General features: G+C 31.7%; 3 protein-coding genes and 75 non-coding genes across 79 annotated transcripts in view; 75 read left to right on the forward strand and 3 right to left on the reverse strand.

The window, feature by feature from the left end:
- Positions 1-1,239: 1,239 nt before the first annotated feature.
- LOC107448212 (putative inorganic phosphate cotransporter) lies at positions 1,240-41,421 on the reverse strand. 2 transcript variants are annotated; one of them, XM_016063335.5, is made up of 11 exons: positions 41,300-41,421; positions 38,938-39,058; positions 20,966-21,183; positions 18,042-18,275; positions 16,511-16,694; positions 14,591-14,718; positions 13,587-13,736; positions 9,327-9,459; positions 6,524-6,679; positions 4,670-4,755; positions 1,240-2,062 (listed from the first exon to the last, which is right to left on the reverse strand). In XM_016063335.5, exons 2-11 carry the CDS (start codon positions 38,942-38,944, stop codon positions 1,877-1,879), a joined length of 1,482 nt encoding a protein of 493 aa, XP_015918821.1. In that variant the 5' UTR covers positions 38,945-39,058; positions 41,300-41,421; the 3' UTR covers positions 1,240-1,876. The 2 variants fall into 2 exon arrangements, with proteins under 2 accessions (XP_015918821.1, XP_015918820.1); XM_016063334.5 differs by lacking the exons at positions 38,938-39,058; positions 41,300-41,421 and adding an exon at positions 23,930-24,448.
- On the forward strand, positions 27,097-27,169 carry TRNAT-CGU (transfer RNA threonine (anticodon CGU)). The gene has a single exon. It is a non-coding gene; the product is annotated as a tRNA-Thr (tRNA).
- TRNAT-CGU (transfer RNA threonine (anticodon CGU)) lies at positions 31,895-31,967 on the forward strand. The gene has a single exon. It is a non-coding gene; the product is annotated as a tRNA-Thr (tRNA).
- TRNAT-CGU (transfer RNA threonine (anticodon CGU)) lies at positions 32,128-32,200 on the forward strand. Its single transcript has one exon. It is a non-coding gene; the product is annotated as a tRNA-Thr (tRNA).
- Positions 32,362-32,434, forward strand: TRNAT-CGU (transfer RNA threonine (anticodon CGU)). The gene has a single exon. It is a non-coding gene; the product is annotated as a tRNA-Thr (tRNA).
- Positions 32,595-32,667, forward strand: TRNAT-CGU (transfer RNA threonine (anticodon CGU)). The gene has a single exon. It is a non-coding gene; the product is annotated as a tRNA-Thr (tRNA).
- TRNAT-CGU (transfer RNA threonine (anticodon CGU)) lies at positions 32,829-32,901 on the forward strand. Its single transcript has one exon. It is a non-coding gene; the product is annotated as a tRNA-Thr (tRNA).
- Positions 33,063-33,135, forward strand: TRNAR-CCU (transfer RNA arginine (anticodon CCU)). The gene has a single exon. It is a non-coding gene; the product is annotated as a tRNA-Arg (tRNA).
- Positions 33,297-33,369, forward strand: TRNAT-CGU (transfer RNA threonine (anticodon CGU)). The gene has a single exon. It is a non-coding gene; the product is annotated as a tRNA-Thr (tRNA).
- Positions 33,531-33,603, forward strand: TRNAA-CGC (transfer RNA alanine (anticodon CGC)). Its single transcript has one exon. It is a non-coding gene; the product is annotated as a tRNA-Ala (tRNA).
- TRNAT-CGU (transfer RNA threonine (anticodon CGU)) lies at positions 34,013-34,085 on the forward strand. The gene has a single exon. It is a non-coding gene; the product is annotated as a tRNA-Thr (tRNA).
- TRNAT-CGU (transfer RNA threonine (anticodon CGU)) lies at positions 34,247-34,319 on the forward strand. The gene has a single exon. It is a non-coding gene; the product is annotated as a tRNA-Thr (tRNA).
- TRNAT-CGU (transfer RNA threonine (anticodon CGU)) lies at positions 34,481-34,553 on the forward strand. Its single transcript has one exon. It is a non-coding gene; the product is annotated as a tRNA-Thr (tRNA).
- TRNAT-CGU (transfer RNA threonine (anticodon CGU)) lies at positions 34,714-34,786 on the forward strand. Its single transcript has one exon. It is a non-coding gene; the product is annotated as a tRNA-Thr (tRNA).
- Positions 34,948-35,020, forward strand: TRNAA-CGC (transfer RNA alanine (anticodon CGC)). The gene has a single exon. It is a non-coding gene; the product is annotated as a tRNA-Ala (tRNA).
- On the forward strand, positions 35,430-35,502 carry TRNAT-CGU (transfer RNA threonine (anticodon CGU)). Its single transcript has one exon. It is a non-coding gene; the product is annotated as a tRNA-Thr (tRNA).
- TRNAT-CGU (transfer RNA threonine (anticodon CGU)) lies at positions 35,664-35,736 on the forward strand. Its single transcript has one exon. It is a non-coding gene; the product is annotated as a tRNA-Thr (tRNA).
- Positions 35,898-35,970, forward strand: TRNAT-CGU (transfer RNA threonine (anticodon CGU)). Its single transcript has one exon. It is a non-coding gene; the product is annotated as a tRNA-Thr (tRNA).
- TRNAT-CGU (transfer RNA threonine (anticodon CGU)) lies at positions 36,132-36,204 on the forward strand. The gene has a single exon. It is a non-coding gene; the product is annotated as a tRNA-Thr (tRNA).
- On the forward strand, positions 36,366-36,438 carry TRNAT-CGU (transfer RNA threonine (anticodon CGU)). The gene has a single exon. It is a non-coding gene; the product is annotated as a tRNA-Thr (tRNA).
- On the forward strand, positions 36,600-36,672 carry TRNAT-CGU (transfer RNA threonine (anticodon CGU)). The gene has a single exon. It is a non-coding gene; the product is annotated as a tRNA-Thr (tRNA).
- Positions 36,834-36,906, forward strand: TRNAT-CGU (transfer RNA threonine (anticodon CGU)). The gene has a single exon. It is a non-coding gene; the product is annotated as a tRNA-Thr (tRNA).
- On the forward strand, positions 37,068-37,140 carry TRNAT-CGU (transfer RNA threonine (anticodon CGU)). The gene has a single exon. It is a non-coding gene; the product is annotated as a tRNA-Thr (tRNA).
- TRNAT-CGU (transfer RNA threonine (anticodon CGU)) lies at positions 37,302-37,374 on the forward strand. The gene has a single exon. It is a non-coding gene; the product is annotated as a tRNA-Thr (tRNA).
- On the forward strand, positions 37,536-37,608 carry TRNAT-CGU (transfer RNA threonine (anticodon CGU)). Its single transcript has one exon. It is a non-coding gene; the product is annotated as a tRNA-Thr (tRNA).
- Positions 37,770-37,842, forward strand: TRNAT-CGU (transfer RNA threonine (anticodon CGU)). Its single transcript has one exon. It is a non-coding gene; the product is annotated as a tRNA-Thr (tRNA).
- Positions 38,004-38,076, forward strand: TRNAT-CGU (transfer RNA alanine (anticodon CGC)). The gene has a single exon. It is a non-coding gene; the product is annotated as a tRNA-Thr (tRNA).
- TRNAT-CGU (transfer RNA threonine (anticodon CGU)) lies at positions 38,238-38,310 on the forward strand. Its single transcript has one exon. It is a non-coding gene; the product is annotated as a tRNA-Thr (tRNA).
- Positions 41,422-54,921: 13,500 nt separating the features above from the next.
- On the forward strand, positions 54,922-54,994 carry TRNAT-CGU (transfer RNA threonine (anticodon CGU)). The gene has a single exon. It is a non-coding gene; the product is annotated as a tRNA-Thr (tRNA).
- Positions 54,995-55,162: 168 nt separating this feature from the next.
- TRNAT-CGU (transfer RNA threonine (anticodon CGU)) lies at positions 55,163-55,235 on the forward strand. The gene has a single exon. It is a non-coding gene; the product is annotated as a tRNA-Thr (tRNA).
- Positions 55,236-55,403: 168 nt separating this feature from the next.
- On the forward strand, positions 55,404-55,476 carry TRNAT-CGU (transfer RNA threonine (anticodon CGU)). The gene has a single exon. It is a non-coding gene; the product is annotated as a tRNA-Thr (tRNA).
- A 168-nt stretch (positions 55,477-55,644) lies between these two features.
- Positions 55,645-55,717, forward strand: TRNAT-CGU (transfer RNA threonine (anticodon CGU)). The gene has a single exon. It is a non-coding gene; the product is annotated as a tRNA-Thr (tRNA).
- A 168-nt stretch (positions 55,718-55,885) lies between these two features.
- Positions 55,886-55,958, forward strand: TRNAT-CGU (transfer RNA threonine (anticodon CGU)). The gene has a single exon. It is a non-coding gene; the product is annotated as a tRNA-Thr (tRNA).
- A 168-nt stretch (positions 55,959-56,126) lies between these two features.
- On the forward strand, positions 56,127-56,199 carry TRNAT-CGU (transfer RNA threonine (anticodon CGU)). Its single transcript has one exon. It is a non-coding gene; the product is annotated as a tRNA-Thr (tRNA).
- A 168-nt stretch (positions 56,200-56,367) lies between these two features.
- TRNAT-CGU (transfer RNA threonine (anticodon CGU)) lies at positions 56,368-56,440 on the forward strand. Its single transcript has one exon. It is a non-coding gene; the product is annotated as a tRNA-Thr (tRNA).
- Positions 56,441-56,608: 168 nt separating this feature from the next.
- Positions 56,609-56,681, forward strand: TRNAT-CGU (transfer RNA threonine (anticodon CGU)). The gene has a single exon. It is a non-coding gene; the product is annotated as a tRNA-Thr (tRNA).
- A 168-nt stretch (positions 56,682-56,849) lies between these two features.
- On the forward strand, positions 56,850-56,922 carry TRNAT-CGU (transfer RNA threonine (anticodon CGU)). Its single transcript has one exon. It is a non-coding gene; the product is annotated as a tRNA-Thr (tRNA).
- Positions 56,923-57,090: 168 nt separating this feature from the next.
- On the forward strand, positions 57,091-57,163 carry TRNAT-CGU (transfer RNA threonine (anticodon CGU)). Its single transcript has one exon. It is a non-coding gene; the product is annotated as a tRNA-Thr (tRNA).
- Positions 57,164-57,331: 168 nt separating this feature from the next.
- On the forward strand, positions 57,332-57,404 carry TRNAT-CGU (transfer RNA threonine (anticodon CGU)). Its single transcript has one exon. It is a non-coding gene; the product is annotated as a tRNA-Thr (tRNA).
- Positions 57,405-57,572: 168 nt separating this feature from the next.
- TRNAT-CGU (transfer RNA threonine (anticodon CGU)) lies at positions 57,573-57,645 on the forward strand. Its single transcript has one exon. It is a non-coding gene; the product is annotated as a tRNA-Thr (tRNA).
- A 168-nt stretch (positions 57,646-57,813) lies between these two features.
- TRNAT-CGU (transfer RNA threonine (anticodon CGU)) lies at positions 57,814-57,886 on the forward strand. Its single transcript has one exon. It is a non-coding gene; the product is annotated as a tRNA-Thr (tRNA).
- A 168-nt stretch (positions 57,887-58,054) lies between these two features.
- Positions 58,055-58,127, forward strand: TRNAT-CGU (transfer RNA threonine (anticodon CGU)). The gene has a single exon. It is a non-coding gene; the product is annotated as a tRNA-Thr (tRNA).
- A 168-nt stretch (positions 58,128-58,295) lies between these two features.
- TRNAT-CGU (transfer RNA threonine (anticodon CGU)) lies at positions 58,296-58,368 on the forward strand. Its single transcript has one exon. It is a non-coding gene; the product is annotated as a tRNA-Thr (tRNA).
- Positions 58,369-58,777: 409 nt separating this feature from the next.
- TRNAT-CGU (transfer RNA threonine (anticodon CGU)) lies at positions 58,778-58,850 on the forward strand. The gene has a single exon. It is a non-coding gene; the product is annotated as a tRNA-Thr (tRNA).
- Positions 58,851-59,018: 168 nt separating this feature from the next.
- On the forward strand, positions 59,019-59,091 carry TRNAT-CGU (transfer RNA threonine (anticodon CGU)). Its single transcript has one exon. It is a non-coding gene; the product is annotated as a tRNA-Thr (tRNA).
- A 168-nt stretch (positions 59,092-59,259) lies between these two features.
- On the forward strand, positions 59,260-59,332 carry TRNAT-CGU (transfer RNA threonine (anticodon CGU)). The gene has a single exon. It is a non-coding gene; the product is annotated as a tRNA-Thr (tRNA).
- Positions 59,333-60,091: 759 nt separating this feature from the next.
- Positions 60,092-60,164, forward strand: TRNAT-CGU (transfer RNA threonine (anticodon CGU)). The gene has a single exon. It is a non-coding gene; the product is annotated as a tRNA-Thr (tRNA).
- Positions 60,165-60,332: 168 nt separating this feature from the next.
- On the forward strand, positions 60,333-60,405 carry TRNAT-CGU (transfer RNA threonine (anticodon CGU)). Its single transcript has one exon. It is a non-coding gene; the product is annotated as a tRNA-Thr (tRNA).
- A 168-nt stretch (positions 60,406-60,573) lies between these two features.
- TRNAT-CGU (transfer RNA threonine (anticodon CGU)) lies at positions 60,574-60,646 on the forward strand. The gene has a single exon. It is a non-coding gene; the product is annotated as a tRNA-Thr (tRNA).
- Positions 60,647-60,814: 168 nt separating this feature from the next.
- TRNAT-CGU (transfer RNA threonine (anticodon CGU)) lies at positions 60,815-60,887 on the forward strand. The gene has a single exon. It is a non-coding gene; the product is annotated as a tRNA-Thr (tRNA).
- Positions 60,888-61,055: 168 nt separating this feature from the next.
- TRNAT-CGU (transfer RNA threonine (anticodon CGU)) lies at positions 61,056-61,128 on the forward strand. Its single transcript has one exon. It is a non-coding gene; the product is annotated as a tRNA-Thr (tRNA).
- Positions 61,129-61,296: 168 nt separating this feature from the next.
- Positions 61,297-61,369, forward strand: TRNAT-CGU (transfer RNA threonine (anticodon CGU)). The gene has a single exon. It is a non-coding gene; the product is annotated as a tRNA-Thr (tRNA).
- A 409-nt stretch (positions 61,370-61,778) lies between these two features.
- Positions 61,779-61,854, forward strand: TRNAT-CGU (transfer RNA threonine (anticodon CGU)). Its single transcript has one exon. It is a non-coding gene; the product is annotated as a tRNA-Thr (tRNA).
- A 756-nt stretch (positions 61,855-62,610) lies between these two features.
- Positions 62,611-62,683, forward strand: TRNAT-CGU (transfer RNA threonine (anticodon CGU)). The gene has a single exon. It is a non-coding gene; the product is annotated as a tRNA-Thr (tRNA).
- A 168-nt stretch (positions 62,684-62,851) lies between these two features.
- TRNAT-CGU (transfer RNA threonine (anticodon CGU)) lies at positions 62,852-62,924 on the forward strand. The gene has a single exon. It is a non-coding gene; the product is annotated as a tRNA-Thr (tRNA).
- A 168-nt stretch (positions 62,925-63,092) lies between these two features.
- TRNAT-CGU (transfer RNA threonine (anticodon CGU)) lies at positions 63,093-63,165 on the forward strand. The gene has a single exon. It is a non-coding gene; the product is annotated as a tRNA-Thr (tRNA).
- Positions 63,166-63,333: 168 nt separating this feature from the next.
- On the forward strand, positions 63,334-63,406 carry TRNAT-CGU (transfer RNA threonine (anticodon CGU)). The gene has a single exon. It is a non-coding gene; the product is annotated as a tRNA-Thr (tRNA).
- A 168-nt stretch (positions 63,407-63,574) lies between these two features.
- Positions 63,575-63,647, forward strand: TRNAT-CGU (transfer RNA threonine (anticodon CGU)). The gene has a single exon. It is a non-coding gene; the product is annotated as a tRNA-Thr (tRNA).
- A 168-nt stretch (positions 63,648-63,815) lies between these two features.
- Positions 63,816-63,888, forward strand: TRNAT-CGU (transfer RNA threonine (anticodon CGU)). The gene has a single exon. It is a non-coding gene; the product is annotated as a tRNA-Thr (tRNA).
- Positions 63,889-64,297: 409 nt separating this feature from the next.
- Positions 64,298-64,373, forward strand: TRNAT-CGU (transfer RNA threonine (anticodon CGU)). The gene has a single exon. It is a non-coding gene; the product is annotated as a tRNA-Thr (tRNA).
- A 756-nt stretch (positions 64,374-65,129) lies between these two features.
- TRNAT-CGU (transfer RNA threonine (anticodon CGU)) lies at positions 65,130-65,202 on the forward strand. Its single transcript has one exon. It is a non-coding gene; the product is annotated as a tRNA-Thr (tRNA).
- A 168-nt stretch (positions 65,203-65,370) lies between these two features.
- TRNAT-CGU (transfer RNA threonine (anticodon CGU)) lies at positions 65,371-65,443 on the forward strand. The gene has a single exon. It is a non-coding gene; the product is annotated as a tRNA-Thr (tRNA).
- Positions 65,444-65,611: 168 nt separating this feature from the next.
- On the forward strand, positions 65,612-65,684 carry TRNAT-CGU (transfer RNA threonine (anticodon CGU)). Its single transcript has one exon. It is a non-coding gene; the product is annotated as a tRNA-Thr (tRNA).
- Positions 65,685-65,852: 168 nt separating this feature from the next.
- On the forward strand, positions 65,853-65,925 carry TRNAT-CGU (transfer RNA threonine (anticodon CGU)). The gene has a single exon. It is a non-coding gene; the product is annotated as a tRNA-Thr (tRNA).
- A 168-nt stretch (positions 65,926-66,093) lies between these two features.
- TRNAT-CGU (transfer RNA threonine (anticodon CGU)) lies at positions 66,094-66,166 on the forward strand. The gene has a single exon. It is a non-coding gene; the product is annotated as a tRNA-Thr (tRNA).
- Positions 66,167-66,334: 168 nt separating this feature from the next.
- TRNAT-CGU (transfer RNA threonine (anticodon CGU)) lies at positions 66,335-66,407 on the forward strand. Its single transcript has one exon. It is a non-coding gene; the product is annotated as a tRNA-Thr (tRNA).
- Positions 66,408-66,816: 409 nt separating this feature from the next.
- Positions 66,817-66,889, forward strand: TRNAT-CGU (transfer RNA threonine (anticodon CGU)). The gene has a single exon. It is a non-coding gene; the product is annotated as a tRNA-Thr (tRNA).
- Positions 66,890-67,057: 168 nt separating this feature from the next.
- On the forward strand, positions 67,058-67,130 carry TRNAT-CGU (transfer RNA threonine (anticodon CGU)). Its single transcript has one exon. It is a non-coding gene; the product is annotated as a tRNA-Thr (tRNA).
- A 168-nt stretch (positions 67,131-67,298) lies between these two features.
- Positions 67,299-67,371, forward strand: TRNAT-CGU (transfer RNA threonine (anticodon CGU)). The gene has a single exon. It is a non-coding gene; the product is annotated as a tRNA-Thr (tRNA).
- Positions 67,372-67,539: 168 nt separating this feature from the next.
- TRNAT-CGU (transfer RNA threonine (anticodon CGU)) lies at positions 67,540-67,612 on the forward strand. Its single transcript has one exon. It is a non-coding gene; the product is annotated as a tRNA-Thr (tRNA).
- Positions 67,613-67,780: 168 nt separating this feature from the next.
- TRNAT-CGU (transfer RNA threonine (anticodon CGU)) lies at positions 67,781-67,853 on the forward strand. The gene has a single exon. It is a non-coding gene; the product is annotated as a tRNA-Thr (tRNA).
- Positions 67,854-68,021: 168 nt separating this feature from the next.
- Positions 68,022-68,094, forward strand: TRNAT-CGU (transfer RNA threonine (anticodon CGU)). Its single transcript has one exon. It is a non-coding gene; the product is annotated as a tRNA-Thr (tRNA).
- Positions 68,095-68,262: 168 nt separating this feature from the next.
- On the forward strand, positions 68,263-68,335 carry TRNAT-CGU (transfer RNA threonine (anticodon CGU)). Its single transcript has one exon. It is a non-coding gene; the product is annotated as a tRNA-Thr (tRNA).
- Positions 68,336-68,503: 168 nt separating this feature from the next.
- On the forward strand, positions 68,504-68,576 carry TRNAT-CGU (transfer RNA threonine (anticodon CGU)). Its single transcript has one exon. It is a non-coding gene; the product is annotated as a tRNA-Thr (tRNA).
- A 161-nt stretch (positions 68,577-68,737) lies between these two features.
- On the forward strand, positions 68,738-68,810 carry TRNAT-CGU (transfer RNA threonine (anticodon CGU)). Its single transcript has one exon. It is a non-coding gene; the product is annotated as a tRNA-Thr (tRNA).
- A 19,013-nt stretch (positions 68,811-87,823) lies between these two features.
- LOC122271692 (putative inorganic phosphate cotransporter) lies at positions 87,824-121,402 on the reverse strand. Its single transcript, XM_087160543.1, has 10 exons — positions 121,076-121,402; positions 113,975-114,195; positions 112,335-112,568; positions 111,108-111,291; positions 105,998-106,128; positions 101,708-101,857; positions 100,494-100,626; positions 95,959-96,114; positions 92,617-92,702; positions 87,824-89,295 (listed from the first exon to the last, which is right to left on the reverse strand). Exons 1-10 carry the CDS (start codon positions 121,104-121,106, stop codon positions 89,122-89,124), a joined length of 1,500 nt encoding a protein of 499 aa, XP_087016669.1. The 5' UTR covers positions 121,107-121,402; the 3' UTR covers positions 87,824-89,121.
- Positions 121,403-137,998: 16,596 nt separating this feature from the next.
- Positions 137,999-138,071, forward strand: TRNAT-CGU (transfer RNA threonine (anticodon CGU)). Its single transcript has one exon. It is a non-coding gene; the product is annotated as a tRNA-Thr (tRNA).
- Positions 138,072-139,845: 1,774 nt separating this feature from the next.
- The window catches only part of LOC107454680 (putative inorganic phosphate cotransporter), a 34,237-nt gene continuing 32,943 nt past the window's right edge, over positions 139,846-141,139 (reverse strand). The window contains exons 10-11 of the mRNA XM_043053822.3: positions 140,365-141,139; positions 139,846-139,963 (exon numbers count right to left, since the gene is read on the reverse strand). The exon at positions 140,365-141,139 is cut by the window's right edge and continues 397 nt beyond it. The gene's annotated coding sequence lies outside the window, so the exon portion shown is untranslated. The remainder of the gene's footprint in view (positions 139,964-140,364) is intronic.

Below are 141,139 nucleotides of genomic sequence, written 5' to 3' on the forward strand. Positions count from 1 at the left end.
TATTTCATTTTATAACAGTCATTGAACAACCGACCCAATTTTGGGTTTACGAATACCAATGTTTAACCCAGTAGTCTTGTAATTTTGAACTCAATCCAAAAGACAAGAGAACTCCTAGATCTTAACTCAGAAATTGGGAGAAATTTGCTTTCGTGAAGGACTGACTTTTTGATGAAACTAATCCGCATTTGCGTAGCAAGGAGATGAAAACCTGCCATTGCTAGCCTGACGGCAAGGGGACTGTAACCCATGATCCATCTACTGCGAAGATATTTCACATCATCTGTCTGGTCGATGCGAGCCGGGTGCGGAATTTTGAATCGACCAGCCATTGCTAGGATTCGAACCCGGTTCACCTTATTGAAAGACGAGTGCTCTATCCCCTGAGCCACCACTGCTCTTCGGAACATATATATGTTAATTTCTTTTATTGCAATCTCTACTAAATGGCTAGTGAAAAAAAATTACTAGTGTACTAAAAAGTATGCTATGAAAAGCTGCCAACTTTAGTTTTTTTTAACATAATTTTGAATTTTATTACTAATTTTTTTGCTTTCATAGACCCCTAGGAAACCTTGTAATTACCTGGAAATTTGATTTAATTTCTAGGTTATTTGTATAGTTATGTTTTAGAAACTATACATGTAGACTATACATGTATTCTACTGTACCTTACGAAATGTCAAAGTACTATTTAAGAAACAGAAAGATTTTTGTTTTTGTTAAACATACACAGAGACATAAACTTTCTTTTAATATGTTTTTATAAATATACAAATTTAGACACAAAATTAAAACAAACAACACATTTTATAAATAAATTGTAGAAATCAATGCAATAAATGATGGCTGTTGTTTAAATAACTTTACTATTTCTAAGTTAACGTTAAGAGGGAAGCTTTTAAATTAAACCCACTACATGTAAAACTCTAACTCAATACGTTTGATAAATATTAAAAAAGAGTCTATATTTCATGAATACGCATAAAACTTACGATGTAATGTGTTTATAAAATCTTCATATTAAGAGAATAAAAAATACAATTTAAAATAAAGTGAATTTTTTTTTATGAAAATCGATACCAAATAAAGGTGAAATGACTGTTATAAAAATTAATTATGTTTTAAACGGTAGAAAAAACAAAGAAAATGACATATTCGATTTCCTTTTTTTTCACTTTGGGCTGATATTAACTACGAACATCAAAGTTTAAAGATAAATCATTGAAGAAAGAAATCTGAAGACAAAAATTGTCTCTTTTTATTTTTTTTTCATTCTTAAAAAATACAAAATATGATTTATGCAACAAATAAATAACATAAAATGAAATAAATACACTTTCATAACTAAGACTCTCACTTTTGACGATTCTACAATCATTGTGCTATACTTCGTTAACATTGAGAATCATTTCGTCACGCAATCACGCGATTTGTGGCGAAGCACGAATTCTCAAATGTATGATGAAAATATCTCCTAAATTCGGAACTAAGCATTTATCTGGTAGTAGATTGTGACATTAGAATGAAAACTAGACTATTGAAAATAGAATGATGAAATATATTTTTTTTAAATTTTTACAAAATTTATTTCCCTCAAGAAATGACGAAAGTTATTTCGTCACTCTGAAGAAATGTTCGCTCGGAGCATATTCTAGGACTCGATTTCGTTCAAGACGAAATAAGTCTCGTGAAATTTGAGTATTCATTTTTTACAGTGTATATACTAAAAACAATTTGAATTAATGCTCAATATTTAATCCAGCTTCACATTCTTCGGTAGTGTTTTCTTAAACTGGTGGTCCTTATTTAATATTATTTAACATCCTTAAGTAGTATTTGGTGGGTTTTGTTCTTCTTAATTCAATGCTAGAACTTAAAGTGACGTTTTAATTTCAACTTCATCAGAATTCTTTTCACTCGATGCTTCTTTTTCTGATTTATTTTCTGCACTTCCCCAGGTTTGTAGTTCTGCAGATCCAAATACTGCAAAGATTGTTCCGCAAAACAAATAAACAGCGGCTGCTGTATAGAAAACATTGCTCCAGTTTGCAAGTGTTGCCTGAAAAATGGTTGGGATTATTGCTTAAGTATGTAAAACAATAGATTGTTGATAAAATAGATAAACAAAAAACTCAGTGGTCGACAATTTTTTTTGAAACGTTAAACTTCAAGATTTAATACGCCAAAACGCTAATGTTGCTACCACTAAGATAATTATTTCTCAACGGCCGCACAAGTTAGCAATAATCAAAGTCTGTTTCGGTTTTAAATTTGATAATTTGCAATGGTGGTGGTAGTTAAGATTGATTAGTTAAATGGATTGAATATATCTGGGATAGCCTGGTTGGTAGGGCACTGGGCCCCTATCCAAGTAGTTGTGGGTTCGATCCCTGCCGACCGAAGACACCCCGTGTAGTCAATGGTGATTGATGCACGTTAAATCTGTCGAGTCTCAAAGTCCTCCATTTACCCACAACAAATTATACCTCTGGGGGTACTGATTCAGGAGTTTCTTTGTCTTCTGGATTGGTTCAAATTTCCATAATTCCAGAAAACAATTTTTCTAGGGGTTAAAATATTTATGCATTGATATTGTAATTTGTTAGAATACCACAACATGCAAGTAATTTAAACATATATATATTAAAGATCAAATGGAAAATTGGTTATTCATCAGTCTTGATCAAAGGTTTTAGAAGAGTTCTATCTGTGTTAAAAATTTCGGCTTTAATCTATTACAACTGATAATTATATTTTGCACGTAAGTAAAATACTGAAGGATATGCTATAAACTACGTGTGATGAGCAACCCAGATATGAGTGGTATTACCAGGAAGCCGGGGTCATCATTACCCTAACAAAGTAGCAGACAAGGTAGTTGCCGGACTATCTATCGCTTATACAACCTTATCTTCATCGTTGACAGATTCTTGACAATCTCGTGTAAATATGTAAATTGTTGCATATATTTAATTACACCGGCCTAAATGTTAATATTATTCCGAACCCTGAAAATATTATTATATTCTAGTCTTGTTTAATCTCAATTATGTTTAATTTCTTATTGATTTCATCATTTGGTCAACCGACTCATGACTACTATTTGGTGCTTGGCACCCCTTCTCCCCCAATTCTACTCCCACTTCACACATTCCCCCATTATATGTCTCAAAACTACGACGAATGAGTTAATAACACTTCGCGGCAGTCCACTGAAATTCGAACTAGGTTCGTCAATAAACAACCGATCCTATTTTGTGGGTACGACTACCAATGATCATCTCCGTAGCCTTGTAATTTTGAACCCAATCCAAAAGACAAAGGAACTCTTGGATCAAGTATTGTGAGAAATCCGCTTTCGTAATTCTTCTTTCGTAATTTTAATATGTTAATATTTTTAAATGCATATGTAAATTTAAAAAAAAAATCAGTACTGATGTTTAATTAAGGTGTCAAATATAATTTCTGTGAAAATAAAAAAAAAATTTTTAGCATTTTATCTTTTAGTGTATTTGTAAAATTTAACTTAGACATTTTTTTTTCAAAGTTCAATTCTGGTTTATAAAACCATCTAAAATTAAATATTCTCAGGACTTACGTGATTTCAGTAGGCTGTATTACTTATTTAAGTAATAAAGATGGCCAGTCACATTACTATTATCATTGCCAATCGGCCTTGAAACGGAACCCTTTGGCTAACAACTAACGCTTGTGAAAATAGTTTACGCCTTTTAGGTAAACAAGGAAAGTAGAGAGGGGCTCATATTGCGTTCTTTGAAGAAAATAAATATAAAATTCATAGAGAAGAGAATAATATTAAAATGCATACAATAAAATTAGTTTTCAAAAAGGGATCATTAAATTTTCTTGATCACAACAGAGATTTATAAACTCATCACGATAAACCACCCTCCAATAAGACACTTTCACTCTTCGTCATTTTTTAAAAATTTTTCAATAAATACTCATAGGACTATTTTGAAACTTTTGAGTTGTTTAGTTAATGCTATTTTTCATATTTTGCAATAAGGTTTAATGCTTTCAGACGCATGAGGGGTCGACAACAAACTACGACAGAAAACTAGTTTTTTTAAACACCCCTCAAGCAATAAGTTTGTAACTTATATCGATTACTGTAATTGTTATGTGCAACAACTGCACGAAATTTTGAAATTTCAGCTTAAATATTTATAGGAATAAGGACATTTTTATAAAAAAAAAACTAATTTTTTTGTCATAAGTGTTTTTACTAGAACTTTAAGAACATTCAGTAAAATTAAACAAAATTTTTGGAGTAATTTAAAAGTAAATACAAAAGCTTTATTTTAAAATTTGAAAAAAGTTCTCTTAAAACAAGCAAAATATAAGTATTTAAAATAGTTCTTTTGTAGTGCTTATGCATGAAAAAAAGTTTTTTCTTTTTTTTACTTCAGAATTTTGCAGTGAATCATATTCGGCAACTAATGAAAAAAATTTTCTTCGAATATCTTAAAAACGTAAAAAGTTTCGAGCAATTCTCTGTGTAGTTTTTGTACTTTTTAAAATAAAGTTTAAAATGATCAAGGGACTTTCCACAAATTTTATTTTGTTTTTGCTGTCAGGTTATAAGATAGCGTCATTTGCAATACTACAAAATAAGACCTTAAGAAATCAGAATGTAACTTACACCACTCGCTGTAAAGACTCCAACACTCATGGGACCCAGTATTCCGGTAATATTGGCAATTGTGTTTGTTATTGCATACAACGTTCCTAAATTGAATTCAAAAGGAAAAGAATTTTTAAAATTTAAAAAAAATATGGTGGCATAAAACAAATTAATAAAACTTAAAACTCTGATTGTGTGAAGACCACTACATAATAATGCTTAAAACATCCACATTTTCAGAGAACTTCATGCTGGTGTAGGTGTGTATATACAGGGTGTCCCAAAACGACCGCATAAACTCTGCACAGCTAAATTCCACGTTGGGAGTACATAGAAACTGCCCAAAGAAGCGTTCCTGTCTGTTCCATAGTTTACGAGAAAAATACGAAAAACAAAGTATGACGTCACTGCCGGTGTAGGAAAAAAACCCTTCTTTGGGCAGTATATATATATATATATATATATATATATATATATATATATATATATATATATATATAACAGGACCCGTCCGCGTTAAGGATTTCACATTATTAGCCAAATATCAAAAGAATTCACTAATTTTGGAAAGTCTTCGCCAAATGTAAATCTTAGCAATTTTTCATGACTTTTTTTCCCTTCGAAAACTATTTTACGGTCGTTTGTTTCAGGCTCATTATTTGATTCAAGCTCAATCCGTTGAGCCACAACGGCCTTTTGATTTAAGCTTTATACTTTTTGGTTGGTTTGATAATTTAACACGTTTTTTGGCCTATATTTATATTCTTTGCTATTTTAGTTATGCCCATACATAAAAAATATTTATAACTTTGAGGCACAATGCATTCATGCTATAAGGGACAACACACCTTTTAAATTCCTTAAATTTTAAAAGAGAAACAAGACGTTGCTGTTGCGCCTATACATATCATGTCTTTTAACTTCTCCCAATTTCTCGGGATTTTTTTATTGCATATTTTGAGTGGTCGTAAATTGCATGCTTAATCGCATTAATGTTGATTAAATAAATTCCAATTTAAAGAAATTTATTTAATTTGAAAATTATTGAAGAGAAGGAAATTTAGATTTGTAAATATTTATTTAAAAAAATAAGTGGTTGAAAATGAAATACCTTTTGAACTTATTTTCAACTACTCTTTCAAATTGTTAGGTGTATGTATCACCTATCTTTTCATTATTTAAAAATATTGCAATTGAGATTTGAAATCATGAAAAGCCCCCATACTTTAATTATGTACCGTCTTTCTAATCGGTAGTTAGAAGGAATAGACCTTTCTTTTAAGTATGTTTCTAATTATTAGTATTATTACATCTATACTTTCTAATGAACGGTTTGAAAGACGTTAAAAATAAGATATAGGGCATTTCCTGATTTATCTATTCCAGATCACAATTGTAATATTTTGAAATAGTGAAAAGACGCGTGACGCATGCAGCCAATAATTTTAAACAGAAGTTGAAAATAAATTCAAAAGATATTTTATTTTCATCCTCTTTTATATTTGAATAAATAATCTCAAGAAACTGGTAATCAATTACTTCATTCAAAAATTCCCTCGTTTCAAGAATATTCAAAATGGCATGTTTCAAGCGCTCATAAACAGGCGTCCATTTCAAGACTTGGTAGAAGTGAATGTAAAGAAAGATTTAGAACATATAGACTTAGGGCTTAACATGTTTATTTGCTTGCATATTGTAGTTAGCAAAATTATTTTAAATGGAGTTTACTGAATCAACATTGATTAGGAAGAAAAAAAAAATTTTTTTTAGAAACGAACTGTTAAATTTCAAGAGCTCCAATAATAAGGAAAATGTTTTTTCAAAATAAATGTTTCTAATAAGGAACAATTAAAAAGGGTTTTTAATGATTACCAGCAAATTCTGGGCACATATCGACATGCGTGATATTGTAGCCTGAATAAACACAGCCATTAAGAGCTAGAGCCAAACAGAGGAGACTTATGGTGAGGGATGGTTGACAACCGGCAAAAGTCACTCCAATGAGACAAATAGCTGGCCCGAACTCACCTGGAAATAAAAACAAATATGGAATTTCTTTGACAATTGGGGGAAAAAATGTGTTACGCTATTTAACGTCAATTATTTATTTTAATGTAATGTTTTTAAAGCTGTGATAAAGTCAATTATCGCATCATGAAATTCGCTCTTGAAAGAAATGGACATAGATCAAACTTCGTGCCTATTAAAATAGACTTAACTTGAAATATTCGTGTTTGACTAAATGGGCATAACTCAAAATTTGCTTTCATGAAAATAGACTTAACCTGAAATGCAAGTTTGAAAAAATGGACATAGCTTAAAACCCGTACACTGTAAAAAAAATCCCCAAACGTTTCAGAATATATAAGGCGGCTAAAGTGCATGTAATTTTCACAAAATCTTTCAGAAAATTTCAAAAACCTCTGAAATTGAATTGGCATCAATTGCTAGTCAGTTTCGTACTTTTTAAAATAAACGAAAGGTTTCACGATTGATCGGAAACACGATATTTTCGGATACATTTTTGTTGAGTCAAAATTAATTTCTGCAATTTTACGCGAAGAACAGACATATCTTGAAAGGCACGTTTTATAAAATGGACATAGCTCAAAAGGAGTATTGAAGAAAACAGCCTTAGCTTGCAATGCACGTTCGATAAAATGACCACGGATCAAAAGACATGTTCAGATAAACAGAAATAGCTTTTAAGGCTCTTCTTATTAAACGGCCACAGATGAAAAGGCGTATAGAAAAAACATAGTTTGAATAGCGCGTTTTTAAAAAGTGCCATAGCTCAAAAGGCGTACTGATGAAAACAGACATAGCTCTCAAGGCACGTTTGATAAAATGGACAAAAGATCAAAAGGCATATTGAGGAAGCTCAAAATACGTATTTATAGCAATAGACTTAGCTTGTAGTGCGGTTACGATAAAATAGACGCAGCTTAAAATTCATATTTATGAAAATAGACTTTGCTTGAAATGCGAGTTCGATTAAACGCTGAAATGGCTGAAAATGCGTAGAAATAGACTTAACTTCATACGAGTTTGATAAAATGGACACAGCCCTTTAGGAAAATAGACTTAACTTTAAATGAGTATTTGATAAAATTAAAAGAGGTAATGAAGAAATTAGATTGATCTTGAAATGCTTGGTATAAACAATGGATTTATCTCAAAATGCGAAGATTAACCTATTCGAGATTATTGTTGCGAAACGCAATATTTTGTAGAGCAGTAAACAATACCTATGTAAAAAAAAGAGATAGAGAATTTATGCTTACGAGAATTTGATATTTCCTAGTGTTGGCTACCTGTATAGTTTTAAAAAATCGCAGTTTTTAGATTTCATCTCAGATGCATTGTATTTATATTATTAATTTATTACGCTGTACACTAAGATCTAGTTTTTCCAAGGAAAATTTCAATAATGAAGTAATTGAGTTATAATCCTTATCTTTTTCAACTCGTGAGCATATTGACCTTATATAGGTTTAGAAAAATGGGCAAAGATATTTAAGAGCTTGAGCAAAGCATTAGATTCGATTTCTAAAACTACTGTTTTAGTTGTTGTATTTTTTTAAAAAAAAAAAACTATTGAATAATAATTAATCGTAATGATTTGGAAAAAAAGCTGAGGAATTTTCTATTAATTTGCTACACACCTTTTTCAAGAGGAACATAAATATTATAAACTTGGGATAATTTCTTAGCATTGTAAAAGCGAACGCTGGTCGAGGTGAATTCCGCAACCGGCTCGCACCGACCCCATTCACATTCGTGCCAACTCTCCCGGATTTTGCGGGAGATTTTATTTTCATATTTAAAGTGGTAGTAAATATATACTATTTTTTTCTTTTATAAATTTAATTTTTAAATGATATTGATCACCACTATTCTTACAAAAATTAAGCACATATATTAATATGCGTTACTATCATGGTTGTCAACTTAAGTTTGCTCATATACAACGTATTTGTTTGCTTAAAATTGAAGTTTTAATTCCATTTTAATACCACTGGGAAAAATGATAATGGAAGGGATTAAAAGTTGGCAGGTATGGCATTGCTGACGTGCTCAGCAGTAGACGGATCTTGTGTTAGACTTCCCCTGTCGTCAGGTTTACCATGGGAGGTTTTCGTGGTTTTTCCTCTTTAAGTATCTCAAATTATTCCATTGTTAGTAATTGTTATTTCCATCAAAAAGTCCTCCACGAAGGCAAATTTCCCCCAATACATGATTCAAAAATTTCCTTGTCGTCTGGATGAGGTTCAAAATTACACGACCACTAAATAAAACTTCGGTAATAGTAAACTTAAAATTGGGTCAGCTGTTCAACGACTGCTGATAAAAAAAAATAACGCATTAAAAGAAAATTGAGTTAGCACGCTGGGAATGATGTCTCATGGCTGATAAAACCGATACTTTAACTTTAAGAGTTCTATCCATATAAATTTTTCTTCGTTATAAAATTACGTAACTAGGATTTTCATAATGATGACATTTTGAAATTAACCTTTTATGAGGATTCAACAGTTAACATCTCCTCCCCTTTATATCAGAACATTATTCTAATTTTTATTTTAAATTTTATTTATTCAATAAGTTGTACATTATAAATCTTTAAATTATACAATAAAAACTTTATTTATAATTGAAAATGCTGCGCATTTACCTATAGAGTTCATCATTTTTCTGATAGCTGTTATGGACATCTTGTTTGAGTGCCTTAAATAATCAGCTATAAATGATGCAATCCATGCGCCGGCAGCTTGAACAACAAAAGGTAATGCAGACAAAAAACCATTCTATTAAATAGAAAATAAAATGCAGTGAAAAATTTCTTCAAAATATATTGTTTGTTAATAAAATAAATTTTTGAGTGCTAATTAAGTTATATAGTTTCATATAACAATGATTTAAATTAGCTCCAAATCCAAATGCTCTAAAATTTCAAGTATTTTTATTATTTAACATTTTGAGCATTGTGTAATTGAGGCAGTATAATTTCCAGTTCATCCTTTTATACAAGCATTTTTTTCTAGTTATGTTTTGCTTAACCCTTTCGAAGGCCGTGTTAAGTATACTTACCACCAACTTTTAAAGCCCATGGTGAACTTTTTTACCACTTATTTTAATTTAGGTTTTCATTTGTTAATAACTTCAGCTTTCTTGAAGTGCGTTTGGATAAAGTTGGTAGTTTAAGAAGACGTATTAAAGTATAAGTTTGTAGCATTTATAAAATTTATTTTATAAATAATGATTAATAAAAGTCAATAAGTTACTAATAGGCCATGGTATTATACTTAATACCAAAAAAATGGCATTAAAATTTAGATTTTCTTTTATAAACTAAATGAGTTTTTTTTATATATCAATAACTATTCTTATATCAATTTCAATTCCAAAAATACTTAAATTTACCTTTAATAGAAATAAATGGCCCGTTAAAAGGTTAATTCACAGGCCTGCAAACTACTACACTTTTTGCAAAATATTTTATAGAGTAATAGACATTTACAAATTATAATTAGCAGAATTTTGCTAATTTTGCCAACATTTTAAAAGCCTCCCCACGGTAGACCTGAAACACAATGGCGTTACATATGAACTTTTAAATCATTTATCCATACCCTCCAACTTATGAGGATTTTGAAAATAATTCTTTCTAGTGGTAGCGAACCAAAGTAGAAATTTTTAAAGTAAATGGATCTCTCATAAAACTGTTATCAGAACTTAAGAATCTAGCCATATGGCCTGCACTTTTATATGTAATAGTGGACAAGTTACGCTAAAATTAATTTTTTTTAAATATTAAGACATTAATTTTGCTACCGTCTGAAAAGAAGAATTTTGAAACTACGGAAATTCCGTAGCAGTTGGAGGGTATGTTTATCTGTAGTGGTGTGGAAAATAAGTTTAAATGAATAAAAAAATAATTCATTAAAGCATAAACATAGCTACCACTATAGTAAATATTTGCAAAAAGTGTAGAATGTAGGCAGTCCTGAAATAATTATTGAAATTGACTGTAAGTTTTAAAAAAAAAATTCATTTCGCTTACTAGCTAAAATGATTTTAATCCTATTCGATGCAGCATTGGCAATCTGGCAATACTTCTTCAAAAATAGAAAAAAATACTTCTTACCAGTAAAATTTTAAAACTATTTACTTCTAAGGATCCACCTTTTCTTAGTTACCACATTTTTTTTAAAAAAAAAGGAATGGAACTGAAGCATATAATTTTACTTTGAATTCATGGTTTTCCCACCACAATTATTACAGACTACAGGTCTGAAAACTACTACGAGTTTTGCAAAATACTTCTTAGAGTAGTATACATTTTAAAATCCAAATCTTTCCTAATTTCGGATAATTTTGCCAACATTTGATACGAGAGACAAAGTGGCGTTGTATAAGAGTTTTTAAATCATTCATGTGGTGTGGAAAATAAATTTAAATGAATAAAAAAAATAATGCATTAAAACATAAACATTGCTACCACTAGAATAAATATTTACAAAAAAATGTAGAATGTTGTCTGCCCTGTGATTGAGTTTCCCCCAGGGAAGTATTCCTGAACGCATCCTGTATACATCATACACTCATGATTCCCTAGTTGAAAGAGAATATTGCAACAGTATCAATGCATTTTTTGTTACTTATCAAATGCGATACTGGAATTATTGTTCCAAGGATTCAAACCTGGAATTGCAAAAACACCAATATAAAATCTATGAAATGGAAGAATAGTGCCTTGCATAAATATTTCAAATCAATGAACAAAAATATCAACTCTTGCAGAAGATTGAACAAAGGAAACGAAAAACGAAATAGGATCCTGCTACAGGACCACCTAGTACTCTTCAATGAAGTCATACCCAAAGTTGGTCATGCTAAATATCTTGGTCTAGTCATGAACAAAAGGTTTACTTGAAAACATCACATTGTCAATGGTAAAACATATCCTGACTGCAATAAACTACAGATACTTCTCTATAGATCAAACCTCAACCTCAGACTCAAATGACTCCTTTTATTTCCGTAATAAGACCTAGATTTACATATACCCTATCTTGTCTTGATCTCCAAATATCTTCTACATAAGCTTGTAAAATGCCATAACATATGATGCATAGGAAACTAAGGAATGTCAAATGGTACGCCATTAATAGTGGTATTCGTAGGGACCACCGCATCGATAGCATTGAACAAGCCTATTGACAATCTAAACGTAAACTTTTTGCAAAAGTCATAAACTGTCAAGTCGCTTACTTTAAAGGTTAAAGAAAGTTGTACAATTCCACCAATTGCAGCATTCTTCTGTAGTGATACCTCTATGTCTAAACATCTGTAGTTTATGTTTCTTTAGTGTACAAGCTTTTTTTGTATGTAAGTCATTTTGTTTTTAACTCACCTTGTACATTCCTTAACGTGCACTGTCCTCCTTCATAGACCTAACATCAAGATGAATAGTAAAAATGCCGGTTTTCAGGCACTGAGCTAAAATATGCGTTGATGTTGAATTCACGGCCTGCGAAAGCAGTTGCTATTGTGCTGCCTGTTTACAATTAGCAATCAAATTTACTGCGCCGGAAAGTGTTAAGATAATTTTTGTTGGTGGAAAGGTGAGTGGGATATTCAAAATTTTATCTACTGTAGAGAATTAGCTATATACTAAAACATCAGTGCTTAAAAATAATCTAACGTAATAGTGTCTTTAAAACTGCAAATAAACACGATGGGAAATGATCAAAAGAACAAACTCAAAACACACTAGAGAAAACAACACCCCATTGTATTGGCATCTCTTCTTGAAACCACGCAAGCCTTTACTCTTACTTACATTTATGAAAAAAGGCCTTCATTTTTCTTTAGTTTTTTATGAAGTAATCAGCAGATGGCAGCACAAATCTCAGGTATAAAAAATAGCTTCCCATCAAAATTTATAAATTAATGAATTTGGGTGCTTGCACTCCAAGAAGAAGAAGACAACCTATACCCACGCATGTGACCTATGACTTAAGCACCAGCTAATCTTTATCAGCAATATGGAGTATTAAAGTTGAGATAGGTTTCTCTGTATAACTTAAAATTAACGTTAAGTTAATTAAACACAGGGCCGTATAGCAGAACGAAGTAATTGAGATATAATTCTTTCTAGTCTATCTTTTTTACTTGACTTAGATTTATTATTTGTCTATGTATTTTATTGTAACCGTGATATATTTTTGTTTTTTGCACATGGCAACTTCGATGCATAGTGAGTTTGTTTATGTTCCACATAGCTTTGTGCATGTCTTTGTCAAAATATACAGTGGCAAATTTCAAATCTTTGTGAAAGAATATAGGCTATCTTGCTTAAGAGAATTGGTACTTGTCAGGCTTGGCTTGCTCGAAATAGAATGATAAAAACAGTTGCTAATGTAAACAAATGCCGTGTTTCAACAACCAATCTGGATCGAGATACCCACACAATCGAGATATTTTCAAGCATCAAATCGGTAGTAAGTATGCATGCCATGGTCTAAGTAAAGTGATCAGAATCGACAGCGAAGATCATGTTATTTAATGTTTTAGCAACTTTGTGAGAGAAAAATCTAAAATATGTAAAAATAGGACCATCTACACTATGAAGCAAGTATTTTATTGCTTGAGCAGCGAAAATTAACGACATTTATGCAAATGATAGTTGAAAATTTGTCAAAGAAGTGTATAAGTAACAATAAACCCACAGAGTCTAAATACTAAATAGACTATCCAATGTAGAATTTATAATGTATATATAAGTCAATGAAAAATAATGTATATATAAATCAATGAAAAATAATGTATAGATAATTTTGATTAAAAACCTACCTTGTACCTTATATAAGAAATTGTGTTCTTGAGACATTGAGTGAAATTAAGATATAATTACGAAGGCAACTCTTACCGATTTCAAATCGAAATTGAGTACTGTACTGAGGTAAGTCGGCAGCTCCAACAACAACACAATAAATCCGTAGTTATGTCCGAAATGGCCCAAAATGAGGGCCCACATTGGAATTGAAGTAAAAATATTTTTCCACAGATTCGCAGGTCTCTAAAAAATATAAAATTCAAGCGTGTAAAGCATATATTATGTAATAGAATTATTTGAATTTATTGAAATTATGTTATTGTGACAAGAGTAATGCAATATACACTAATGTTAGTGAAAACTGCGAACTGTGTTAGAAATGAATAAAATTTTTTCTACATATTATTTTTATATTACAAATGAATGATCAAATTTACAAGACAAAAAAAAGAACGTTGGAAATCTGTATTTTATGTGTCCACCATACTGAACAATGAGATGAATGATGAGAGCCTGTACACGTTGTGGTATTTCATTTTATAACCGTCGTTGAACAGCAGACCCAAGTTTTGAGTTTTCGGCTACTATTGTTCAACTCCGCATAGCCTTGTAGTTTTAAATCCAATCCAGAAGACAAGGTTACTTCGGGATCAAGTATTGAGAGAAATTTGCCTTCGTGGAGGATTTTTTTGATAGAACTAACCCTCATTTGTGTCACATGAGGAGGAAAACTACGAAATCCTCCAATGGTTAACCTGACAGCAAGGGGACTATAGCTGGCGTCGGATATATGCCATCACAATTTTAATGCTCTGTAAGAAGAACTGCTTCTTCGTTTTGGTTGCTCGACGACATTTTCAAACTATCAAAAAAAAAAAGCATTTTTGACTTGAACACCACGATTTACTTGTACGCAATACGATATTTCTGTGTATTGTGCTGTTGCCAAAAAGAAACTCAAAAACCCGTGCAATCTATATATCTGAAAACAATAGAAAAACAATAGAGAGGAACAGTTAGTTATAAGTAAAAGTGGAGCTTAAGACTACAATGTCCCGAGTCTTTCGAATGCATTAAAAATGCAAACAATGGCGTACCTTTTTATCCTGTTCGTCATTGTTTAATTCTATAAAAAGTAATTCTTCTCTTGATATCCCAGGATGGACGGATGGTTTTTCATAGATCAAGAAAGCCCAAAATACAAACCAAATACATGTCATGGATCCTAAAATAATGTATAAGACAAAATAATAAGTCGGCATGTTGATTCCTTCAGAAATAATAAGAGAAAAATGAAACAAATTTGTTTACATAAACGTACGTAAGAATAAAGGTAAGCGAACGTGCAGGAAGGCAGGCCAACACTATGGTTAACTATTTTCTCTCGTGAGTTATGCTTTTGAATTTTCGATCATTTCTCATCGAGTTTATTTGTAGCTATTAACGCACTATTTAAGTACTATTATTTGTAGCAACACTACATTCATAAGCACAGAAGTTCCAGTATGAAGCCAACTCTAAAAAGAAGATTTCGATTATCTCACTCAATTTCCCACAGATAAAATGGCCTTAACCTTTTTGGTGCAATTAAGCTAAATAAATATATAGCAACATTATTTTCGTAAAGTTTAGATTTATTATACGAACAAATCTGCTGCAGGAAAAAAAAATAAGTGAATAGAAAAATAAAATCATGTTTTAATATTTAGTAGAAAAAAATATTTCATTTACTGGATTTAATGGTGCATATCTACTGGCTTTCGTAGCCCATAGGTTAAGAAATCATACTACAGAATGGAGGGGGCAAGGTACGATTCTCGACTACGCGAAGACCCACCAAGTATAAGTGAAATGGAATCGAAAGTCCTGTAGACGATCGCTGAGCAATGCCATGGGTACAGGGAACTGGAGAAAATTTCCTTCCACTTCAAATCTCTGCCTAAATTGAAAAATTGGATACACAAATAAGATCTCGCCTGAAGAGGATCAAGATTTGTGATGGCATGTCTTCGGATCATCCACAGGTATGTTTCTCAAACAGTCGCCAATAGCACATTATGCAGCTCTAGTGTGGTATATATATATATATATATATATATATATATATATATATATATATATATATATATATATATATATATATATATATATATATATATATATATATATATATATATATATATATATACCGAAGAGCCATTACATTATGACAACCCTGCTTACATGTAGGACCACCTTTAGCCCTCAAAACTACTAGCACCCGCCGTGGCATTGATCCCACAAGGTGCTGATAGATAGTCTGAGGTATCTGGTACAAAGCGCTCACCAACTGATCCATGAACAACTTCCAAGTAGGACCAAAAATGCTCTATTGGATTAAGGTCAGGTGAACTTGGGGGCCAAGACATGACTCGAAAGTCACCGGAATGTTCCTCGACGATTCGTCCCTTATGACATGTGGTCCTGGTGGCAAACACCATCCCCCGCAGGAAAAACTGTTGCCATGAATGGGTGAACCTGGTCTGCAACTATGTTCAAGTAGCTTACAGACGTCAGGGATTTTTCTATGAGGATTATGGGTCCTAATGTGCCCCATGAAAACATTTTTCCTGGGCGAGAAACCATGAAAACCTGGGAGAGCCCATTGTTGTAGATGGAGGGTGGTTATATGGCTCTTCGGTATATATATATATATATATATATATATATATATATATATATATATATATATATATATATATATATATATATATATATATATATATATATATATATATATATATATATATATATATATATATATATATATATATATATATATATATATATATATATATATATATATATATATATATATATATTAAAATGCATCTTAATTATCTTCAATTTTGTTACCATTTTGAAGAAAAAAATAAGGTCGGGGAAACATATTCCAATTTGGGCTGACAGAATGGTTATGAGAAAACCACAACTACTTTGGCGGATTTTAACGTAGTTTGAATATGTATTATACGCACCAAAGACGTAGAATACAGACGGCCATCCTCCGAGGACATCTGTCACAGAGAGAAGTCCAGAAATAGGCAGAGCAATTACAGTTCCGATTTGAGCTCCAGAGAAGATGACGGTAGAAACTCTGCTTCGCTCACTTTTTGGTGACCACCTGCTTATGGCGACGTTAATTGCTGGGATAGTTATGCCCTAAGAAATAGGATATTTAGTTATATTTATATAGAATATTTAATAATATTTAGATCCTACCCATGTAGTTTGATACGAAATTAATTCTAAAATTTCGGGAAATCGGTAGTCAATATGCTTTTTACGTAAATTTTTCATACTAGTGGGCTGCGCCCCCTGCACGCTAACGCTCGCCAACCCCCGAAAATTGCTACGCAATCTTATATTGTTTACTTCGCAAACCAAGCTTGCTTCGCTCGCTACTAACTTAGGTACATTGCAAATGCACAAAATTCTAAGAATTCAAAACAATCATTCAAATCCATGTAACAACTTTTTTTTTTTTTTTTTTTAAATTAGTATTTTAGGAAAACGTTTCTCTATATAACATAAAATCATAATGATCTGACACCGTTTTCCATTGTTGTCGGCGCATTTTCATTGGCCGGAAAATCACGTGGTTGGATCCAGTTTTCCCCCATTCATTTCCATATTGTTTAGGTTGTCATCAGCAGATCACACTTGGTGAGAATGCTCTCTCTGGTTATTTCAGTTTCCGTTTTTAAAAGCGCTGTATGTTGAGCCATGTCAACTAGATTTGGCATGTGACATTTTTAGCGGCAATCATTGGTCGATTTTCAATCGTTGCCATTCGGGTAGTTGTAATGAGGTTTTTTTTGTCGCCGTGTAAGAGAAATATAAATAGAGAGATTATTGACGGAATGATATTACCATTGAGATATTTGGTAAAACCAGATATGGTATATTTTACGTAATATTAACGGAATTTATTTTATCAACTACCATTTTTTTACGATTGGTTTTGTATATTTTATGAAAGATTGACGAAAGAATATTTACTATTTAGAATTAGTAAAAGTGAATCTGTTGATTGTTGGCGAAGCAAATTTACCATTTAAATTTCGGTTAATTTGACGTTTCAACTTTCGTACATTCTGACGTACTGTTGCAAATAATCTGAAAAAATAACGTACTCATTTTTAAATAGTAAAGGTGGTTGTCAAACATTCGTAAAAGAAATGAATTTGTTTACTTAAAATTTTACTTAAATTTTACGAATGCTTTATAAAATTTAAAGGTGAAATAAACGTGTTTTTGACATAAAATTGATATTTCTTTGCTACCAGGGTAAATATTTGCGAGACTATTTATAGGCAATGGTTTACGGCAGGATGATCTACAACTTTGGCAGGTTTTCGAAAGGTTGCCCTGTAGGCATTCGCCTGATTAATCTGAATGTTACGAATCATTGATATTGAATATTTTGTTAGATTAAACCTCATTAATAGTTTAAAATTTTGTAAAGGTCGTAACTATGCATGCATATTAAAGATATATTTAGCTTACGTCTGCAAGTCCTTGGATGACACGAATGCAGGTTAAAGCAAGACTTCCAAAACTGGCTGTAAGAGGGATTAATAAAGAGATTATTGCTGTAGTCAGTATTCCACAGCCAAATACCCACTTGGCTCCAAATTTTTCAGCAATGATGCCTCCAGGCAACTGTGTCAAAACATAGCCATAATAGTAAGATCCTAGAATTGTGGTCTGCGTTGTGGTGTCCCAGTTGTACTGTTCACCCTAAAATTAAATGAACTTCTCTTAACAGTCAAGAAAAATACTGTTTTAAAACTGAGCAGAAACATAAATTGCATTCGATGTTGCAAAGAATGACTGATTGGTTTGAATTTAGTAATGTCAAGAGTCAGATGCGGTTATTCAGCTCCAAATTTAAGTTAAAATTAATAAATAAATATCACAAGCCAACACTTAGAAAGACAATTAGGCAATTATAATTAAATTTATTATAATTAAATTGATCAAATCGGCAAAATTATAATTAAATTTATTTACTACAGACGACACCACTATGCAGCATCTTTCTTGTGTAAACCACTTGGTGTATTTTGATTATTAGCTATTTGATAAATTAATTTAATTTATTGGTTATCAGTTGATTAATAATTTACATATTGATTTCAGTTCGAAATTCAAATTTAACCTGTAATTAAATTGTTTAAACTTTGTTTATACAGTATCTCTCTGTATACAGTGGTGGCCAAAAGTGTGGACACTTTTTGAAAGTTTCATGTTTTTCAACTTTGTGTGCTTGTAGAATATATTAATTTTCGCTTAAATACAAACGTTTATATATCAAATTGAAGGTAATTTAATGTAGAATTTAATAATAAGTACAGTATTACAATATTTGTATTACAAAAAAGGTTATGCAACAAATAGTCTGATCTATCTAAGATTTGCATTTTTTTAAAGTGATACTTACACAATCAATACTTAGTAGGATAACCCTTATTTTTTAAGACAGCTTCACATCGTCTTTTTATCGAGTGAACGAGTGTTTTGAGTTCATCTTTCGTAATCACATGGTGCCAAGAATCAATTATAGCTTCACTTAGTTGTCTTTTATTGGATGGACGTTTTTTTCGTCCTAGAAGTTTCAAACGTCTACACAAATTTTCAATTGGATTGAGATCAGGGCTGCTTCCTGGCCATGGTAATATATCTATGACTTTATTTTGAAAGCATGCTTTGCATTCTTTTGCTGTGTGGCATGGAGCTGAATCCTGCTGAAAAATAAATGGTGCGTTGTTGGGGAAGAGATCCCTGATGGAAGGTATCAATTTTGGTTTCAGGACAGTTTCGATGTATTTTTTGGCATTCAGGCTGCCAAATCAGGCCGAAAAAAATGCACAAGTGCTACTACCGATAGAAAAATTAAATGGCTATGCCTTCTAGATAGAAAAATGTCATCAGATGCCATTAGATGTGACATGAATGCAGCTGGTATTGCAGTGAGTTCAAGAACAATAAGAAGAAGGTTATCAGGATTTGGACTACAAGCTAGAATTCCAAGGAAAAAACCATATTTAAGTCAAAAGCAAAGCGAAAAACGAGTTAAGTCGGCAAAAGAACACATTAAATGTTCAGAAAATCAATGGAAGCAAGTAATCTGGAGTGATGAGAGTAAAATATCGCTCTCTGGAAGTGATGGTGGAAAATACGTGAGACGTAGAGTCGGTGATGCGCTTCATCCTGATTGCATTGAAGCAACTACAAAAAATCCAACAAATGTCATGATTTGGGTATGTATGTCTGCAGATGGTGTGGGCCGAATTCAAGTGATTGATGGCATCCTGAATGCCAAAAAATACATCGAAACTGCCCTGAAACCGAAATTGATACCTTCAAACAGGGATCTCTTCTCCAACAACGCACCATTTATTTTTCAGCAGGATTCAGCTCCATGCCACAGAGCAAAAGTATGCAAAGCATGCTTTCAAAATAAAGGCATAGATATATTACCATGGCCCAGAAACAGCCCTGATCTCAATCCAATTGAAAATTTGTGGCGACGTTTGAAAATTCTTGTACGAAAAAAAACGTTTATCCAATAAAAGACAACTTATTGAAGCTATAATTGATTCTTCGCACCATGTGATTACGAAAGATGAACTCCAAACACTCGATGAAGAGACGCTGTGAAGCTGTCTTAAAAAATAAGGGTTATCCTACTAAGTATTGATTGTGTAAGTATCACTCTAAAAAAATGCAAATCTAAGATAGATCTGACTATTTGTTGCATAACCTTTTTTGTAATACAGATATTGTAATACTGTATTTATTATTAAATTCTACATTAAATTACCTTCAATTTGATATATAAACGTTTGTATTTAAGTGAAAATTATTATATTCTACAAGCACAAAAAGTTGAAAAACATGAAACTTTCAAAAAGTGTCCACACTTTTGGCCACCACTGTATATATATATATATATATATATATAATATATATATATATATATATAATATATATATATATATATATATATATAATATATATATATATATATATATATATAATATATATATATATATATATATAATATATATATATATATATATATATAATATATATATATATATATATATAATATATATATATATATATATATAATATATATATATATATATATATATATATATATATAATATATATATATATATATATATAATATATATATATATATATAATATATATATATATATATAATATATATATATATATATATATATATATATATATATATATATATATATATATATATATATATATATATATATATATATATATATATATATATATATATATATATATATATTAAAAATGTTTTAACTCTCGGAATCCTCTCAACTCTTCTGCTGAACTGTAGGGTTCCACGGAACATATTTACTACTATAATTACTTACCTTAAATCCATTGCTCTGAACTAGTTCATTGTCGTAATCCAAATTAAGGCACTCTTTGGTTTCACTATGTGAGTTGTTAGGAAATGCCACTGCCGTTTGGTTCACCATTGCCACTATAGTCATACTGATATTCACCCTCATTGCATATATACTGAACATGCCCAAAAATCCCAACAACACCAAAACATACCTCCTCGGAAAATAATATCTCTCCCATTCTGAAAAAAAAATAGGAATTTATGTGGAGAAATAACGTTGCAATGCATAGATTTATAGGATAAAGCCGGATTCTTTTTTAATGTTTCAAAATCAAATAGCAACAGCAGTATAGTCCTTTCGCCAAGCACTATGGTAGCGGGTTCGAATCTTGTCGTTACCAATCTTGTCGTCTTAGTACTCTCCTTATCCAAATTTTAACTCCGTTGTAATTGTAGTCGTTTTGTTTACGTCACACTAGAGTTGCACACTGAGCTATTTTATTTTATAATAGTCGTTTAACAGTGTTTTATTTTATAACCGCAGTTTAATAGTTCAACAATGTTTACAATCAAAATAGACGACTAATACATTAATAACATTCTTAACGAAGTTTACAAGTAAATGTATTCATTTTGAAATAGTGGAAGATATTCATGAAAAATAAAACTAAAAAAGGACGATAAAATTATTTTTTAACGTTCATAATTAATGTTTAAAAAAACTGCTGTGGCACAGATATGAGGGCGCCCTCCAGATGTGATGCGCTTGACAAATGTGATCTCAGAATTGGTTCGACTGCCCTATTCATTTTATGAAATATTAAAAAACATAATGCTGAAAATATGACTATTAAACATAATATATATATATATTTTTTTTTGCTGAATTAAAAAAATTCTATTTTCATACGCAGCACGCAAAGAAAAAAACAATCTAAATCGCTTTTGATTTAATTATGAGATTTTCAGCAATCGGATTTATTTTTCATGGTTTGCGTTTCGAACCTTATTAACACTTAGACACGGAATTATTATTAAACATTTTATTATTTTGTACCGATTTAGGCTGAAAAATTAAAAATATTGTATTTGGAATTTTAATAATTTATGGTTATGAAATAAAAAAAAATTCAAGTTTGCAATTATTTAGATCTAAGAAAAAGAGTTATTCATCATTGAAATTTCTTTAACGCACAAAATCAATTACTGATAAATTTTTGAATATGATTGTAGCAACATTTAAACTACTTTTTAGTGTTTTATATTTTATTGCAAATATAATTCCGATAATCTAACAGATTTTTGTAGTAACTATTAGATAGTTAAAAAAGGCAAAGCCTATTTTTGCTTGAAATTAGAGAGCCAGAAAAAATATATAAAAGAAATATTGGTGTTCCATCTGCTTTAAAGGGTTAAATTAGCTAATTAATTGGAGCATATGATTTTTAAAGCTACGAAACTAGACTCAAGACAAAACATATTTTTCCGGTATTTCAACATATTAGGATTTCGTGATGTTCAAATAATGAGTGAGGGGATGGCACAAAGATTTTGAAAATATGATTCTAATAGTCTCGGCTGGAGATCGGGTTAAAGTCTGAGCCTTTTAATATTTTAAGTTTTAGTAGCTCTTTTGTTTATATTTTTCTTTTAATGTTTATGTTTTGAGTACTTAGCAATATTACCGCATATAACAAAACTAAACGAAAGCAATTTCGTTTGCAATTATAAAACCTGCTCATCCAGTAATAACTCGATGAAGAAGAACTATTTTTATAATTATTTATTATTTTTCGTTATAAATTAATTTACTAATGATCGAAAAAAATTGTTTTGTATGAAATAGCAGTTAAATTTTAAAGCACGTAATTTTAAAAAGAAAATCATAGTTTGAAAGGTATAGGTAGAATAGTTCTTGAGATATAAAAATTTACATTTACAACTTTTTTGAGCTATACAAAACTGGAGATTACATTGGAGTCAAAACTTTCGATCGCTGTAGCTGAATTCCTCAACAAAAAAAATTTTTATTCATAGAAAGTTCGTTTCTGTGTCTGATTATGCTGTTTAAAATATATTTTGAACCAACTAAGTAGGATAATTAGGGTAAAACTTTTGAAACATTAAGAGTAAACTTAAATACGTAAAAATTCATGATTATGATTAGTAGTTATTAAGAAGCCTACCTTTTTTGCACTGCACAACTATTTAATTGGGTAAAATTACAATAATTAAATTACTTGTATTTTTGTCTATTTATAATATTTTTTGATTCTAGTTTGCTTAAATTAACATATAGTTGAAATATTAACCATAAAATATATTAGTTTAAATGCACTGCAGGCCACGAAAAACATTTAAAAATTTAGAGGAATTACTTTTTTCAACTTTTGCAAGAAATAGAACAACCCAACATATTTGTTATTACTAAATAATTAATAAATAAAACTGAAGTGGTACGATATTACTTGACTAAAAACTTCAATCTTTTCAAAAATATATAAATTAAAAATAGCAGTCTTCTGATTCATATTAGCGAGTCTTAAAAATGAGAGCCTGTTTCAGAGCGCTTGAAACACGTTGACTTTTATTTACAATTTGTATATTTTTGAAGTAAATGAAGGTTTTAATCAAGATTGTTGTTACCTCGACATCGTAACAAAAATATTCATATTTGCTGTTTATTTTTGTCAAGAGAACGATGCCGCTTTATAGCTAAAGCTTTAGATATTATAAAAGTATATATTCTACTGAAATGACAAATTCACTACTATTTTTCAAGATTCCATGAAATAAGAAAACCTTAATATTAAAAAAAATATTCGTGAATAATGAACATAAAATTAGACTTTTAAAATCTGTTGTGCAAAAAGAACAGTAGATACATAATCATTGTGCTTGATTACATATAAATGAAATAAAACGTAGGAATATGTTTACAGAATGAATACATTTTAAGTAGTTTTTATGAAAAAATCTAACTTACTTTGGCTTTTAAACTTTTCAGGAAACGACGGAATAGTTTTTAACATATTTGCCGCAATCCAAGCAAGGTAATTAAAATTTATATTACTAAAAACTCGTTGATTTCTTTCCAATTATAAACTTCATAAAAAGTTATGATCGTAACAAAGTTAGTTTACTACGTGATTTTCCTATTTTAATGTTTCTTTTAATAGGAGACTCAAAAAAAATATTTTTTTTCCGTTGAAAATATAAAACATTCAGTCAAGTTGTCAAAACAATTACAGCGAATGAGTTCATAATCCACAAAATAAGGTAACAAACACCGTGTCAAGAGAAGTTTATAAATTGTCAAAGAAGAATTTTTAAGTATTTTTTCTTCCACAAATTCCATTTTTATACCTTATTCCAAACAAAGAATAAAAAATTGTTGTTTACGAAATTTGGATAAGCTTTTTTCTTTCTAAGGAATTAATTCGTGCAAAATATAGGTCCGCACGAATTGTGACACATCACTAATCTTCTCACCTCGAATTTCTATAATCCCTAACCTACTAACATTATCTTGGTACAAAGCATGGCAAAAAGTAGGCAGTTGAATTTTACGACAACAATGATAAAACTGATGAATAGTTTATTTGGGAAAAAATTTATTTGCCAGCCTATGTATAATCAATATTTTCATGTGATTCATAACTAGATTTGTGACTTAAAATGACCGGAATTTTTATATTCATCTCCCAATCAGGGGGGGGGGCTCCCTGACCGAGCGGTATCGCCGGTCCAAACGCTCTGTTAAGCGTGGAGGTAGCGGGTTCGAATCCCGCCGTAACCCTGGATGCATTCTTTGTGATGTCTTTCTCTGAATTGTTCTATCTGTATTTTCTACTTGACAATGACTTATAAGCCTATATTGAGCACACAAGTCAGCAAATGTATGTAATTTCAGTAAATCAATCAATCCAATGAGGGGAACCAGGTATGAATCCCAGTGGTGGCTGGCTGTTACGAATTGTGCTCCCAGCTCACACTGAACATAGTGCTGACATATCGATTCAGGGGTTCATAATCCCCTCCCCATCTGGCTAACTGTGGGAAGTTTGATTGGTTTTTCCATGTAACGCAAATGTTTGTTGGTTTCATCACCAAAGTCCTCAGTAAAGGCTAGTTTGTTCCTATGTTTGATCTAAGAACTCCTTTGTCTTCTGGGTTGAGTTCATGTTTCGAAGGCTACGGAGTTGATTACTGATAGTTGCTAACTTTAAATTGGGTCGTCTGTTCAATGCCGGTTACAAAATAAAATAAAAATTACGGTCATTTTGCATTTAATATCATTTTTACTACATTTAAATTTAAAGATAATTTACACATACATTTTGTATACCAATATGAACATAAATGAATTGAATTAAGAATGAGTTGAAACACTGTCAGGTGTTGTTACGGTTATTTTACGTAGTATCAACTCGTACCGAGTGAATATTAAGAAGACGGTGTTATTAACTAAGTCTTGCCCATATTTTTTTTATCTGTATACAAATAACCAAATATGGATAAACTATAACGATAAACAATTAGGCTTATAAGATGTTTTTGTATCCAACGCATAGGTCTGTATATGTATGTGTGGTTCTAGTGTAAAATCTCCTCGACACCTTTGGCCGAAATCAAACTTTCATGATAAGTTAATTTTGCGAATATACAGCGTCACAGATTATTTTAACCATACGTTCTAAAACACTAATTTCAACAATTTTTTTTAAAAAAAAGTTAACCTTTTGTTTTAAATTCGATAAAATATTACAGGTTATAATGTAACTGGGTACAATATGAAATGATTTGGTGTGAATTAGAAGCACTTTGCATAGTTTTTCCTGTTCGACTTGATAGTACACAAATATCTTGCGGATACCAATAAATAAGTGAATAAATATTGCGAAACAAACAGCTCCTGAAACACTAGTCTTTAAATTGCAGATGATTTTTTTCCAACTCTCACGACTAAGCCGCGATGGCTCAGGGGATAGAACGTGCGCCTTCCAAAGAGGTGAACCTGGCTCGAATCCCGGTGATGGCTGTTCGATACGAATTCCGCATCCAGCTTGCACTGACCATTATGCTGACATGAAATATCCTCAAAGACAGATGGATCATGGGTCAGAGTCCCCTTGCAGTCAGATTGATCGTGGGAAGTTCTCGTGGTCTTCCTTTCCATGTAGCACAAATGCGGGTTAGTTCCAACAAAAGTCCTCCACGAAGGCAAATTTCTTCCAATACTTAATCCAGGAGTTCCCTTGTCTTCTGGGTTGGGTACAAAATAACAAGGCTACGTTTTTGAAGATTAGTAGGAGTAAACCCTAAAATTGGATCGGCTGTTCAACGACGGTTATAAAATAAAATAAAATAAAACCTCACGACTGACAGCTAAGATGGTTCAGGGAATGGAGCGTTCACTTCCCAATAAAGTGAACCGGGTTAGAATCCCCTTGCCGTCATGCTAATTGTGGGAAGTTTTCGTGGTTTTCTCTCGGTGTAATGCAGATACGGGTTACTTCCATTAAAAAGTTCTCCATAAAAGCATATTTCTCCGAACACTTGCTACGAAAATCACCCTATCTTCTGGATAGGGAGAAAAATTACTAGTCTCCGGAGATGAAATTCGGTAGTCGTAAACCTTGGTCGGCTGTTCAACGACGGTTATAAAAATCTCACGACTGGTTGCGACTGCTTTTTTAATGTTTTCATAACATAGTGCAAAACTAATAGGCGTGGGGAGGGTTAAAGTATTCATCCAAAACAGCTTTGACTTCAGTTCGAATCCCCTTGCTAAAGGATTGACGACTGATCTTATTGCATTCTCTTGAATCATAACTAAGTAGCTAGAATTTTTTTCTAACGTAATGTCTCCGGTTGCTGCAGAGTTATTTGAGTCCGAGCTAGGTAGGATGGTTTTGGAGCATGATATGGAAGCACTCTGATTAATACCATAATCTGCCGATTGTGGTAGTTGCAGTGTACAGTGCGCAATAAAACGTATCACATTGAATAACTTTAGAACTTTTTTTTTCAAAAAAAAGTGAGGACTCAAATGTATTTAATTTGTAAAAATTTTGTTGAATGAAACATGCCATCTAAAAGATTAATCTATATTACAAAATAGTGCATTATTATTTCTGATAGCGCATCCGAGCCATCATAGCTCAGTGGTTAGAGCACTGGTCTCGTAAACCAGGGGTTGTGAGTTCAATCCTCACTGGTGGCTGGCATATATATCGTTTAAGTCATTCTCTCATTTGCTTAAAGCAGTGAGGACTCAAATTATTTTATAATTTTATTTAATTTCTAAAAATGCTGATGAATGGAGCATATTATCTGGAAGATTATTCCATGCTAGGAGGCTCCTCCCCTGTTCGCTAACGCTCGCCAATCCCCGAGAATTGCTACGCAATCCTATGGGGTTCACGCCATGAACCATGGCTCGCTGCGCTCGCTCGCCAATGAACACAATGTTCTAGCACAAAGACATAGTATTATTATCATCAAAGACATAGTATTTTATCATCAAAAACATAGTATTGTACTTATGTAGAAGAATTCTATCAATGTTTTTATTGGCTTTTAAAAAAGTATATTAGCTATTTAGATTGTACAGTCCGCAAAAAAAAAAAGATATCACCCTGAATAACTTTCGTTCTAATGATCGGATTTTCACGAACTAAGTGTCAATCTTAATGGTTCCGGGGGGTGACCTCAAATATGCTAATTAATTAGAGCTAATTATTAATTAAGTTACGAAATCATACACAAAAACGTACTTTCTCTGAATAAACATGTATTTTTTTTTACAAATTTGGAATCCAGACACTTGAATTATGGGGAGGGGGTAGACAAAATTTTGAAAAAATTGTGTCTTAAATTGGGTCACAATAAAGGTTTATATATTTGGCGATAGTTCAGAAAACCGCCAGAAGAAGTCGCCAGCGTAAATTAATATTTTAAGGTAACCTATTGACTAATTCAAATTTCACTAGGTTGCTAAGCAACCAATTTCTGACTGTAAAAAAAAATTTAAATAATGCTCTGTGATTGCTCGGAGAGGTTTAATAGAAATATCTCAAAGTTAATAGAAAATATCTCAAAGTTTCTAGGATATAAACAATTTTTAAGCTAATTTCTGTCCAAAAAAAAAATTTTTTTTTTATTTTAATCTCCTTTGAAAAGAAAATTTGAATCGATTTATAAATTATTTATGATTTTCTAAGTTTTTAGAATTTAAATACATGAACTTTTTATCTGATACTATTTAGATTATGTTGTTTTTGTCATAAAAATTCGAGGATTTCATACTGAAATCAAATTAACATAACTTATTATGGCTATATACACAATTTTAGGGATAATCATTTTTACAGCTTTAATCGAGTGTTCTAGGCAAGAAAGTTTGAAGAATAAAAAGTGCTTGAAAAATAAAATGTATATTGTATAGTAATTCCAATGCGTATTCACAAGGTTTTCTATAATTTACGATATTTCTTTTTTCTATAACTCAAGGAATTGCTGAATGTTTAGTGGTATTTTAAAAACGCTGAAATATGTTATGTTTAAGAATAAGATATTGAAATAATATGTTGCATATTGTAAGATTCATTGTTTAAAAAATCGCTTCATTTTGCTAGATATTTAGGTTACAAGGCTTTCTTTGGATAAAGATGATTAGTAAATACCATCCTCATCTTTCGATACATTCTGAAAATTACATTCGTAAATTCATCATAAAATGTCGCACAGCATATTCTTCAAATACGATTACAGCTACATTTACCATCAAATACTGCTACTATGATTATTCTTGTTTTCTTATATATGTTACCGGCAAAGTATGAAACGTCGGTATTGAATAGAATGCCTCGGCATTCTATACAATGTCGGATGTTTTTAGGCAAAATATGAGAGGTATTACATACTTTCCCTAGGCATTCTATAGAATGACAAATGTTATTTAGGCAAAATATTAGAAAAACATACTGATGAGGTCATTATGTTATATTAATGATGTGCATGTTACTGTGAATGATCGAAATCGGTGGTTGTTGACTTTCACCGGTGAATGTTGACAATCACATAGTCGCTTTGGTGAATGTCCGAAATATTTATTACATCCGATTTGAAATTAATTTATTCGTGGATAAAATTGCATTTATTCGATATTTTAATACTTACTGACGATAGAATAGAAGAAAAATCAGTGTTTGGAGTATCAGGCTAATATATATCGGGCAATGGCACTGAACCTTAAAAAATTATCGGTGTAGGATATACCGGGCAAATGTATACCGAGCAGTGGCACTTGACCTTAAAAAAACATCAGTGTCTGGTATACCAGGCAAATGTATACCGGGCAGTGGCAATTAACTAGAACTAGTATGACTAGACCTTTGGTAAATGTCCAAAATATATACTAGGTCTAGTTAAGTGCCACAGCCCGGTATACATTTACCCGGTATATCCCACACTGATGTTTTTTTAAGGTCAAGTGCCACTCCCTGGTATGCATTTGCCCGGTATACCCTACAATGATGTTTCTTAAAATCTATCGTCAGTAAGTATTAAAATATTGAATAAATATAATTATATCAGCGAATAAATTAATATAAAATCGGTTGTAAAAAATATTTCAGACAATCACCAAAGCGACTATGTGATTGTTGACATTCACCGGTGAAAGTCGACATTCTCCAGATTTCGGTCATTCACAGTAACATTCACAGACAGGTGATCACAGACAGGTAACATTCGGTCATTCACAGACAGGTGATTAAAAAATTACTTTTAAGATTAAGACGATATATAAGATGTTGAGAAATTTGCAATGATGTGAGAGATGCTTAAAAATGTTGACTACGTATTTTTATTAATATTTATAAAAAAATATATTCAAGATATTGATAAATATTTTATTCCAAATCTATTCATACGTATATTATAGAAATAGTATCAGTTATTGAGAAAAAAAAAACTAAAAAATAAAAAATAATCACATTAAATAAGCAAAATCTGGTATATAATCATATTCAATCACAAGCATGCTTTTATAAAATTTGACACTCGTTGATTAAAATGTTTTATTCAAATTTCTTTACTAAATTGCAAATAGAATTTTAGACGACTAAAAAAAAATATCGTATTTTATAGTTTTAAAAAAGATAAAAATAAAAAGATTAGCAAGCGATTATTAGCGAAAAAAATATGAATGAAATTTTACGCCACTCACTCTAAGTCATGTTCCTCGTAAGTTAATCACATTTTAATATTAATCGCCCCATTAAATCCTTTCTTCATTGTCGCCAAATTATTTTTTTAAAATAATTAATTTTAATTTTTTTCAGATTCTAATAAATAAAAACAGTTGAAACTTTAGATTTTTCTATTGAAAAATATGTAGATTAAAATGGTATAAAAAATCCCTTCCTTATAATTCAAAATATTTTCATCCTCACTTTAATTAAATAATAAAAAATAATAAATAATTATTAAAAATTATTTTTTTCATGAAATTATCTTTGGGTAAATGAGTTTTATGAGTGGGAGCAATTTTTTTTTTTGCATTGCTTCATTAGTTTTTAAAATATGACTGAAAACATAAAAAACGAAATTAACATTAGGAGGTCCAAACTTTGAATCGCTCTCCTGACCAAACTATGGGGACCACATTTCGCAGATTGCGGCTACCCCGTATATTTTGAAGATAAGAAATCCAAATATGCAAAAAAAATTATATGTTTATTCAGAGAAAGTACGTTTTTGTGTTTGATTTCGTAACTTAATTAATAGTTAGCACTAATTAATTAGCATATTTGAAGTCACCCTCAAAGATTGACACTTAGTTCGTGAAAATCCGATCATTAGAACGAAAGTTATTCAGGGTGATATCTTTTTTTTTCTTGCGGACTGTACATGGTGAAAAAATCGAAACATTAGCTAAATGAGAAACATATTAGCAAAATAAATTATCAAATATTACAGTTACTCACCTAAATTCAACTAAATGTGTATAATAAATTAGTTAATGCTAGAAATTCTGAAAGTTTTAGAAAAAAAATTTATTATTTAAAAATATAAACTTTAAACCCTAACTTTTCCTTGTGAGATAATAACCCTCAAAAAGTCTTTCATTTTCAAGAACACAAAAATTTGTTTTATCGCTAAATGAAATATTTTTTGGTAATCAGCATTATTGAAATCAATTTCTATATTAATTAACATTTGTGATAAAGTACATAACATTTTAGAACAAAATAAGGATGTTTTACATACAATAAATTAAAATGCATGGCTGTTAGCATTACCCGAGAAATACCACGTGGAGGTCGCCATGCAGCATTTCTAATCGGGGAGTTTTGATTTTGGCAGTTCCCCATGCCTACTGCCAATTGAAGTTTCAATTAAATTTTTTCCAAAAAACATTTTTTTCTGCAAAGCTCTAAGAAATTAACACTAAGCATTCAGAATTTCTTTGAAAACACAATTATAGATTTAGAATCTTGGAGCAATTACTGAATGGCTGTCAAATGATTTAACTCTTGACAGGCCAACATAAAGTTGTCCATGACTAAAAACTTGTTTACTCAATACTAAACTGATTTTCTCAAAAGTCTGACCTTATGACTTATTTATAGTCATGGAAAAGGCCAGCCTAATTAATTCCTAATTGAGTTTAAATTAAATATTATCATGTTTTTAGGGCATGAATCTGAATTGAACAACCTGATAATGCTCACTCTGGTTAATGTTTCCGTTTTAAAAAGCGCTATATGTTGAGCCACCTCATGTGACATTTGCTATGTGACATTTTTAGCAGCAATTATTGGTCGATTTTCTAACGTTGCTATTCGGGGAGTTGTAATGAGGCTTTTTTTTGGTGCCGTGTAAGAGAAATATATATATAGATTACAAAATAGTGTATTATTATTCTTGTTAGCGCATCCGAGCCATCATAGCTCAGTGGTTAGAGCACTGGTCTCGTAAACCAGGGGTCGTGAGTTCAATCCTCACTGGTGGCTGGTTCATTTACATCATTCTCTCTTTTGCTTAAAGCGTGAGGACTCAAATTATTATCTAATTTTATTTAATTTCTAAAAATGCGGATAAATGGAGCATATTATCTGGAAGATTATTCCATATTACAAAATAGTGTATTGTTATTTTTGATAGCGCATCAGAGCCATCATAGCTCAGTGGTTAGAGCACTGGTCTCGTAAACCAGGGGTCGTGAGTTCAATCCTCACTGGTGGCTGGTTCTTTTAAATTATTCTCTCTTTTGCTTAAAGCAGTGAGGACTCAAATTATTATCTAATTTTATTTAATTTCTAAAAATGCTGATAAATGGAGCATATTATCTGGAAGATTATTCCATATTACAAAATAGTGTATTGTTATTTTTGATAGCGCGTCAGAGCCATCATAGCTCAGTGGTTAGAGCACTGGTCTCGTAAACCAGGGGTCGAGAGTTCAATCCTCACTGGTGGATGGTTCTTTTAAATTATTCTCTCTTTTGCTTAAAGCGTGAGGACTCAAATTATTATCTAATTTTATTTAATTTCTAAAACTGCTGATAAATGGAGCATATTATCTGGAAGATTATTCCATATTACAAAATAGTGTATTGTTATTTTTGAGAGCGCATCAGAGCCATCATAGCTCAGTGGTTAGAGCACTGGTCTCGTAAACCAGGGGTCGTGAGTTCAATCCTCACTGGTGGCTGGTTCTTTTAAATTATTCTCTCTTTTGCTTAAAGCAGTGAGGACTCAAATTATTATCTAATTTTATTTAATTTCTAAAAATGCTGATAAATGGAGCATATTATCTGGAAGATTATTCCATATTAAAAAATAGTGTATTGTTATTTTTGATAGCGCATCAGAGCCATCATAGCTCCGTGGTTAGAGCACTGGTCTCGTAAACCAGGGGTCGTGAGTTCAATCCTCACTGGTGGCTGGTTCTTTTAAATTATTCTCTCTTTTGCTTAAAGCAGTGAGGACTCAAATTATTATCTAATTTTATTTAATTTCTAAAAATGCTGATAAATGGAGCATATTATCTGGAAGATTATTCCATATTACAAAATAGTGTATTGTTATTTTTGAGAGCGCATCAGAGCCATCATAGCTCAATGGTTAGAGCACTGGTCTCCTAAACCAGGGGTCGTGAGTTCAATCCTCACTGGTGGCTGGTTCTTTTAAATTATTCTCTCTTTTGCTTAAAGCAGTGAGGACTCAAATTATTATCTAATTTTATTTAATTTCTAAAAATGCTGATAAATGGAGCATATTATCTGGAAGATTATTCCATATTACAAAATAGTGTATTGTTATTTTTGATAGCGCATCAGAGCCATCATAGCTCCGTGGTTAGAGCACTGGTCTCGTAAACCAGGGGTCGTGAGTTCAATCCTCACTGGTGGCTGGTTCTTTTAAATTATTCTCTCTTTTGCTTAAAGCAGTGAGGACTCAAATTATTATCTAATTTTATTTAATTTCTAAAAATGCTGATAAATGGAGCATATTATCTGGAAGATTATTCCATATTACAAAATAGTGTATTGTTATTTTTGATAGCGCATCAGAGCCATCATAGCTCAGTGGTTAGAGCACTGGTCTCGCAAACCAGGGGTCGTGAGTTCAATCCTCACTGGTGGCTGGCATGTATATCATTTAAATCATTCTCTCTATTGCTTAAAGCAGTGAGGACTCAAATTATTATATAATTTTATTTAATTTCTAAAAATGCTGATGAATGGAGCATATTATCTGGAAGATTATTCCATATTACAAAATAGTGTATTGTTATTTTTGATAGCGTATCAGAGCCATCATAGCTCCGTGGTTAGAGCACTGGTCTCTTAAACCAGGGGTCGTGAGTTCAATCCTCACTGGTGGCTGGCATGTATATCATTTAAGTCATTCGCTCTTTTGCTTAAAGCAGTGAGGGCTCAAATTATTATCTAATTTTATTTAATTTCTAAAAATGCTGATGAATGGAGTATATTATCTGGAAGATTATTCCATATTACAAAATGGTGTATTGTTATTTTTGACAGCGCATCCGAGCCATCATAGCTCAGTGGTTAGAGCACTGGTCTCGTAAACCAGGGGTCGTGAGTTCAATCCTCACTGGTGGCTGGTTCATTTAAATCATTCTCTCTTTTGCTTGAAGCAGTGAGGACTCAAATTATTATATAATTTTATTTAATTTCTAAAAATGCTGATGAATGGAGCATATTATCTGGAAGATTATTCCATATTACAAAATAGTGTATTGTTATTTTTGACAGCGCATCCGAGCCATCATAGCTCAGTGGTTAGAGCACTGGTCTCGTAAACCAGGGGTCGTGAGTTCAATCCTCACTGGTGGCTGGTTCATTTAAATCATTCTCTCTTTTGCTTAAAGCAGTGAGGACTCAAATTATTATCTAATTTTATTTAATTTCTAAAAATGCTGATAAATGGAGCATATTATCTGGAAGATTATTCCATATTACAAAATAGTGTATTGTTATTTTTGATAGCGCATCAGAGCCATCATAGCTCAGTGGTTAGAGCAATGGTCTCGTAAACCAGGGGTCGTGAGTTCAATCCTCACTGGTGGCTGGTTCTTTTAAATTATTCTCTCTTTTGCTTAAAGCGTGAGGACTCAAATTAATTTCTAATTTTATTTAATTTCTAAAACTGCTGATAAATGGAGCATATTATCTGGAAGATTATTCCATATTACAAAATAGTGTATTGTTATTTTTGATAGCGCATCAGAGCCATCATAGCTCCGTGGTTAGAGCAATGGTCTCGTAAACCAGGGGTCGTGAGTTCAATCCTCACTGGTGGCTGGTTCTTTTAAATTATTCTCTCTTTTGCTTGAAGCAGTGAGGACTCAAATTATTATCTAATTTTATTTAATTTCTAAAAATGCTGATAAATGGAGCATATTACCTGGAAGATTATTCCATATTACAAAATAGTGTATTGTTATTTTTGATAGATCATCAGAGCCATCATAGCTCAGTGGTTAGAGCACTGGTCTCGCAAACCGGGGGTCGTGAGTTCAATCCTCACTGGTGGCTGGCATGTATATCATTTAAATCATTCTCTCTTTTGCTTAAAGCAGTGAGGACTCAAATTATTATATAATTTTATTTAATTTCTAAAAATGCTGATGAATGGAGCATATTATCTGGAAGATTATTCCATATTACAAAATAGTGTATTGTTATTTTTGATAGCGTATCAGAGCCATCATAGCTCAGTGGTTAGAGCACTGGTCTCTTAAACCAGGGGTCGTGAGTTCAATCCTCACTGGTGGCTGGCATGTATATCATTTAAGTCATTCGCTCTTTTGCTTAAAGCAGTGAGGGCTCAAATTATTATCTAATTTTATTTAATTTCTAAAAATGCTGATGAATGGAGCATATTTTCTGGAAGATTATTCCATATTACAAAATGGTGTATTGTTATTTTTGACAGCGCATCCGAGCCATCATAGCTCAGTGGTTAGAGCACTGGTCTCGTAAACCAGGGGTCGTGAGTTCAATCCTCACTGGTGGCTGGTTCATTTAAATCATTCTCTCTTTTGCTTGAAGCAGTGAGGACTCAAATTATTATATAATTTTATTTAATTTCTAAAAATGCTGATGAATGGAGCATATTATCTGGAAGATTATTCCATATTACAAAATAGTGTATTGTTATTTTTGACAGCGCATCCGAGCCATCATAGCTCAGTGGTTAGAGCACTGGTCTCGTAAACCAGGGGTCGTGAGTTCAATCCTCACTGGTGGCTGGTTCATTTAAATCATTCTCTCTTTTGCTTAAAGCAGTGAGGACTCAAATTATTATATAATTTTATTTAATGTCTAAAAATGCTGATGAATGGAGCATATTATCTGGAAGATTATTCCATATTACAAAATGGTGTATTGTTATTTTTGACAGCGCATCCGAGCCATCATAGCTCAGTGGTTAGAGCACTGGTCTCGTAAACCAGGGGTCGTGAGTTCAATCCTCACTGGTGGCTGGTTTATTTAAATCATTCTCTCTTTTGCTTAAAACAGTGAGGACTCAAATTATTATATAATTTTATTTAATTTCTAAAAATGCTGATGAATGGAGCATATTATCTGGAAGATTATTCCATATTACAAAATAGTGTATTGTTATTTTTGACAGCGCATCCGAGCCATCATAGCTCAGTGGTTAGAGCACTGGTCTCGTAAACCAGGGGTCGTGAGTTCAATCCTCACTGGTGGCTGGTTCATTTAAATCATTCTCTCTTTTGCTTAAAGCAGTGAGGACTCAAATTATTATATAATTTTATTTAATTTCTAAAAATGCTGATGAATGGAGCATATTATCTGGAAGATTATTCCATATTACAAAATAGTGTATTGTTATTTTTGACAGCGCATCCGAGCCATCATAGCTCAGTGGTTAGAGCACTGGTCTCGTAAACCAGGGGTCGTGAGTTCAATCCTCACTGGTGGCTGGTTCATTTAAATCATTATCTCTTTTGCTTAAAGCAGTGAGGACTCAAATTATTATATAATTTTATTTAATTTCTAAAAATGCTGATGAATGGAGCATATTATCTGGAAGATTATTCCATATTACAAAATGGTGTATTGTTATTTTTGACAGCGCATCCGAGCCATTATAGCTCAGTGGTTAGAGCACTGGTCTCGTAAACCAGGGGTCGTGAGTTCAATCCTCACTGGTGGCTGGTTCATTTAAATCATTCTCTCTTTTGCTTAAAGCAGTGAGGACTCAAATTATTATATAGTTTTATTTAATTTCTAAAAATGCTGATGAATGGAGCTTATTATCTGGAAGATTATTCCATATTACAAAATAGTGTATTGTTATTTTTGACAGCGCATCCGAGCCATCATAGCTCAGTGGTTAGAGCACTGGTCTCGTAAACCAGGGGTCGTGAGTTCAATCCTCACTGGTGGCTGGTTCATTTAAATCATTCTCCTTTTTGCTTAAAGCAGTGAGGACTCAAATTATTATATAATTTTATTTAATTTCTAAAAATGCTAATGAATGGAGCATATTATCTGGAAGATTATTCCATATTACAAAATAGTGTATTGTTATTTTTGACAGCGCATCCGAGCCATCATAGCTCAGTGGTTACAGCACTGGTCTCGTAAACCAGGGGTCGTGAGTTCAATCCTCACTTGTGGCTGGTTCATATAAATCATTCTCTCTTTTGCTTAAAGCAGTGAGGACTCAAATTATTATATAATTTTATTTAATGTCTAAAAATGCTGATGAATGGAGCATATTATCTGGAAGATTATTCCATATTACAAAATTGTGTATTGTTATTTTTGACAGCGCATCCGAGCCATCATAGCTCAGTGGTTAGAGCACTGGTCTCGTAAACCAGGGGTCGTGAGTTCAATCCTCACTGGTGGCTGGTTTATTTAAATCATTCTCTCTTTTGCTTAAAACAGTGAGGACTCAAATTATTATATAATTTTATTTAATTTCTAAAAATGCTGATGAATGGAGCATATTATCTGGAAGATTATTCCATATTACAAAATAGTGTATTGTTATTTTTGACAGCGCATCCGAGCCATCATAGCTCAGTGGTTAGAGCACTGGTCTCGTAAACCAGGGGTCGTGAGTTCAATCCTCACTGGTGGCTGGTTCATTTAAATCATTCTCTCTTTTGCTTAAAGCAGTGAGGACTCAAATTATTATATAATTTTATTTAATTTCTAAAAATGCTGATGAATGGAGCATATTATCTGGAAGATTATTCCATATTACAAAATAGTGTATTGTTATTTTTGACAGCGCATCCGAGCCATCATAGCTCAGTGGTTAGAGCACTGGTCTCGTAAACCAGGGGTCGTGAGTTCAATCCTCACTGGTGGCTGGTTCATTTAAATCATTCTCTCTTTTGCTTAAAGCAGTGAGGACTCAAATTATTATATAATTTTATTTAATTTCTAAAAATGCTGATGAATGGAGCATATTATCTGGAAGATTATTCCATATTACAAAATGGTGTATTGTTATTTTTGACAGCGCATCCGAGCCATTATAGCTCAGTGGTTAGAGCACTGGTCTCGTAAACCAGGGGTCGTGAGTTCAATCCTCACTGGTGGCTGGTTCATTTAAATCATTCTCTCTTTTGCTTAAAGCAGTGAGGACTCAAATTATTATATAGTTTTATTTAATTTCTAAAAATGCTGATGAATGGAGCTTATTATCTGGAAGATTATTCCATATTACAAAATAGTGTATTGTTATTTTTGACAGCGCATCCGAGCCATCATAGCTCAGTGGTTAGAGCACTGGTCTCGTAAACCAGGGGTCGTGAGTTCAATCCTCACTGGTGGCTGGCATGTATACCATTTAAATCATTCTTGCTTTTTTTTTAAGATGTAAGATTCAGATTAAAATGAAATTTTATTTAATTTTTAAAAAATTTGATCGATGGATCATATTATCTGAAAGATTATTCACGAAAATGTTTGTGACTGGTAGATACCCTATTTCAACTGAAGCATGTACCTCACAATTTTTTAAACTTTCCGAGTTTGTTTTTCTTTAGTAGTAGTAAAATTAAAATAGTATAACAGACGCATGTAGATAAATATTTTCTATTTTTAGGAGGCCTACCTTTTTATTTATATTTAAATTTAGATGTATTGGTGATCTGAAACATTTTAACTAATTTTAATTTTAATGAAGAATAAATTTTACTATCACGATGAATAGTAACATTTTATTTTATGTGAATGGCGTGATATTTTATTTTTGCATTCATCGTGATATAAACGAGTATGTGTAGTTTTATAAAAAATACGTAAAGCAACAGAATAAATATCATAATTTTTCAATGTATTACTAAAATTGTTGATTTAACAACCTGTCTTGAATAAAATGTATAGGTTATAAATGCAAATTGTATTTTAATCAAATAGTCGAATATAGTAAATTAAAATTAAACAATTCATATACTTACCTAGCATTGAACTTTCGTTTGTTGCTTATTATATGTCTTGTTTTTAACGAACTACTTTGATATTTGAAAACATGCCAATTTTTCTTCTGCTTCTTAAATATTAAATATTTTATCTTGAAAGCTGGAAAAATAAACACTAGTCATCATTCAAAAAAAAAACAATGAGACAAATAGCTTACAGTCAGACGGAGTTGCACATTCCTCAAAAAAAAAATAATAAACAGCCAACCGTGAGTAACTTTTGATTTAATGATCTGTCCTCACGTTCTAGTACTCAATCTGAATGTTTAGGGGGGATAACTTCAAATATACCAATTTATTAGCTCAGACGATATTTAAAATTATGAAATCAGACATGAAAATTTACTTTTCTGAATTTTTTGGATTTGGATTTTTGACCTCTAAAACATAGGTGGTAGACCCAATCTGGAACATATGGTCCCAAATAGTTTATTCGGGAGAGTGATCCAATGTTTGGACTTTTATTATTATACGTATCTCGAGAACTTTTTAGCAAATTGAGAAACATTTGCACATATTTATAAATTCGTTTATCCAAAGATGATTCCATGTAAAAAAGTAGCTTTAAGTAAATATTTATTATTTTTATCTTTTTTATTTAATAATAGTAGAAAAACTTTTGAATTGTAAGACATGTATTTTTTCACATGATTTTAAAGAGTGCAATTTTGCAAGGAAAAATGCAAAATTTGAGCGAAATCTACCGAATAGCAACAGATTTTTGTCTTATTTAAAAAAATTTCTTGCAAAATTACATTCGCTAAAATTATGTGAAAATTAGTAGACTCAACTATTTAATAATTTCCGATTTTTATTATATAAAATAGTAAAAAATAATAAATAATTCCTGAAGGTTTTTTTTGGCACGGAATTATCTGGGATAAACGAATTTTATAAATTTTGACTTAAAAAAATTTTTTTTAAATTCGTTTCAAACGTTCTCAAGATATGGCAAAATATGCAAAAAGTAAAATTAATATTAAGGGGTTCAAATTTTGAAAGCTAGAAATGGTTTTCGTACCAATTGTATTCCTTTTTTTTAGGAAACAAATTATCCTGAGTTATTCCTGCCTACCGTGCCAATGCCATTGCGCACAGTGTACCTAGCCTTTGGTGCTATCTGCTCCTTCATCGAAAGTAAAAAGAAATTAAAGGGAAAAATTCCGGCTACCATTTTCAGATTTATTAGAGCAGTTTTACTTGAACATTTAGAGTGATAGAAAATTTTATGAGTTACTTTGCTGATGCATTATGATTTACATTTACTACCCGGAAATTCTAGCCAAATAAAAACTCGAGTTTTACTGAATAGGTTCAAACACTGAATAGGTTCACGAACTCAAAACCGTTTATACACAATTTGTTACATAAATTTTAAGTTAAGTTAGAAATATTGAAAAAAACATAGAAAATGATACAATAAATATTTATGAAACGAGAAGAAAAATTATTAAAATAAAATATTTTTAAAAAATAATTAAAAAGCTGGAAATCAAAATAACGAAAAGACATAATCTCGTCATCACACGATTATATCCGCAAAAAGAAATTTTAATTTTTTATTTTTTATTTTTTAATTAAAACTCTTTTTTTTTCTTTCATTCTTTTTTTAAAATATTTTATGAGTTCTATATACTTTCAGCTTATGAGCAATATATATATATATATATATATATATATATATATATATATATATATATATATATATACTAAAAAATAAAAAGAAACGTGAAAATAAATCCATACATTTCTTAAAGAGAAGAAAAATTATAAATAAAATATTTTGTTTAAGAATATTGAAAATGAAATAAATTTAAAATAAAACTTAAACAGGTGAGAAACGAAGTTAGGAAAAGATATAATCTCGTCATCAGCCCACACTATTATATCCGCTAAAAAGAGTGCTTTCTAATATCGTTTTAGTATAACCAAAGCAAAATATATCAATACAATAGTGTGAGGAGCACCCAGAAAAATTGAAATGAAAATAGAACATGTTAGGCAAAAAAAAAGTAAAATAAATATTTATTCCTATTTTAAGGGAAATTTAATAGTTCATATGAGAGAAGAAAATTTCTTACATATAACATAATTTTTCATATTTTCTGGATTTTCATTCTCCGACCCCTGTTGTTAATAATATGCTGATGTGCAAAGATATTGCAGATTATTATATATTTTTCACAACAATTATCTTTTGTCTACTACTTGGGAAATATTTCCCGGAAAATGTATAAAATGTTATTGGTCAATTATATCAACATATTCGGCATCATTACTGCTAAAAGTAACTATCTGCTATGGATAATTAATATTGTCATAAAACTATTCTAAGACTTACTTTACATGAAGGGTAGATACATCTTCTGGCTTTTGAGGATTTATAAACATTCCTGTTGCATGAAGAGGAAGAGAAGGGGTAAAAATCAGGTTTTCGAAATTAAGCACAGAACAAGAAGTGGTTCAAATTGTTTCGAGACCTTGACATAGGATTAATCAAAGAAAAAAAAATTTCGACTCTTCATTTTGAAAAGTCATCTTGAAAAGTCAAAGTCATCATTAAGTAGCACTGTTTGAATTCTTTTCTTTAAATCTGATAAATTTCTTTAAATCTTAAGACCTGATATGTCACGCTGCAAGCACAGCCTGGAAATTGTTTTTATAAAAATAGCTACATTTTTAAAAATATGCATACTGTGAATTATTAATATCTGCTAAATATTTTTTTTTCATTTCGTTTAAGGGGGTGTGAAAATTTTAAAACTAATTTTATAAAAACAATTTGAAATTATCTTTATGAAATTTTAAGTAGTTTTGAGAAAATTTCGTCACCGTGCCAGTTTTCAGGCTCTTGGCGTAAAATTTTATTTTTGTAAATGAACTCGTATCAGACTCTTCATTTTGAAAAGTCATGTTACTGTTTTAACTCATGCGACTCATTCAAACGGAAAAGTAATTATTAATAAAAATGCAATATCAATCAGGCAAATTGTTGCCCACCTTTTCTTTTTTTAATTACAAGTGTTGGAAGACGATTCACCAAGTTTGAAATTAACTACACGAAAATATCTTATATCAGTTCAAAAATCTCATGCGCAAAAAAAATGTTCCTCTAAGTTATTGATATTATACGAGTTTATGCATTTCTGTTCTGCGGTTTATAAGAGTAAAATGCAATACTATTAGTATGTTAAGAAATAAAAACAAAATTAAACTTTACGTGATTTTTCCTAATTTAGAAATATTTTAATATTTACAAATGTCTGATTCGTGATTTTTTTTCTTGAATTGTTTACTCAACATGCATTACCTAACATAAGACTAGCCTAGGCTTGTCTTAATTTTATGCATTGTTAAGATTATTTTATATTTTCTGCTTTAATAAGTAAATAATTTTAAAGATTTTCCTCATACATTAAAAATATTTTTATATAAATTTCAAGTCTTGAAAATATATTTTAATAGTAGCTAAAATCCATGCTATAGTATCATTAAACAAACAATCTATAATATTTTTAAGCAAGCTATAATACATATATTGATAATAATTTTTTGCTTTCAAAATATATATATTAGTGTCACTTATTTTTACGTGGATATAATTTTTACTTAAAGTATTTAAATTTTCTATAATAACGTATTATCTAAATATGTGATATCTTATCAAAGAATGAAACTGGATTTACACAAATTCAGAAAGAGACGAGAAATAAGTAAATAACATTTAAAATAATAAATTAAAATAGAAAAGAGCTAAAAGCAGCTAAACCCAAATTTGTTTTATTTTAATTTAAAAAGTCTGAAATACGAAGAATATTTTAAGATATGTGTGTTAGCAAGACAGTACTTCATCAGAAGACACTCTGCGTGCCAACACACAGGAGCCTTTCTGTATTCGGTGGCAATACCAAAATCTGACAGTGCCCCGAGGCCCCATAGCGGAAAAATAAATAAAGATAAAGTTACAGTTAGAATAACCAAATAAAAATAAAATGTAAATTGCCAAATTTTTGAGAAAACTTAGAACTAAATCAAGTGCTGACCCGTTTCGAGAATCTTGAAACATCTTGCACTAGATTTATTTCTTAATGATTAGGTAATTTATGTCAAGGTCTTTCAATCATGACCTTGCGCTCGTAACATATTTCGAAATTCAAAACTCTTTCTTTCCAGTTACCATAATTTTCTCAAAAGAATTCAAGATAAGATTTCATCTCAGAAAGATTTACAATACTAAAGTCAACAAAGTATACGATCGAAACAAAGATTACTCTATTGTTCAATGTTCTAAATATGTTAAAAAAAAACTGCTTCTTAATGCAATAAAATAGTAATTTTTTTAAAGAAAAACTAATACCTAATGTTTTTAGTTTCAATTCTCACCTTTTAGCCCGTTGAATGCCATGGGGGTCACCGGTGAAAGGCACTGAGTTTGTTCGGAGCGACACGGGGGTCACCGGTGACCGCAGACCCCCCGTTATTAGAAACACTTAATTCCAGTTAATTTTTACTGTTTTTTTTAAATTATTATCGTTACTAAAATGGTTTGAAGAAAAAAATGCAATATAGAACACACAAAAATAGTTTTATTTATATACACAGAGATACCAACGGACAGCGAATAAATATTTTCAAGTGGTTGCTTATTAATTGTGATTCTGGATTTAATAAATTCAATTTAGAAGAATTTTATTAGACCTTTTAAGAATTACCAAAATCTGTCTAATATTTGCAAATTTAGCTTGTAATTACTTACCATGTGGCCAGACGAGCGAGCCATGTAAAATTAGCTTGACATTCAACGTGTTAAAGCTAGAGTTTCGTTTCAAGAAGAAAAAAAAAGTGATAGCATATTCAATTAGTTCATGGTGAGGATTAAGCTTGCAGAAACAAGGTACCTCTACTGTATTGACGTTTTTGTATTTGGATCAGAAATACGAGGCTGCCAACTTTCTACGCCTTTTGTAAAAATTTATTCTTGTGATAGCTAAGCTTATAATTTAATGTATATTTTTTTTTATTCATTTAAACTTATTTTCCTCCCAACTGCACGTAAATTAAAAGCTCATATGCATTACCACTTTGTCCCAGCTCTTTCGTGGTAAGGCTTTTAAAATGTTGCCATAATTGCCAGAAATTGTGAAATCTTCAGTTTTTAAATATCTACCACTCTATGAAATACTTTGCAAAAGGAGTCGTAGTTGACAGGCAGCATGACTATATGACACGTTGGCTTTTTAAAGTTAAAGTTGTATATAGCAGGAAGAGATATCCATTTGGTATACATGTTACGGTGAATGACCGAAGTCTCGAAAATGTCGACATTCACCGGTGAATGTCAACATTCACGTAGTCGCTTGGTGTATGTCCGAAATATTTTCTAAATACCCTTATTTCTGACTTTCACCGGTGAATGTCAACAATCACATAGTCGCTTTGGTGAATGTCCGAAATATTTTTTACATTCGATTTGATATGAATTTATTCGTGGTATTCGATATTTTAATACTTACTGCCGATAGATCAGAAGAAACATCAGTGTTTGGAGTATCGGGCCATACATTTACATTTGCCTGGTATACATTTGCTCGGTATACCCTACACTGATGTTTTCTTAAGGTTAAGTGACACTGCCCGGTATACACCAAGTATCGGGCAAATATATACCGGGCAATGGCACTTGACCTTAAAAATACATCAGTGTAGGGTATACCGAGCAAATGTATACCGGGCAGTGGCACTTAACCTTAAAAAACATCAGTGTAGGGTATACCGGGCAGTGACACTTAACATTAAGTGGCTCGGTATACCCTACACTGATGTTTTTTTAAGGTCAAGTGCCATTGCCCGGTATATATTTGCCCGATACTCCAAACACTGATGTTTCTTCTAATCTATCGTCCGTAAGTATTAAAATATAGAATAAATATATCAAATAAATTTAATAATATCAACGAATAAATTAATATAAAATTGGATATAACAAATATTTCGAACATTCACCAAAGCGACTATGTGATTGTTGACATTCACCGGTGAGAGTCGACGTTCTCCAGATTTCGGTCATTCACCGTAACATATACAAATTTATGCTACCTTCTTTATTCAGGTATTAATTTTGTGCTTCGGATTAAATGGGTCCGTTTAATTGATTTCTGTTAAACTCTCCGACGTAATCTTACTCTTCCCGTTGGGTAAACAAGATATGATTTGACGTGGATACCAACTGCTACGTTTTCTGCAAAACTTTAGCGAATTAAATAGTAAAACTTGCAGACTAAGAATAATTTCGCCCACGCCCTATAAGAATCACCACGAGTTCGCCAGGCTTGAAAGTGAGACGGACAAGAGAAAACGCTGGTAGTAGAACTATTTCAATAATAGATAATTTTTTGAAAGAGTAAATCCATTCTAAACAATAAGCAATTTACTGCTATTTATCTTTACTCGAAAAAGAAGCAATTTAATATATAAATTGTATTCGTTAGAAAAAATTAGTAGTTATAGATACTTTATTATTCCCGCAAATTGGATAAAAATAAGAATAGCTAAAAATTAAATGTTAAAAGTTTTTTCTATTTTGCGTCTTGATTATAGATGGACTTTTCAGTCCTGGAGTTAACTGCTTAGTCATAGTCTTAAATTTACTCAAGGCTTTTAGGTCCCTCAGGGGCTTTAAACCTTTTCATTGGTACGAACAGAGTTGATAATACAATAGTGATTTGCAGGACTGAAAGCCTACATATGTACCAAAACGGAAAAGAGCAAAAACTGGTACGAAAGATATTTCATTCTGGTATGTTTTTTTTTTACGAGAAACAATAATTTTTGTAACTACCAAGATTTTTTTACAATTATGGCATATATATAAAACTGCTTCGTTCCGAAGCAAGTGTAGATATTGTTTAATAGTTTAAAAAAAAAAGAATAGGTTAACTACACCCGAAAACAAGTAAAAACCGAAATGGTTTTTTCTACCAGTCTGTCTTCTTTTTCCATCTCACTTTCACCCATGATGATTATAAAAATAAAAGGATACAATGATCATGAATTAGAAATAAGTTGCCTTAATCGCAACGCTTATTAAATTAAAGGGAGTATATATTACAGGATTCTTACGCACCTAGAAAAAAATAATAACTGGTATCAATTTTGTTGCAAAGAAGCTGAAAATTTCTTAATATTAGTTTTCACTATCAAATTAAAATTTCATATCCTCCACATTCGGATCTTCATTTATTTACTTAGAGAAAAAAATATTCTGGCAGAAACAATCATAATAATAAACGAAATTCATTAATATTACTACCACTTTTTTTAATTTTTTCCAGGTGCATATGACCCCCGTATTAAATGTAAATCGACTAGTCACCAGTAACGTTATAAATATTAATAAGAGTGTCAAAATAATCTTAATATATAGTAATAGTTCAATTAAAGTTGTTAGATAAAATAGCATCATTAGTAAAAGGAGTTAGTTAAGGGTAGTTTTTAGAACATAATTCAAATAGCAGTGCGCTGCAGGGAAACTGATTGACAGATTAACTGATTTCTTAGACATACAAAGGAGGAATGTGTGAAGTGGGATTAGAATTATGGGGGAGGGGTTGCCTATATGCTAGGGGTCTAATTTTAGCTTTTTCTATGAAAAGATAGAGAGTCATTAATATATCTGAGAGAGTATTTAATTTAAAATTTCCGTGTATGTCCTTATTTCTGATAAAATAGGGGACACCACTTATTTTTCTAAGTAATTTGTTTTGGAATACGTTGAGTTTTTTTTTTTCGTTTGTGTTTTACAAATATTGCATCAAGCAAGGGAACGCATGGGTAATTATTGACTTAATGAAAGTAAGATGGATATAATTTTTATTTTTTAGTGACATTTTGGAATTTGGATCCAGTAGGCATTTTAATTTGTTATAAATTCCACGAAATAAGTGCAATAAAGTTGCATTTCATAGGATACTTTGAATTTCTGATATGTTGTGATGGGAAAATGACTTAAAATGAATTAAGCTAGTTATTAAATCTTTGCACACAGTTATAAAATTCGTTTCTTCTAATATAATGTCATTAAAAAATAACTTTTTTTAAATATTTATTATTTTATTTAACAATAGCCGAAACAAATTGAATTATAAGGTATACAGATTTTTTTCACCATTTTAAGGAATGTAATTATATAATTTTATATGGCAAATTATTTTTATAATAATTTTTATTATAATAATTTTTATTATAATTATTTAATTTTTATAATAATAATTTTATATGGCAAAATTTGAGCAAAATCGGATGAATCTTTCTAAGAAAATGAATTCTAAAAAAAAAATAATGATAATAATACATTAAATTTAGATTTCTAAGGAACTATCCAACCAAGATATGACAAAAATTAAAATTCGCATTAAGTGGTCCAAACATTGGATCAATCTTCTGATTAAACTATGGGAAATATATTTTCCTCATTACGGCTATCCCCTATATTTTGAAGGTCAGAAATCTGAATTCATCGAAAAATAAATTGATTTATTGAAAAAAAAACGTTTTTGTGTCTGATTTCGTAACTTAAAATATCGTCTGCACTAAATAATTAGCATGATTGAAGTCTCTTTCTCAATACAATAAGATGTCCTAGATAGAGCATTAAAATTCCATCATGAGATCAAAAGTTATTCAGGGTGGTCAGGCAGTACTTGTTAACGAGGTCTTCTTCAAAAAAAAAAAAATAATAATAATAAAATAACTGTAGCTTTAGCGCGTTGAATGCCACGTTAATTTTACATGGCTTGCCCGTCTGGCCGAACGGCAAATAACTACGAACTAAATTTGCAAATATTAGACAGATTTTGCTAGTTGTTTAAAAGATTTAGCATGACATGTCTTAAAAAAGTGGCGAATTATATAAGCCTATTTAGAAATAGTGGTTGATAAAAATCTACTCAATTGAATTTATTAAGCCAAGAATCACAATTAATAAACTACAACTTGAAAATATTTGTTCTCTGTCCGGATCAAGTTGGCATCTCTGTGTATATAAATGAAACTATTTTTGTGTGTTCTATATTGCATTCATTTCTGCAAACCATTTTAGTATCGATAATAATATTTAAAAAATTATAAGCAATAAAAATTTACTCGAATTATGTGTTTCTAATAATCTTGGTTTCACCGGTGACCCCATGACACTCAACGTGTTAATTAAATATACGAAATGTTTGAAATTGGTGTGAAAGCATTCAACTTAACATTTTGTCACTTTAATCTGCATGTTTACTGACCTTAAACCTACAACTGTTGATAGTCATATGCACTAGCCCCTATATTTTAGGGATCAAAATTCCGAATGCATAATAAAAAAGGTATGTTTATACAAAGAAAATATATTTCGTGTCTGATTTTGCAACTTGAAATGTTGTCTGCACTATTTAATTAGCACATTTGAGATCACATCCTCGATCCATTAAGATTTTATTTTATTTCATAATCGTCGTTGAAGAACAGAAACAATTTTGAGTTCAGGAATACCATTGGTCAGTGGTTTCCGTAGCCATGTAATTTTGAGCCCAATACGGAAGACAAGGAAGCTCCGGTATCAAGTATTAAGTAAATTTGTCTTCGTTAAGGACTTTTTGATAGAACTAAATGGTACTAAACTTCTACTGAACGGTAAGGTTCAGTTTATTAATTATGACACCACTTTAATTTTTGATCAAATTGAAGTTAGTTTAAAAAAGTATTTAATCAATTTAATTTTATTTTAGTGGGAACTTTTCAAGTATTTAAAGTGTTTTTTTAAATACTTGAAAAAATGATAATAATAATTTTTAATACTATAAAACAATAGTTAAAACAAATTTTAAGAAATGTTGATTAAATAGATTTGATACTTTGGTTTAATGCTTCTCACAGTCTACGCTAGTTTCTGACTGGTTGGTTCACTGGTGACGTGTACTGTTCACTGGTGATGTTTGTTCACGTCAACAGTGAAGTTTATGCCAAACCAAGCCAATACTCCTATTGCAGCAAAATAACTTGAGCCCTCATTGTACCAGTATTCATGAATCTTGACTCAACAATGGCCGACATTGGATCTATGTGGAATTGTTATATTAACCTAATATTTTATATCCATTATTCAGCATATATCGGCACTATATAGAACGTCTATTTCACTCGATATTTTACAATCACTTTTCCATACCTGCCAACTTTCACTCTTTCCGAGAATGGATTTTCAGAGTGGTTGTAAAACAATAAACAATCTGACTCAAAAATATATTTATATTTTGATCCCGTTGTAATTCGCTTGAGCAAGGATTATTATGCGTTGAAATATTTATTGTAATTATTTATATGTAGTGGTGGTCAAACTCATTTATAATTATCATTATAATTCAAAAAGTTAATTGGAATAACCTGAGTATTGCTACCACTTTAAATATGAAAATAAAATCTTCTGAAAAATCCGGAAGAGTTGGCAGGTATGCTTTTCAACCAATTTTGACCCTATTTATTATACATACATAATTATATAATATAATTGCTATATAAACCTAATATTTTATATTTATTACTCAGCCAAAACGGCCCCATATTGAATTGTCTATTTCACCTGACATTTTACAGCCACTTGAAGTCCTCCATGACGACAAATTTCTCTTAATGCTAGATCCAGGAGTTCCTTTATCTTCTGGATTGGGTTTAAAATTACAAGGTTACGTAGTTGAACATCAATAGTCGTAAACCCAAAATTGGGTCGGCTGTTAAACGAAGGTAGTAAAATAAAATACATCTGACCTGACAACACTTTTCTGAAGTAACATGATAATTTTCATTGCATTCGATTTAGCGAAAAAAAAACTCCTGAAAACAAAATTTTGAAATTTCTAGCAATCAGAAAATCTTCGAAAACAAAAGAAAATTTGGCATGAAAAACGTAAACGATTTTGGACATTCTTTGATTAAAATAGTAACACGAGTGAATCCTACTATGTTTACAATGCTGCCAATTTTCTATTGACAAATTTCTTTTAGTGATGGAATAAATGTTTTCGAATGTATAATAAATTCTTTTTTAGTAATAAAAGTTAAATTTATTTTTCTCATCAGTACATGTGAATAATTCAAAAGTTCATATAAAATGGTTTTTTATTTCACTTCTTTCATGGCAAGACTTTTTAAATGTTGCGAAAATTGCCAAAAATCCTAAAAGTTTAGTTTTTGACAGTTTATCACTCTAAAAAATATTTGCAAAAAGCATAGTAGCTGCCAGATCTGCCTTTAAACTATTCATTACGTATACATTTATGTTTGCACCATGAGGTAAACGTTACCCCACATTTATAAAATATATATAAATTAGTAGCAATGTTTTTTTTTTTTAAATTTATTTAGTTCATAAACCTTTAAATGCGAATGGCAATAAATCAAATTTTTTTAGTTTGTCGAATAAAAATTAGGAAATTAAACACTTTCCTTGCATTTTTGCTGCCTTTTAATAGGTTGGTTCAATAGATGAAGTGATCTAGCCATACGAAATACATAATTTCAGAAATAAATGAATATATGGTTTTTAAATTGCTTTTTTTGTGAAATTGATAAATTTATAATTATAATTATAATAACTATACAGTGAGTTTTACACGCAACTGGACTTTTTTTTAAATTTTATGTGAAAATTAGAACTTTTAGTTGCCCATATTTATTTCATTGCATATAATTTTGTATGATTTTTGAAAATTTTGTAAAACACAACATAAAAATATAAAATTTTGCATATAGTTTTACATAATTTTTGGAAATTTTGTGAAACACAACATAAAAATATAGCATTTTGCCTATAGTTTTACATAACTTTTGAAAAGTTTGTAAAACACATCATAAAAATATAACATTTTCAGATATTCTAATTTACTTTAAGCTTAAATGAAAAAGGAAACGATCATGCTCAATATTACTTTTGTAATATTTACCTACACCAACAATTTAATTAAAAGATTAACGATTTCTTATACGTAATAGACTAAGAAATGGAACTAAGTAATTTCTATTCCCGTTTCTCTTTCAAGAAAATGTTATAACTAGTATATTGTATTTACTTTATCAATGAAATCTTTAATGGAACACCTGAATCAAGTCGCTCTTTACGTAAATGCAAATAATAGTTTCTATAGTCAAGGTGAATTATTTTGAGAAGTTACGAGGCGTGTCCTAAAAGTAAATGTATTGAAATAACTCGTCTAAAATACGACTCTTTTTTTCCAAATAAAATAGATTTTTGAATGAGGGAGCATTTCATAAATTAGTTTTATTTATACCGTTATTCAGACATTTTTCATAAAGGGAACTGTTTATGCTCTTTTTTAAAAAGGATGCCGCCTTTCGTGACAGTCACAGCTGAACACCATCTTCTGCATCGTCAAAGCACATTTGCTTCCAAAGTCAATAAGTTTTATTTTATATCCGTCGTTGAACAGTCCAGCCAATTTTTTAGGGGGTTTACAAATGTTCAACTCCGTAGCCTTGTAATTTTGAACCCAATCCAAAAGACAAGTCTCATGGATCAAGTATTGGAAGAAATTGTCTCTTTTGAATGAACTAATCCGCAATTGCGTTATATGTAGAGGAAAGCCACGAATGCCTTCCATGGTTAGCCTGATGGCAAGGGGACTCTAGTCCTTGATCCGTCTACCACTGAGGATATTTTTCGTCAACACTGTGGTAGGTGCGAGATGGGTGTGGAATTGATATCTGCCTGCCTTTTCTGGGATATGAACCCAGTTCACCTCAATGGGAGAAAAACGCTCTATCCCCTGAGCCACCATGGTTCTTCAAGAGTACGTAATAGTTTGAAATAGACTGTATGACACGTGATAGAATTCCCAACTGAAACGATGGATATAGCATACCTGCCAACTCTTCCGGATTTTCCGGAAGATTTTATTCTCATATTTAAAGTGGTAGCAATACTCAGGTTATTCCAATTAACTTTTTGAATTATACTGATAATTATAAATGAGTTTGACCACCACTACATATAAATAATTATAATAAATATATAAAAGCATAATAATCTTTGCGCAAGCGAATTTCAACGGGATCAAAATATAAATATATTTTTGAGTCTGATTGTTTTTCGTTTATTGTTTTACAACCACTCTGAAAATCCATTCTCGGAAAGAGTGAAAGTTGGCAGGTATGATATAGTTTTGAGAGACGCCAGAAGAATGGAGGCGTGCATTTTCTTCAAGCAACATAAGGCTTTGATTTAGTTTTCAACGCCTTTTGTTATGAATTAAACTTCGCGATTTTTGCTGTAGGCTTTAAGCTTTGTACTTTATTGAGGAACCGTAAAACGGATGTGCTTCACGGTACGCATGCGGGATTGGCAATCGTCTTTTAAACGCATACTAACACATGCGAACACAACACAATTTGGGTGTAATGATGTCAGGTGGCATCACTACAACCAGCGACACTGCCGCGGCTGTGGCGATAGAACAAAACGGTACTTAATTTCCAGTAACGCCGCCTCCTATTATTATATAAAATTGGCACATTTATAACAAATATACAAATATATCTTAAATTATGACTTAGACCTTTAAAAATGTATTACATCTATTCAGAGAAAAAATAATAATTTCTCGGTAATATTACTCTAAATATGAGTGATTGAATAAGTACTAGGATCGAATCACAGTAAGTCCAAAAGTTACACTGCTTGGAGTGAGTTATTTTTGGAATAACTGTGTTGTGATTAATTTAGTGCTGATAGGGTATTGATCTGAAATTAATTCAACTTTTAAAAAATTCTACTTCGCTCCAAATAAATCAATGAGTTAGAATGACTCACTTTCCGATTAAAGACTGCGACTGACGTAATAGACTTGGGAAGTCAAAAGCAAATTCGACCTCTTTTGAGGGTTATTCAAAAGAATAAACTTCACTAAAAAGACAACAAAAAAATAATAATAACAGAAACTGAGATTATGAAACAAATTTAATAATATACATAGGTGAGACAATAACAGTAATACAAAATTTACATTAGTAGTATTAAATATCAATATGTATGGTGTCTCAAGATTATTGGGATAAACTTTAAGGGGAAGTAGAGGGCAAGAAGAATCACAAGAATTCATATTTGCACGGCATGTCACAGTTTGGAAAGTCTTCGTTCACCGCTAGGTGGTGCTGTATAGAAGAGCATTGGAGAAAACAGACCTTAATGGGACACCTGCAAGTGACGTAGTGTGGGTATCTCGGTCGACATTGGTTGTTAAAACGTTAGCAAATATCCTTTCTATTCTGTTTCGAATAAGCCAAGCCCATCAAGTATCAATTCTCTTAAGTGGCATAATCTATATTCTTTCACCATTTATCTCTTATTCAACACCAAGACAGACACGAAGCTATGTAGAATATAAACAAACTAATTGTGCATCGAAGTTATTTTGCTTATAACTATCAGCTGGGGACTGGCGTCATAGGTTAATGTGAGTATCCAAGTTTTGCTTCTTCGTCAAGTGCATGTACCCAATTGTCGCAGTCATTTGAGCTGCCATCAATCTATCAAGCTGATGGAAACTCTTTCGGCTGCTTATGCATTTCCCTCTATCGATCCGCGCTTCATGTGCATATCTGCCAACTATGTCTTCATAAAATAGTGCTAACTCCTCTACAGGAGACTGCTGCTATGCAAGTTTCTTCCCTCCAGTGTTCTTGTGAACAACAACACCTAGCGGTCGTTTTCGACCATGGGTTTCTAGACACATCTTAATCATCATGATGTGTCCTACCGCCCCTTAAAATTTGCTCCAATAATCCTGAGACACCCTGCAGAGTAAAGAACATATTTACAATTGCCATATATACAGTAAAAATTATGAAGTAAATCTTGCCAAGACATTTGAAGATATTGACCGGGCGAGAGATTACAAAACAAACGTGCAGCGTTTATTCTTCAACCCTCACCTACCTCCCCATAGAAATCGATTGTAGCATCTTTCTTTTGGAATTGGAAAAAGATGGCAGTGTTTCTCCCGAAAGAGATAAAATAACGAGAATTTATTCTCGATTTCAGAACTTTGAAATCGAAAATGAAATATTATTACCAAGGATAAAATATGTTAAAAAACATTTCGATTGTTTGAGTTTACCCCACTTTGTAGTATATTTTATATTATTATAGTTATTCAATTTTCACTAATAATTTTTGGGCTTGAAAGTGACAATGAATTTCATATAAATTAGAAAAAAATGTCATTGTAAGTAATACCGGACAAAGGTACTTTTATCTTAAAAACAATATCAGTGATAGTTATACGATTCATTTTCTGACTTCTTAAACCTGCAAAAGAAAAGGAAGCAGCTGGACTAGTATTAGACAATTTTTTTAAAATTTTTTAATTCTGCTCCTAATTTGACAATGAGGATCTAGTTGGAGGGAAAACTATGTGAGTAAAAACAAATACATTTCGTTTACTTGTTTTCAAAAAGAGTATTTTATGTTTGTTTGTTTTTTCGAGTCAGAGTTATGAGAGTGAGTTCAAATACCGTCTGAGCGCATTATCATTTTATTAGCTGAAAACTCTGGTCAAACTGCTAATTGTGAGCGTTTAGTTCTTCTTGATGCTCACCAGAGAGTTTTACAGATTATTTGGTCAAGGCTCTTGGCCTGTCGGAGGATCTATTTTTCTTCCAGTTTTCTTTGCAAGTACCCGTCACGCATGCAGGAAAGTCTAGTTAAAGTACCGGAAGAATGTTGTTGAGCCACTATATGTTGAGCCACCTCATGTGACATTTGCCATGTGACATTTTTAGCAGCAATCATTGGTCGATTTTCTAACGTTGCCATTCGGGGAGTTGTAATGAGGCTTTTTTTTGGTGCCGTGAAAGAGAAATATATATATAGATTACAAAATAGTGTATTATTATTCTTGTTAGCGCATCCGAGACATCATAGCTCAGTGGTTAGAGCACTGGTCTCGTGAACCAGGGGTCGTGAGTTCAATCCTCACTGGTGGCTGGCATGTATATCATTTAAGTCAATCTCTCTTTTGCTTAAAGCAGTGAGGACTCAAATTATTATATAATTTTATTTAATTTCTAAAAATGCTGATGAATGGAGCATATTATCTGGAAGATTATTCCATATTACAAAATAGTCTATTGTTATTTTTGTTAGCGCATCAGAGCGATCATAGCTCAGTGGTTAGAGCACTGGTCTCGTAAACCAGGGGTCGTAAGTTCAATCCTCACTGGTGGCTGGCATGTATATCATTTAAGTCAATCTCTCTTTTGCTTAAAGCAGTGAGGACTCAAATTATTATATAATTTTATTTAATTTCTAAATATGCTGATGAATGGAGCATATTATCTGGAAGATTATTCCATATTACAAAATAGTCTATTGTTATTTTTGATAGCGCATCAGAGCCATCATAGCTCAGTGGTTAGAGCACTGGTCTCGTAAACCAGGGGTCGTGAGTTCAATCCTCACTGGTGGCTGGCATGTATATCATTTAAGTCAATCTCTCTTTTGCTTAAAGCAGTGAGGACTCAAATTATTATATAATTTTATTTAATTTCTAAAAATGCTGATGAATGGAGCATATTATCTGGAAGATTATTCCATATTACAAAATAGTGTATTGTTATTTTTGTTAGCGCATCAGAGCGATCATAGCTTAGTAGTTAGAGCACTGGTCTCGTAAACCAGGGGTCGTGAGTTCAATCCTCACTGGTGGCTGGCATGTATATCATTTAAGTAAATCTCTCTTTTGCTTAAAGCAGTGAGGACTCAAATTATTATATAATTTTATTTAATTTCTAAAAATGCTGATGAATGGAGCATATTATCTGGAAGATTATTCCATATTACAAAATAGTCTATTGTTATTTTTGACAGCGCATCAGAGCCATCATAGCTCAGTGGTTAGAGCACTGGTCTCGTAAACCAGGGGTCGTGAGTTCAATCCTCACTGGTGGCTGGCATGTATATCATTTAAGTCAATATCTCTTTTGCTTGAAGCAGTGAGGACTCAAATTATTATATAATTTTATTTAATTTCTAAAAATGCTGTTGAATGGAGCATATTATCTAGAAGATTATTCCATATTACAAAATAATCTATTGTTATTTTTGATAGCGCATCCGAGCCATCATAGCTCAGTGGTTAGAGCACTGGTCTCGTAAACCAGGGGTCGTGAGTTCAATCCTCACTGGTGGCTGGCATATATATCATTTAAGTAAATCTCTCTTTTGCTTAAAGCAGTGAAGACTCAAATTATTATATAATTTTATTTAATTTCTAAGAATGCTGATGAATGGAGCATATTATCTGGAAGATTATTCCATATTACAAAATAGTCTATTGTTATTTTTGATAGTGCATCAGAGCCATCAGAGCTCAGTGGTTAGAACACTGGTCTCGTGAACCAGGGGTCGTGAGTTCAATCCTCACTGGTGGCTGGCATGTATATCATTTAAGTCAATCTCTCTTTTGCTTAAAGCAGTGAGGACTCAAATTATTATATAATTTTATTTAATTTCTAAAAATGCTGGTGAATGGAGCATATTATCTGGAAGATTATTCCATATTACAAAATAGTGTATTGTTATTTTTGACAGCGCGTCAGAGCCATCATAGCTCAGTGGTTAGAGCACTGGTCTCGTAAACCAGGGGTCGTGAGTTCAATCTTCACTGGTGGCTGGCATGTATATCATTTAAGTAAATCTCTCTTTTGCTTAAAGCAGTGAGGACTCAAATTATTATATAATTTTATTTAATTTCTAAAAATGCTGATGAATGGAGCATATTATCTGGAAGATTATTCCATATTACAAAATAGTCTATTGTTATTTTTGATAGTGCATCAGAGCCATCAGAGCTCAGTGGTTAGAACACTGGTCTCGTGAACCAGGGGTCGTGAGTTCAATCCTCACTGGTGGCTGGCATGTATATCATTTAAGTCAATCTCTCTTTTGCTTAAAGCAGTGAGGACTCAAATTATTATATAATTTTATTTAATTTCTAAAAATGCTGGTGAATGGAGCATATTATCTGGAAGATTATTCCATATTACAAAATAGTGTATTGTTATTTTTGACAGCGCGTCTGAGCCATCATAGCTCAGTGGTTAGAGCACTGGTCTCGTAAACCAGGGGTCGTGAGTTCAATCCTCACTGGTGGCTGGCATGTATATCATTTAAGTAAATCTCTCTTTTGCTTAAAGCAGTGAGGACTCAAATTATTATATAATTTTATTTAATTTCTAAAAATGCTGATGAATGGAGCATATTATCTGGAAGATTATTCCATATTACAAAATAGTCTATTGTTATTTTTGACAGCGCATCAGAGCCATCATAGCTCAGTGGTTAGAGCACTGGTCTCGTAAACCAGGGGTCGTGAGTTCAATCCTCACTGGTGGCTGGCATGTATATCATTTAAGTCAATATCTCTTTTGCTTGAAGCAGTGAGGACTCAAATTATTATATAATTTTATTTAATTTCTAAAAATGCTGTTGAATGGAGCATATTATCTAGAAGATTATTCCATATTACAAAATAATCTATTGTTATTTTTGATAGCGCATCCGAGCCATCATAGCTCAGTGGTTAGAGCACTGGTCTCGTAAACCAGGGGTCGTGAGTTCAATCCTCACTGGTGGCTGGCATGTATATCATTTAAGTCAATCTCTCTTTTGCTTAAAGCAGTGAAGACTCAAATTATTATATAATTTTATTTAATTTCTAAAAATGCTGATAAATGGAGCATATTATCTGGAAGATTATTCCATATTACAAAATAGTCTATTGTTATTTTTGATAGTGCATCAGAGCCATCAGAGCTCAGTGGTTAGAACACTGGTCTCGTGAACCAGGGGTCGTGAGTTCAATCCTCACTGGTGGCTGGCATGTATATCATTTAAGTCAATCTCTCTTTTGCTTAAAGCAGTGAGGACTCAAATTATTATATAATTTTATTTAATTTCTAAAAATGCTGATGAATGGAGCATATTATCTGGAAGATTATTCCATATTACAAAATAGTGTATTGTTATTTTTGTTAGCGCATCAGAGCGATCATAGCTTAGTGGTTAGAGCACTGGTCTCGTAAACCAGGGGTCGTGAGTTCAATCCTCACTGGTAGCTGGCATGTATATCATTTAAGTCAATCTCTCTTTTGCTTAAAGCAGTGAGGACTCAAATTATTATATAATTTTATTTAATTTCTAAAAATGCTGGTGAATGGAGCATATTATCTGGAAGATTATTCCATATTACAAAATAGTCTATTGTTATTTTTGACAGCGCGTCAGAGCCATCATAGCTCAGTGGTTAGAGCACTGGTCTCGTAAACCAGGGGTCGTGAGTTCAATCCTCACTGGTGGCTGGCATGTATATCATTTAAGTCAATCTCTCTTTTGCTTAAAGCAGTGAAGACTCAAATTATTATATAATTTTATTTAATTTCTAAAAATGCTGATGAATGGAGCATATTATCTGGAAGATTATTCCATATTACAAAATAGTGTATTGTTATTTTTGTTAGCGCATCAGAGCGATCATAGCTTAGTGCTTAGAGCACTGGTCTCGTAAACCAGGGGTCGTGAGTTCAATTCTCTCTGGTGGCTGGCATGTATATCATTTAAGTCAATCTCTCTTTTGCTTAAAGCAGTGAGGACTCAAATTATTATATAATTTTATTTAATTTCTAAAAATGCTGATGAATGGAGCATATTATCTGGAAGATTATTCCATATTACAAAATAGTCTATTGTTATTTTTGACAGCGCATCAGAGCCATCATAGCTCAGTGGTTAGAGCACTGGTCTCGTAAACCAGGGGTCGTGAGTTCAATTCTCACTGGTGGCTGGCATGTATATCATTTAAGTCAATCTCTCTTTTGCTTAAAGCAGTGAGGACTCAAATTATTATATAATTGTATTTAATTTCTAAAAATGCTGGTGAATGGAGCATATTATCTGGAAGATTATTCCATATTACAAAATAGTCTATTGTTATTTTTGACAGCGCGTCAGAGCCATCATAGCTCAGTGGTTAGAGCACTGGTCTCGTAAACCAGGGGTCGTGAGTTCAATCCTCACTGGTGGCTGGCATGTATATCATTTAAGTCAATCTCTCTTTTGCTTAAAGCAGTGAAGACTCAAATTATTATATAATTTTATTTAATTTCTAAAAATGCTGATGAATGGAGCATATTATCTGGAAGATTATTCCATATTACAAAATAGTGTATTGTTATTTTTGTTAGCGCATCAGAGCGATCATAGCTTAGTGGTTAGAGCACTGGTCTCGTAAACCAGGGGTCGTAAGTTCAATCCTCACTGGTGGCTGCATTATTGAAATCGATTTCTATATTAATTAACATTTGTGATAAAGTACATAACATGTTTGAACAAAATAAGGATGTTTTACATACAATAAATTAAAATGCATGGCTGTTAGCATTACCCGAGAAATACCACGTGGAGGTCGCCATGCTGCATTTCTAATCGGGGAGTTTTGATTTTGGCAGTTCCCCTTGCCTACTGCCAATAGAAGTTTCAATTAAATTTTTTCTAAAAAACTTTTTTTTCTGCGCAGCTCTAAGAAATTAACACTAAGCATTCAGAATTTCTTTGAAAACACAATTATAGATTTAGCATCTTGGAGCAATTACTGAATGGCTGTCAAATGACTTAGCTCTTGACAGGCCAACATAAAGTTGTCCATGACTAAAAACTTGTTTAGTCAATACTAAACTGATTTTCTCAAAAGTCTGACCTTGTGACTTATTTATAGTCATGGAGAAGGTCAGCCTAATTAATTCCTAATTGAGTTTAAATTAAATATTACCCTGTTTTTAGGGCATGAATCTGAATTGAACAACCTGATAATGCTCACTCTGGTTAATGTTTCCGTTTTAAAAAGCGCTATATGTTGAGCCACCTCATGTGACATTTGCCATGTGACATTTTTAGCAGCAATCATTGGTCGATTTTCTAACGTTGCCATTCGGGGAGTTGTAATGAGGCTTTTTTTTGGTGCCGTGAAAGAGAAATATATATATAGATTACAAAATAGTGTATTATTATTCTTGTTAGCGCATCCGAGACATCATAGCTCAGTGGTTAGAGCACTGGTCTCGTGAACCAGGGGTCGTGAGTTCAATCCTCACTGGTGGCTGGCATGTATATCATTTAAGTCAATCTCTCTTTTGCTTAAAGCAGTGAGGACTCAAATTATTATATAATTTTATTTAATTTCTAAAAATGCTGATGAATGGAGCATATTATCTGGAAGATTATTCCATATTACAAAATAGTCTATTGTTATTTTTGTTAGCGCATCAGAGCGATCATAGCTCAGTGGTTAGAGCACTGGTCTCGTAAACCAGGGGTCGTAAGTTCAATCCTCACTGGTGGCTGGCATGTATATCATTTAAGTCAATCTCTCTTTTGCTTAAAGCAGTGAGGACTCAAATTATTATATAATTTTATTTAATTTCTAAATATGCTGATGAATGGAGCATATTATCTGGAAGATTATTCCATATTACAAAATAGTCTATTGTTATTTTTGATAGCGCATCAGAGCCATCATAGCTCAGTGGTTAGAGCACTGGTCTCGTAAACCAGGGGTCGTGAGTTCAATCCTCACTGGTGGCTGGCATGTATATCATTTAAGTCAATCTCTCTTTTGCTTAAAGCAGTGAGGACTCAAATTATTATATAATTTTATTTAATTTCTAAAAATGCTGATGAATGGAGCATATTATCTGGAAGATTATTCCATATTACAAAATAGTGTATTGTTATTTTTGTTAGCGCATCAGAGCGATCATAGCTTAGTAGTTAGAGCACTGGTCTCGTAAACCAGGGGTCGTGAGTTCAATCCTCACTGGTGGCTGGCATGTATATCATTTAAGTAAATCTCTCTTTTGCTTAAAGCAGTGAGGACTCAAATTATTATATAATTTTATTTAATTTCTAAAAATGCTGATGAATGGAGCATATTATCTGGAAGATTATTCCATATTACAAAATAGTCTATTGTTATTTTTGACAGCGCATCAGAGCCATCATAGCTCAGTGGTTAGAGCACTGGTCTCGTAAACCAGGGGTCGTGAGTTCAATCCTCACTGGTGGCTGGCATGTATATCATTTAAGTCAATATCTCTTTTGCTTGAAGCAGTGAGGACTCAAATTATTATATAATTTTATTTAATTTCTAAAAATGCTGTTGAATGGAGCATATTATCTAGAAGATTATTCCATATTACAAAATAATCTATTGTTATTTTTGATAGCGCATCCGAGCCATCATAGCTCAGTGGTTAGAGCACTGGTCTCGTAAACCAGGGGTCGTGAGTTCAATCCTCACTGGTGGCTGGCATGTATATCATTTAAGTCAATCTCTCTTTTGCTTAAAGCAGTGAAGACTCAAATTATTATATAATTTTATTTAATTTCTAAAAATGCTGATAAATGGAGCATATTATCTGGAAGATTATTCCATATTACAAAATAGTCTATTGTTATTTTTGATAGTGCATCAGAGCCATCAGAGCTCTGTGGTTAGAACACTGGTCTCGTGAACCAGGGGTCGTGAGTTCAATCCTCACTGGTGGCTGGCATGTATATCATTTAAGTCAATCTCTCTTTTGCTTAAAGCAGTGAGGACTCAAATTATTATATAATTTTATTTAATTTCTAAAAATGCTGATGAATGGAGCATATTATCTGGAAGATTATTCCATATTACAAAATAGTGTATTGTTATTTTTGTTAGCGCATCAGAGCGATCATAGCTTAGTGGTTAGAGCACTGGTCTCGTAAACCAGGGGTCGTAAGTTCAATCCTCACTTTTGGCTGCATTATTGAAATCGATTTCTATATTAATTAACATTTGTGATAAAGTACATAACATGTTTGAACAAAATGAGGATGTTTTACATACAATAAGTTAAAATGCATGGCTGTTAGCATTACCCGAGAAATACCACGTGGAGGTCGCCATGCTGCATTTCTAATCGGGGAGTTTTGATTTTGGCAGTTCCCCTTGCCTACTGCCAATAGAAGTTTCAATTAAATTTTTTCTAAAAAACTTTTTTTTCTGCGCAGCTCTAAGAAATTAACACTAAGCATTCAGAATTTCTTTGAAAACACAATTATAGATTTAGCATCTTGGAGCAATTACTGAATGGCTGTCAAATGACTTAGCTCTTGACAGGCCAACATAAAGTTGTCCATGACTAAAAACTTGTTTAGTCAATACTAAACTGATTTTCTCAAAAGTCTGACCTTGTGACTTATTTATAGTCATGGAGAAGGTCAGCCTAATTAATTCCTAATTGAGTTTAAATTAAATATTACCCTGTTTTTAGGGCATGAATCTGAATTGAACAACCTGATAATGCTCACTCTGGTTAATGTTTCCGTTTTAAAAAGCGCTATATGTTGAGCCACCTCATGTGACATTTGCCATGTGACATTTTTAGCAGCAATCATTGGTCGATTTTCTAACGTTGCCATTCGGGGAGTTGTAATGAGGCTTTTTTTTGGTGCCGTGAAAGAGAAATATATATATAGATTACAAAATAGTGTATTATTATTCTTGTTAGCGCATCCGAGACATCATAGCTCAGTGGTTAGAGCACTGGTCTCGTGAACCAGGGGTCGTGAGTTCAATCCTCACTGGTGGCTGGCATGTATATCATTTAAGTCAATCTCTCTTTTGCTTAAAGCAGTGAGGACTCAAATTATTATATAATTTTATTTAATTTCTAAAAATGCTGATGAATGGAGCATATTATCTGGAAGATTATTCCATATTACAAAATAGTCTATTGTTATTTTTGTTAGCGCATCAGAGCGATCATAGCTCAGTGGTTAGAGCACTGGTCTCGTAAACCAGGGGTCGTAAGTTCAATCCTCACTGGTGGCTGGCATGTATATCATTTAAGTCAATCTCTCTTTTGCTTAAAGCAGTGAGGACTCAAATTATTATATAATTTTATTTAATTTCTAAATATGCTGATGAATGGAGCATATTATCTGGAAGATTATTCCATATTACAAAATAGTCTATTGTTATTTTTGATAGCGCATCAGAGCCATCATAGCTCAGTGGTTAGAGCACTGGTCTCGTAAACCAGGGGTCGTGAGTTCAATCCTCACTGGTGGCTGGCATGTATATCATTTAAGTCAATCTCTCTTTTGCTTAAAGCAGTGAGGACTCAAATTATTATATAATTTTATTTAATTTCTAAAAATGCTGATGAATGGAGCATATTATCTGGAAGATTATTCCATATTACAAAATAGTGTATTGTTATTTTTGTTAGCGCATCAGAGCGATCATAGCTTAGTAGTTAGAGCACTGGTCTCGTAAACCAGGGGTCGTGAGTTCAATCCTCACTGGTGGCTGGCATGTATATCATTTAAGTAAATCTCTCTTTTGCTTAAAGCAGTGAGGACTCAAATTATTATATAATTTTATTTAATTTCTAAAAATGCTGATGAATGGAGCATATTATCTGGAAGATTATTCCATATTACAAAATAGTCTATTGTTATTTTTGACAGCGCATCAGAGCCATCATAGCTCAGTGGTTAGAGCACTGGTCTCGTAAACCAGGGGTCGTGAGTTCAATCCTCACTGGTGGCTGGCATGTATATCATTTAAGTCAATATCTCTTTTGCTTGAAGCAGTGAGGACTCAAATTATTATATAATTTTATTTAATTTCTAAAAATGCTGTTGAATGGAGCATATTATCTAGAAGATTATTCCATATTACAAAATAATCTATTGTTATTTTTGATAGCGCATCCGAGCCATCATAGCTCAGTGGTTAGAGCACTGGTCTCGTAAACCAGGGGTCGTGAGTTCAATCCTCACTGGTGGCTGGCATGTATATCATTTAAGTCAATCTCTCTTTTGCTTAAAGCAGTGAAGACTCAAATTATTATATAATTTTATTTAATTTCTAAAAATGCTGATAAATGGAGCATATTATCTGGAAGATTATTCCATATTACAAAATAGTCTATTGTTATTTTTGATAGTGCATCAGAGCCATCAGAGCTCTGTGGTTAGAACACTGGTCTCGTGAACCAGGGGTCGTGAGTTCAATCCTCACTGGTGGCTGGCATGTATATCATTTAAGTCAATCTCTCTTTTGCTTAAAGCAGTGAGGACTCAAATTATTATATAATTTTATTTAATTTCTAAAAATGCTGATGAATGGAGCATATTATCTGGAAGATTATTCCATATTACAAAATAGTGTATTGTTATTTTTGTTAGCGCATCAGAGCGATCATAGCTTAGTGGTTAGAGCACTGGTCTCGTAAACCAGGGGTCGTAAGTTCAATCCTCACTTTTGGCTGCATTATTGAAATCGATTTCTATATTAATTAACATTTGTGATAAAGTACATAACATGTTTGAACAAAATGAGGATGTTTTACATACAATAAGTTAAAATGCATGGCTGTTAGCATTACCCGAGAAATACCACGTGGAGGTCGCCATGCTGCATTTCTAATCGGGGAGTTTTGATTTTGGCAGTTCCCCTTGCCTACTGCCAATAGAAGTTTCAATTAAATTTTTTCTAAAAAACTTTTTTTTCTGCGCAGCTCTAAGAAATTAACACTAAGCATTCAGAATTTCTTTGAAAACACAATTATAGATTTAGCATCTTGGAGCAATTACTGAATGGCTGTCAAATGACTTAGCTCTTGACAGGCCAACATAAAGTTGTCCATGACTAAAAACTTGTTTAGTCAATACTAAACTGATTTTCTCAAAAGTCTGACCTTGTGACTTATTTATAGTCATGGAGAAGGTCAGCCTAATTAATTCCTAATTGAGTTTAAATTAAATATTACCCTGTTTTTAGGGCATGAATCTGAATTGAACAACCTGATAATGCTCACTCTGGTTAATGTTTCCGTTTTAAAAAGCGCTATATGTTGAGCCACCTCATGTGACATTTGCCATGTGACATTTTTAGCAGCAATCATTGGTCGATTTTCTAACGTTGCCATTCGGGGAGTTGTAATGAGGCTTTTTTTTGGTGCCGTGAAAGAGAAATATATATATAGATTACAAAATAGTGTATTATTATTCTTGTTAGCGCATCCGAGACATCATAGCTCAGTGGTTAGAGCACTGGTCTCGTGAACCAGGGGTCGTGAGTTCAATCCTCACTGGTGGCTGGCATGTATATCATTTAAGTCAATCTCTCTTTTGCTTAAAGCAGTGAGGACTCAAATTATTATATAATTTTATTTAATTTCTAAAAATGCTGATGAATGGAGCATATTATCTGGAAGATTATTCCATATTACAAAATAGTCTATTGTTATTTTTGTTAGCGCATCAGAGCGATCATAGCTCAGTGGTTAGAGCACTGGTCTCGTAAACCAGGGGTCGTAAGTTCAATCCTCACTGGTGGCTGGCATGTATATCATTTAAGTCAATCTCTCTTTTGCTTAAAGCAGTGAGGACTCAAATTATTATATAATTTTATTTAATTTCTAAATATGCTGATGAATGGAGCATATTATCTGGAAGATTATTCCATATTACAAAATAGTCTATTGTTATTTTTGATAGCGCATCAGAGCCATCATAGCTCAGTGGTTAGAGCACTGGTCTCGTAAACCAGGGGTCGTGAGTTCAATCCTCACTGGTGGCTGGCATGTATATCATTTAAGTCAATCTCTCTTTTGCTTAAAGCAGTGAGGACTCAAATTATTATATAATTTTATTTAATTTCTAAAAATGCTGATGAATGGAGCATATTATCTGGAAGATTATTCCATATTACAAAATAGTGTATTGTTATTTTTGTTAGCGCATCAGAGCGATCATAGCTTAGTAGTTAGAGCACTGGTCTCGTAAACCAGGGGTCGTGAGTTCAATCCTCACTGGTGGCTGGCATGTATATCATTTAAGTAAATCTCTCTTTTGCTTAAAGCAGTGAGGACTCAAATTATTATATAATTTTATTTAATTTCTAAAAATGCTGATGAATGGAGCATATTATCTGGAAGATTATTCCATATTACAAAATAGTCTATTGTTATTTTTGACAGCGCATCAGAGCCATCATAGCTCAGTGGTTAGAGCACTGGTCTCGTAAACCAGGGGTCGTGAGTTCAATCCTCACTGGTGGCTGGCATGTATATCATTTAAGTCAATATCTCTTTTGCTTGAAGCAGTGAGGACTCAAATTATTATATAATTTTATTTAATTTCTAAAAATGCTGTTGAATGGAGCATATTATCTAGAAGATTATTCCATATTACAAAATAATCTATTGTTATTTTTGATAGCGCATCCGAGCCATCATAGCTCAGTGGTTAGAGCACTGGTCTCGTAAACCAGGGGTCGTGAGTTCAATCCTCACTGGTGGCTGGCATGTATATCATTTAAGTCAATCTCTCTTTTGCTTAAAGCAGTGAAGACTCAAATTATTATATAATTTTATTTAATTTCTAAAAATGCTGATAAATGGAGCATATTATCTGGAAGATTATTCCATATTACAAAATAGTCTATTGTTATTTTTGATAGTGCATCAGAGCCATCAGAGCTCTGTGGTTAGAACACTGGTCTCGTGAACCAGGGGTCGTGAGTTCAATCCTCACTGGTGGCTGGCATGTATATCATTTAAGTCAATCTCTCTTTTGCTTAAAGCAGTGAGGACTCAAATTATTATATAATTTTATTTAATTTCTAAAAATGCTGATGAATGGAGCATATTATCTGGAAGATTATTCCATATTACAAAATAGTGTATTGTTATTTTTGTTAGCGCATCAGAGCGATCATAGCTTAGTGGTTAGAGCACTGGTCTCGTAAACCAGGGGTCGTGAGTTCAATCCTCACTGGTGGCTGGCATGTATATCATTTAAGTCAATCTCTCTTTTGCTTAAAGCAGTGAGGACTCAAAATATTATATAATTTTATTTAATTTCTAAAAATGCTGGTGAATGGAGCATATTATCTGGAAGATTATTCCATATTACAAAATAGTCTATTGTTATTTTTGACAGCTCGTCAGAGCCATCATAGCTCAGTGGTTAGAGCACTGGTCTCGTAAACCAGGGGTCGTGAGTTCAATCCTCACTGGTGGCTGGCATGTATATCATTTAAGTCAATCTCTCTTTTGCTTAAAGCAGTGAAGACTCAAATTATTATATAATTTTATTTAATTTCTAAAAATGCTGATGAATGGAGCATATTATCTGGAAGATTATTCCATATTACAAAATAGTGTATTGTTATTTTTGTTAGCGCATCAGAGCGATCATAGCTTAGTGGTTAGAGCACTGGTCTCGTAAACCAGGGGTCGTGAGTTCAATTCTCACTGGTGGCTGGCATGTATATCATTTAAGTCAATCTCTCTTTTGCTTAAAGCAGTGAGGACTCAAATTATTATATAATTTTATTTAATTTCTAAAAATGCTGATGAATGGAGCATATTATCTGGAAGATTATTCCATATTACAAAATAGTGTATTGTTATTTTTGTTAGCGCATCAGAGCGATCATAGCTTAGTGGTTAGAGCACTGGTCTCGTAAACCAGGGGTCGTGAGTTCAATCCTCACTGGTGGCTGGCATGTATATCATTTAAGTCAATCTCTATTTTGCTTAAAGCAGTGAAGACTCAAATTATTATATAATTTTATTTAATTTCTAAAAATGCTGATGAATGGAGCATATTATCTGGAAGATTATTCCATATTACAAAATAGTCTATTGTTATTTTTGATAGCGCATCAGAGCCATCATAGCTCAGTGGTTAGAGCACTGGTCTCGTGAACCAGGGGTCGTGAGTTCAATCCTCACTGGTGGCTGGCATGTATATCATTTAAGTCAATCTCTCTTTTGCTTAAAGCAGTGAGGACTCAAATTATTATATAATTTTATTTAATTTCTAAAAATGCTGATGAATGGAGCATATTATCTGGAAGATTATTCCATATTACAAAATAGTGTATTGTTATTTTTGTTAGCGCATCAGAGCGATCATAGCTTAGTAGTTAGAGCACTGGTCTCGTAAACCAGGGGTCGTGAGTTCAATCCTCACTAGTGGCTGGCTTGTATATCATTTAAGTAAATCTCTCTTTTGCTTAAAGCAGTAAGGACTCAAATTATTATATAATTTTATTTAATTTCTAAAAATGCTGTTGAATGGAGCATATTATCTAGAAGATTATTCCATATTACAAAATAATCTATTGTTATTTTTGATAGCGCATCAGAGCCATCATAGCTCAGTGGTTAGAGCACTGGTCTCGTAAACCAGGGGTCGTGAGTTCAGTCCTCACTGGTGGCTGGCATGTATATCATTTAAGTCAATCTCTCTTTTGCTTAAAGCAGTGAGGACTCAAATTATTATATAATTTTATTTAATTTCTAAAAATGCTGTTGAATGGAGCATATTATCTGGAAGATTATTCCATATTACAAAATAATCTATTGTTATTTTTGATAGCGCATCAGAGCCATCATAGCTCAGGTGTTAGAGCACTGGTCTCGTAAACCAGGGGTCGTGAGTTCAATCCTCACTGGTGGCTGGTTCATTTAAATCATTCTCTCTTTTGCTTAAAGCAGTGAGGACTCAAATTATTATATAATTTTATTTAATTTCTAAAAATGCTGTTGAATGGAGCATATTATCTAGAAGATTATTCCATATTACAAAATAATCTATTGTTATTTTTGATAGCGCATCCGAGCCATCATAGCTCAGTGGTTAGAGCACTAGTCTCGTAAACCAGGGGTCGTGAGTTCAATCCTCACTGGTGGCTGGCATGTATGTCATTTAAATCATTCTTGCTTTTTTTTAAGATGTAAGATTCAGATTAAAATGAAATTTTATTTAATTTTTAAAAAATTTGATCAATGGATCATATTATCTGAAAGATTATTCACGAAAATGTTCGTGAGTGGTAGATACCCTATTTCAACTGAAGCATGTACCTCACAATTTTTAAAACTTTCCGAGTTTGTTTTTCTTTAGTAGTAGTAAAATTAAAATAGTATAACAGACGCATGTAGATAAATATTTTCTATTTTTAGGAGGCCTACCTTTTTATTTAAATTTAAATTTAGATGTATTGGTGATCTAAAACATTTTAACTAATTTTAATTTTAATGAAGAATAAATTTTACTATTACGATAAATAGTAACATTTTATTTTATGTGAATGGCGTGATATTTTATTTTTATATTCATCGTGATATAAACGAGTATGTGTAGTTTGATAAAAAATACGTAAAGCAACAGAATAAATATCATAATTTTTCAATGTATTACTAAAATTGTTGATTTAACAACCTGTCTTGAATAAAATGTATAGGTTATAAATGCAAATTGTATTTTAATCAAATAGTCGAATATAGTAAATAAAAATTTAACAATTCATCTACTTACCTAGCATTGAACTTTCGTTTGTTGCTTATTATATGTCTTGTTTTTAACGAACTACTTTGATATTTGAAAACATGCCAATTTTTCTTCTGCTTCTTAAATATTAAATATTTTAGCTTGAAAGCTGGAAAAATAAACACTAGTCATCATTCAAAAAAAAAAAAAAACAATGAGACAAATAGCTTACAGTCAGACGGAGTTGCACATTCCTCAAAAAAAAAAATAATAAACTGTCAACCGTGAGTAACTTTTGATTTAATGATTTGTCCTCACGTTCAAGTACTCAATCTGAATGTTTAGGGGGGGGATAACTTCAAATATACCAATTTATTAGCTCAGACGATATTTAAAATTATGAAATCAGACATGAAAATTTACTTTTCTGAATTTTTTGGATTTGGATTTTTGACCTCTAAAACATAGGGGGTAGACCCTATCTGGAACATATGGTCCCAAATAGTTTATTCGGGAGAGTGATCCAATGTTTGGACTTTTATTATTATACATATCTCGAGAACTTTTTAGCAAATTGAGAAACATTTGCACATATTTATAAATTCGTTTATCCAAAGATGATTCCATGTAAAAAAGTAGCTTTAAGTAAAATATTTATTATTTTTATCTTTTTTATTTAATAATAGTAGAAAAACTTTTGAATTGTAAGGTATGTATTTTTTCGCATGATTTTAAAGAGTGCAATTTTGCAAGGAAAAATACAAAATTTGAGCGAAATCTACCGAATAGCAACAGATTTTTGTCTTATTTAAAAAAATTTCTTACAAAATTACATTCGATAAAATTATGTGAAAATTAGTAGACTCTACTATTTAATAATTTCAGATTTTTATTATATAAAATAGTAAAAAATAATAAATAATTCCTGAAGGTTTTTTTTGGCATGGAATTATCTGGGATAAACGAATTTTATAAATTTTTACTTAACAATTTTTTTTTTAAATTCGTTTCAAACGTTCTCAAGATATGGCAAAATATGCAAAAAGTAAAATTAATATTAAGGGGTTCAAATTTTGAAAGCTGGAAATAGTTTTCGTACCAATTGTACTCCTTTTTTTTAGGAAACAAATTATCCTGAGTTATTCCTGCCTACCATGCCAATGCCATTGCGCACAGAGTACCTAGCCTTTGGTGCTATCTGCTCCTTCATCGAAAGTAAAAAGAAATTAAAGGGAAAAATTCCGGCTACCATTTTCAGATTTATTAGAGCAGTTTTACTTGAACATTTAGAGTGATAGAAAATTTTATGAGTTACTTTGCTGATGCATTATGATTTACATTTACTACCCGGAAATTCTAGCCAAATAAAAACTCGAGTTAAACACTGAATAGGTTCAAGAACTCAAAACCGTTTATACACAATTTGTTATATAAATTTTAAGTTAAGTTAGAAATATTGAAAAAAACATAGAAAATGATACAATAAATATTTATGAAACGAGAAGAAAAATTATTAAAATAAAATATTTTTAAAAAATAATTAAAAAGCTGGATATCAAAATAACGAAAAGACATAATCTCGTCATCACACGATTATATCCGCAAAAAGAAATTTTAATTTTTTATTTTTTAAATAAAACTCTTTTTTTTTCTTTCATTCTTTTTTTTAAAATATTTTATGAGTTCTATATACTTTCAGCTTATGAGCAATATATATATATATATATATTTATATATATATATATATATATATATATATATATTTATATATATATATATATATATATATATATATATATATATATATATATATATACTAAAAAATAAAAAGAAACGTGAAAATAAATCCATACATTTCTTAAAGAGAAGAAAAATTATAAATAAAATATTTTGTTTAAGAATATTGAAAATGAAATAAATTTAAAATAAAACTTAAACAGGTGAGAAACGAAGTTAGGAAAAGATATAATCTCGTCATCAGCCCACACTATTATATCCGCTAAAAAGAGTGCTTTCTAATATCGTTTTAGTATAACCAAAGCAAAATATATCAATACAATAGTGTGAGGAGCACCCAGAAAAATTGAAATGAAAATAGAACATGTTAGGCAAAAAAAAGTAAAATAAATATTTATTCCTATTTTAAGGGAAATTTAATAGTTCATATGAGAGAAGAAAATTTCTTACATATAATATAATTTTTCATATTTTCTGGATTTTCATTTTCCGACCCCTATTGTTAATAATATGCTGATGTGCAAAGATATTGCAGATTATTATATATTTTTCACAACAATTATCTTTTGTCTACTACTTGGGAAATATTTCCCGGAAAATGTATAAAATGTTATTGGTCAATTATATCAACATATTCGGCATCATTACTGCTAAAAGTAACTAGCTGCTATGGATAATTAATATTGTCATAAAACTATTCTAAGACTTACTTTACATGAAAGGTAGATACATCTTCTGGCTTTTGAGGATTTATAAACATTCCTGTTGCATGAAGAGGAAGAGAAGGGGTAAAAATCAGGTTTTCGAAATTAAGCACAGAACAAGAAGTGGTTCAAATTGTTTCGAGACCTTGACATTGGATTAATCAAAGAAAAAAAAATTTCGACTCTTCATTTTGAAAAGTCATCTTGAAAAGTCAAAGTCATCATTTAAGTAGCACTGTTTCACTGTTTGAATTCTTTTCTTTAAATCTGATAAATTTCTTTAAATCTTAAGACCTGATATGTCACGCCGTAAGCACAGCCTGGAAATTGTTTTTATAAAAATAGCTACATTTTTAAAAATATGCATACTGTGAATTATTCATATCTGCTAAATATTTTTTTTTCATTTCGTTTAAGGGGGTGTGAAAATTTTAAAACTAATTTTATAAAAACAATTTGAAATTATCTTTATGAAATTTTAAGTAGTTTTGAGAAAATTTCGTCACCGTGCCAGTTTTCAGGCTCTTGGCGTAAAATTTTATTTTTGTAAATGAACTCGTATCAGACTCTTCATTTTGAAAAGTCATGTTGCTGTTTCAACTCATGCGACTCATTCAAACGTGAAAGTAATTATTAATAAAAATGCAATATCAATCAGGCAAATTGTTGCCCACCTTTTCGTTTTTTAATTACAAGTGTTGGAAGACGATTCACCAAGTTTGAAATAAACTACACGAAAATATCTTATATCAGTTCAAAAATCTCATGCGCAAAAAAAATGTTCCCCTAAGTTATTGATATTATACGAGTTTATGCATTTCTGTTCTGCGGTTTATAAGAGTAAAATGCAATACTATTAGTATGTTAAGAAATAAAAACAAAATTAAACTTTACGTGATTTTTTCTAATTTAGAAATATTTTAATATTTACAAATGTCTGATTCGTGATTTTTTTTCTTGAATTGTTTACTCAACATGCATTAAAGAAAAATATTAGATGACAATAAGAGTTTGAGAAAAATAAAGGTACTAAGCCAAAGACTAGCATAAAAAGTTTTAGATATTTATCTGCATTAATCTATTACGGGATATTTACTTAACATACATGAGATATGGCTATATGAGCTTGAAAGAATTAAAGTTACCTAACATAAGACTAGCCTAGGCTTGTCTTAATTTTATGCATTGTTAAGATTATTTTCTGCTTTAATAAGGAAATAATTTTAAAGATTTTCCTCATACATTAAAAATATTTTAATATAAATTTCAAGTCGTGAAAATATATTTTAATAGTAGCTAAAATCCATGCTATAGTATCATTAAACAAACAATCTATAATATTTTTAAGCAAGCTATAATACATATATTGATAATAATTTTTTGCTTTCAAAATATATATATATATATATATAGATATATATATATAGATATATATATATATATATATATATATATATATATATATATATATATATATATATATATATATATATATATATATATTTTTAATGGCGGGCACTTGGAGCTATTGTTCATTGGCCACAGAAAGTGCCAGAACTGCTAATTCTCTTTTCGTTACCCAGTGGGCACCTGTGGCGAAGCCACGGCGGTGGAACAGCGTCGCCCACGTCACACTACCACAACCCGTTTATAGGGCGGGTCACATTCACACATTCACACACAAAGGAGAAAGGACATAGAACACAGATAGAGGGAAAGAAACATCCATGCCTTGCCCGGGATTCGAACCCAGAACCTTTCTGATGCAAGGACAGTTCCCTGCCCCCTACACAGACTGGTCGGCAAAATATATATATTAGTGTCACTTATTTTTACGTGGATATAATTTTTACTTAAAGTATTTAAATTTTCTATAATAACGTATTATCTAAATATGTGATATCTTATCACAGAATGAAACTGGATTTACACAAATTCAGAAAGAGACGAGAAATAAGTTAATAACATTTAAAATAATAAATTAAAATAGAAAAGAGCTAAAAGCAGCTAAACCCAAATTTGTTTTATTTTAATTTAAAAAGTCTGAAATACGAAGAATATTTTAAGATATGACAAGACAGTACTTCATCAGAAGACACTCTGCGTGCCAACACACAGGAGCCTTTCTGTATTCGGTGGCAATACCAAAATCTGACAGTGCCCCGAGGCCCCATAGCGGAAAAATAAATAAAGATAAAGTTACAGTTAGAATAACCAAATAAAAATAAAATGTAAATTGCCAAATTTTTGAGAAAACTTAGAACTAAATCAAGTGCTGACCCCTTTCGAAAATCTTGAAACATCTTGCACTAGATTTATTTCTTAATGATTAGGTAATTTATGTCAAGGTCTTTCAATCATGACCTTGTGCTCGCAACATATTTCGAAATTCAAAACTCTTTCTTTCCAGTTAGCATACTTTTCTCAAAAGAATTCAAGATAAGATTTCATCTCAGAAAGATTTACAATACTAAAGTCAACAAAGTATACGATCGAAACAAAGATTACTCTATTGTTCAAATGTTCTAAATATGTTAAAAAAAACTGCTTCTTAATGCAATAAAATAGTAATTTTTTTAAAGAAAAACTAATACCTAATGTTTTTAGTTTCAATTCTCACCTTTTAACCCGTTGAATGCCATGGGGGTCACCGGTGAAAGGCACTGAGTTTGTTCGGAGCGACACGGGGGTCACCGGTGACCGCAGACCCCCCGTTATTAGAAACACTTAATTCCAGTTAATTTTTACTGTTTTTTTTAAAATTATTATCGTTACTAAAATGGTTTGAAGAAAAAAATGCAATATAGAACAGACAAAAATAGTTTTATTTATATACACAGAGATACCAACTTGCTCCGGACAGCGAATAAATATTTTCAAGTGGTTGCTTATTAATTGTGATTCTGGATTTAATAAATTCAATTTAGAAGAATTTTATTAGACCTTTTAAGAATTACCAAAATCTGTCTAATATTTGTAAGTTTAGCTTGTAATTACTTACCATGTGGCCAGACGAGCGAGCCATGTAAAATTAGCTTGACATTCAACGTGTTAAAGCTAGAGTTTCGTTTCAAGAAGAAGAAAGAAGTGATAGCATATTCAGTTAGTTCATGGTGAGGATTAAGCTTGCAGAAACAAGGTACCTCTACTGTATTGACGTTTTTGTATTTGGATCAGAAATACAAGGCTGCCAACTTTCTACGCCTTTTGTAAAAATTTATTCTTGTGATAGCTAAGCTTATAATTTAATGTATATTTTTTTTATTCATTTAAACTTATTTTCCTCCCAACTGCACGTAAATTAAAAGCTCATATGTATTACCACTTTGTCCCAGCTCTTTCGTGGTAAGGCTTTTAAAATGTTGCCATAATTGCCACAAATTGTGAAATCTTCAGTTTTTAAATATCTACCACTCTATGAAATACTTTGCAAAAGGAGTCGTAGTTGACAGGCAGCATGACTATATGACACGTTGACTTTTTAAAGTTAAAGTTGTATACAGCAGGAAGAGATATCCATTTGGTATATATGTTACGGTGAATGACCGAAGTCTCGAAAATGTCGACATTCACCGGTGAATGTCCACATTCACGTAGTCGCTTGGTGTATGTCCGAAATATTTTCCAAATACCCTTATTTCTGACTTTCACCGGTGAATGTCAACAATCACATAGTCGCTTTGGTGAATGTCCGAAATATTTTTTACATTCGATTTGATATGAATTTATTCGTGGTATTCGATATTTTAATACTTACTGCCGATAGATCAGAAGAAACATCAGTGTTTGGAGTATCGGGCCATACATTTACATTTGCCTGGTATACATTTGCTCGGTATACCCTACACTGATGTTTTCTTAAGGTTAAGTGACACTGCCCGGTATACACCAAGTATCGGGCAAATATATACCAGGGCAATGGCACTTGACCTTAAAAATACATCAGTGTAGGGTATACCGAGCAAATGTATACCGGGCAGTGGCACTTAACCTTAAAAAACATCAGTGTAGGGTATACCGGGCAGTGACACCTAACATTAAGTGGCTCGGTATACCCTACACTGATGTTTTTTTAAGTCCAAGTGCCATTGCCCGGTATATATTTGCCCGATACTCCAAACACTGATGTTTCTTCTAATCTATCGTCCGTAAGTATTTAAATATAGAATAAATATATCAAATAAATTTAATAATATAAACGAATAAATTAATATAAAATTGGATATAACAAATATTTCGAACATTCACCAAAGCGACTATGTGATTGTTGACATTCACCGGTGAGAGTCGACATTCTCCAGATTTCGGTCATTCACCGTAACATATACAAATTTATGCTACCTTCTTTTTTCAGGTATTAATTTTGTGTTTCGGATTAAATGGGTCATTTAATTGATTTCTGTTAAACTCTCTGACGTAATCTTATTACTCTTCCCGTTGGGTAAACAAAATATGATTTGACGTGGATACCAACTGCTACGTTTTCTGCAAAACTTTAGCGAATTAAATAGTAAAACTTGCAGACTAAGAATAATTTCGCCCACGCCCTATAAGAATCACCACGAGTTTACCAGGCTTGAAAGTGAGACGGACAAGAGAAAACGCTGGTAGTAGAACTATTTCAATAATAGATAATTTTTTGAAAGAGTAAATCCATTCTAAACAATAAGCAATTTACTGCTATTTATCTTTACTCGAGAAAGAAGCAATTTAATATATAAATTGTATTCGTTAGAAAAAACTACTAGTTATAGATACTTTATTATTCCCGAAAATTGGATAAAAATAAGAATAGCTAAAAATTAAATGTTAAAAGTTTTTTCTATTTTGCGTCTTGATTATACAGGGTGTCTCAGTTAAGCGTTTCAGAACTTCTAAGAGGGGTAGGGTCCATCCTGACGACTCGAAATCATATAGCAATGTGGGGTCGGAAATGCTTTCCTGAAGCGGTGACGTACACAGAAGCGCCATAAAGAAAAGAGACCGTAAGTGAAAAATCGTTATAATAATACATTGAAAAATTATATGGTGCATGGGCTAAAGTAAGTGTTCGAAGTTTCTGCCACCTGCTACAATGTACACCTCACGTCTCCGGCGCATGGACATTCGAACATTCTGCAATACTCCAGGCATATCTCGCAGGCAGCTACTGCGATTCTTGCAACCAGCTTTATCAACTGGGGTGTCATAAACCAGTGTTTTCATATGACTCCAGAAATCAAGACATGATAGGTCGGGTGACCGAGGAGGCCATATAATTTTTTCAATGTATTATTATAGCGATTTTTCACTTACGGTCTCTTTTCTTTATGGTGCTTCTGTGTACGTCACCGCTTCAGGAAAGCATTTCCGACCCCACATTGCTATATGATTTCGAGTCGTCAGGGTGCCCCCTACCCCTCTTAGAAGTTCTGAAACGCTTAACTGAGACACCCTGTAGATGGACTTTCCAGTCCTGGAGTTATCTGCTTAGTCATAGTCTTAAATTTACTCAAGGCTTTTTGGTCCCTCAGGGGCTTTAAACCTTTTCATTTTTACGAACAGAGTTGATAATACAATAGTGATTTGCAGGAGTGAAAGCCTACATATGTACCAAAACGGAAAAGAGCAAAAACTGGCACGAAAGATATTTCATTCTGGTATGTTTTCTTTTACGAGAAACAATAATTTTTGTAACTACCACGATTTTTTTACAATTATGACATATATATAAAACTGCTTCGTTCCGGAGGAAGTGTAGAAATTGATTAATAGTTTAATAAAAAGAATAGATTAACTACACCCGAAAACAAGTAAAAACCGAAATGGTTTTTTCTACCAGTCTCTCTTCTTTTTCCATCTCACTTTCACCCATGATGATTATAAAAACAAAAGGATACAATGATCATGAATTAGAAATAAGTTGCCTTAATCGCAGCGCTTATTAAATGAAAGGTAGTATATATTACAGGATTCTTACGCACCTAGAGAAAAATAATAACTGGTATCAATTTTGTTGCAAAGAAGCTGAAAATTTCTTAATATTAGTTTTCACTATCAAATTAAAATTTCATATCCTCCACATTCGGATCTTCATTTATTTACTTAGAGAAAAAATATTCTGGCAGAAACAATCATAATAATAAACGAAACTCATTAATATTACTACCACTTTTTTTAATTTTTTCCAGATGCATATCCCCCGTATTAAATGTAAATCGACTAGTCACCAGTAACGTTATAAATATTAATAAGAGTGTCAAAATAATCTTAATATATAGTAATAGTTCAATTAAAGTTGTTAGATAAAATAGCATCATTAGTAAAAGGAGTTAGTTAAGGGTAGTTTTTAGAGCATAATTCAAATAGCAGTGCACTGCAGGGAAACTGATTGACAGATTAACTGATTTCTTAGACATACAAAGGAGGAATGCGTGAAGTGGGATTAGAATTATGGGGGAGGGGTTGTCTATATGCTAGGGGTCTAATTTTAGCTTTTTCTATGAAAAGATAGAGTGTCATTAATATATCTGAGAGAGTATTTAATTTAAAATTTCCGTGTATGTCCTTATTTCTGATAAAATAGGGGACACCACTTATTTTTCTAAGTAATTTGTTTTGGAATACGTTGAGTTTTTTTTTTTTTTTCGTTTGTGTTTTACAAATATTGCATCAAGCAAGGGAACGCATGGGTAATTATTGACTTAATGAAAGTAATATGGATACAATTTTTATTTTTTAGTGACGTTTTGGAATTTGGATCCAGTAGGCATTTTAATTTGTTATAAATTCCACGAAATAAGTGCAATAAAGTTGCACTTCATAGGATACTTTGAATTTCTGATATGTTGTGATGGGAAAATGACTTAAAATGAATTAAGGTAGTTATTAAATCTTTGCACACAGTTATAAAATTCGTTTCTTCTAATATAATGTCATTAAAAAATAACTTTTTTTTAAATATTTAGTATTTTATTTAACAATAGCCGAAACAAATTGAATTATAAAGTATACAGATTTTTTTCACCATTTTAAAGAATGTAATTATATAATTTTATATGGCAAATTACGAAATTTCAGCAAAATCGGATGAATCTTTCTAAGAAAATGAATTCTAAAAAAAAATAATGATAATAATACATTAAATTTAGATTTCTAAGGAACTATCCAACCAAGATATGACAAAAATTAAAATTCGCATTAAGCGGTCCAAACATTGGATCAATTTTCTGATTAAACTATGGGAAATATATTTTCCTCATTACTGCTATCCCCTATATTTTGAAGGTCAGAAATCTGAATTCATCGAAAAATAAATTGATTTATTGAAAAAAAAAACGTTTTTGTGTCTGATTTCGTAACTTAAAATATCGTCTGCACTAAATAATTAGCATGATTGAAGTCTCTTTCTCAATACAATAAGATGTCCTAGAGCATTAAAATTCCATCATGAGATCAAAAGTTATTCAGGGTGGTCAGGCAGTACTTGTTAACGAAGTCTTCTTCAAAAAAAATAATAATAATAAAATAACTGTTGCTTTAGCGCGTTGAATGCCACGTTAATTTTACATGGCTTGCCCGTCTGGGCCGAACGGCAAATAACTACGAACTAAATTTGCAAATATTAGACAGATTTTGCTAGTTGTTTAAAAGATTTAGCATGACATGTCTTAAAAAAGTGGTGAATTATATAAGCCTATTTAGAAATAGTGGTTGATAAAAATCTACTCAATTGAATTTATTAAGCCAAGAATCACAATTAATAAACTACAACTTGAAAGTATTTGTTCTCTGTCCGGATCAAGTTGGCATCTCTGTGTATATAAATGAAACTATTTTTGTATGTTCTATATTGCATTCATTTCTGCAAACCATTTTAGTATCGATAATAATATTTAAAAAATTATAAGCAATAAAAATTTACTCGAATTATGTGTTTCTAATAATCTTGGTTTCACCGGTGACCCCATGACATTCAACGTGTTAATTAAATATACGAAATGTTTGAAATTGGTGTGAAAGCATTCAACTTAACATTTTGTCACTTTAATCTGCATGTTTACTGACCTTAAACCTACAACTGTTGATAGTCATATGCACTAGCCCCTATATTTTAGGGATCAAAATTCCGAATGCATAATAAAAAAGGTATGTTTATACAAAGAAAATATATTTTGTGTCTGATTTTGCAACTTGAAATGTTGTCTACACTATTTAATTAGCACATTTGAGATCACATCCTCGATCCATTAAGATTTTATTTTATTTCATAACCGTCGTTGAAGAACAGAAACAATTTTGAGTTCAGGAATACCATTGGTCAGTGGTTTCCGTAGCCATGTAATTTTGAGCCCAATACGGAAGACAAGGAAGCTCCGGTATCAAGTATTAAGTAAATTTGTCTTCGTTAAGGACTTTTTGATAGAGCTAAACGGTACTAAACTTCTACTGAACGGTAAGGTTCAGTTTATTAATTATGACACCACTTTAATTTTTGATCAAATTGAAGTTAGTTTAAAAAAGTATTTAATCAATTTTATTTTTATTTTAGTGGGAACTTTTCAAGTATTTAAAGTGTTTTTTTAAATACTTGAAAAAATGATAATAATAATTTTTAATACTATAATACAATAGTTAAAACAAATTTTAAGAAATGTTGATTAAATAGATTTGATACTTTGGTTTAATGCTTCTCACAGTCTACGCTAGTTTCTGACTGGTTGGTTCACTGGTGACGTGTACTGTTCACTGGTGATGTTTGTTCACGTCAACAGTGAAGTTTATGCCAAACCAAGCCAATATTCCTTGCAGCAAAATAACTTGAGCCCTCATTGTACCAGTATTCATGAATCTTGACTCAACAATGGCCGACATTGGATCTATGTGGAATTGTTATATTAACCTAATATTTTATATCCGTTATTCAGCATATATCGGCACTATACAGAACTGTCTATTTCACTCGATATTTTACAATCACTTTTCCATACCTGCCAACTTTCACTCTTTCCGAGAATGGATTTTCAGAGTGGTTGTAAAACAAAAAACAATCTGACTCAAAAATATATTTATATTTTGATCCCGTTGTAATTCGCTTGAGCAAGGATTATTATGCTTTGAAATATTTATTGTAATTATTTATATGTAGTGGTGGTCAAACTCATTTATAATTATCATTATAACTCAAAAAGTTAATTGGAATAACCTGAGTATTGCTACCACTTTAAATATGAAAATAAAATCTTCTGAAAAATCCTGAAGAGTTGGCATGTATGCTTTTCAACCAATTTTGACCCTATGCATTATACATAAATAATATAATTGCTATATAAACCAAATATTTTATATGTATTACTCAGCCAAAACAGCCCCATATTGAATTGTCTATTTCACCTGACATTTTACAGCCACTTGAAGTCCTCCATGACGACAAATTTCTCTTAATGCTAGATCCAGGAGTTCCTTTATCTTCTGGATTGGGTTTAAAATTACAAGATTACCAATGTTGTTGAACATCAATAGTCGTAAACCCAAAATTGGGTCGGCTGTTAAACGACGGTAGTAAAATAAAATACATCTGACCTGACAACACTTTTCTGAAGTAACATGATAATTTTCATTGCATCCGATTTAGCGAAAAAAAAACTCCTGAAAACAAAATTTTGAAATTTCTAGCTAATAGAAAATCTTCGAAAACAAAAGAAAATTTGGCATGAAAAACGTAAACAATTTTGGACATTCTTTGATTAAAATAGTAACACGAGTGAATCCTACTATGTTTACAATGCTGCCAATTTTCTATTGACAAATTTCTTTTAGTGATGGAAAAAAATTTTTCGAATGTATAATAAATTCTTTTTTAGTAATCCAAGTTAAATTTATTTTTCTCATCAGTACATGTGAATAATTCAAAAGTTCATATAAAATGGTTTTTTATTTCACTTCTTTCATGGCAAGGCTTTTTAAATGTTGCGAAAATTGCCCAAAATCCTGAAAGTTTAGTTTTTGACAGTTTATCACTCTAAAAAATATTTGCAAAAAGCATAGTAGCTGCCAGATCTGCCTTTAAACTATTCATTACGTATACATTTATGTTTGCACCATGAGGTAAACGTTACCCCACATTTATAAAATATATATAAATTAGTAGCAATGCTTTTTTTTTTAAATTTATTTAGTTCATAAACCTTTAAATGCGAATGGCAATAAATCAAATTTTTTTAGTTTGTCGAATTAAATTAGGAAATTAAACACTTTCCTTGCATTTTTGCTGCATTTTAATAGGTTGGTTCAATAGATGAAGTGATCTAGCCATACGAAATACATAATTTCAGAAATAAATGAATATATGGTTTTTAAATTGCTTTTTTTGTGAAATTGATAAATTTATAATTATAATTATAATAACTATACAGTGAGTTTTACACGCAACTGGACTTTTTTTTTTTTAATTTTATGTGAAAATTAGAACTTTTAGTTGCCCATATTTATTTTATTGCATATAGTTTGGTATAATTTTTGAAAATTTTGTAAAACACAACATAAAAATATAACATTTTGCATATAGTTTTACATAATTTTTGAAAATTTTGTCAAACACAACATAAAAATATAGCATTTTGCCTATAGTTTTACATAATTTTTGAAAAGTTTGTAAAACACAACATAAAAATATAACATTTTCAGATATTCTAATTTACTTTAAGCTTAAATGAAAAAGGAAACGATCATGCTCAATATTACTTTTGTAATATTTACCTACTCCAACAATTTAATTAAAAGATTAACGATTTCTTATACGTAATAGACTAAGAAATGGAACTAAGTAATTTCTATTCCCGTTTCTTTTTCAAGAAAATGTTATAACTAGTATATTGTATTTACTTTATCAATGAAATCTTTAATGGAACACCTGAATCAAGTCGCTCTTTACGTAAATGCAAATAATAGTTTCTACAGTCAAGGTGAATTATTCTGAGAAGTTACGAGGCGTGTCCTAAAAGTAAATGTATTGAAATAACTCGTCTAAAATACGACTCTTTTTTTTCCAAATAAAATAGATTTTTGAATGAGGGAGCATTTCAAAAATTAGTTTTATTTATACCGTTATTCAGACATTTTTCATAAAGGGAACTGTTTATAATCTTTTTGAAAAAGGATGCCGCCTTTCGTGACAGTCACAACTGAACACCATCTTCTGCATCGTCAAAGCACATTTCATACCTGCCAACTTTTAATCCCTTCCATTATCATTTTTCCCAGTGGTATTAAAATGGAATTAAAACTTCAATTTTAAGCAAACAAATACGTTGCATTTGAAAAAACTTCAGTTGACAACCATGTTAGTAACGCATATTAATATATGTGCTTCAATTTTGTAAGAATAGTGGTGATCAAAATCATTTAAAAATTAAGTTTATAAAAGAAAAAATAGTATATATTTACTACCACTTTAAATATAAAAATAAAATCTTCGGCAAAATCCGGAAGAGTTGGCAGGTATGACATCTGCTTCCAAAGTCAATAAGTTTCATTTTATATCCGTCGTTGAACAGTTCAGCCAATTTTTTAGGGGGTTTACGACTTCAAATGTTCAACTCCGTAGCCTTGTAATTTTGAACCCAATCCAAAAGACAAGTCTCATGGATCAAGTATTGGAAGAAATTGTCTCTTTTGAATGAACTAATCCGCAATTGCGTTATATGTAGAGGAAAGCCACTAATGCCTTCCATGGTTAGCCTGATGGCAAGGGGACTCTAGTCCTTGATCCGTCTACCACTGAGGATATTTTTCGTCAACACTGTGGTGGGTGCGAGCTGGGTGTGGAATTGATATCTTCCTGCCTTTTCTGGGATATGAACCCAGTTCACCTCAATGGGAGAAAAACACTCTATCCCCTGAGCCACTATGGTTCTTCAAGAGTACGTAATAGTTTGAAATAGACTGTATGACACGTGATAGAATTCCCAACTGAAACGATGGATATAGCATACCTGCCAACTCTTCCGGATTTTCCGGAAGATTTTATTCTCATATTTACAGTGGTAGCAATACTCAGGTTATTCCAATTAACTTTTTGAATTATACTGATAATTATAAATGAGTTTGACCACCACTACATATAAATAATTATAATAAATATATAAAAGCATAATAATCCTTGCGCAAGCGAATTACAACGGGATCAAAATATAAACATATTTTTGAGTCTGATTGTTTTTCGTTTATTGTTTTACAACCACTCTGAAAATCCATTCTCGGAAAGAGTGAAAGTTGGCAGGTATGATATAGTTTTGAGAGACGCCAGAAGAATGGAGGCGTGCATTTTCTTCAAGCAACATAAGGCTTTGATTTAGTTTTCAACGCCTTTTGTTATGAATTAAACTTCGCGATTTTTGCTGTAGGCTTTAAGCTTTGTACTTTATTGAGGAACCGTAAAACGGATGTGCTTCACGGTACGCATGCGGGATTGGCAATCGTCTTTTAAACGCATACTAACACATGCGAACACAACACAATTTGGGTGTAATGATGTCAGGTGGCATCACTACAACCAGCGACACTGCCGCGGCTGTGGCGATAGAACAAAACGGTACTTAATTTCCAGTAACGCCGCCTCCTATTATTATATAAAATTGGCACATTTATAACAAATATACAAATATATCTTAAATTATGATTTAGACCTTTAAAAATCTATTACATCTATTCAGAGAAAAAATAATAATTTCTCGGTAATATTACTCTAGATATGAGTGATTGAATAAGTACTAGGATCGAATCATAGTAAGTCCAAAAGTTACACTGCTTGGAGTGAGTTATTTTTGGAATAACTGTGTTGTGATTAATTTAGTGCTGATAGGGTATTGATCTGAAATTAATTCAACTTTTAAAAAATTCTACTTCGCTCCAAATAAATCAATGAGTTAGAATGACTCATTTTCCGATTAAAGACTGCGACTGACGTAATAGACTTGGGAAGTCAAAAGCAAATTCGACCTCTTTTGAGGGTTATTCAAAAGAATAAACTTCACTAAAAAGACAACAAAAAAATAATAATAACAGAAACTGAGATTATGAAGCAAATTTAATAATTATACATAGGTGAGACAATAACAGTAATACAAAATTTACATTAGTAGTATTAAATATCAATATGTATGGTGTCTCAAGATTATTGGGATAAACTTTAAGGGGAAGTAGAGGACAAGAAGAATCACAAGAATTCATATTTGCACGGCATCTCACAGTTTGGAAAGTCTTCGTTCACCGCTAGGTGGTGCTGTAGAGAAGAGCATTGGAGAAAACAGATTTTAATGGGACACCTGCAAGTGACGTAGTGTGGGTATCTCGGTCGACATTGGTTGTTAAAACGTTAGGAAATATCCTTTCTATTCTGTTTCGAATAAGCCAAGCCCATCTCAAGTATCAATTCTCTTAAGTGGCATAATCTATATTCTTTCACCATTTATCCCTTATTCAACACCAAGACAGACACGAAGCCATGTAGAATATAAACAAACTAATTGTGCATCGAAGTTATTTTGCTTATAACTATCAGCTGGGGACTGGCGTCATAGGTTAATGTGAGTATCCACGTTTTGCTTCTTCGTCAAGTGCATGTACCCAATTGTCGCAGTCATTTGAGCTGCCATCAATCTATCAAGCTGATGGAAGCTCTTTCGGCTGCTTATGCATTTCCCTCTATCGATCCGCGCTTCATGTGCATATCTGCCAACTATGTTTTCATAAAATAGTGCTAACTCCTCTACAGGAGACTGCTGCTATGCAAGTTTCTTCCCTCCAGTGTTCTTGTGAACAACAACACCTAGTGGTCGTTTTCGACCATGGGTTTCTAGACACATCTTAATCATCATGATGTGTCCTACCGCCCCTTAAAATTTGCTCCAATAATCCTGAGACACCCTGCAGAGTATAGAACATATTTACAATAATATTTACAATTGCCATATATACAGTAAAAAATATGAAGTAAATCTTGCCAAGACATTTGAAGATATTGACCGGGCGAGAGATTACAAAACAAACGTGCAGCGTTTATTCTTCAACCCTCAGCTACCTCCCCATAGAAATCGATTGTAACATCTTTCTTTTGGAAATGTAGGAAAAAGATGGCAGTGTTTCTCCCGAAAGAGATAAAATAACGAGAATTTATTCTCTAATACTAATAATTTTCGGGCTTGAAAGTGACAATGAATTTTATATTAATTAGAAAAAAATGTCATTGTAAGTAATACCGGGCAAAGGTACTTTTATCTTAAAAACAATATCAGTGATAGTTATACGATTCATTTTCTGACTTCTTAAACCTGCAAAAGAAAAGGAAGCAGCTGGACTAGTACTAGACATTTTTTTTAAAATTTTTTAATTCTGCTCCTAATTTAACAATGAGGATCTAGTTGGAGGGAAAACTATGTGAGTAAAAATAAATACATTTCGTTTATTTGTTTTCAAAAAGAGTATTTTATGTTTGTTTGTTTTTTCGAGTCAGAGTTATGAGAGTGAGTTCAAATACCGTCTGAGCGCATTATCATTTTATTAGCTGAAAACTCTGATCAAACTGCTAATTGTGAGCGTTTAGTTCTTCTTGATGCTCACCAGAGAGTTTTACAGATTATTTAGTCAAGGCTCTTGGCCTGTCGGAGGATCTATTTTTTCCCAGTTTTCTTTGCAAGTACCCGTCACGCATGCAGGAAAGTCTAGTTAAAGTACCGGAAGAATGGAAAACCGGCTTTCGATTGGAATGATTCAACTTGGATTAATACCAACGGAGTATAATCTGGTTTCGAGAGCTTGAATGGAGGAGAGGATTTGATTCCCACCAAGGATTCAGCATTGGAGGTTCAGGAGATAGTACGCTTGCCATGCAATGAGGTGAAGCGAACTGGCTTTGAGTCCCGGCAATAACTAGTTGATTCGAATTCCGCACTCGACTCGCCCCAATCACAGTGCTGACGTAAAATATTGTCATTGGTAGACGTCTCATGGGATAGAGTGCCCATTGCCGTCAGGCTAACCGTTGGAGTTTTTCATAACTTTTATCTCCATGTAATGCAAATGCGTGTTAGTTCCACCGAAAAGTCCTCCACGAGGACAAATTTCGCCAACTACTTAATCTAGGAGCTCCCTTGTCTTCTGGATAGGGTTCAAAATTACGAAGATACACATTGGTAACCGTAAACAGAAAATTTTGTAGGCTGTTTAATGACGTTTTTAAAATATAAAATTAAATACTAACAGAGATTTAATATTACGGTAGTCTGAAGAAATTTAGAATCTGGCCAGAACATTTTCTGGTTAAATGTTTACCTATTGTTCTACAAGAGCTGAGTATTGTTGAAGTTAATAATTTTTTTGTGTGGGTTTAATAGACTTTTTGTCTTATTTCAACCATACAACCGAGAATAAATGTGTTATTACTATCTCTTCGTAAATTTATTAGTTATTTTGAATATGCAGGTGCTAAGTCCTAATTCTCGACACAATATTTCTCCTCCCCCCCCCCAAAAAAGGGGAATCCCCGCTCAAAATTCAGTTATTTATATTAACCCTTTCTAAAGCCGTGGTAAGTATACTTGTCAAGTCCATGTTAACTTTTCTACCACTTTTAATTTAGGTTTCATTTGTTAATAAGTTCAGCTTCCTTGAAGTAGGTTAGCGTAAAATTGGCAACCATTTTTTAGTATAAGAAAACGTATAAAAGCTATAAAATGCATAATTCCTTCAGAAGTTTGTAGCATTTATAAAATTTATTTTATAAATAAAGAAAAATAAAAGTCAATATGTTCCAAGGGTAAACCACCCAATGAAGGAACATTTCATATATATTAATTAAAAATAAGAATTTGAAAGTTTTTCTTTCGATTGATTGGTAACAATAGCTTACTGCCAAACAATAGGAAGTCATCTATCAATGTTTTGGATTACCTGGTCAAATAGACTTCTCTGGAAAATTTTTTGAATTTATTATCTCTGCAACACCTTGTTTCTTTGAAAAAATTATAAGGGGAGTTTTTGTATTTATATGTTTGAAGTGGAATTAATTGCATGTAATAGTATTATTTTTCTCACTGTGAAAAAGAGAATTCAAAATACAGTTATTGAAGTTAAGTTTTATTTTTTTAAGCATCATAGCATAATAAAGTACTGAAATAAGGGGGTGTTTATTCACTAGATCATCAAACAATGAAAAACCAGCAAAGGAACAAGTGTTCCCTTACTGGGTTTCTTTCTAAGTTAATGAAAATAAAAGATAAACTTTAATTTTCTTGTACCTTTAGTGATGTTCCGCATCAAAAGTATGTTAAAAATACGAAAAACAACTTCTAAACAGTGACGGAACAGGCATGTTCCTTTACTGGGCATAGATTTCCCAGTGAATGAACAGTATGTGTTAATATGTTGACACTTTAATTTTCAATTCATGATTACAAAAAAAACGCTAACATTTTCCAAGTATTTATATGTTATAATTTCAAGAATAGGCTTGTTTTTAAATATTTGTATGGCTTATAAATTCATAAAGAGCATTAAAAAATAACCAAAATTAAGTGTTCCTTTACTGGGTGTTCATTCACTGGTAAGAGCTGTTCCTTCACTTGGTCTTCTTACTACTTGTTATTTGAACCTCCTAGACTAAACAATATTATGTAAGTTCTCTACAATTTTCTTACATAATTTGCCATTAGTAACAAATATGTTGACACTGTCATTTATCTAAAATTACGAATTTTGAAATTAATATAATTTTTTAAAAGGCAAGCGAAGCTTAAGTGTTCCTTAGTTTACCCTTATAGGTCGTGGTGAATATATACTTACCACCCAAAAAAATGGCATTAAAATTTAAATTTTTTTTTTATAAGTTAAATGAGTTTTTCTTTTCTTATATCAATTAATATTCTTATATGAATTTTAATTCAGAAAATTATTTACCTTTACAAGAAAGAAATAGCCCACTAAAGGGTTAATTGGGTAACTGTAGACGAGTGTGTGGATGATGCGTTGAATAAAAAAGGGAATATTTATTAATCTGTGATTCGAAGGTGATGTTTTAACAGCAAACTGTTCTTTAGCATTGTTCCGAGAGAAGGTCCTAATTCGTTTACAGTACCCGCTAGTTATCAACAGAATATCAAGGTGCGTTTCATAGTTTGCATTGAAATCGTGATGTTTATCGCCGAAAATATTTATCACCGCATTCCTGCGCCATTAGAAAATTTGGCTTATCATTAGATTACCACATTTCCTACACATGTTTCAAAATATGCAATGATTGCATATCATCCTTTAAAATCATAGATGGGTTTTCACAATTACAACGTGCTTCTTCGCCTTGCACTTTGCTTCATCTGTGGTAGTATTCCATTGTTGCAAATCTGCAGATCCAAATAGCGCAAACATTGCTCCACAGAAAACATAGACTCCGACTGCTGAGTAAAACACATTATTCCAATTTGAAAGAGTTGACTGGAAAAAAAAGAAAATAATTTATAGTCAGAATATTAATTCGAGAATCGCAATATCAATTCTATTAAAAATAGAATCGCAATATAAATTCTATCTAAATAAATTGGTTAGTAATTTCCTAGATCTTCCTTGACCCTATACTTTTCGATGTATATTTTAAAATAGATAATTGTTAAATAAAAGTAGTGTATTTTATACATCATATGATTTAATACAGTCGAACCTCGCTAACTCGAACCTCGATTTCACGAATTTTTCGATATCTCGAAGAAAAAAAAATTCCTTTCAAATTTCCTATACACTCAATGTTAAACAAAACTTGATTTCACGAATTTTTTTTTCTTATCCCTCGATAACTTGAATTTTTTCTCTATAAACAGTGTAGATTTTTCTTCTGAAAATAAAAAACTATTCCAAAAAAAAATAAAAAATTTAAGAATAGAAAACCAATTCTCATAATGATAAACTTTTTTTAAAAAAATGGACATAAAGACGTCATTGGCATGGAATGATGTGTCTTTCTCTACGATAATGAACTGCTTCACGAAGGCTGGATTCATTAAAGATCATGAAAGTAGTCAAACAATCAATATCGTTAATTCTGCTGAAAACTACACCGAAAATGATTGGGACAGATTGACCGGACTCGTGAAACTTGATGTCATGGAATTTCATGACTTTGTAAACGTAGATGATGCAGTAACAGTGTGTGGTCAGTGGGATGACAATGATATCATCGCTCAAACGAACGCTTCTTGTGAACTATCAGAAGAAGAGGATGAGGAAATCGAAGATTTACCACCCAATCTTACTCACAAACAAGCACTTTCAGCAGTGGACACTGTAAGGAGATTTATTGAGAGGCAGCCAAATGAGTCAGAGGAGACATTTAAAGCTATAGTCCACTTAGAAAGTGTTAAAGACAAACTTCCTTACACATCTCTAAAGCAAACAACAATTGAATCTTTTTTTAAAATGAAAGTGTAAAAAGTGTTTTTAGAATAAATATGGAATAGTAAATAAGGTATGTAAAGTGCATTTTTCTTTATTCTACCATCGATAACATACGATTTTCGATAATTCAAATTTTCAGTATCTCGAATTATTTCTCCTCTCCCTTCAAGTTTGAGATGTCGAGGTTTGACTGTATTTAAATCAGTTTAAATAATTTTTTAAAGTCGGGGTTCAAAGGGCTAACCGAGTGGATTATATCCAGTTACATATTTATTTTTTATGTCAGTCACTGAACTCTGGTTCTTTACCTTGGCAGATGTCAGAAGTGTTGTTCATTTACCATTACCCGGTGGGCGCCTGTGAACCTAAGTCACGGAGAAGAGCAACATTCATAGGATGAGCCACATTCACACAGCAGAAAACAACACACAGAGACGAACATCGATGCCCTGAGCAAAATTCAAGTCCGCAACCATTGGCTTCACAGTCAGACACGCTGAACTCTCGGCCTAACTGACCGGTGCTAATTACAAGCTTCGTAGAAGGAGCCTCTATGAATGTGGGAAGGCCCAGATTTTGCTCGCTGCATCGGGTAAAGTATAGTTCGTTCACCGGGAGTTGGCACTTGACTCCACCTCCTCGGACGCAGAGTTCATTTCAGCGCGGGGTAGTAAGGGGAAAAACATTTCCCCGCTTGAAATCGAGATAACCTCTGAAGCGCGCAAAGCCTCCACACGGTTTTTTTATAGGCAGTCCAATCAGACCACTATGAAGGCAAACCAGTTTACAAAAGAGCCCTTTAATAAAAAATCTAGTAAAAATTAAAAAGTGGTAGTAAATATATGTCTAAAAATTTGTTTAATTTTTGAATATGATTAGTTTGTCTACCACCACAGATTCAATTCTCAAATATGTATGACAAATTCCTCTCAGCCACTTTTAAAATAGAATTTGATTTCATGTGCTCAAACTGTTCACTTTTTAAATAGTCTGCGCTGACTACTTATAAGAAACCGTGTGGAGGTTTTCTAATGTAGAAAGTGATGGCCAAACACGAACAGTATATTCTTTTTCAGTCACTTACTTCGCTTTATCATCAGCCATTATACCTTTCGTTATTCTTGCTAATTTATATTTAAAAACTTCTTCCCAGCAAAATATCTCAAGAAGAACAAATTATTCAATAAAGAGAGAGAAATATCAACAAGTTTATGAAATAAAATGCACATGTTCAAAATATGCACATGAAGATTGCGAAATAAATAATTTTGTCATACGATCGCCAAATAGCAGCCTTGTTCACATCCTTCTCCCAAAAATAGCGAAATAGTATCATCCGATAGCATGTGATGAAGGCGGAGCCAAGTGCCAACTCCTGGTGAACGAACTATATATACAATTCACAAAAAATTGTATGATTAAAAGTTTGTCCTGACTAAACATTTGGGACTATGTTTTCAGGATTACGTTATCAGTCAAAAAACTGAATCCGTCCAGAAAAAGGTATGTTTGTTAAAAAAAAAATGTACTTTTGTGACCAATTTCTTCATTTAAAATGATGTTTGCACTAAATAAATATCATATTTGTAGTCAAACTTTTGCACCTGTAAGTTATTTATAGTGTTCATTTTTCAAGCGCGTCACTCAATCTTATGTATTTTAACAGCATAGCTAAATATCGTAGCTTTAAAAATTGTAGCTTGTACATAGAAATCAATTGAATACTTGTACTTCAAGATGAAGAAGGCCAAAAATACCCAAACATGTGACATATGACGTCAGCTGATTGAATCCAAGCAAAACTGTTAGAATGTTAATTAACGTAAAATTAATTAAATACAGTGACGTATCACACTTCGAATTTGTTGAAAAATAACTCTTTCTCTTCTATGTCTTTCATTTAACTAATTCTTATTTTTTGTTCACGTATTTTATTGGTGCCGTGATATATTCTTGTTTAGTGTACCTGCCTGCTTAGATGTACAATTAATTTGTTTATGCTCTACATGACTTCATGCCTGTCTTTGTGAAAAGTCTTTGTATAATAATATAGAATGTGTCATTTAAGAGAATTGATGCTGGGCGGGCTTGGCTTACTCTAAATAGAATGGAAGGAACAGTTACTAACGCAAAGAATTATCACGTTTTAACGAGATACCCACTACGTCACTTGCAGGTATCCCAGTCATACATATCTGAAATTAGCAAAGAGAAAATATCTATAAACAGTTAGGAAATCCCAAGTATCATAAAAATAAAAATGTCCTTCAGTGATGTCGATTCTAAATAATAACTTCTCAACTTCTGACAATTTTATCTAATTATAGTGTCTCAAATATGAATTTAGGATATGGAAATGCTACTTACACCATTTTTTGTGAAAATACCCACAACCATGGGTCCTAGGAAACCAGCAGAATTCGCTATTGTATTGGTTATGGCATATAATGTTCCTAAAATGAATTTTAGTTTCAGTACATTTTGATAAATAACGTATTTCTAATTCATATTTTTGCTGAAATATTTCACAATGAGTCACAATCGCGTGTATACAGGCTAAGAACGTCGTTTGCAAACACAGGTTATCGCATTGCAGCATTGCCAATTTGCTCCGCTTTGTAAAAACATATTTTCTAGTGGTAACGAAATTTAAGTTACTAGTATAGCTAAAATTCAAACTGACATATCAAATGCAACTTCATTGCAGTTATATCGTGGTAGCACTTAGAAAACGAAGGCGCAATTTTTCTTAATCTACAAGTTTTGCTATTTAATTTACTACCAATTTATTAAAATTTTTGTAGAAAGCTGAGGAAATGGCATGACAGAGGATGCCTGCTCAATACGACGCTCATAACGAAAAGGTTAAGAATAATTTACTCCAGTAAATAGTTTAAATGCATATTTTATAGAAGTAGTTAGTGTAAATTCCGATTATTAAAAATCAAATGCATGCTGTTAATGCAAACATTTTATTCTTCAAATTTGGCTCGGATATACAAAATATTTATGTTCATCAAATACATTTTAGTAATATTAACAACTATAACTTAATGTGGAATAGCATATAACAACTGCAGGGATGTCAACTGCTCCGCTTTGTACAAAAGTTTTAATAAATGCATGGCAAATTAAATGCGCTGCTGATAATTACGACTACTCATTATTATTTTGACTACGAGATAAAATTGCATTTCATATGGTGTTTCTCAGTGATGCCAACTTGATCCGTTTTTTAAAAAAACATATATTTTAGTGGTACAAAATTTAAGTTATTTTAGTTTAATATATTTCAAAATCAGTAATTTTTCTACCACTTCGTATCAAAAATTCAAATTATTAGATAAAATGCAACTTGCTAACATCTGCCTTCATTTACATATCTCACGCTTGCGTTAACATCTAACCCCTTTTCCTCCCTTATGGTAAAAAAATATTTTGATGGAGGTATAGATAGTCCTTCGGGCTAGGGACACTAAATAAATTAGCTTAAATCGGTTGCACATGCCAATATCTAATGCTCTCATAGATAAATTTTCCAAGTCGTAGTAAAATGGAATTTAAATTATAATTCAGGTATAATCATAAGATGTATCTTGAAAAAGCTTTAAAACCTAGAGCTACTTACATCAGTTTGTTATCTGAGTGTACAGCCCACTTAAGGGCTTTAACATAATCATTTAATTCGAGTGAAAAAACCAAACACTAATGGTATCACATATTATATATATGCTTATTTTTTTTAAAAATAGGGGTGGACAAAATCATTATAAATGTAAGGAATATGTAGAAAGCATACATTTTACTACCACTTTAAATATTATAATAAAATTTTACGCCAAATTCGTAAAAGTTAGCTAGTAAATGTTTCAAAATTTATTTGTATTGAGGGAAAATTTTCTTAAATGAAGAATACGTAACTAAAAAGAATTGAAATTATCCACTATCACTTTTTTTTTTCTTCAATTGGCAAGCATTGAACTTCGTTCTTCGCCTTAGAAGATGATTGTGATTATCCAATATAACTGAAAAATATATTTTTGCAAAGCGGAGCTAGTTGGGTTTTTTTTGTAAATGTGGAGCTTGACCAACGCCTCCTGCAACAGAAAGCCTCCACACGGTTTTTTATAGGCAGTCCGATCAGACCACTATGAAGGTAAACCAGTTTACGAAAAAGCCCTTTAATAGAAAATCTTGTAAAAATAAGAAAGTGGTAGCAAATATATGTCTAAAAATTTGTTTAATTTAAGAATGCGATTGATTTGTCTTATTTACTTGTATACCACTTCAATTCTCAAATATATGTGATAAATTTCTCTCAAGTACTTTTAAAATAGAATTTGAGTTCCTGCGCACGACCGGTTAACTTTTTAAACAGTCTGCGCGGACTACTTATGAAAAACCGTGTGGAGGCTTGACACTAGGAGCTTCCTTTAAACAAAATACCAGCTGCCGTTTTCTTTTTATATAAATCGTGCCTCCCATCACTTCAAAGTGCTGCGTATTTCTTAAACTAGGCTGTCAACTACGCTTTTTGAAAAGTATTTTATAGAGTGGCAAACAATTGAGAACTAAGCTTTCCAAATTATTTAGTAATTTTATTAAAATGTCGTTGACTTATCACTAAAAGGAGATATCTAGCCACTTTTTATATAAACTTTTTAATCATTTATATGCTTAGCCATCACAAGAAGACATTTTCAGTTAATAATAATTACATTAAATACATACCTGCCAACTTTTTATCCTGTATAGGACGTTTTTCCCCAGTGGTAGTAAAATGGAATTTAAATTGCAATTTTAGGCAGCTACACATGTTTTATTTTGCAAAATCTTAAACGGAGCACATTGCATACCTGCCAACTTTTAATCCCTTCCATTATCATTTTTCCCAGTGGTATTAAAATGGAATTAAAACTTCAATTTTAACCAAACAAATACGTTGTATATGAGCAAACTTAAGTTAACAACCATGATAGTAACGCATATTAATATACGTGCTTAATTTTTGTAAGAATAGTGGTGATCAAAATCATCTAAAAATTAAGTTTATAAAAGGAAAAATAGTATATACTTACTACCACTTTAAATATGAAAATAAAATTTTTTGGAAAATTCGGAAGAGTTGGCATGTTTGACATTGAATGTAATAAATATATACTTAATTTTTTAAAAAATAGTGGTAGTTAAATAAGGTTACAAATTAAGTTTATAAATGCAAGGGATGTATAGAAAGCATACATTTTACTATCACTTTAAAATAGAATATTGCGCGAATTGCGTAAAAGTTGGCAGGTATGTAATTAAACCTTATTTTACTCCCCTCACGAAAATTAACTATAAAGAAAAAAAGGTTTTGTTGCCAGATTTTCTCCTTTTCCCTTTTACTTTCAACATGTCCGAAATCAGTTGCTCTTAAATGAATCGGATATCGAGGGGTATTATTTCCTGCCTCAACCTCGAGTCATTTAAAAGACGAGTAAACTCAATAATGTTTATATTTTTCTAAATTAATTATGTTTTTTTTTTTATTATAACAGGCAACCCTTCAAAATAGTGCACTTGGCGAAAAAATTAAACAAATGAAACTGAGACCAGTCCATCCAACTGAATTTGTCTCCTTTTCTCTTTCAGATAACTGAAAATAATTTTTTCAGTTAATTACGTTTAAAATTTATTATTAAACGGTTGTAAGGATATTCAACTTACCAGCAAGTTCAGGACACATGTCAACATGCGTTACATTATATCCAGCATAACAACAGCCATTTACTGCCATTGCTATACATAATAAAGTGACGATAAGTTCAGGTTGGCACCCAGATACTGTTACGCCAATTAGGCAAACAGCGGGACCAAATGCACCTGAAATTAATGAACAAATTAATTAAATAACAGGTATTTTCTACTCAATATAAATATGAAAAACTAATTATATAAAAAAATCTTGTATAGACTTTTGAACACATTGTTTGAAAATTATTTTTCAATTCATCTCAGATTTTCTTACTATGCTTTTAACCTTTTATAGTTAGATGTCCCTAGGGTTAGCAGATTTCTGTACCTATTCAATTGAAGGTATGGTATGTTTTTTGCGACGTATGATTAAAGCAAACATTAAAATAAAGGAACAGAAATGAGCATACATATGTTTCTCATCTCTCTTCTTTGATTATCTTATTTAAGTTTGTTTCCCTCCAGCCTGTATAGTTAAACTAAGTTTTCCTTATTGCAGCTTGTATATTTCCATCTTTTCTACAGTCATTTTGTCTCTACAAGCTAGAGTTTTTATCCAATTTAATAATACACTGCCCAATACAGTTAAAAGATATTGTAAGTCTTGTATGACGTAACGGTATAAGCAATTTCATTTGTTCCTTAAAATGGAAGAGAGTCACAAATGCAAATTTTTCCTATTTTCGAACTTAGTAGTTTGCAAATTGAGTTGGACTTCGAAGACGACGCTTTAGCTGCAACGAATTTGATTTGGCTTTTAACTTAAAGTAAGACTAAGCGGAAAAGAATGATCAACACACAGTAAGCGCGTTGTTTCGATGAGTGCGATGCATCAACGAAGTCGTTTAACCGAATCAGAAGCTTAAATAGTTGTTGGTCGGTCAGAGGAGGTCAAACACCACAAGCTGAAATAGCAAAGGTCTTTGGAGTTTCGCAAGGTTTGATTTCCAGTATCTGGAACCGCTTCTTGGAGACTGGAAATACAGGCCGAAGATTAGGGCAAGAGCGTAGACGTGCATCAACGCCCAATGAAGACCGTTATTTAACGCTAATGGCTCTGAGACATCTGAAAATGAATGCCACTTTTCTTCAACAACATCTTCACTCGGCTACTGGCTCCACAGATTCGACACAAACTGTCCGAAACCACCTTCGTGCTGTAGGTCTGTATGCTCGCCGACCAATGGTGTGTGTCACGTTAACACCAAGAAACCGTCGCTCCCGCAAGAAGATAGCAACAGAGCATGTGAGTTGGAGGAGAAATGAATAGCGCAATATTCTTTTCTCTGACGAGTTCATCCTGATATTAGGGGTATTTTCAAGTGGAAGGAACGAGGCACAGAAACAATTCTGCGTTCGTGCAGGAAAGTAAAAGATTTGATGGTGGGGGAGTGATGGTCTATTCTAACATCTTCAATAATGGATGCGCCAATCTCAACATCATTCGAAATGGAGCTCTGACCGGTCGCCGATATCAGGATAAGATCCTGACACTTATTGTAACCTCTTACAATGCAGCAACTGGAAATGACTTCATGTTAATGGACGACAATTACAGGCCAGAATGTATTAACTTGGTGAATGACTTCCTTTTGGAGGAAGGAATCATACTAATAGATTGGCCAGCGAGTTCTCCGGACATGATTAATAGCTCCTCAATGATAGCTTCATTGAATCGACGCATCAAAGGTGTTTAACGTTACTGGCAATCCGGGAAAATCATACCCCAACTAAAAACGATTTTCTTTTAAGGAAACATCTTTTTCATTTGTTTTCCTCATACGCACAAATTGTGTTTTCTTCCTTTTTTTTACCCAAATGTTATGTAAAATGCAATTTTCTCCTCAAAACAAATGTCATTATTATCTGTTATAGCCTATTGCGTCTGTCGATATTGCACCAATCGTTCTATTTTTTTCTGCAGGTGCAAGATCAACCCACAACATAAATATCCTTTAATTAATTTGAACTGTGCATATTCCGAATCAGGATTGTTTTTTAAAATTCACTCGAATCAATATTAAGCGTCCCACCTCTCTGCTACGTAGGGAGTGGCAGGAAAAAGACGATAATGCTATTCAGTTTATGCTGCGAAACTTTAAGATCGCATTTTTTTGTCCTATGGGTTATTTTGAAAGGATCAGACAAGTATGCATACATACAAACCTATACGTTCTGTACACACTTGTACATTCAAAAAATTAGCAAAAAATATGAATTAGAAAGAAAAAAATTTTAGCTTTACGAACGAAACTAAATTGAGCTTATAAATAGTCGCACACTAATTAGGTAACATCAATTACTTGTATAAATGTAACAAAAAATTTGTTTCCCAGGGAAATTGACTAAATGTGCTGTATACCTAAACAGCAGAATTTCTAAAAACCTTTATCACTACTTAACAATATTGTCCATCTGACCATTAATGAATATATTTGAATATTTCTATGAAGTGGTGGGCGCAATTCTTTTATTTTTAATTATTTTACCCATTTTTTTTCAGTGTAGCAAGTCTGGCGAAACTAATTCAACAAATGTTACAAATCACTAGATATGTAAAACTAAATTGCCTATAAACATTTAACAACCACTATTCTTTAAACCAGCAGTTCCCAATTTTTTTGAGCGACGGAACACGCAACGGTTGAAATAAAGTCGACTAAGATAATAGTGAATGTTTTCACCAATAAAAGACTATATTTAATTAGAGAAATGAACATTTTTATCGCTTTACTATTAATAATCTTAAATTAGGTTTCATGTCTGACAGTTTGATTTGCAGTTCTTTTCCAATATCTACTCTGGTTTCGAAATAGTTTTCGGTGTATATGTTACCATGAATGATCGAAACCAAGTGAATATCGAATTTCACTTGTGAATGTCAACAAGCACATAGGCGCTTTGGTGAATGTCTAAAACATTTGTTATACCCGATTTGCTATTAATTTATTTGTTGACATTATTATATTTATTCGATATTTTGATATCTGCTGAGAATAGATTAGGATAAACATCAGTGTTTGGAGTACCGATTAAATGAATACTAAGCAGTGGCACTTGACCAAAAAAAACATTGATGTAAAGCATACCGGGCAGTGGCACTTAACTAAACCCATTATATATTTCAGACATTAACCAAATCGACTCAGTGATTGTCAACATTCACCGGTGGAAGTCAACAACCACCTATTTCGGTCATTCAAAGTAACATATTTATATATACATAAATTGAAAATAACTTAAATAAGACGAATTGTGGTATACTTCAGGAAAAAAACTCTGCTAAAAATGTACTAACTGCTAAAAATTTTGAAATGGTTATTAAAGAAGCATATTTCTTCATTCAAGAATTTTTATTTGAAAAGCGTGATAGGAAATACTACGGCAATATTTTATAAAAGCTTGTCCTTTTCACAATTTTTTCAATAAATTTGTATTAGAAATATTGTATTTTCTAATGAAAAAAATGCCATTTCTATTTCATTAGCATTTTTGTTTTGAATAATTTCATAGACGCAACCGAAGGTTTAAAGAAATTATAAATTGTAGGTTGTATCTTAATATCATCAGAGGTTTCAAAACTTGTCATGTCTTAAAAAGTGCTAGCTCGCGGATGATGCCTGAAAAAAAATTTCAATCGAAATTTGCTGTTCCAGAAAGGATTAAAAAATATTTATATTATAACTGACACCAACACAATTAATGTAATTTCCTTAAATAACAGAAATTCTATAATGGTAAGATGTTATGCATCTAAGCAAGGTACTTCTTCCTAATACAGGGTGAGCCAGTCAAAACCTGCATTTTTGAAAATGGCGGGAGAGCCGTGAAAGTGGGCAGAGCGAGTAACCAAGGTTACCATTGTGTCCCCCACATCTAAGTATTTCAGTCGCCATGGAGTCGACATGATCTAAACAACAACGTTCGTTCGCTGTGAAAGCGTTTTACCAAAGTGGCAGTTATGCAGCCGCTCACCGTCGTTTCCGGACGAATCTTCAAGTTAATCGAAATTGGCCATTGCCTTCTGTTAATTCAATCAAATTATGGGTGAAAAACTTTGAAGCAATTGGTGAAACGAGAAGCAGAAGGGGTGGCAGTGCAAGAGAATTCCCCAGCGTATGCTCCGTGATGAGATAGGCAGTTTCAGAAATCGCCTACAAGAATGTCCCGATCGGGTAGGACACCATCTCACTGGCGTTATTTTTAAACAGTTGTTTCTTAGATTCTTTTTAATGTAGATTAAGATAGTAACAATAAAATTTTGAAATATCCATCCGTTTATTTTTTACAGTCATTTCAAAAATGCAGGTTTGACTGGCTCAACCTGTATTAACCTTTCGCTAATGGCTGGTGCAACATGTGGACCGCGTTTAATGGTACAACATGGCGCACCGTAAGCAAAGGGCATAAATTTATGAAATTCGGTTTGAATTTGGTTATAATGTGCAATATAGTTTTGCAATTTGGTTGTATGGTTAATTGATAAAATTGAGAAATTTCGAAATTACCTATAGAGTTGATTATTTTTCTGATAGCTGTTATAGATAACTTGTCAGACTTCCTTAGTTTGTCAGCCACGTAAGATGCTACCCAGGCTCCAACTGCTTGCAGAACAAAAGGAAGGGATGACAATACTCCATTCTTTGCAAAAACAGAAGAAGAATATATATCTTTGCAATATAAACAAGGCTGCCAACATATTACACATTATAGGAAAACTTCTTCTACTGGTCTTTGTTTTAATGTATTATTCTCTACTTTGTAAAATTGATTTAAAGTTATTTTGCTCACCAACTCCATTACTTGCAAATAAGACAAAAATTTAAATGATACCCATTTTTTTCCATCCTTTTTGTAGTAAAACTATTAATTTATTGGCAAAATAGCTAAACATTCTGAAAGCTTTAGCTGTTAACTGACTGTCTACTACATACCACACACACATAAATACAGGGTGTTTATAAAGTCCCGGACCCATTTTGATGTTTAATAACTCATAAAGTAATAAAGATAGATTAAAATTAATAACATAAATGGTTAGATAGACCCAAAAAGTTTCATGACCCTCGTCGATGAACTTTCACGTGTGGTGCTCCTTTCGTCACACGAAGAGTCGATAGTCAATTTCAGTATAGTTCAAAATGTAGAGAAAACAAGGGAAAAATTACAGAACAATGAGAAAAGGGGAAAAAAAAGAAAAATAATAATAAAAATGTTTTTTCATTATTATTTTCTTCGTATTTTTTGTTTTTATTTATTATGCTATATATATATATATATATATATATATATATATATATATATATATATATATATATATATATATATATATATATATATATATATATATATATATATATATATATATATATATATATATGGTATTTGGAGGCCTTTATTCTTCTTAATTTAAAATTCCTAAAAAAGGATTATCTAATACATTTTTGTTGAAGTTGAAAATGTAAAATGATAAGTTTTCAACTATTTAAAATTTTTTACGTCCAGGTAATTCCTTTTTGTTTTTTCGAAAATGTAATGCCAGTAAGTTTAAAAATGTGAAGAGATCTATTTTGGCAGAATACCAATATATATATATAAATAATCTTTATTAAAAATATAGATGTATAAAAAACAACTAAAGTTAATCATATAAATTTCAGAAGTTACATTAATGTATAGAAATTTATATATACGTCAAAATAATTATAGTGTACGTAGTTACCGTTTTCATATCATAGTGTAGAGCAGTACTAAGGAATGTAGGCATTTCTATTAGAAGAATCATAAATCCAAAGTTGTGTCCACAGTGACCCAAAATTAGGGCCCACATTGGCAGAGATGTGAAGATATTTTTCCAAAGTGTCGTTGATTTCTAAACACAAAATGAAATCACACTTAAATAACTCTTACAACTTTTTCAAAATATACAGAAATATATCTGATTTGAAATAAAAATATTTAAAAATTGTATGATCTAATTAATTATCCTTGCATCGAGCCTGGGAGGAGGTTCATTTACACAGGAGTAAATACAGGGCTGCCAACTTTCGATGCTTTTTGTAAAATTTTCTCTAGTGGTACCTAAGTTTATATTGTAATGTATTATTTATTCATTTAAACTTATTTTTCTCATCACTAAGTATAAATAATTTAAAAGTTGATATAAAACGCCACTATATGCGATACCTCGTCGTGAAACTTTAACTATGTTAAAAAAAATTACCAAATATTCTGACAACTTTGATCTATCACTCAATAAAATATTTAATGAGTAGTAGTTATGTAAGGTAATGTTGAAAGACGAGGAATTTGGTTTAAATGAAATATAAATAAGAAGCGATAAGATATTTTAATGAAAAATATTTTAAATCGAAGTGTTTCATTTCTCTTTCTGATCTGTTACACCTTTTTTTATATAAATGTTACTTTTTTTTGCACTGTGATAAAATTAAACTTCTGTGAACCTGACAGTTAGCAGGCATGTAATTATATTAACATACAGCGTTTTGGCTGTAGATCAGTTTAATTGTAGATTCCCGTGACAGGGCTGTTAACTTTCAGGAAAAATGTGAAGTTGGTGAAATTAATATTTAATTTTTATCAACTTTTCGTAAGCAGCAAATAATATACGACTATCACTACCTATTAAATGCTATATGAAATTCATGTTGCGTTTACCACCGGCGTATTCACGAGTAAGCATATATATTACAACTTCTAAAAAGTAGTGAGAATAACGGAAAATTTTATTATCTGAAAAAAAAGCAATTATTACAGACATGTTTCGTATTTTGATAACCATAACCACAGACCTGTTTTATAAATTAACGCATTATATATATACAGTCAGACCTCGATATAAGGTCACCCTAAGGGATGTTGCAAAAGTGACCCTATAAGCGGGTTGACCTTTTAACCGATTCAATAGTAGTTCGTAACTAAGCACGTAAATAGCACACATTATGACTTTTTAAAAATGGTAATACAAACGAAAACGATCAGCCTTAAATTATATACTCAAGTCAATAAATTTTAACAAAATTAGTAAAGAATTAAAGAAAGTTAGATTTTTTTTAAAATTTTAATTTAAAATAAAGCTGTTTGCAAATTTCCTCAATGTGTACATACATACATTACATCTTACCTTATTTAAAATAATGATTTATGCAGATCTGTCTCGTTTTTGGTTTCATTTTTCCAACAACGTTTTCTAGATTTCGTAACTTCTTAAAACGTTCCTCAGCTCCCTCATGGTTTGTAAAAAAATTTCGTATGATATTTATTGCACTTAAAGCTTCCACTTGGGGTACAGCTACAGGCTCAGGATCACTGTCTTGTCCTCACTATCCGCAACTTGTTAAACAATTTCAGAAATTGTAGCTTGTTCGTTGGCTGCAACATTTTCCTAGAACTCGAGAGGGGTAATTGCCTTGTAAGGAAGTTAAAAAGGCTTTTGTTAGAAAAGAGCTTCCCTCGCCTCAGACAAAAATGACCTTATAAGCGATAACGATTTTAAAAACTTGACCATATATCCGATAATCAGTAACAGAGAATTCCTATTCAGTGAGCCGGGACTTTGGAAAAGTCACCTTATATGCGGGGTGACCTTATATGCGGATGACCTTATATCGAGGTCTGACTGCATATATATATATATATATATATATATATATATATATATATATATATATATATATATATATATATATATATATATATATATATATATATATATATATATATATATATATATATATATATATATATATATATATATATATATATACTTATATAATTATTCTACAACATTAAGAGTAAACAAATCTAATTGGTGTCCGTCAAATTATTAATATTATTTTAATTCTGTAAGAAGCAATACAGCAAAAATATGCCTTTGGTAATAATACACATTAGGCACAGTAGTCGCTCTTTGAATTCTTTTTTTTCAGTATATTTCAAAATTATGCATGCTTTTAATCATTAAAAACTCATTGTGTGGAAAAATATGATTTCACGCTATTTTAATTAATTTTTAAAGTAAACGCTAAAATATTTCTTTCAAAATATTAATTTTTCATAAACATTTCAAGTAATCATTCTGAGATTTGCAGTCTGGCAGTAACAACAATAATAGAATTACTTCACCATTTCTAATATTGCAGTACAACAATAATAGAAAACAAATATTCTGTTCATTTCAATATTTTAATATGTAACTGCAATTTTTACGCCTGACGCGTCAAGGGCACAAAACTGAGATGGAAAAAAAAAACTTCATATTTTAAATAAATATTTAAAAAAGTAGCTCTTATTTTTCATATTACACGTTTCAAAATAACAAACTATTCTGTTTGAGTTGCATTCATTTTCTATTAGGTTTAATTTTTTTACCTACTGCTTTTTCAATCTTTTTATTTTTTTAGCTGATTTTATATATACAGGGTGTCTCAGTTAAACGCTTCAGAACTCTTAAGAGGGGCATCCTGACCAGGGGCCCCCACCAGGGGGGAAGGTGGCCGCACGATGCGCCTACTTAAAGCTTGGGGGGATTTTTACACTAAATAAAACGAATAGTTTGGGGGGGGATTTAGAATTTGCCCAAGAATGCGCCCAAGAGCTTGGGGGGATGGGGGCCACGGATCCTGACGACTCGAAATCATACAGCAATGCGGGGTCGGAAATGCTTTCCTGAAGCTGTGATGTATGTACACAGAAGCACCATAAAGAAAAGACACCGTAAGTGAAAAATCGTTTTAATAATACATTGAAAAAATTATATGGTACATGGGTCAAAGTAAGTGTTCGAAGTTTCTGCCACCATCTACAATGTACACATCACATCTCCGGCGCATGGACATTCGAACATTCTGCAACACTCCAGGCATATCTCGAATTTCTCCGGCAGCTACTGAGATTCTAGCAACCAGCTCCTTAGCATTGTCAACAGGGGTGTCATAAACCAGTGTTTTCGTATGACCCCAGAAATCAAGACATAATAGGTCGGGTGACCAAGGAGGCCACATAATTTTTTCAATGTATTATTAAAAAGATTTTTTACTTACTGCCTCTTTTCATTATGGTGCTTCTGTGTACATCCCCGCTTCAGGAAGGCATTTCCGACCCCGCATTGCTATATGATTTCGAGTCGTCAGGATGCATCCTAATATATATATATATATATATATATATATATATATATATATATATATATATATATATATATATATATATATATATATATATATATATATATATATATATATATATAATCCTTGTCAGATATTAAATGTTTAGGCGAATAACTGATTTGGTTAATATCTGAGCCAACGCCTCTTATAACTGAAAGCCTCCTCACGGTTTTTTATAGGTAGTCCGATCCACCATGAAGTGTACTAAAGCATGGATGCCAACTGCTCCGGACGCGCCATAATCATTCAAATAACGGTAAACAACTACATACTAAAATTTGAACATATTCGACTAATTTTGTTTACTTTTTAAACGGTATCGCTTGACTTAATTGCAAAACCGTGGCGAATTATATAAGCCTTTGAAATATTTAGAAATAGTGATGAATAAAAACCTAATTAATTGAATTTATTAAACCAAGATTCACACAATAATGAACTACCATTCGATAATATTTATTTTCTCTCCGGAGCAAGTTGGCATCTCTGCTAAAGATTCATTTAGTACGAAATGTAATAAAAAAAAGAAAGTGGTAACAAATATATGTCTAAGAATTTGTTTAATTTATGAATATGATTGGTTTGTCTTATTCACTTGTCAACAACCACCACAGATTCAATTCTCAAACATATATGATAAATTTCTTTCAAGTACTTTTAAAATAGAATTTGGGTTCATGAGCACAACTTGTTCACTTTTTAAGTAGTCTGCGCAGACTACTTATTAAAACAACCGTGTGGAAGCTTTCTGACGTAGGAGGTGATTGCTGAGCACGAAATTACGGTAGTTAATTTCCTGATCAGCTATTAAAATTTAATCTTACGTTTATCGTTTTCTCCTCTTCTTTACTTTGTTCGATTAAGAGCAATTCTTCTTTGGAAATACTCGGATGCACAGAGGGTGATTCGAAGATTAAAAATGTCCAGATTCCAAACCACAAACATGTTATTGATCCTGAAAGATTATCTATTGGTAATTAAATGAGGAAATCAGCAATGAATTAATTACTTCCACTTTGATCACCAGTTAGGAAGGGTTTTAATGAAGTGGTAGTTAAATACTAACTTGGCTGCCAACTTTCTGGGGTTTTTGTTGCAAAAATTTGTATTAGTGGTATATAAGTTCATGTTTTAATTCAAAATTTTTTAAAGCTAATTTTCCAAGCAACTACGTATAAATGATTTAAGAGTTCATATGAAACGTCGATTTTTTCCATCTCTGTAGAGGTGAGGCTTTTAAAAATTGCTAAAAATTTTGTAAACTTAGCTTTTTAAATACCTACCACTTTATAAAATGTTTTGCAAAAAGCGTAGCGGCTGACAAACCTGTAATAATGGAAGAGAAAATAATTATTTTTAAAAAAATTGGAGTTGACCAATTCTTTTAAGCATAACTACATAATCCGGCTTCCCGCTGACCTTGAAAATTTTAAAAATTGCAAGGAAAATAAAATAAATGTCGATATTTTAATTTCTGTGTAACCACAGCTACAAATTGTTTTCCACTGAACATTGTTTTCCAGCATTTACCTAAATTTACTACCACTACTAAATTTTTTCAAGTACCACGGGAACCCACCTAATTCATAGATTTTGTATACTCATGCTTAGGCCCTAGTAAGGCTCCTATACTATCAGAGCTGACCTGTCAAGCAATATTGGAGCAAACAAGTTCGCAAGTTAACGTTATTTTAGTATACGTTACGTTATTACAGAGATGCCAACTGCTGCGGACACGTCAAAATAATTTAAAAAACGGTAAATAACTACAAAGAAAATTTTGCAAATAGTTGACAATATTTGCTTGCTTTTAAACATGTAAAACGTGTAATAATTACTAAAAAGTGGTGAATTATATAAGCCTACGCATTGTTTAGAAATAGTGGTGGATTAAAATCTACTAAATAGAACTTATTAAACCAAGAATTACAATTAATAAACTACCACTTGAAAATATTTATTCGCTGTGCTTATGTTAGCTCTTTGCTCCAACAATAAATGATAAGTCGGTCTGTCTAATTCAGGGGCTCTAGGCCCCAGATCTATTTAAATGGCTAATTCTTTAAATGTTAAAAAACTGGGATTTATTTATTTGAACATAAATTTTGCAACCAATAAGAATTATTTTTTGAATGAAGGCACAAGTTAGTGATGTCTACATATTAACAGAGAAGCCAATACTATTTTCTAGTTTTAACGAAAATTAAGCGTTTAACGACTGATTTTTTTTATTTTTTACGCTAATGAGAAAGGTACAATTATCAAAAACGTGGTAGATGATTTACACGCAAATGAATTCGAAATTTTCTTCAGCCAGGTTATAATTTTGTTAAAAAAAAAATTGTGCGTGGAGTCCCTCCGCGCCTTCGCAACCTGCGACGTTAATTGTAGAAGAATCAGCAGTCGTAGAAGGATCACTAGTTCTATTCAACGACTCTTTTTCTTGCTCCGCTCTCTTCTGTGCTCTGTAATCACGGTAATATTGTGCATTTTTCCCTCGTGGACCTCTTGAACCAGTGGAAGTGCTTGTGGTTGCCTCATCGTCTCGCCCTGGAAAATGTATTTGTATTAATGTGAATGCGTCATAATGTAATTTCAGAAGAGAAACAATCAATTGATATTCACAAGAGACGTACCTTGACATAACCTTAAATCCGTCGCATTGTCCGTGGGATTGTTTTCACTCATTTTTTACTATTCGCGATCGCAACGCTCGAGTACGCCGTCTTGCGGGAGCCTGTAAATATCGGACATTAATTTATCACGTTTTCATTTAATTCCATCAAAGTCATTGACTGAATCAGACGCCATTTTTTAGCAGCAAATAAGAAACAAAATTTCCCTAAGGAAAAGGCCGAAGAACTTGAAAAAAATCTCCAGAATATTAGTAAATCTTTCAGGAACAGAACACGCCAAACATTTGAAGAAAAATTCCTCAATAATTTTTAATTTCTATTATCAACAAACTTGCAACTGATGACTTCCGATTTCGGATACTGTTACAGATGTGTGTATTAAGGTAAAATGCATTTCTTCTGTCTTCAATTCATTACGAATTAAAGTGAAGTCAACATTGCTTTCGTCATTCCAGTGAATAAATATGAATTCAGAACATACAGAATTGTAATAGTTATAACATATTCTTCTTCGTTATAGAATAGTATATATTTCTGTATTTATATAATTCAGAAAACAACAATAAAAAATTATCCAAGTTACTTGAAATAGTGCCATTTGTGCTGATTCTTAATTAATTTAAATCGTTTTCTTGGTAAGTTTTTTTTAATTTTGAAAGAATAAGTTCAACTAGAATTCAGCTATTCTGTTTTTAGCTACATATTCAAATTCATATCAATTATAAAATTTTGCTGTGTAGTATGTTATCTAAAAGTAATGAAGGTATAAACTATGTATCTATTATTTGAGAATAAAGTTTTCAAACAAGAAACTTATCATTTTGGAATTCTCCGGGAATCATAAATCAGGTAAGTGCAATGATTTTTACAATAAAAAATTTGCTTGTAAATATTTTTTTTTCATTTGATGATGGTTCTCTACAGAATGGTTTTTTACGTCTGATTAAGAACTATAAGAATAATAAAAAAAGAAACAATATGAAAGTTTTTATTTCAATGTTAATAATTCTTAAAATCGTTTTTTTTATCCTAAGAATTCTTTATTTTCCGTTTTTTAGTTTATAATTTTTTGATAAAAATTGTTCTCAAAATACTTTTGAAAAATTAAATGGTATAACATTATGTGTTTATGTATACTTCTTGTATATTCCAATGTTTGAAATAATATGATTCAGAAAAGTATGGAATAAAAATTCGGTACTTACGATGTATTAACGCCACCGCCGCTACAGATTTGGCGGTTTTTAAGTGCCGCCAATCTACACTTAAAATTTTTGCGACAGTTCATAAAATAAAACACTTTATTTAAAATCAAAATAGTTAATTGGATTTCGGTGGAAAATGAGCCGATATAGAGTTTAGCATAGATTCAAAACAATCATATCGCCATATGAACTCTGATGAATAAGATTCCAAATGAAATAACATTTCCGAAACGTACGTTTGCCAAGATAAAGTTTTATGTTGTGGGAATTGGTACATTTTCGTTTTTTCGGTCAAATATTTTCCTCCTGAAAAAATAAAATTGCATCTTGTTTTGTTTTTGGCAAATCCCAAAGACGAATATTCGTAGCACTAAAAATGGCGACAAAAAAGAATTGTTTTTTTTTTTTTTTGTTTTTGTTTCATCAGCATTCTTTATTTTACGTTTCTTAGTTTCTAAATAATGATTTTTATTGAAACTTGAAATTTTTTGATAAAAATTGTTGTCAAAAAACGTTGTTTACAAAATTAAATTTCCTAAAATTATGAGGCTTATGTATACTTTTTGTTCATTTTAATTTTTGAACTAATATGATTCTTAAAACTATAGAATGTAAAGTTTAAATGGGCCTTTCATGTTATATCATTAAATTTAGTAATACTATTTCTCGGGCATTAGGTTTTAACTCTTATAAGAATATACATATTTTTTTCTGTTAATGTACAAATATTTTTCCGATGTGTTTTGGATATTCCTTCTCTAATAAAAAGAGATACCATTTTGTTTTCGGTTGTACAAGAAAGAAGATCAAGCATTTTTCTTTTTTAAATTTAATAAGCCATATTAAAGAAGGAACGTTGCAATGCTACACGCTACATTAACGACGTCTCCAGAGTAACTGAATGACGGTTCATATGGAAATCGCAGGTAAGCGTCTCATACAACAACGCCCCCTATAGTTCGTTGCGATCGCGAATTGTTATCCACTAAATTTGAAAATGAAAAATACTACCCTATTAAATTATATGTGTATCAAAACAAACTAAAAAAATATTAATAGAAAAACAATACTTTTATGACTTTCCTTATTTTTATGCTAGTGAGAACCAAAACAATATGAAAACGAATGAGGGAAAACTGGATCCTACCACGTGATTTCCCGGCCAATAAAAATGTAGCGTTAAACGTTTAACGCAACCTTGTTGGAAGTCGCATAAGAAGTATAACTTCAAAATGCAACAACTGATTTCATAAAAGAAATATATCACAAGATGTATAATTTTGGGTAAATAATGGATTTTGGTTGATAGTAATATTTTTTTTCGACTGTAACTGAGAAAAAACTATTTGATAACTTTTTGAAAAAAAGGTATGCGGAGATGCCAACTTGCTCCGGACAGCGGATAAATATTTTCGAGTCTTTTAATGTATGATTCTTGGTTTAGTAAATACGCTTTATGGGATTTTTACTCACTACTACTTCTAAATAATTCAAAGGCTTATGCTCTGCAACACTTTTTAACCGTTAAGCTGTGTCGAAACTTTTAAAAAATTGGCAAAATTAAGCGAAAATCTGCAAATTTGAGTCTGCAGATCTCTGCCATTTCTTAAAATATTTGTAGAATCCGGAGCAGTTTGTATGTCTGCATTACCAGACTTTCATACGCATTATTAAATTCTTTGAATGTAATGGTGGTGAAAAATTTCAAATTAAAGATACAAAAGAAAAAAAAGAAAAATCATGCATTTTTCTATCACTTTAAATGTAAAATTAAAATTTCACGCATAATGAGTAAAAGTTGGCAATGTATGGGTATGTTCCAAAAATAGAACATTGATATGTAAACGGTTAAGTATTTTTACTTCTGTAAATTTGAATTTAAGTTATTTTTTCACCGTTACATATCAAATATTCAAAGCTTATGTATAAAAAGTAATAGTATTGAAATATTCGCAGTATTGAATAGTGAAATATTTAAAATGACGGCAAAATTATACCTTATACTAAAAGTTATAAAGCCTTTTGCCAAAAGCTAAGCAGTTTATCCCTAGTATTGGTTTAAGTCTTTTTTTTTAAAAAAAAGAAAGAATTACCAAAGACGTAAAATACTGATGGCCATCCTCCAAGCAAATCTGTACTACATAGCAGAGCTGCTATGGGCATTGCAGTAACCATACCAATTTGTCCACCAGTGAATATTATAGTTGAGAGTCTACTTCTTTCATTTTTTGGAGACCACGTGCTTATGATCAGGTTTATTGACGGAATAGTCACTCCCTGAAATGATAATATTTGAAAAATACAGTAGAATTTCAAATATCCGGCCTCTGATTATCCGAAAGCACCTAACATGCATACGCATTATAGAGTAGAAATTTTTCTGTTATGTAATCGCAAGTTGCTTTGTAATAGACTCTAACATTTCGATTGTTCTCTTGAATAAACAAGTGGGATCAAATTTTACATAATGAGTAGGGATACCAAAGGCTCCGCTTTACCAAAAAGCTTTAATAAACTTGTAGAATAAGGACAATTAGGCCTATTCGTTCAGAATGTCACCACGAGGTAACTTACATAGTCATAATAGTGCTCTGGAACTGAGCACCTGGGCCGCGAAGAAGTCCCTATCCCATTCATCATGAATTTTTTTAAAAATTTGTTTTAACATTGTGAGGTCAGCTGTCCGTGCGATTGCTTGCTGTATACGCAGTGCGAGCACTTTGCTCGCGTAAATTTAAATAATTGGAAACAATGAGAAGCAGCTTGCTCAAAAACTTTAGTTTACTGTCTGTATATGAGGATGAGGTTATTGCACTTTGCTTGAGGAAATATAAAAGGTAAAAGTAACGAAGCAACTTGCTAAAAATTTCATTATCATTATTATTATTATTGCAGATGAAAGCAGGCCTGCTTACCACTACGCTTTTTGTAAAATATTTTGCAGAATGGTGGACATTTAAAAATCAAAGCTCTCATCAGAATCTTCGCCAACATTTTCGAATAACTTGACCTCGTTAGAGCTGTAACAAAGTGGCGTTGTATATGAACTTTTAAATAATTTGTATGCAGCGGGGTGTAAAATAAGATGAAATGAATTAAAATTATGAGCTAAAAACATTAACGGTGCTACCACTAGAAATAAGTTTTACAAAAAGCGTTGAAAGTTGGCTGCCCTGTGAGAGTAGCGTATCACTATTAATAGTTTTTGTTATTAATCACTACATTACTTTTTTTTAAATAATTCTTGTAGGAACTTTCCTCCGTTTAACCTTAAACACTTTAAGAACTCTATGTTAAAAATCATTAAAAACTATAGTTACATCAGCCAGTCCTTGTAAAGCACGTAATGTGCAGAGAACGACAGGTCCCCAGGCTGTAAATACAGGAGTTAACAAAGAGAATACAGCTGTTACAAATAGTCCACCTCCAAATAACCATTTTGCACCAAATTTTTCAGCCAAAACACCTGCTGGCAGTTGAGTCAATATGTAACCATAATAATAAGATCCTAGTATGGTGGCTTGAATGGTGGAATCCCAATTATATTTATCACCCTGAAACGAAAAACCCTGAATTCAAATCAAAGAATATTTAATTCAAACACAAATACAAGAGCACCAAGTTTTTTTCTTCTTATACGGAATTTAATTTTTCCAATTTTCAGATGGCACCAGTATGAAATTTTTATACTCAAGACATAAACAATGGTTTGTACCGTAAACCCTCTGTACACCATTTGGAAACAGCTGTACTAGCATAATATAAATAATATTTCTTCCTGCAGGCAGTGATTTATTTGTTGCTTCACTCTAGCTTAAGAAAATTATTTCGGAGTGAACAGAAATTGGAACGTATGCTTAATTTATGAAGCGTCTAAGATGAATTTACTTATTGTTAGTGGTGTACAAAAAAACTTTAAGTCAAATTTACCAAACAATAATCAAATACAACAAAAAAAAATTCTTTTTCCACTGAGTTAGTGTAATAAACGAATTCTAATGTAAAAGAGGGGAGATAATTGTCGACAATGACTTTTATTTTTCAGAAGGTACCTCAAGATTAAAACGAGATAGTATGTCTTTATTTTAGTCAATTGATGTTCAGTAATCATAGTGGTAATTACGTCACAATACTCCCCCGCCAGAATTTTATCAGGGATAGAATTCGGTGAGCGGATACTACTAGTTAATCGTATTTTCGAGAGACCGGGAGATCTGTGTTAAGTTCACCACGTTTTGAGTGTCTGTCTTGTGAGCTATATTAAGTTCACTGCTGTGTGTGGTCTCTCTTGTGTTGCTGTTAGCAGTCACGTTTGTACAGGATCCCTTTGCGTGTAAGTGAGACTGAGAAGCAAGGAGGACGATGTGACCCAGTCAAAAAAAGCTAGTAAAATATTCAATGTGAGCCACTCATCGAAGTGAACGTTACTTTTAGGCAAGTTAAATCACGTCCGCTGATCACCAATGTGGGAAAAGGATCTTTCGACCATGTCAATTATTTTTTTATTTTGTCAAAGGCTACCCCAAAATTAAATAGAGTTAGCATGTTTTATTTATTATCCAATTGATGTTTGAAAGTAGTAGTTACGCCACACGCCAACCCATTCTTTCATGTGCGTATAATATATTTTACTGAGCTATCGACTTGTCAACTTCTTAGGCAATTATGAATTTTTTTTTTTTTTTGAAAATTTAAAATGGAAGCAAAATTTAAAACTTTCGCATTTGAGTTAAAATAATCATCGCATTTTTAAAATAAACAGGACAACACTGCACACCAGAAAGTGTTCGAAGTGTAATAAAATTTATAAATTTCTGTTTAATTATTGGGTTTTAAAATTAAATGTTAAAGGATTTGATAACAAGGATAAATAAATTATTTACATAAATGCATCATAATATATTGACATCCTGTTAATAGATAACCTCAATATAATGTCAAACTAATAAAAGAATCTTACTTTATATAAATTATCCTCACTCAACGCTGTATTTCTGTGCTCTAGATTCTGACATTCTTCAGTTTCGCTGTAGGAACTATTCATAGTTGATTCATATGTATGATTAACCATGGCTACTATACTCATGCTCATGCTCACTCTCATAGTAAAAATATTAAATATTCCTAAAAATCCTAGTATTGCAACTATGTACCTTTTTGGAAAATAAAACCTTTCCCATTCTGAAACAAGAAAAATAAACTTATAAGATTATTGCTTTAACTTGATTAAAAACTTCATTCGCTTCAAAACCGTACAAATTGGAAATTACAGTCGACATATTTCAAGCGCTCAAAAATAGGCCCCCACTTTCAAGACTCTCCAGACGTGAATGAGAAGACGCAAAAGTGGTTTGAAATATATAACGTAAAGTTGCCAACGCAAAATGGAAAAATAAAGGTGAGAAACAAAACTAGAAAGAAAACATAGTAGCCGAGAAAGAAATACGATGAAAAACAGAAAAAAAAAAATGAAACATGTTGACTGGTACTTCCAATTTGTACATTTTTGAAGCGACAATGACAAAATTATTTATCCCCCGGCACATCAGCTCATTTTGATACACCGGAATCTTGGTTTATTCATATGTATGCTAATTCCATTATTAAACAACATTAGTTCCTAACCATCTCTCCATAGCTTATGAAATTGTGTTTTAACCCTGCTTTACCCCTCTCAGTCACTGCGGGTTTTTTTTTTTTTTTTTTTTTTTTGTTCTTTTTTTTTTTTGTTCTGTTATTCGTTATTTTCTATCTCGGCTACTGTGGCTTTTCTAGTTTGGTTTCTCACCTTTATTTTTCCATTTTTCATTCAACTTGGCGTTTTATGTTTCAAATCACTTTTGTTTGTTCGCATTCACCTCCGGCAAGTCCTGAAAATTTTTGAGTGCTAAAAACATGTCGACTGTTAAATAATACCCAGAAACTGACTGCTATCTCCAATTTGTATAATTTTGAAGAAAATGAAGTTTTCAATCAAGTAATACCTTATCGCTTTAGTTTCTTGGGATTATTTATTTCAGAATATAGTTCGTTTACGTAATCTATGGTTTGCGTAATAGTTGGCTTACATAAAACAAAACAAAACAAAAGAAGAAGAAAAAATTTCATTGTTATTAAATAATTTGCACAGACTACTTATAAAAACCAGTGTGGAGGCTTTCTAATGTAGGAGGTTATGGTTAGTTCCATCAAAAAGTCCTCTACAAAGCAAAATTTCTCCCAATACTTGATCCAGGAGTTTCCTTTTCTTCTTGATTAGGCTCAAAATTACAAGGCGACATAGTTAATCATCGTAAGCCCCAAATTGGGTCGGCTGTTGAACGACGACTATAAAATAAAATGAAATACCTAATTTTTGCAGACTATTGGCAACAATAATTAAGCCTGTGATTATGTCATTACATTTCAGAGTAAAAAAAAACTCCTATATAAACATGGTTTGTTGCATTTTACTTAATTAAATGCGAAATTTTTTAGTACTTTAACCACCAAATCATGGATTTTAGGATGATTTTTTCTTTGTATTCTAAACGTCTGATAAGTTTTATAACTTATAGAATATATAATAAGACTCTGTAGAAACATAAAAAATGCTAATTTTTTAACGGAGTTTGTTAAAATTTTTCATGTAACAATCTGCGTATTAAAAATAAAAAACGTTTCGCAGCAGCGTTCTCTTTTATTTCCTTTCTTTTTCATTTTACATATTAACCTAACATACATTAATAACAAAGTTTTAATAGTTTTTAATCTCAATCAAAAATTCTGATTGTTATAAGAGTTTAACGCTGAATAGTTAATATGTGCCGATATTTTATTCTAAGAAATCAGACGCAAAATAAATCATTCTGGAAGTATTTTATTTTTTTGCGTATGATTGTTGTTAAATTAATGATTAAGCGAATCAAAAACATCTTGCTCACAGTTTTGAAACTTGTTTATACAAGATAAATTAAGGTGCAAAATTTTCTTTTATAATCGTCAATTATTTTTATTACTTAAATTAAAAATGATTGAAAAGATTTGAATTATAAGCTAGACAATTGGTGACGTTTTTTTGAAATATGTAATTTTTAATCAAAATACGAAGTTTGAGCGGTATCAGTCGCTTAATTTAGTGAGTAATGAGATTTCTTTTTTAAAAAAATCATATTTTAAAATTTCGGAATTTCGAAGTTTAAATAAAATTAATTTAATTATAGTTGATTTAAATTAGTTTGAATTGTAATGGAGAAAAATGTTTTCATTATTTTAAAATAAGTAAATTATAATCACAAAAAAAATTTAGTGATATTGGCCGAATAAATCATCATCATCATAACAAGATTTAAAAAGATCTTATTCCTTCACTTATCTAATAACGAAAGTTTAAAATAATCTGATAGATAAGTTAATAAGTTTCCAGAATATGTTATAAATCAGTCCTTGAAATTTGCTGCCCGTGCATATGACTATCAACAGTAACGGGCTTAAGGTCAGTAAACATGTGGGTTAAAGTGACAAAATGCAAATTGGGTTCAAAAAACAAGGCTACAGAGTTGAACATTAGGAGTCATAAAATCATCATTGGGTTCAACGACGGTTATAAAATAAAATCTTCATTTATAAAACGGAATCCCGTAAAATTTGGAAGTATCAGCACAATTGAAGAAAAAACGTTTTAATATATCTTCTCCTAGATTACCATTATCGATTGTTGTAAATAAGTAAATTCTAAAAATAAAAAAGAGTAAGTAAATTCTAAAAATAAAATACACTATTTATCCCTTTTCATTAACCGGTTAACGCTCAGCGTCATATATTTAGGACAGTTCCTTTTTTCAAAGACATTCATTGTGGTGGGAAACTTTTTTCAGCATTTTCATTTATCTGGGTGAATTAAAGGATTCTCAGATACCACAATGATTTAGTTATTTCTGATTAGATCTAGAATTCTAAGGAACAAGTACTTTTTGATATATCAAAAACTTTTAGAATGCCTTAACAGTAGAAAAACCAATTAATTTCGATAATATATTATACCACTTTTTTCATAAAACCACTTTTTGTATCATTTCAATTCATAGATTCGGGACAATACGGGTTTACATCGATTTTTGATTGAAAATTTTGGTCAGGCAGGACCTAAGTATGTGCGACCTTAGACAATGCATTCGATTGGAAGCGACATTGTTGTTGTCAAAGGAGTAGCGGCTGTTAAATGATCAAAAGCAATCAATTTTGCATTTCTAATATTTAGTAGCATTAATAGTGTAGCCAAACAGGCCACACAACACCGGAAAGTATGTTTAAAAAAAGTAAATTTTCATTTTTATCTACAAAATTCTATCTACATATTTCTATCTACAAAATTCTAAAATATAAGAGCTTAAAAATTATTGAGTGGTAGACGGACCATGGTTTAGTGTCCCCTTGCTGTTAGGTTAACCAGGGGAGGTTTTTCTCTCCATGTAGTTCTATCAAAAAAGTCCTCCCCGTAAACAATAAATTTCTCCCAATTCAAGAGTCACATTATCTTCTGGATTGCATACCTGCCAACTTTTACGCATTTGGCGTAAAATTTAATTTTTATATTTAAAGTGGTAGTAAATATATACTATTTTTTTTTCTTTTATAAACTAAATTTTTAAATGATTTTTATCACCACTATTCTGAAGAAAATTAAGCATATATATTAATATGTGTTACCACCATGGAAGGCAGCTTAAGCTTTTTCAAATACAACGTATTTTTTTGCTCAAAATTGAAATTTTTATTCCATTTTAATACCACTGGGAAAAATCATAATGGAAGGGATTAAAAGTTGGCAGGTATGGGATTGAGTTCAAAATTATAAGGCTACGGTGCTGAACACAAGTCGTAAACGCAAAATTTGTTCGTCTGTTTAACGACAGCTATAAAATGACATATACACTGGTTATCATAAATTAAGGAAAAATCACAAAAATAGCGATAACTCTTTCAAAAGTAAGCCAAACCGTGCAAAATTTGCATATGTTGTCCACTAAGAGTAGCTGAGTAAAATTGCAATATGCAAATTAGTGGCGCTGCACTCGGCTTACGTCATCTGCCTGGAGCATAAAAGTCCAAGTTTGAGAGAAAGCACACAAATTTTACTGTGATTGCGACATTGAAAATCTGAGATAGCCAATTCGTAATAATGACCTCTAGGCATCATTTGCCTGAAGAACTACGATGGAGAGCCATCGGGAGACTAGAGGCAGGGCAGAGTCAATCAGAAGTGGCCAGATGGCTAAATGTGAGTCCATCTGTGGTTCATAGACTTTGGAGGCAATTTCAAACCACAGATTCGGCATCTAGGAGGTTCAGTCAAGGACGGCCAACTGTTACGACCAGTGCCGATGACCGATATTTGACATTAAGTGCACGCAGGAATAGAACCGCTACTCCGACACATCTTAGATCCTCTCTTGCTGCAGCCACCGGAAGGTTGGTGTCAACGTCAACTGTGCGCAGAAGGCTCCACGAAGGTGGTCTGTATGCGAGACGACCAGCCATTTGCGTGCCGCTCACATCACGCCATAGGAGAGACCGTTTGCAGTGGGCCCGACAACATGTCCACTGGACGTCAGATCAATGGAGGCCTGTTCTCTTTACGGATGAGTCCAGGTTTAGTCTAGAAAGTGACAGTAGACGTTATTTGATATGGAGAGAACCTGGGACCCGTTATCATCCATCAAACATCCGTGAAAGAGATGCATACGGAAGAGGCAGTGTCTGTGTTTGGGGAGGCATATCCTTAGGAGGGCGCACATACCTCCATGTCTTTCCAAGGGGAACCGTGAATGCTCAGGTTTATCGAGACAACATCCTTGATGCTTATGTGCGCCCATATGCCGGGGCAATTGGTGATTGCTTCCTGTTACAGGACGATAATGCAAGACCACACAGAGCTCGCATTGTTGATGATTATCTTCAACAGGAAACAATTACTCGCATGGAGTGGCCAGCTCGATCCCCGGACTTGAATCCTATCGAGCACGTTTGGGATGCTCTAGGGAGGCGTGTATCTGCCATCAATCCGCCCCCTCAGACCCTTGCCACGCTTGCAACTGCTTTACAAGAGCAATGGCTCTCACTTCCTATTGAACTGATAGACCGCATAATTGAAAGCATCACACATCGCTGTTTGTGCTGTATTGCTTCTAGAGGCAATCATATTCCATATTAAAGGTACTTTTTCTATTGCAAACCGATACTTCCAATTTGTTTATTTTATACATGTGCTAATTTCTATACTACTATTAATGTCTGATAATTTCTTTTTATGTTGTTTAATACCTTACTATGTGTTGTATATTGTGGGTAAGTTTCATAAAATTCCATGTGTAATTTCTTGAGTTATCGCGATTTTTGTGAATTTTCCTTAATTTATGATAACCAGTGTAGTTCTGCAATTCGGTGACGTTATCTCAAAATGGGGAATCAACTCAATTCCATTCTAAAATCAATTATTTAAAAAGTTTTTCAGCAGTTTTTTTTTTTTTTTTTTATAAAATTTAATAAAAATCTAGATTTAAAGTGAATAAATTCTGAAAATTTCGGAATAAAAATCTTTATTCCTGAAAATTGAAACTTTTTTTTCATCGTTAACAAATTTATTTGTAAAAATTATTTAATTCATTGGAATTATTCATTCTCTTACATATTTGTCTCTGAACCGATGGCTTATAATTTCTTGTGAATGAATTATTGTTAGTTTAACCAATATTAAATATTATTAGTTTAGCCAATAATTTAAAAGATATGAAGAGAAACGTGTTGCAAATTAATATAATGTTAGAGTAACTAATTTTTGAACCATTACAGCGGTAAAACTAAAAATGTCAGCTATTCAAACCTTTTATCTACCTTCTATTTTGAGGGTGATAAATCCTAATCCGATGATTAAAAGGAATGGTTTTTCCAGAAAAAAGAGCGTTTTTTGGTCAAAATAAGTGTATACCGCCATGAGTCAAGCACTTTTCACAATAAAAATCCACCCATTCCAAAGTTAAAAAACTGATCCGTATTTTTTTTTCTGCTAACTGTACAATCGAATTTTATTGCAAAGAAACCTTTAACATCACAGATATATAACCATTTAGATATTAAAGTGTTAAGAAGTTTACTATGTTTTTTGTCAGATTAATAGTATTTCCTTTTTTCCTTCCTTCTTTATGACTTAAATTATACTGGAAAGTGCAATTTTTTTACACAAAACTTCACAATTAAATCTTATAATACGACGAAACATGATGTTAACGTTATTCAAACGCAAACATTTCATTAGGCATCATATATAGCTTGTGAATACTTTTTATATCGTTATTGATAAGCAAATCAATCATGTATATTCAACTTTTCAATTTAAACAACAAATATGATTTGATTAAACTTGTTTAACACAAAGTTTTGGATAAATTTGACTTAACTTGTTTAATGCAAATCTGTGGTTACATGTGAAACATTTATAAAAGTTTTAGCTTTTTTTTAAACTTATTTATTTCTACGAATTTTTACTTGTAAATACATTTAAAACTGATATAAATGAAACTTGATATGTTTTAGTTACTTATTTAAAGCAACTCAAAATAACATTTCACTTACTTGATTAATTATCTGACATTGAAATTTCATATTTACAGGTTTTCTGCTGTCTGCAACATTTTTAGAATGTAACGAAAATGATATATATATCTAGATGTTTTAATCTTTCAATAAATATTTCATTAAAGGAAATATAAGTGGGTGCAGAAAAATAACTCCTGAATAATTTCGTAAATCAAAAATGAAAGAAAAATTTAAACATTTATTAGTAGTCTCGAAAATTCTTTTTTACCACTCATTTATTTTTTCCAGGTCATGCACATATTTTCCTGTATCTAAATATCAGCGGTACTGATCGCAATCAATTATGTAATAAAGAAGATATGGAATTAGTTTCCATTACTTTTAGAAGTTGTACTTACTTAAATTTTTCTTGTAAACACATTTTAAAGACCAAACTTGATACATTTTAATAACTTATTGAAATAGCTTAAAATAAAACTTAACTTACTTTGATTAATTAACTGACATTTGAACTTCATATTCGAAATTTAAAACTCCACTAGAAGAACAATCCGTTCAAAAACTAAACTGTTATAAATACTTTAAATATTTGTTTTTCTAGAAGCTATTAAAACAGTTTGAATATTTTCGAATTAAATTCATGCGGAAATAATATTTTTTCAATGTAGTAATACAATGCGCAGTCCGTTTTGCGATAAAAAGAGATATCTAAATATTTCCAATCACTTATCGTTTTCATGACCATTTAAACATAAATAAAAATTGTCTAGTGAATATTCTTGAAGGTCTAGTGACCTGTTCACCGTGATTAGAACAGAGTATTTGTTGTGGAGGAAATGTTGTTTTATGATGAAACCTTGGTTTTATTGTTATTTTAATTCGCTTCTTAGTAATAACTCGACATGAATGATTTACTTTTAATTTTAAATCCCGATGCATAAACATTTTATAGCACTTTTATCCTCTTTAGTGTACAGTGCGCAATAAAAATAAAATAAATAAAAGCCCTTCTACAAAAAACTTTATATCTAATGAACATATCTTCACACATTCACAATCAAAAAATTTTGTATGTTTGAAAATCAAATTCTGAGGAACAATTCGTCAGATTTAATTCAAATTTTGCCGTTCGCTATATTAACTTGCATTCTCTAAAATGATGTAAAATTTGCATATATGATCATTAAAACTTTTTTGAACTATTATTACAAAACGAATAAAAAATAATAAATGCGTATTACTATAAGTTATTTTTTCTATTGGATTATTTTTGGAAAATTAAAATTTATAATAGTGTGCAAAAAATTTTCAATTCGCTTAAAAAGTTTTCGAAATATGGCGGTATAAGCAAAACGTTAAATTAACATTTACCCGTTTTGTCCCGACTTTATATATTGAATTGATGCAAGAACTGGTTTTATGGAAAAGGTGGTATAATATATTATCGAAATTAATTGGTTTTTCCACTGTTAAGGCATTCTAAAAGTCTTTGATAGATCAAAAAGTACTTGCTCCTTTTAATTCTAGATCTAGTCAGAGATCTTTCATAAATTATGGTATCTGAGAATCTTTAAATTCACACAATCAAATGAAAAAGTTTCCCATCGCAATGAATGTCTTCGAAAAAAGGAACTGTCCTATATATATGACGCTGGGCAGTTAACCGGTTAAGTGATTCAAATTATGGTCTTCTGTCCAGACCAAACTATAGGGGTCATATGTCCCAGATTGCTGATACCCCTTATGCTTAGGAGTCAGACATCTGAATCAGTCGAAACAAATGTTTTCTCAGAAAAAGGACGTTTTGGGTCTGATTACTTAAAACATCGTCTGCATTAATTAATTAGTATATTTGAAGTCACCGTCTCAAACCATTATGATTGAGTTCTAGAACGTAGAATTCCGACCATTCGATCTAAAGTTGTTCAGGATGGTCCGTTTATTTTCCTGCGCACTGTACATTTTGAAAATAAAGTGGAAACAAAACTTAAATAGCATATTTTGGGAGAGCAATTTTTTCCAGCAAACTTCAACTTTTGAATTTTGTAATTATTCAATCATTTAAAGAACGTTACACTAAACAATTATTTCGTTAATTATTTCGTTTTCTTGATTCTGATGACTGCCAAGATGCCTCTAAAAACAAAATAAATAATGTCGCTTTATAACAAGATTTCAGTTATTAATTATTGTTAAGCGTTGTTGCGTCTCCCGGCTATGACAATACACATAAAGTTTCTGATTGAGTTTCGTGTTTTTTTTTAACGACTATGAAGAAGTTTGTGGTGGCAGCGTTTCTTATTTATTTCTAAATTGAAAAAGTTCCAAAATTCGAACGAAACTGTGTGGACAGTTTTTGAGTAATGGCATTTTCGCAACATTCATTCGTACATATTAACCCTTTGACCCAGAGTTTTTGTAAAACATATTTTTTATGTTTTTTTTTCACTGTTTTGTATCAATTAAGGTCAAAACATGTGAAAAATATTATATTTAGCATTTTAATAATTTATGGTTACGTTTTTTCTGTGTGTCTTTGTCTGAGTTAAAAATATTATCTTTCGAACGTCCAAACAGTTACTTTCCAAATTTTCACTATTTGCTGTTACTTAGACCTAAGAGGAACAGTTATTGATCATTGAAATTAATTTAATTTACAAAATCGATCATTAATAGATTTTTGAAGAAGAATGAAAAAAAAATATTCGAACTACTTTTTTTTAATTTTATATTTTAATACAAATATAATTCCATTAATCTAACAGATTTTTAAAAAAAAAATATTAAGCAGTTTTTATATTTAAAAAATACCAAAATGTATTTTTACTTGTAATAAGAGCTCCAGAAAAAGTGTATCTAAAAGGTACACTGGTGTCCCATCTAAATTTCAAGTTTCGGATTTTGTCATATAGAAAAACATAACTTGAAATAGTATAGAATTTTACTTTCCATAATTTCTGAAAATAATTCAAAAATTTTTTTTCAATTGCTAAATAATTGTTAATTATTATGAATTGCCTAAATGAGTCTTATTCATTGTGTGTGGAATCGCAATTTTTGATAGCTGTATTTCCCTCGTTACCAAATTAAATATGCCAACATTTCCCATTTAAACGATAAGCTTTTAATAAGTGATAATAAATTTTAGGATTTAAAATTTTATTTATAATTATTTAAGTTTTTTTAAAAAAAGAAACATAGTGAGCTGCAAATACGTTTAGGTGTTGGCATCTATGTGAATACTACTCTTCCAGGGAAAACAGGGAATCCCAAAAGTATTCAATTTGCAATTTTCCTAACTTCGCAACCACTACAATGTTTATAATATTCAACAAGCATGTATCAGACTTCTGTATACGCAACAAGTTTCTCGATCAAGGAAAATGTTTATGGTCTATTTTTAAAAACAAGGACTACAATTTACAGGCCTGTGTATTCGTCAGGGAACTGGTCTTGCACCAGAAAGGCTCTGGGTTCAAATCCAGGGCAAGGCATGTTCCTTCATTCTCTGTTCTATCTGTCCTTACTGTGGGAGCAGCGTTGGCCCACCTAATAGGGCTCCCCTGAAAGAGTGGCCAACAAATCTGCTCTTCTGATGCCTATATTGACCAAAGGTCATTCCCCAGGTGGTCATTGGGAAAAAAATTATAGCAACACTTTTACTTCTACTTTAAAAATTTAGGCAGACTTTTGGGAGCTGTAACTTTCGTTTTGATAGACAAGAATCCGAAACCGTTGGAAAAAAAATTTTTAGGGGGTGAAGAACAGTCTTGATTCTTTCTTCGTGAATAAAAATGCATTCTGTGTAAAAATTAATAAGTACATTCCATGTCAATGTTTCGAACCATTAACACTAGGCTTACGGGACGTGTCATTTTGAGGCCTTTCAAATTTTATAAGGAAAATTACAAAACCCGTTTGCATTTTTACTTTATCTCTTGGAATGACTTTTATCCATTGATCGAGGTAAATATATATTGAAGTCTATTTTCTTCAAAAGCGTTGAAATATTGAAGTTCTCTTTGTTGTATACCTATCTCTACCGATATGCGTCAATTTGACGCTCTCGTAATTTAGGCAAAATTTTGAGTAAACATGCAAACATCGCATCAATAATAAATAGGAATGTACCGACAATACTTCGATCCGTTATCCGATATCGTTATCTCAAATGAAACAAGCGATAAACAACTGTTGCCGATAAGCATAATAGAACAAACAAACGCTCGTTCGTTGTTGTAGAACTGGGCATCTGAGGCCTAAATGGCCCTTTTCCCATTCATCTTGAAATATCCCATGACGGGAACATACATAGGAAAGATGTGATGTAGGCTCGGAATAGAACCTGAAATGAGGTAAAAATGAAGAAAGGAATCATGTGAGGTGTAGCAGGCATGATGGTGGGGCTCCATATCTACATCTTTTGGGTTAAAAAACAAACGAAGAATGTCAATTGATGTCCGAGTCTACGAAGTATTTAGAAATAGTGGTGGATAAAAATCTTCTAAATTTAATTTATTAACCCTTTCGCACCGACTGTCACAAATACGTGCCAGCATAAAACCGTATCAATCAGGGTAAAAAGATAAAACTGGTAATCAAAGTATTTCTTTAGCAGTTTATTTGTGGGCGGAGTTATAATTGTTTGATTTATTTAATTCACCATTACATTGATTATATCTAAGATTAAACTAACAATAATTAAAATAAAAGCAAAGTAAGTCTGTCAAATTAGAAACGACTACATTTAAGTTTCCGTTTTTTATTTAATTCAACTTGATTCTGCTTTTGTACGAATGCTATTCTGAATCACCCGTCCCCAAGGAATTAAACTAAGAATCACAATTGATAAACTACCACTTTAAAATATATATTTGCTGTCCGGAGCAAGTTGGCATCTCTGTAAGTAGTGTTATACGTATTCGTTCATGCGTCAAATTGACGCGTGTTCGTAGAGATAGATATATAAGAGATACGCTCTTGGTACACGAAAATCCGAATATTAGATGGAAAGTTATTAAGATATTAATTTTTGGCACTTTACCTGCTATGTTAAATATTTTCATGGAATTTCAATAAACATAGCATAAAATATAACATTTTAAAAAATGTGTGTTGCTAAACATAAAATTGCTTACAACTAATTAAACTTCTGATGATTCAATACTTTATTTTAACGTATAATTAAAATTCTAACTCCTGTTCATTATTTCAACAATTTTACTTTCAAAATTGAGTTTACAAAAATTAAAACTACCACTCTTCATTTTAAAATAATAATATTAAATATTTGAAAATCATCTAAATTCATGTTATAAATATATGTTGCTTTAAAAAAAGTCTAGGAGATGGTGCTCTTGCAACCAAGCTCTTGGACTATTATGTTTACTCACCAATTCGATCGCGAAGGCCGGTGAATCTTTCATTCAATACCTACACGCGCGCCAAATATGACGCTGTGAGAGGTGTAAGAAACATTTATGCCAGGCATATAGCCACTCCTAACAACCTAGATAAAAAGGTTTATAGTTTCCAGCAAGAATGTTAAATTCTTCTCTACTCCGCCCAAATCCAAAGATGGTAGCATCTCTGATATATTCTAACTCCTCAAGTAGTACTTTGTTCATTGGCATCATTTAAGCGGTGAGGACTGTATTTACGAAATGGTTATTAAATATTTCCTTAAAATCAAAGCTTTCAAATTTTTTCGGTAATTTCGCCAACATTTTAAAATCGTCACCACAAAAGAGCTGGGACAAAGTGGCTTTTGCAAATGAATTTTTAAATCATTTGCATGCAGAAGTGTGGTAAATAAGTTTAAGCGAACAAAAAATAATATATTAGAACATAAACCCAGCTACCATTAGAATTAATTTTTACAAAAAGCGTACAAAGTTGGCAACCCCGTATGGATGCTTTGTGACATACATATTAAGTAAAATATTTCCATTTCGTTTGTATTGGTGAGAATTGGCTTGGCATCCCTTCTACCCCCAATTCTAATCCCTCTTCTCACATTTCCCCCCAATTTCTTAAAAATCCGACGAATCAATAAGTACCGCATCGCGGCAGTGCACTGAGATTTGAGTTAAGTTCTAATGTTCTACAGCAGGGATGGCGAACCAGTGGCACGCGTGCCATTTATGGCACGCGACACAATATTTTGGGCACGGCACCGATTACAATTGTTATTGCACTATGAATTGTTATTACACAAATGTTATTACACTATGAAGCACATGTAACAATTAAATTAAAATTCACAAAAAAACAAACAAAATAATAACCAATTATTAATGAAAAAATTAACAATTAATGCTGAAAAACAATTAATAACCATAAAAAACAAGCGAACAAAAAATAACGAGCAAAAAAAATTAACAGTCCTGCTTAAACTAACATCTTATAACCTAAGGCTCCTATACTCTGATTCAAGGGCTCTATTACAACCTAATATAAGTGATTTGTCATCTAATCTGCAACAATAGAAGTCACTCTGATGTTACTTTAAGTTGAATTAAGAGTATAACTGAGACATTGCAAAATGTTTTTTCTTTCAATGCAAATAAAGAGTTTTGAGTTGATAGTATTTAGTATTATTATTTTCCCAATAATCACGAAGTCGAAATTATTTGACGGCACGTCTATGACCTCATTAAAAAATTTTTTAGAAGAAATGGCACGTTGGTATATAAAGGTTCGCCACCCCTGTTCTACAGTGAAGAAGCGTTGAGCCTCTTAAAAAGTAGGCAAAATTTACCCGAAATCTGCCAATTTAAATTTTTATTTTTAGTTATTTTTTAAATATTTAGTGTTTGTGGAATCCTTCACATTTGACGTCTCTACGCTTTAAAAGTGTCACCACTAGTTAGTTTCTACAAAGTTGGATTTCATATAGTACATTGAATTTGTGATAATTAACCCTTTCACGCCGACTGTCACAAATACGTGCCAGCATAAAACCGTATCAACCAGGGTAAAAAGATGAAATTGGTAATCAAAGTAATTCTTTGTGGGCGGAGCTATAATTGTTTGATTTATTTAATTCACCATTACTTTGTTCAAAATAAAACTATTTAGTTATGTAACATCGATTATATATATGACTAAACTAACAATAATTAAAGTAAAAGCAAAGTAAGTCTTTCAAATTAGCAACGACTGCATTTAAGTTACCGTTATTTATTTAATTACTTCCTGATTCTGATTTTGTACGAATGCTTTTCTGAATCACCCGTCTCCAAGGGGTTAATAATGAACATCAGTATGGGTAAGTTCTATCCATGCTAATTAGTTTGTTATTAATCAAAGTATTTTAAATTAATTTAATTTGTTATTTTAATATATTATCGATTAAAGTATTATTAATTTAAGTATTTTAAATCGTTATAGTATGTAAATTAATTCGACAAAATATGCATAAATTGCATTTGAATTTAGCTATTTAATTATATTGATAACAGTCCTAGTAAATGATAAAAAAAATTTCATAGCTTCAGGATAAATTCAAAGATAATTACAGTGTGCCGAAAATATGGTATTTCATTGTATCCTTTAAGACGTTAAAGGGCCCTGACCCACACTTTAAATATCTACCACCTTAAATTAAAAAATATATGTAATATATTTAATTTTATACTTATTGATAACAAAAATCCAAAAGCTCGCACAGATTTTTATTGAAGTATTTGCTAACCTGTTTCTATGGTGGTAGGTACAATGAAAATAAAAAAGACATTTATATTTGAAGCTCATGAAGTTTGGTTGCTTGATTTACATCAAACACGAATAGTTAAATCAAATTATGCGGAGATCCATACTTTCAGACAATTTCCAATCCAGGAAACGCCTAATCTGAAATAATTACAAACCCATACCTGCCAACTCTTCCGGATTTTCCCGAAGATTTTATTTTCATATTTAAAGTGGTAGCACTGCTCGTATTATTCCAATTAACTTTTCGAATTATAATGATAATTATAAATGAGTTTGACCACCACTACATATAAATAATTACAATAAATATATAGAAGCATAATAATCCTAATACAAGCGAATTTCAACGGGATCAAAATATAAATATATTTTTGAGTCAGATTGTTTTTCGTTTATTGTTTCACAACCACTCTGAAAATTCACTCTCGGCAAGAGTGAAAGTTGGCAGGTATGCAAACCATTTGAATAGTAAATCTATTTTATTTAAAACTTTCACCAAGTTATAGCGAACACTATTCTTTTAGCAAAAAATAAACGTCTGCCTCTTCCCTTGTTGCAAAGTTGCCAACTTGCTCCGGACTGCGGATAAATATTTTTTAGTGGTAGCCTTTGAATATGAAAGCATATTTCTTAGTTTAGTAAACTCAATTCATAGCATTTTTACCCACCACTGCGTATAAACAAATCATCATCATCTAAAACGCCACTCTATTAAAGTTGTAACGTGTTAAACCTTTTGGGAAGTTACCGAAAATCTGCGATTTTTAATTGACCATTTCTAAAAATATTTTGTAGAATCCGTAGCAGTTTGCATCTTGTGTTCGTCCGATGTATTGGAACTGGGCGTCTGAGGCCTTACGGCCCTTTTCCCATTCATCCTGAAATTAGACTAAGAAACATACGTGACAAATATAAAGATAGCAGTTTGCATCTATGTAGCTGCCAGCTTTTACCGACTTTAAAAAATAGTTTTTTAGTGGTAGCAACATTAGCGTTCCGACGTAATAAATCTTGAAGTCTTAAAAAAGAATTTAACATCCCATGACAGTTCACCTTCCAATGAAGTTTATCAGGTTCAGATTCCAGCGGTGGCCTACTCCCGGCTCGCGCCGACCACAGTGGTGATGTAAAATATTCTTACTTGCTCACGGATCATGAGTTAAAATACCCGTACCGTCGAGCTAACCGTGGAAGGTTTACCTCTCCATATAAACGCAGAGAAAGGGGACGGTGGACCAAAGCAGCCACACGAAATAAGAACCTTGGGTGCTATTTCTGGTTGTTTTAAGCGGCATTTTACTTAGATTATTACAAGCTATAAATTTTAACAGATAAGATGTCGATGAGCGACATGAAGGAAATAGAGGCTTCAGAGGACCCGCTTGTTGGGAAGAAACCCAACAGGACTGAGCCAGATCTTGAGTCTCCCTGAGAGAAAAACTCATCAGATTGGTAAAGCAAAATCAAGTCAAGACCACGATCTTGATTGTGGTAACACAGCTGGCGGCTATTGCTTTTAAATTGAACGATACTATCATAACAACAGAATGAGGTGTTGTCATATACCAAATATCTGCATAAAGAGGCTGAACGAAATGATTTTATTTTATTTTATAACCGTTGTTGAACTGACGACCCAATTTCGGGTTTACAACTCCCAATGTTCAACTCCGTTGCCTTGTAATTTTGAACCCGATCCAGAAGACAAGAGAAATCCTGGATCAAGTATTGAGAAAAATTTGCCTTCGCGGAGCATTTTTTTTAAATGAAACTAATCAGAGTTGCATGGAGAGAAAAGCGTTGAAAACCTCCCAAGGTTAGACTCACGGCAAAGGGACTCTAACCCAGGATCCACCTAATCTGAGAATATTCTACGTCAGCTCTGTGGTTGGTGCGAGCAGGGTGCAGAACTCGTGTCGACCAACCATCTCTGGGATTCGAACACAGTTAGTTACTCTGATAGCGACTCAAGCAAGCTAAATGATAAAATCAAACGATATTTAAATTTAGTTTTCAGCTTTAATCGTTCAATATCATTTTGAAATTGTTTGAATAAAAAATAATTTTCTGGTATTTTCATAAAATGTTTGACACTACAAATTAATTTCTTTTATAACATGCATAGTTCATAGAAATTTTTAAATGGCAAAAAAAAAACTGTTAACTTTATATGTGGAAATAATATTTAGAAAATTAACATAAGATTATCGTTTGCTTTCCAAAAAATACGAGACCGAGTTTCACATGTTTTCGAAAAAATTTTAAAACAAACTTTAATAACTTAACTTATATAAATTTTTTAATGTTTGAACAATGTTTTTGTATATTGCAATTACATATATTTTAATGTAAGCATGTATTTATACATTGCTTGCAATTATTTACATTTTTCCTTGTATTCGTAGATATTAACGAAGTATTTAGCTATACAAGTACATACGTTGCGTATACATACCATATATCTATGTACATAATTTTCATGCATACATGTATCATTTTATTTACGCAACTATGCACATATATTGCACCTTTAAACAACATTCCTGCATATTGTACGTATATACGTACAATGTATATACATGCGTACATTGTATATACGTGCTATTATCGTAAATTTATGCAATGTATGTACTTAAGTACATAAATGCATGCAAACGTTTAAACAATACTTTCATATACGTTCATTTATAAATTATCTATGTATACGAACATACAAAACATTGCATTTGCTTACAAACTAACATACATGCTCGCATGTATCATAAATGCATAATTATATATACTTAGCATATACGTACTGCATTAAGTATATTACAATATAATTATGTATATTGTACGTACAAACAACATTTGTGCGTACTCCGTATATGTATATATAGGAATCACAAATTGTACGTATATGCGTGAGTACATTTTATGTACATAAAAATATTTAACTCCATACAAACTTACATAAGGTATTTGCATATAGTATACAATCATAATAACTTGTAATTGTACAGTTTGATTACTAGTAATCACAATTACTTGTAATCATGATTACATGAAACCATGAATACATGTAATCATATATTTCGATTATTTGTAATCATAATTACCGTAATCGTTTTTGTTGTGTTTACTTGTAATCGCAATTACTTGGAATCATTATTACCATTGTAAACAAAATTTTGATTACAGCTATTATCAACAGCTGTTACAAGAGTTATTACAGCTGTTATCATGATTACAAGTAATTGATTACTGTAATCGACTATTGTAATCCCGATTACAGCTGTAATCTAAGTTGCAATCACTATTAGAAGTAATTGATTACTGTAACTGTTTGTTGTTACCATGATCACAGTTGTAATCAAAATTATGTTATCTTGAAAGCATGATTACAAGTAACTGATTACTGTAATCGATTACAATTTTGCTCAACTCTGTCTCATGGTATACGCAGAGATGCCAACTTGCTCCGGACAGCAAATAATTATTTTAAAGTGGTAGTTTATCAATTGTGATTCTTGGTTTAATAAATTCAATTCAGTAGATCTTTATCCACCACTATTTCTAAATAATTCGTAGGCTTATATAATTCACCACTTAATAGTACTATATCATGCTATATCTTTTCAAAAGCAAGCAAAAATAGTCAAATATAATATTTGCAAAATTTACTTTGTAGTTAATTACCGTTTTTTTAATTATTTTGGCGTGTCCGGAGCAGTTGGCATCTCTGTATACGCACTGGACATATGTATATTTATGTGATTAAGTATCTACCACCTTAAATTAAAAAATATATGTAATATATTCATTTCTAAATCATCTTTTTTTCATGATATTTGGCACCATACCCTCCAACTGCTACGGAATTTCCGTAGTTTCAGTAATCTTCTTTTCTGAATTAATGATTCAAAATTAATGTCTTAATATTTTAAAAAAAATAATTTTAACGTAACTTGTCCACTATTACTTATAAAAGTGCAGGCCATATGGCTAGATTCTTAAGTTCTGATAAAAGATTTATGAGAGATCCATTTGCTTTAAAATTTCTACTTTGGTTCGCTACCACTAGAAAGAATTATTTTCAAAATCCTCATAAGTTGGAGGGTATGTATTTCAGAGATGCCAACTGCTCCGGACACGCCAAAATAATTTTAAAAACGGTAAATAACCACAACCTAAAATTTGCAAATATTTGACTAGTTTTGCTTACTTTTTAACAGGTTTAACATGACTTACCATTATAAAGTGGTGAATATATAAACCTTCGAATTATTTATAAATAGTGGTAGATAACAATCTAATAAATTGAATTTATTAAACAAAGAATCACAATTAATAAACTACCACTCGATAATATTTATTCGCTGTCCGGAGCAAGTTGGCATCTCTGTATTTCTACAGAATTAACTCTTTATCAAAGTATTTGCTAATCATTTTCAATATTGGACTATTAGAGAAGTAAATCTATTTTATTTTAACCGGTTAACTGCTCAGCGTCATATATTTAGAACAGTTCCTTTTTTCAAAGACATTCATTGTGATGGGAAACTTTTTTCAGAATTTTCATTTATCTGGGTGAATTAAGAGATTCTCAGATACCATAATTTATGAAACATCTCTGACTAGATCTAGAATTAAAAGGAGTAAGTACTTTTTCATCTATCAAAGACTTTTTGAATGCCCTAACAGTGGAAAAACCAATTAATTTCGATAATATATTATACCACCTTTTCCATAAAACCACTTCTCGTATCATTTCAATATATAAAGTCGGGACGAAACGGGTTAAACAGTCACCAAGTTTTAGCAACCACTATTCTTTTAGCAGAAAACAAACACATGCCTCTTCCCTCGTTGCAAAGTTTCCAATTAAATACTACGCGATAAAAGGCCGCTTTGCTGCCCAGGCACCAGATCCAAAAGAAAAACAAGACAGAGTTTCCAATTTGCACCGGACTGTGGATAAATATTTTTCAGTGGTAGTCTTTGAATATGAATGCATAATTCTTATTTCAGTGAATTTGATTTATAACAGTTTTACCTACCACTGCTTATAAACAAAATCATCATCATCTGAAACGCCCCTCTGTGACAGTTGGGACGTCTTGAACCTTTTGAAAAGTTTGCAAAATTAGCCTAAGAGCTGCGAATTTAAATTGACCGTCTCTTAAAATATTTTGTAGAATCCGTAGCTGCTAGCTTTTACGAACCTCACAAAATAGTTTTTTAGTGGTAGCAACATTAGTGTTTCGACATAATAAATCTTGAACATTGAAGATTTTTAAAAATTTTTTTTAATATGCCATGACAGTTCACCTCTCAATGAAGTTTATCAGGTTCAAATCCCAGCGGTGACCTACCCCCGCCTCGCACTGAACACAGCTTTGAAGTTTGATATGTATGGACTTTCAGTTCTGCCTCCATCTGATATTTTGTTGAAAAGAAAAAAAATAATCTTTACGAGAACCGTCGCCAACCCCATTCTCTTAAAATTAAACTGCTATCTTAAAAAAGTATTTGTAAGTAAATTTTACGAACATGATATTGAGAAACCTGATATCGACTTATCATTTGCTTTTATAGTTGAGACTGTAATATTTTTATTTGAATTTGACCATTTCAAGAATTGCACAATTCGAATTCAACTTTGTCCGCAAAGAAGGAAATTATTATTACTTTGACAAAACCAAGCAAGTGAATATGCAAACATCTAGTCAAATTGGTAAATAATTTTTAATCAGAATTGTAGTTGAACTCAATTGTGAAAAGTGGAAACCGACGCATTTTGTTCGTTAAATCAGGATGTTCGTCAATCAAGATTTAGTCGACATTAAGTTATGAATTTAAAAGACGAAAACAATCCCGCCTCCGTGGGGGACAGATTTTGCGTTACATGAATAGGAAAACCACAAAAACATTCCATACTTAGACCGAGTTCAAGAGGAATCTAATCCATGATCTACCATTGATGATATTTACTACCTCACTGGGATCCATGCAAGCTCGGTGCAGAATTAATATCGACCAGCCATTGCTGGGATTCGAACCCGGTACAGCTTATTTAGTGGCAAGGGACAAACGCACTATCCTTTGAACCACAGAGGCTCCAACAAACACCATAATTCAGCTCCTTTGTTTTTCAATTTCAGCGTGGAAAAACGCCAAAAACAAATTCAGTACTAGAAGCCGCTTCAGACCATGAATGCAATGAACTGACATTTAAATTTATTCTAGAACTGTAACTCAGAAATCGTTAAAAAAATATTGATTCTTCAAATTAAAATATATCTAAATTACTCATTAATGCTTTTAATTAGCATAATTTAAGCTTCTAATGAAAGCTATAAATTCGGGTCTCCGCCGAAGTGAGTTCTGTCATTTAGGGTTCAGATGCGGAGAAAATTGGGAAACGCTGTAGAATACACTTTTCTTAATTTGCACTGATTAAAATAACATTTGAGTTTTTTATTATGAAACTTCAGTACTATTTTAACGTACAACACGCATGTTACAAAATAGATTATCACTAAAACCAATTGATTCCCCAAAAAAAATTGCATCTTTTAGAAAGAAAAAAAATCTATTGTATGAGAACAGGGGCCCCCATCAGGGGGGAAGGTGTGTGCACGATGCCCCCACTTAAAGCTTGGGGGGGGGGAATTTTTACACTAAATAAAACGAATAGTTTGGGGGGAGGAACTTAGACGAGAGAATTTTTTTTAATTACATAAATTAAAGAAGCAACGTAGCACTATTTCGAACAAGCTAACATGGAAAGGGGAAGTTAGCAAATTTTTTTAGGGGGAGATGAATGCGTCCAAGAGCTTGGGAGGATGGGGGCCACTGTATGAGAGTGCAATTAGCAGAGGTTCAATTGCTTTTCATCAACGTTTGTCAAGTTCAGCATTTTTCATTCATTCAGGATATGGCATAACAGTGCTCGGGAAAACTACATTATTTTTGTAGTTCACTACAACTGCAACAATGTAGTTAACTACAACTACTTTTTGACCAGAAACTACTTTGGAATTCAGTGACTACCTTATTACTCAAAGGAGACGAATTTTGTTGGAGAACTTAAATAACACTTGCGTTCAAAAAATTTTTTTAAATAAGAAATTGGCTTTCATTAAATATAGGAGAATAATTAAGAAATACTAGGAGGCTCCGCCCCCTGCTCGCTAACTCTCGTCAACCCCGAGAATTGCTACGCAATCCTATGTGGTTCACGCCGTGAACCATGGCTCGCTGCGCTCGCTCGCCAATGAGCACAATGTTCTAGCACAAAGACATAATATATTATTATCAAAGACATAGTATTTTATCATCAAAGACATAATATTGTACTTATGTAGAAGAATTCTACCAATGTTCTTATTGGCTTTTAAAAAAGTATATTAATTTAGATTGTACATGGTGAAAAAATCAAAACATTAGCTAAATAAGAAACATATTAGCAAAATAAATTATCAAATATTGCTTCACTAATATTCTGCATTTTAAAGCGTGAAAATTCAATGCATAAATAAACGCGAAATATAAAAAAATTCAATGCATTCAATACAAACACTTAAACGTTTTTTAGACGTTTAGGTAGCTCCCAGTAGAAAAATATCAATTCAACAGCGGCCTTTTAAAGCATTCTCACTTCAATTAATTAATTAATTCCTAATTGAGTTTAAATTAAATATTGTCATGTTTTTAGTGCATGAATCTGAATTGAACAACCTGATAATGCTCACTCTGGTTATTGTTATCTGGTTGCTCACTACGTGCTCTTGCGCGCCGAATCCAATCAATTAAAAATGAAAACTGTTGCCAGCGCGAGAAAAGAAATATCATCGGTTTTATTGATACATACATACATACGTACGTATTAGCGTTTTATATAATAAGATAGATTTATTCATGTTCGCATAAGCCAGTTTGTTATTACAAAACATTTTTTTTCGAATTTGTTCATTTAACTTTCAACTTTTTCAGCAGCGAATATTTAACTTAAGAAACGAGAAATTATCGAACACTTTAACCAAAGTGATTAATTATCGGTTTCTCATAATGACTAGTTTAAATATGAGTTAAATGTGGTTATTAAATATTAGTTAAATATTAACGCTCAGCAGCAGCTAAAGGGTCATTTTCGTTACTTGCATTAACGGATCCGTGAAGATATGTACCTATCAAATTCAAAAAATTAGTTGCGTTAGAACCCTGTTCTTATACTAAACTAACGTTAAAATTAGTTATCAGGATTCGCTACAAACTACTGTTTTTTTGCATCGCACTACTCACTACGCTACATTTTTCAAAAAGTAGCACACTACACTACAAATTAGGGAAAAAAATATTAGTTTCACTACTTGTAGTGCGCTTTTTCCGACCACTGATCAAAAGCAATTATAGAATCTCTTCAATGGTTAATGTAGTAACATGATCTATAAAGTATTGCAGATGTGTCATTTATCGCAACAAGTGCGACATTGTTTTCTTCTATATTTTATCTACAGTTAATTTTTGACCAAATTGAAATAAGAGAATTTTTTCGAACCATTTATAAAAAAAAAATATCTGAACTATCAAATGTTTTTTTTTTTCTGTGACAGATTCAAAATTGTTTTGAAAAGAAACAGAAAAAAAAACAACACTTGCTTTGAAAAGAAAAAAAAAGACTCATCGTTAAATCTAAGTTAAAGTCATAACAATATAAGATCCTTAAAAGGCTTTCTTAACATTTATTCTACCATTTGTAAAAAATTCCCTCATTTAATCAGAGAAAGGTTCGCTCACCTCTTTTATTTTAATAAAAACTCACTATCAATTCATTCAATCATTTGACTGTTCCTATAGTTATTACCTATCGCTACCCTGTTAGAAATTATACGGAAAAAGTTAAATAACAGTTTGTTTAATTGTAATTTTACTACATTTAAACAAAAGAGTGAAATAATCATGAATAAGATGGTATGTAAATTGTTAATTGTGAGAAAAAACTCCGATGAACTACTTTCACATTATACGGTTAAACATCCAAAATTTTATCGCACCCACCGAATGTAGCCACTTAGTTCCTAGCAGTTGGGTACATAATATAGACAAGAGGGCTGATCTATCACTCTCATGACCGACAGAACTAGAGTTCGAATTCGAATCCCAGCGTTGACACCATGATATTTGCTCTTGATAAACCACATCGTTACTCCAGAACGTATTACCTAACGAAAACCTTAGCTCCAACGTCTAGTTAATTTTTTTACTGATTTGAAACCATGCACGCTGTAAATGGTTAATAAAACGTATAGTTTTGTATTCACAGTTTTTTTAACCATTCTAGTTGTAATCGGTTTCAAAAACATAAAGGAAAAAACGTTATTTACAGTAAACTTTGCGGGTGCAGATTGCTGCCGATTATTTTATCATAATATTATTATGAACAGTATATCAATTAATCATAAAGTAGAAAACATTCTCTTACATCTTTGCAGCAATTACGAAAATGTAATAAAAATTATTACCATCATGAAATTTTTTTATTTCTTTTCGGAAAAGCAAGAACTATTATGTTTGCAGCTGACATTTTAGGAGAAAGAAATATTCTTCTGCAGATTTATTAATAGAGATATGGAACTAAAGTCATATAAACGCATCATCATATATTTTTATGAAATATTTGTTTCATGTAATTTGAGAGAGCAGTTGGCATGCCACCATAGCTCAGTGGTTAGAGCACTGGTCTCGTAAACCAGGGGTCGTGAGTTCAAACCTCACTGGTGGCTGAATATTTAAACCGTTAGTTTTAAATATTTGGTTTTTTTATTGCCTAGCATAAATTTTCTGTGAAAGAAATTCTAGTCTAATTTTTATTATTTTAATATTCGCTTGCAAAAAACATGCATAAAAACTAATTTCGAAATATATCATAATGTTCTTTTAACTTTCAACAACTTACATTTTTTTAAGGCAAATGGTGGGTAAAATTTATTTTTCCTTTTCTGTTTTTTTTTTTTTTTTTTTTGTTTTTTTTTGTTTTTGTTTGTTAGTTTCTATTATCTATCACGGAGGTTCCCAATTTCTTTCCTGTACGGAACCCTAAATAGTCAACCCTCTTTTGGAGGAAACCCCCCTCGATTTTATAAAACTTATAAGGACAGTGTGTAAACGTATTAACTAATAAAAGACTGCTTTATTTTAAAAATATTTAATTGAAGAAATAAAATCTTTTTTTAGTCTTATCATTAATAATTTTCATTTAGGTTTTATGTCTGGAAGTTGAATTTGAAGTCCTGAAGCTGAATGTAATCTAATACGGAATTTGTTTTTGATGTCTAAGCATAAGTATAAAGCAAACGAATCATGGTTTTCGTTGGAAAAAAAATGCCACAAAAAATGCTGAAATGAGATGCTAGGCCAAAAATAGTTATAAGGGAGCATAATTCCTCTTTCAAGAATTTAATTGTCTTATTTTGATTTAAAAAGCTACCTGCGAAATACTAAAGCATTTTTTTTATATATGCATACATTTTTTCATAATTTATTTAGTACCATGCTAAAGAAAAATTATGTTTTTTTTTTTTGAAAAAACGCTATTTCCTTTTTATTTTCATTTTTCTTTAAGTAACCTTAAAAAGTTTGATGGGGTATGAATCGTTAGTAAATTTATAATAAGTTGGACTTTACAGAGTCCAAATAATTTTTATAACTGAGCATTAATTAAGGATATTTTTAAAACAAGGAAAGTTAAAAGAGTTGACATTTTAACACAAACTTATGTACACAGACGCCATCAATTAATCATCCGAAACAAGCCAATAGGTTTTTTTTTTTCATTAGTAAAATGTAATTCTGAGTTGGTACGCAAAATATAACTTAACTACTATTTTCGACACAATCCAAGTCCCCGGTTTCTTCCCACTACTTTATTTCTCCAGGAAACAAGGTAGATATGAAATAGTGTTACTACCAACTTTTTCCCTTCTCAGAGGCACAGTCAGAGCTAAAATTACAAAGTTTAATTTCTAAAATTAAAATGGAAGATTTAGATTTTTATAGTATGTGTGTGAGAGAGAGAGTTAAAGCTATGACGTTGCATAACATTAAAGTTTTTTTTTTTTGGCAAAAAAAAAGGAAATTAAGTTTCTTGATAATCAAAAATAGGTTTTTATGTTTTTTTTAAACTAATTGAAAAAGTCGGAATTTAACACGATAAACTTTGTATAAAATCTGTATTTTTAATAGTCGTGTGATTAAAAACTTTTTGGTTGAAGATTCTTACCCACTTGGATAAATTAAAAACTGTTATCAGCTGTACTTTTTAAAACTGCTCTTTTTTTCTTCCCAAACTTGAAATTTTATTAGTTTTTACTTTGATTTTTTAATTTAATTATAAAAAGTGGAAAAAACTTGGAATTCAAATTTATTCAATTAATTTCATCAAATTAATCATCAATTATTGCATCAAAAAGTATCAAATTAAAGTAATTTTTTATGCAATAATTCGCTTAGGCCTAAAAAAGTGTTAAATGTATTTTGCATAGGACAAATGAGTTTGACTGTATGAAAAAATATTTTTAATCGCTCAAAAACTTTAATGCAGTACAAATAAATAAGGCTTAAAATATTAAACACATATATTATCCACCAATAGCAGGGATGCCAACTGCTCCAATTTCTGCCCATGGGTGAAAGCCTTTATATAGCAAGACGGAAAAGAGAAAAACCTGGTACGTAAAACATTTCATTCCAGCATTTTTTTCGAAAAAAATGAAATATCTCTAACTACCAAGATTTCTTTTATAATTCTGGCATATATATAAAACTGCTTCTTTTCCTAGATAAAGATTTGTTAAAGCCAATAGTCACCGTCGCCCTAGGGCCCATTTTCGATGAAGAAGTGAGGTGCCCGCATCCGCGGGCAGGTACTTCGTCAAACCACCTATCCAAGTCCAAGTCCTAGATAAAGTAGATATTGTTGAAAAATTTAAAAAAAGAGTAAGTAAACTCCTCCCCAAAACTAGCTATAACTGAAATGGTTTTACTACCAGCCTTTCCTCTTTTCCGTCTCGCTTTCACCCCTGTTTCTGCCCAAGTTTTCACAAATTGGCAGTGAATTAAATAAGAAAACTACTCGAACAAGGATAATTACGCCTACTCTTTAAAAATGTTATTACTGCTATAGAGTTGCATTTCTTATAAATCTTAGATTGTTTGATGCGTAGTGGTGAAAAAAATTATTTAAATCGAAAAATACTAAATTAAAAAATATTATAAATTTTGTAACCATTCAAATATTTTTCTTTTCAAAGCTGATCAAGTTGGCACCTCCGCATTGATAATGTCGCTTTTTGAACTGACCAATTCCACTTTGAAGCTTTAGGTTTCATTATCCTAAATGTCTATATTTTTTGAAGCTTTGGGTAAACTATAATATGCGAAATATCATTCATATTTCCTATAAATTAAATTTCTTGGCAAATAAGAACAAATTAAAATAACTATATTTTCTCATTTTTACAATCCCTTTAATCGTGGCACACCTGAAGACTGGATTATTTATCTATTTGTGACGCTGTTTTTATTCTAGTTTAAGCAAAGAAATGTCCGGTCACTTGGCTCTTGTTTTCCGGATGTGACCGCCTGGCGAGACGTGAAATATGTGACATATCGACTTTACATTCTATAGGCTTTTGCAGTCATTCATATTTCCTATAAGTTAATTTTTTTTGTTAATAAGAATAAAAAATAACTAGATTTTCTCATTTTTACCATCCCTTTAATCGAAGCACATCTGAAGACTGGATTATTTATCTATTTGTGATGCTGTTTTTATTCTAGTTTAAGAGCAGAG

The sequence above is a fragment of the Parasteatoda tepidariorum genome, chromosome 4 (genome assembly GCF_982258835.1).
Source record: "Parasteatoda tepidariorum strain Cologne lab strain chromosome 4, Ptep-v5.0, whole genome shotgun sequence".
NCBI classification, from domain to species: Eukaryota; Metazoa; Arthropoda; class Arachnida; order Araneae; family Theridiidae; genus Parasteatoda; species Parasteatoda tepidariorum.

Coding starts and splice junctions, on each gene's coding strand:
- LOC107448212 (XM_016063334.5), bottom strand. CDS start 23,975: ATGTTAAAAACTATTCCGTCGTTTCCTGAAAAGTTTAAAAGCCAAA. Junction 21,184..23,929: donor TGAAAAGTTTAAAAGCCAAA/GTAAGTTAGATT, acceptor TTTTTTTTTCAG/AATGGGAGAGATATTATTTT. Junction 9,460..13,586: donor TCAATTTCGATTTGAAATCG/GTAAGAGTTGCC, acceptor TCTATTTAATAG/AATGGTTTTTTGTCTGCATT.
- LOC122271692 (XM_087160543.1), bottom strand. CDS start 121,106: ATGAAGTTCAAATGTCAGTTAATTAATCAAA. Junction 101,858..105,997: donor AAGAGGAGAAAACGATAAAC/GTAAGATTAAAT, acceptor TTTTGTGTTTAG/AAATCAACGACACTTTGGAA. Junction 89,296..92,616: donor GTATTTTCACAAAAAATGGT/GTAAGTAGCATT, acceptor TTTTTTTTCCAG/TCAACTCTTTCAAATTGGAA.